Below are 144179 nucleotides of genomic sequence, written 5' to 3' on the forward strand. Positions count from 1 at the left end.
AAATATAAATATTTATTTATGATTAAAATATAAATAATTGTTTATCAATTCTATATTTATTTATTTTATTATTTTTAAATTTTAAAATATAAATAATTATTTAACATGGTATTTTAAATATAAAGATTAACTTAAATAATTGAACATAATGATTTTGTTTGCCCAATATATTTTCCAATGTCATAAAAAAAATTTATATATACATTTAATACAAATATATTAAAATATATATACTTTATTCATTGGAAAAAAAAAAAAACATAATACTTTCCCCGTTCCAATTCAACGTACAATTTTCACTGTTTTCATATATTCTAGTCCAAAGTATCATTTTCTTATTTTTAGTAAAAATAATCATACATCAATACTAAAATACCTTTTAACTTTTACCTAAATTACAAACATATCATCACATGTATAATTATTTTTTACATAAAGAATGACAAAATGTCAAAACCTCTTACACATTTTCAATAACTAATAAAATATTATTAATTTTTAATCTACAGCAAAACCCCAAATGGCCCTTTTGAACTGGGACAAAGGGAGTATAAATTGTTATTTTTTATATTACTGATGCTTACTAATATAAAAAATATATTTATTCAAAAATACAAAGTAAACAAACTCATACTCCATTCATTCCAAACACTGTGCAATATTAGTGTTTAAAATGATAATTTAGACGGAGAATATTAAGTACGATAATTTGACATAATTTAAATATTAAGTGATGTGATTGAATAAAATGAAGTGTATATTAATATATATATATAAATATTATTAATTATTTTTAAATTTAAAAATATTACAGTGAATTTAACATAAATAAAAAAAAAAATGTTGCAGAGGAAGGGTATATTGTAAAATTATAAATAAAATAATTCTATTAAAAAAAACAAGGACACAGTGTTACAGCTCAAATTATTATTATTATTATTATTATTATTATTATTATTGTATGATTTTAAAGCCGTCCCATAAGTCGCTATTCGGCGTCGCTTGCCAATAAAATCGCATTCACCAAAACAGCGACAACTTTGAATTGTTCGACACGCTTTCCGCGTTTCGACGATTATATCCATGCGCCAATCCATCGTTCCATACAAAAACCACCAACAAGAGCCTTCATTGATTGTACATAGTACAACCATTGCTGTGGGGTAAGGTCGGCGATCTTCGGAACCATATATGCCTCGATTGAGGCTCCAAGGTATGCTATTTTACTGAATCGAGTTCGATTTTTGTCAGAGATTCGGAAATCTGATTCGATTCGATTATTGCTGGTGTTTTGGATTCCGATATCGGCGAATTAAGCGAGTTCGCCGTCAGGTTCGCTTGAAATGCAGGGCGGAGAGGAGAAGCATCGTTCGCCGGCGCTGTTCGTCATCCTCGGCGGAGTGGTTTTGCTTCTTCTTATCCTGCTGCTGGTTTTGTTTTTGTTTCGGAGATTTGTTAAGCCGGAGAATCTGCGGCGGCTCTTCGATCGGAGAACGAAGAAACCTGCAGGTTTTGGAATTTGATTTGGTTGTTCGCTAGGGTTTGGGAATTTTAATTGTTGATCAATTGAGTATTAGAATTTGTATTGGCTGGTGGTTGCAGTAACGAAAGATGTGCTGAGTGGAAATCTTCGAACGATTAGCTACTTCGATTTCGAGACATTGAAGAAGGCGACGAAGAACTTCAACCAGAATCATCTTCTGGGGAGAGGTGGATTTGGACCTGTTTTCATGGTAACTCTACTGTTCATCCACTATGCTTCATGCTTTCATAATCAATATTGAGTGTTTGTATGTATTATATATATAATTGAAAAGTTTAAATTTTCTCAAAAATATCTAGTTTCATATTTATTTTTTATATAAAATATTACCATTATATCTATATATATATATTTCTAATCATTCAGTTTGTTTAGTAATTTTATTTTTCATATAACTTTAAAAGATAAACTTTTTTTTTTTTTTATATAACGTTGAGAACTTGCCGCCGCTATCTGAAAGTGCATCCAACCTAAAAAGGCAAAATTATTTTAGAGTTTAGTTCAATTTTTTTTGTTATACAATTATTTCAATTTTTTTTTTTTTTTATAAAAAGTCAAAATCATTCATAACTCTTACGTGATTTCGAAACTCAGCCTGAATTATCCATATACTCTGTAAAATGCATGACACTCCCTTATGCTTTCGAAAATGTTGCATAAAATCTCTTATACTTTTTCGAAAATGTTGCATTAAATCCTTTTTACATTTTCTGTGTGATGAAAAGATGATTTATCATCTACAGTTTTTGCATGGCGGGGTTCATGCAATATTTTTGAAAGTATAAGACGGCGCCATTCAATTTTTAAAATGCAAAAAAGAATTACGCTGAATTTCGAAACTACAAGAGAATTATTGACAATTTTTTTTTGTAAAAATGCACCATATTACTTCACAATTTCGCATTCAAATCAATAAAATAAACAAACAAACTACCAAAGAATAACTCACTATTCATTAATTTTTCTTCAAAAAGATAAAACCAAAAACTTATTTTTTAATTTTTAGTATTTTATTAAAAGTTATTTATACACTTAAAACATTATATGAATATCTATTTATCAAATTAAATAATTATTCAAATTCGACTATTATTATTTCCAACCGCAAATGCAACTGCCAAACCTACTAAGACATTTTAAGGAACTCGTAAGCTTATCGAAAAATTATCATACGCACTTTCTTACGCAATGTCGAATATTTTCTTACAGGGTAAGTTAGAAGATGGTCGGACAGTAGCCGTAAAGCAACTCTCAGTCGAAAAATCTCAACAAGGAGAACCGGAGTTCCTAGCGGAGGTGAGGATGATCACAAGTATACAACACAAGAACCTCGTTCGCCTTCTAGGTTGTTGCTTCGATGGATCCCATCGCCTGCTTGTCTACGAGTACATGAAGAACCGGAGTTTAGACCACATCGTCTACGGTACTAATTGTCCATGTTCTTACACATATGCAACTTTCTTTCATTCGATGGTTTCCTAATACGAAACAAATTCAAATCTTCGTAGGAAAAACAAATATATATTTGAACTGGACTTCTCGATTCCAGATAATACTCGGGATTGCTCGAGGATTGCAATATCTCCACGAAGACTCGCATGTACGAATTATTCATCGGGATATTAAAGCGAGCAATATTCTCCTTGATGAGAAATTCCATCCCCGAATCGGGGATTTTGGATTGGCTCGGTTTTTTCCGGAAGATCAAGCTTATCTTAGTACTAAATTTGCGGGAACCTTGTAAGTTTACCTTCCCTTCTTTATTTGAGTAGATACTTTAGAGGATGTTTCTTTTGATTTTTTCTTTCTAATTTTGTTATTTAGATCCTAAATTTTAAAAAAAAATATATCGTTATCTTATAAAATATCACATCAAATATTAATTAAAATATAAAATTCAAACCAAGTTTTCTCAATCTAAACATTGTTGAATCACTTGAATTGAAAATGTTTGTCATATATTATCTTATAGTATTTGACGCAATTTGTGAAAGTTAATTGTAGTATTTAGAAGTAAGCAAAATATTTGAAATCAGAATATTCAATCCGAATTAAACTAAATTTTAAGTTTTGGTTCGGCTTCTTTTGGAATTTTAATATTGGATTTGGGTAGAACTATTTTTAAATTTTTTATTTTCGTATAATGAAATTTCAAACAAATTTGGAATAAATTACAATATTTAATAGTATTTGTTTGTAAGTATTTTTAAATTTTAACAATCTTGCCACATATTTGTCTTTTTATTTATTGGACATTATTTATTCATTAAATAGTTTATTTAATTTTAAACAAAAATACATTTTTGGATTTTTTTTACATGTATTATACAATTTTAAAATTTTCGATTTGGTTCAAATTTTATAAATTTGGATTTTTCATCTAGATCAATTTATTATTATTATTATTATTATTATTATTGTTGTTGTTGATGATGCGGTGATATGTTGTTGTAGAGGATACACTGCACCTGAATATGCCATTAGAGGAGAGCTGTCGGAGAAAGCCGACATCTACAGTTTTGGTGTTCTTGTGCTCGAAATTATTAGCTGCCGCAAAAATACTGACCTCACTCTTCCATCAGAAATGCAGTACCTCCCCGAATATGTATGTTTTTTTGCCTTTTATTTTTCCAGAAAATTATGCATATATTTTTTTTTTTTGGAAGTTTTTATATTTGGTTTTTTACTTTTTTTTTTTAAAAAAATACCCTTTCAATATATATATATATAAATATTACAATCAAATACTAATTATTTATTTATTTTAAAAAAAGTCTTCGAAATTCCAAAATCTATGTCTATATGTAAATAAAGGCTCCATTTACATGACTTTGTTTATTTAGTGTTTTGATTTGAATAATTTCTGTCAGACATTAAAAATCGTATCATTAATATAAAAAATAATATTTTATATTGAATATTTATTTATTTTTTTAAGAATAATATATATTTATATATATTGAGAATTTTATAGAAAATAATATTGTAGGCAAATAAGGTTTTAAAAATGTTTAAAAATAGTTGGGTGATGAGATATTTTGAATGTAATATTAATTTTTAATATTACATAAAAATAAAAAATAAGTATTTGCTATTATATTTTTAGGGAAAAAAAATTATGAATAAAAAATATTTTTTCAAAACCCCAACCAAATACACTTGTTAGTTTGAGTATTTTTTATATTAGGTAAAAAAAAGTGTCAATGTATTAAATTATATTATTTATTGTATTTATGTAAATGAAACGATTAAAAAGACAAAAAAAATAAAAAAATCGTAATTTTTTTTAAATTACTAGTAATTTTTTTTTAAAAATATATCTAAAATATTTCGTTCAAGCAGGCATGGAAACTATACGAGAGGGGCATGTTGGCCAACCTCATAGATCCGAGGCTAAAACAAGATGGCATTATCGAAAACGATGTTCTACAAGTGATCCGTGTAGCGTTTTTGTGCTTACAACCTCAGGGCGATTTGAGGCCACCGATGTCGGAGTTGGTGGCAATGCTGACGTGTAAGGTCGAAGTGGATCGGATACCGGCAAGGCCGACTTTTTTGGACAGGAAGCCAAGGATAGGAGACAAGATTTCATGGGATTCAATGTCGGAACCTTTCCCTTCGCTAAAGAGTGATTCTATTTCTCCCTCATTTCTTAGGGTTCCTAAGTAAAAAAATTGTGTTTGTTTAGTGAAATTATTTGAAGAGATATTTTTTTATGTGAGATATAGAGAATTGTGTAAGTAATATAAAAATAATAAGTTGTAATATATTGATTTTTATTTTTATTTTTTATTTTTGTATATATATTAATTTTTTTTGTAATAGTATATAACTTGGGTGTGTTTATTTTGTAAAATTGTTGGAAATAATTTTTTTTTTTTTTTATGTAAGATATAGGACAATGTATGTAGTGTATTATTTTTTTTGGAAAAATATAAAAAAGAAAAAAGATAAAAAGAACAAAGCTCAAGTTCTTGTGATCTTTTGTAAACCTATGTTTTGTAGTTCTTCTTACACTCATACTTTAAGGTATTCTTATATATGTATAGCAAAATTGTATTTTATTTATTTTATGACGTGGGAATTCGTAGCCGAACTTAATATCCTGCAAACCAGGTCCGACGAGAAAGTCACACTAGGCGAACCATGTGTTTCCTGAGGCGTCGGGGGTTTGAACCAATGACTTCACGGTCACAATAAAAGTTTCATTCTTCTATTTGCCACTTTGTATAATTTGATGAATATGTATCGTTAGTTATGGATAATCATTTTGGTAATATAAAAAATAATATTTTAAATTATTAATTTAGATAAATAATACAATTACTAAAATTAATAAATACTTTATTTTGAGACATTAAAAAAAAATAGATATCTTTTCTTTCAGAATAGATGGATTATATATCTTATATTGTTCTGAACTGTGTAAGTTGAATATTAAAAAAGTTTTTGTTCCTTCAACAATTGCTCAGTAACACAATTTTTAATTAATATTATTTGTATAATGCAATATATATATTATATTTTAATCATTAAAAAAATTAATAATTCGATATCAAATATTATTTTTTATATTACGTATGTGATCCTCCATAGTTAATATAAAAAAAATACATCTATTTAAAACTACAAGTATGTTTCTTTTTTAGTTCAAATAAAAAACACTATTCCTTTCGTTCCACTTTTTTCGTCAATTATGTCTATTTCTGTCTGTTCCATATTTTTTGGTCCATTATGTCTATTTTCGTTTTTCCCACTTTTTTTGTCCTTTCAATTTTACGAAATATAATTATACACTTTAATCACATTTTAAATTTCATAATTTATAATTTTTTTAATCTTAATTATACTGTTTAGTTATCTGAATCTTAATCAATAGTTAGTTTTATTATACAATAATTATTTTTACTACTACACTTTTACCTAAATTCTCGTGTTTACGGTACATATAACATGGGATGGAGAGAGTACTATTTAACTAGTACAATTCTTAATAAAGATAAATTATTTTTTTTAAATAAAATATTAAAATTAAAAAACTATTTAAGTAAAGTTTAAAAATACTACCATATTTCAAATTAATTTCGAGCTGCAATCGAACAAAGTTTGAGCTTAAACCATATTTCAAATTAATTTCTAGCTGCACTCGAACAAACTTTGAACTTAAACCAAACGTATAGGTGTTTACGTGTTTTTAAAATTAATTCCTATATTATTTAACATAACTATTTATTTTTAAAATGTGAAATTTTTGAATAGAAAAAAATCAATACTAATTCCAATATAATCAAAATATATTAATTTTAGTCTCCATATAAATAATTTTATTAATTTTAGTCTCCGTATAAATAATTTTATCAAATTTGGCTTTACTATTAAAAAATCAAACAAAGTTGCTCATATGATCATAAAGGGATCGATGTGGCAGCCGATTTTGACTAAATACGGTTGTGTACAATAAAATATGACCACGGCGGTTTCCATACATATGTACCGCAATGGAATGTACATTTCTGCTTTGATCTATAATTTTATTTTTATTATTTAAATCAAAACTCTAAACAAATACATTCTTAGTTTAATTTCGATGTATTTGGTTGTGCGATCAAACCGAATCACTACTGTCCACACTGTTTTTAAGAAAACTATATTAACTATCTATCACAAAATATTATATTAAAATACTTTATCCGTTCATTTTGAAAATATACATTTACTTTTAGAGCAAAAATTTAAAAATAAAACTAATTTTTCAATTGTAGTGAATAATTAAAAATACTGTAAAAGTAATTTTATTTTTTTATTTTTTGTATAAAAGTAATTATATGACGGTAAAATCGAGACATTTGTAACAAAAAAATAGAATGCATAGTTACTAAAAAAAATAATTATTTTATAATTGAAAATTCGAAATAAAAATATTTATATTTTGTGAGTGAAATTATTCAAACAAAAAAATTTAATTAATAACTCATTTCATATCAATTTTGAATCACAATCAAACAATTTTAAAAATTCAAACATTCAAACAAACACACTCATATCTTTTGGTATTTTATAATCATAAAATTAAAAATATAATACTATCTCTGTCCGCCAAATTTATTTATTTTTCGTCCATCAAATTTAAAATATTACTATTTTAAAAAAATTTAAAAAGTCAAAATTTAATTATTATTTTTCATCGGTATTTATTTACAATAAATATCATTCACTTTATTATATTATCTTTTTATTCTATTTAATTTTTAACTTAATGCTCAAAAATATCTTCAACTATTTTCTTTTTTACTTTTTTTTTTATATTTTTTAATAAAATATTTATTTATTTTTAGTTTGCATTTCAAATCCAAATAGGCAAAATTTTTCGGAGTAAAAAAAATTGCACTTTGAGTTGGGCCTAAAAGTTATCAATTGGGCCCAGTTAATGTCCAGAATATAGCCAGTGCTTCAATTCTGCTGCAATGGCGGAGGAGCCGCGGTGGCAGCTGGACAAGAAAGAAGAAGATGGAGATCGGAGGAAGTCTAGCGAAGAAGAATATGAAGAAGCAGAATAGGAGCATGCGACGGAAGCAGAATCAGAAGCTTTTCGCTATACTGTTGGCGGCCTGTTGTTCCGAGTCCCGCGATCCAATACTCATTAAGAAATGCCTGAACGAACTGCTCCGGCGCCTTCCTCGTGCTCCTCTGTCTCCATTCCTTTCCCTGCTTCCGGAGCTTCTCAAATCCAAGTACTTCTATTATCAATTTATGCTGGTTGCGACTTTTCATTTTCTGGGTGGTTTGGGATTGTGCCTTTCGATCTATGAGTAGTTTCGTTTAGATTTGATAAAATTGTTGTGTAAATTATATTATTGCTAGAATTTAGTATGTTAATTCCCTGTGTTTGCTACAGTTATACTGAAATTCAGCGTGAGAGCTTGGAGATTATCGGTGCTGCAGCCATAGCATCGATTGAGATGAATGAGAAGGTTGCCATGGAGGATGAGATAGTCGAGGGGTTAATATCGAACTGTGGAAGTACTAAACCAGAGATTGCAATGGCTGCCTGCAATGCAATGTTGGATTTATCCACAGCATCGATTGGACGTCGACGCTTGGTCGAATTCTCTGCAATCAAGAGTCTTCTGTGAGCTTCCTCTTTGGATTTAATCAAATAGATGCCAAAATATGAATTTGATTATCAGTAGAACCTAAGTTTTTGATCATTTGCTTTACTCAGTTTAGGCTATAGAGCCAATTCATGGCAAAAGCTTAAGCATAGGCATCAAATTCATTATTTGAACTGACTTTATGGGTAAAATCTTTTCTTTATATGGCTTGATTCGTATGGTAATCATCGATAATTGCTTATGTGTGATGTTTTTTGCAGTTCCCACAACTTAGGGTGTGTTTAGGATGTTTTCATCTTTCTTCGATTTGAATTTTTTGGAGAGGAAAATCCTGGGGTAGTATAATGCTTTGTATCGATTTTATGCGTTGAAAATGATGTTTTTGGATGAAAAAGTAAGGCTGTGTTGTAGTTTTAAAATTGTGCAAAAATGGTATTGAATATGCATGCGAATGGTGCCAATTTATTGCATTATGTATCTGTGTTTTTTGATTCGTAGTAGTCGTCGCAAGTTCAATTATTGGGCAATAAGTCTTCGATATATTAGTGAAGAATTTCATTGCTTTACAATGAAAAGAAAAGAAAAGAAAATTCTGGAACAATGTTCTGCTTGGATGAAGATATTGCAGGCTAGTCTAAGGCATGTTCGTCTGAGAATCGACAAAACCTATAGGAAAACTAGAAGAAGCAAGTGGTTCAGCGAAATTCACTGACATAAAATTCTTTTGTCTATATTATGGTACTTTTCTAATCAATTTCTTGAAGAATTCCGTTTTCTCTGACTTATTTATGTCTTTTAGTCTTTGCTTTATACAGGAATCCGAAACTCCGGTTTCCACAGTTTCTCTTGCTGAAGAACTAAAATTGATCGAGGAAGATGAATATCGAATTCTGCTTCTCCGTTGTGCTATCACTCTCGTCAATTCCTGCTCAGTCGAAGAACTTCATCATATACCAACAAAACTTTCTGAAAAATTTACCGAACTTTTGAAACTTGTATGGAGAGCAGCACATAGACAACAGCTATGCAGCATTTCTTCCGGATGTGATCAGATACGTAAGCTCGGCATCTCAATAAGTAGTTTGGCTGAAAGTATATTCAGGTTATCTCTAAAATATGATCAAGATCCGAGATCAAAAGATTTTGAAAATGTTAAGAAAAGCATTTTTGATTCGGGAGAAGTTAGCATTGAACAATTTTTGTCAGAGATATGGGAGGTGTCTCCGATGCTTATAGCGAATATCTCCGAAGCTGCAATGAGGTCGATGTTCAGTCCTTTTGTTAAATATCTTGGCCGAAAGGAGGAAATACCTAAATTTATTACCTCGATGCTAAAAGACACTATTTCTTGCCCGGCAATGGCCTCGGACGATCTGGATATTATTCATGTCATCGACGAATTAAAGAAAGAGCTCGGTTGCCGTATAGTCTACAATCAGGATATACGCGTTGTGAAAACATCGTGCGGGGGAAGAGAGTCGCACTATTTTCAGAATCAATTTGACTCTAGCTGCACCTCGACTCCTCATGTTTTCGGTATCGATGATTTGAAAAAATGTGAAGAAGCATTCAATCAAGGTTACTCGATAGCGCTGCGCGGCGTGGAATTTCGATTTCAATCTATTGCAACTATCGCTAATGGATTAGCGTCTCTCTTTGGGCAGCCTTCAGCCGGCGTCAATATGTACTTGACACCGTCGAATTCGCAAGGCCTCGCTCGCCACAGCGACGATCACTGCGTTTTTGTATGTCAACTTATCGGTGAGAAAAAATGGACAATATTTCCTCGGTCCAATTCCCAGTTACCTCGTTTGTACGAGCCTTTTGAAAGCTTGCATGATTTGGGAGGGGAAAGTCCGGAGATTAATGGTTGTCGACATTTTCTTCTGAAAGAGGGCGATGTTTTGTACATCCCTAGAGGTTTCCCACATGAAGCAAGAACTGGTGCAGCGGATGATCAAAATATTGACGAAAATATTGGATTCTCCCTACATCTGACCCTATCTGTCGAAGTCGAGCCTCCATTTGAGTAAGCAATTTGTATTTATGCATTTTTGGTTTTGTATATAATGTCGATGATTATATTAAACACTTTAGACTTAGTTTATAACATAGCTCTGCTAGACTAGAAACTAGAAACTCGAAACTCGAAACCTTGCTTTGCAATGGAAAATTATGTGTGTACCCTAATATATCAGTCAGCCTTCGTATTTCACATTTTGGAGAACCCGAGCTGCATTGAAAATTGAGTTTAGTCGCATTAGTTGCTTTTTGCGTATGAAATATATTGATGATACTTAGTGTAGATTAGCTTGTGTACATTTTCATTTCTTGTAGGCAAAATTACACAAAACTCACATGTGGTTTCACGAAATTATGCCAAATTCTTCGTCAAGACTCCTTCATGGTTTCATAAACTCTATGTCTAATCCTTTGGGCCGTCCTTATTTAACAGTGTTAGACTTACACACACGCGCTCAAACTATAAAAGAACCTTCATTTCTAAATTTCTTCATGGTTTCATAAACTCTATGTCTAATCATTTCGGCCGTCCTTATTTAACAGTGTTAGACTTACATGCGCTCTAACTGTAAAAGAATCTTCATTTCTAAATTTCTTTTTATATTCAACTTTAAGGAACAATAAATATACTCAGAAATAGTTGTTTTTCTTTGGTTCTAAGAATTTGATTACTTAAGGCTAAATATTAGATAAATGAATATATCTCTAATTTTTGGGTTTAAAAATAGAGATTTTGAAATTTATTCGCAGTTTGGGCGTGTATAGGCAACCATCTTTAAATAAGGACGACCGAGGGAGTTAGATGCAAAGTTTATGAAACTGTAAGAGAGTTTATCGCAGTTTTTTAGTATGGGGGTTTGACGCAATTTCGTGAAACTACAGGTGTGTTTTGTGAAGCTATGCCTTTCTTGTATGAAACTGGTTTAATTGTGTATATTCGATCGTGTATATTTAGATACTCGTTTAGTCAACAATGCACAGAGGGGTTTCGATATTATTTCATTATTCTGATGTAAGTTTTGGTCGTTTACGCGACAGATGGGAAGGCTTCATGCAAGTAGCAATGCATTGTTGGGACAAAAAAGTGTTGTCATTGCTCCGCAAATCGAACGATTCTATGGAATGGAACCTACACGTACTCGCCGTAAGGCTCATGCACGTCGCAATAAAATTAATCGGCGACAGTGACCTGGCGTTCCGGAAGGCTTGCTTAGTTGGCGCTACGGCACTGCCTTCTTACAAAACTCATCTTTCTAACAATCAGAACGATGTTTTCAAGAATTTGGTCGATAGAATTGCGAACGAGGCCAGATTTTCGGATGCCCTCCGACATACGGAGTCGGCTGCTCGGAGAAATGAAGATCCTCTCGAGCATATAAAATGGATTGCGGAAATGAAGGGGCCGGAGAGTTCGAATATTTCATCTTTAGATTGCGATTATAATCCCGAGTTATCGTCGTCGACACAAATAAACAGTGAAGCTGCGTTTTTGCAGGTGCAAGGGAGGTTTTGTAATGAAATAAGGTTGGAAGAGGTGGAACAACAGTACAAGGCTCTGCTGGAGAAGTACAAGAAGGTTAGAAGGCAATACAACGACGGTATGCTTTCGCTTCATTCTGCAATTACTTCTTCCTAATGCAGCATTTAATATTTGAGCCGGCCCGGCGCTTTAATCCAAAGATATTCTTGAGTGTACATACGTAACTGCTGAGTGTATTCGTGTTTATATTTAAATATTAATTATTATTTCAAAATATATTATAAATTAAGGGTGTGTTTGTTTGGGAGATTGGATTGGATTTACACTATTCATCCAATTTTTTTTCTCCAAAAACATAAAATCAAACACCTATTTTTCATTTTTTATATTATACTAAAAATCAATTTTACATTAAAAACATCACATCAACACCTATTTATATCACATCGTACAACTATTCAAATTCAAATTTTTACTATTCAAATTTTCACTCAAAATCTAAACCCCCAAACAAACACAACCTAAGAAAAAATAATAAAAATATTTTTATTAGTTTTATAATACTAATAAAATGATATCAGTACAAATAAAATTATACATATTTTTAATATTGAGTACGCTAATAATAAATCGATATCCAACTGAGGGAAAGAATAAAGATTTTATTATTTTTAAAAGTATTTGAAATGGTAAAAGAATAAAGATTTTATTATTTTTAAAAGTATTTGAAATGGTAAAAGAATAAAGATTTTATTAATTTTAAAAGTAGCTTTATTTTTAAGATTTTTTTTTTTTATTTGTATTATAAAAAATTGTATCGGTAAATATTAATATTAAATTTTTGTGTGAGAGAGAGAGAGGCGCAGGCACCTTCCCCACAAGCTAAAACATCATATTCCTATTGTATTAACATTCATATTTTACAATTATTGACATAATTGTGATACAAATATATAAATTTTAGATAATAATTAATTAATAATATTTTCATATTATGGATCAATTTTTTTGTTTTTAAATAAAATGGATTTATTTAGTGTTATTAATTTTCTTTATAAAGTATTATTAAATTTTATTTTTTTTCAATTTCTCAACTACTCACTTCAGTACATTTTTCATTCATTTTGAGAGCAGATATGAGAGTATATAGTATTTACTTTTTTAAGTGAAATTTAAAAAATTGTAGTATTTTAATTGTATAAATTTTGGTGGTAAAATAAGAATATTTTTTTTTTAATAAAAAAAAAAATAGAATTTATATTACTTTAATACAATGGAAAATAAAATATATTTGACTTGGGACGTGGGTATATTCACACTATTCATCCCACAGTAAATAATGATATCCCTTGATAAACATACATAAAATGTAAATAAAATGCATACACAAGATAGATCAAAAGAGCACATACATACATACATGCAAACACAAAATCTGATTAACGAAATAATCAAAACACACATTTTATTGTCATTTCTGTACACACAACACAACAACACATAAAAAATTGCCTAAACAAAAACCAACTCTTCAAATGTTACACGCACACATATATATATATATATATATATGTATGTTTGTCCCTTCTCAATTCTCACTCACAATTTCTCAAAATCACACACCAAAAGGCAAAAACCACACAAAACCAAATCTCCCAAAAAAAAAAAAAAAAAAAATCCCATCAAAAAATTTCATACACTCCAAAAACCAAAACCGAAATCAGAATCGAAATCCAAACTAAAACAAACAAAGGAAAATGAAGAAAAGTCCATGCCCTTTCGACGGTTCTTCGCAAAAGAAAGCGTCGGAGAAGCAGCACCCGCAGCTTAAAATGCACCAATGGCGCAATGCTACTTAGCCGTAATCGAAACCCCGTCATCCTTCCCCATCTATCGCTCGCTCATCAACCAATTCTTCGATAAATATATATATATGTATATATGTATATATGTATCTTATGTGTGTGTTTTTAGCATACTTAGAATAGCTGAAGCGACATCTTGAGCTTGTTTTGTCTCCATTTCGGAAGCTTGTAGAACGTCGTCTTCGTCATCCCGAACTTCTCCTTGAACTCGGCCGAGGAGAGGTAAGTCTGTGCGGCAATTCGACGATAAATTTGTTAGAGAGATGTCGATGGAAGAAACGGGGAAATTCTCGGGGTCTACGGGCGTACCTCGCGCTTCGTCACGTCAATATCTTTGACAGGATCGGCTGACGTCGTTTTGAGCCGCTCGTACGGGTGTGTCGCAAGTCCTTCCTCGTCGTCGGCGACTTCGTTCTCCTTCACGTCTTCTTGTATGGTCTCCGGCTTCGGCTTAAGCTCTTCTACCGCCGAGTTTTGTCTCGACGGCGTCTCCGGCTTCGATTTCGGCGACTCTGTGCCTGCTTCGGAGAGACATTCGACAAACATCAGTCTGTTCACTCAGCATTTCTCAATTGAACAATTCCTCATAAATATTATTAAAAAGATACAAATATACAACATATTAATATAATATATATCATCCACTCATAAAAAATCAGCAATACAATACAAAAAATCATCCTCTAAGGTCACATTTACCTTGTTGTGTCATTGTTGAAAATATCTTTATATTTGTATAATTTTTTTTTTTTTTTTTTACAAATGTCCTTCTATTAGTATTACAGGACACTAATGAAAATATTTTTGCAATTTTTTTTTTATTTATACTATGTTTTGATATAATAATTAATATTCAAAGATCAACACTGAGACCTTAGAGCCGGACGGATATAGTATTTTTTATATTACCAACACAATTCCCTATACCACACAAAAAATCAATTCACCTAAAAACTGTATACCACACAAAAAATCAATGCACCTAAAAACGTTGAATGAACCGACTGAGTTTTTGTTTGTTTTGAAATCGAGAATCGACGCATAATCGCTCAATGAATTCTTCGAACGATTGATTTGATCGAAAACATTACCTTTGATGGAGCGCGGTATGAGTACCGGTCGAGCAGGTGCTGCAGACTGTTCGAAACCCGAGCTTATCGCAGCTATTGCGGAAGATCTTGAAGTCGCTTTTCCGGAATCCAGGGTTCCGGATTTCGGATAAACTTTTCTGACGACCGGAGGAGGAGTCGATAAGTTCCGCGAATTGGGATTCTCAAAGTTAGCTGCAAGAGCATTGAACGCCGGAGATCTGCCTCGCACACGGACTCGCTCGGGGCTAAAAGACATGCTTCTAGAACGTTGCGATTTTTCCGGCGCCGCCGACCTTCCGCTGTATGCGACAGGCGTTCGCCTCTTCGGTTTCTATAATGCCAAATATTGACGTAATATTACTAAACTCGACTCTCCGTTTATCGTATAGTAAAATCGACGCGCTAAAAGAGTGAAAAGAAACTTACAATCGATGCCGGAGTGCCTCCACCCTTAACGATAGACAACTTTCGTTGGAAAGAATTACCGTGCATCTGCAACCGTAAAAAAAATTACATATTATAGAAAACACCGAGTATATATCAAGAAGAGCAACGACCATAAAACGACAAAACTTACTGCAGATTTCGCCGAGTCCCACGAGAAAAATCGAGTGAAAAATGGCGGTTCGCTATCTTCCATTATCACATACAATGGCGTTTCTCGCGAAAGCTTTTCGTGTAGAAAATCGCGCTCAATAAATTTCTGTTTGGAAGGATTTGAAAAGAAATAAAACAAGATCATCGATGTTATTCGATGAAATTATATTGCGGAAAGTTTTAAATATAGTTCTCTACATGATATTCTTCGATAGGCAGGAAAAGTATCGAACATTAAAATTGGGAAAATTGAATAAAATCGTACCTCTCCAATGTTTAAAGCATTCATCTTATTCTTAGATTCGACCTGTTGCCCGACCCACACGAAGATATCCGAGTGCACGTCGAGAATGAATATATCTTCCGTCATTAGATCATCCTGGTCGAAATTATGCACTTCCACAACCTGCAGCCGAAGATAAAACGATAGTCGGGATCGCTGTTGTCATAATATATCGAAATAATGGATAAGTAACATACCTTAAGATCACCTGAAACCCGTTCAACACAATAACGATAGGAACAAGTTAGTCGAGTGTTGTACAATCGTAAAAAACGGGCAATACTGCAAGATTTTCATCGAAAACAAACATACCGTTCGATAAAGTGCAGGAGAAAAGATGCGGATCGCTTTCAGGCGCCCTCGTAATTTTCTGGCTCGGGTACTCCGATTTCCCGCCTAATAAATCCCAAAACTGGTCAGATTCCGCACCCTCCTTCTGCAGTTTTGACTGCAAGTTCGGCTGCAATTATAAAACATCGCTATGTAAGACAAACTGATGAACATGTCGTCAATAAACAGCATAAATCTCTCGGTAATAATTACGACATCGATTGGTGATTAACCTTTATAAGATCAAGCTGCCTCTCGACGAGCTCTTGGTCTTCCGCAGTCGTGAGATTTCCCGACCAGGTAAAGACAGATGATCCGCTGTGTAGTATGTAACAGTAGGAGGAATTCAGCGACGAAGCAACCTGAATCAGTTCAAAAAATCGGGAGGGGTCGGGTAGTGATTAACATTCAGCATCTTAAATACTTGAAACGAGCATATTGTATAACTATAATCAGCGCATACATAATTTGTTATTACGAAAACAACATAATTATGCATCTATAGAAAGCATATTTCCCTTATTTGGTAAGTGTGAATCTCGCGACATTAGTAAAATATTCTATCGTTTCATGTAAAAGTACCAAAATACACTTCCAATCTTACATACTTACACATTTTTATTATCTACCAGCGCTTCGATTTGAATGCTGATTGGGTCAAATCAGCACATACTAGACATACAACACACATATCTAATAGAGACTCGATATAATTCCATATAGCACATATCCTAACAGCACATTATATGATTTCATATTTCACATGGAACAACGTATTATTGATTTAAGCACAATAAATATATTTATACAGCACAATAGAAATATAAAAGTTCACATCACATGTTCTATATAAAACATGTTGTCTGCCTTGATTATATATGTTAATCACCACCGAAACCGCCAGTTATCTACCAGATATAAAATACTATCATTCCTTAATGGAAAAAATGATTATAAAAGAGCATATGAATAAATAATTCAGTAACATCTTTTATTCATTAACAGTAATTTTTTCAAAAACCATCACATCAAATAACTACTTTTTTCTGACAAAATATGATATGAAGTACTCAACATTTTATTATTCCTAAAATTTTCCAAAACGCTAAAAACTTCTATAAAAACCGAGCCTTGGATTTTTTAACCTTTTAACAATCTAGAAGTAGCATCGTTTCACCCTTAATAAAACAGCATATCTCATATATAAATTAAGCATCTTACGGGTTCGACTTGAATAGCTTGCATATTCTCGGGTCCGCTTCCTTGAATTCGAAATAGAGCAAGTCCATCCTCTGTATATGTATTGTCCGGGAGTCCTTTTTCAGCTATGTAACTTTTGTAGCCCTCGCTAAGACCACCCTGGTGTTGTACAAACAAAAATTTTGCATGCTCAAATACGGAAACAAAAGTTTTACCAAATGAGTGATGTTAGAGCATCTTTAGTACCTTAAAGACAATGAAGCTTTGGAAAATGGCGAAGAATTGGATTGGTTCGTTTCCCTCACAGACACGAGCCTAATAACGCATGGAAATAAAGTATGAATACATAGGTGTGTATAAGCAAAATCAAGTTATCGAAGAAAGTATCGTGTGCTTGCCTGAGTGGCTGTGAACTTCATCGACTCGACCATCTTGCTTGCCTGTGATGTTGCCGCTACCCTATCTTCCTATAAATCATAATAAAATATCGATGAATTCGATGGTCATTCTAACTGAACAACTATTCTACAGCTACTTCCTAACACTTTGATAATTAAAACAATAATCCTAGCATTCTTTTTTTTCTTGCATTGGAAGCATCGCGATTCCTATAAAAATATTTTTTACTCCTACAAAATATTACATCCAAACACTACACAAAGCTAGTTGTCTACAATAAAGATTATAACCCAAGAACATAGAAAAAGTAAGGACCTCAACACTTTGCTGCCCAAACCATGTCCCGATAAGATGTTCTTCCTTGTCTTCACCCGGAAAAGAATATTGGAAAATATAGCAATCTCCGCCGTGAAACTTGGATTGATCGGAAGTAGGAAGAAGAGACTTCTCGCGACCGTCTACACGCCACACCTGTTCATTCCAAGTCGAAGTAAAAAACAATCAGCCGAAAAATGGAGAAGTGCGACAAACCAATTACAAGATTAGTGTTTTGCAGCAGAATACATATTCCCATTCAATTGAATAATCCAACATTCGATGTTATATCCGAAGATACTTTTACATGACCTGCAAATCTCCTGTGCAATCTATATACGGTTGAGGTTCTTCCTTGGGCGATTCAGCTTTTAAAAGGCCCTTCACGTTGAATCCTTGGCGCTTTAAGAGTGCTGCAAAGAAACAAATTGAAAGAAACGATAAGAGGACACTACATCAACGAACGGCGTTAAAAATTAGTGTTTATGTAACACACATAATTACTTACAAGCAACTTTCCCTCTACTGTCCTCAGACACAGCTACGTTAGTCGACTGAGGCCAGGATTCAAACTTCGACTGAAATGTCACTGTCTCAAAGCCCTCGATCACTCTGATTACCTGAGCCGTGGACCTATCAAGTCCGCGTAGGAATTCCTATAAGAAAAAGGTAGAGTTAGTTTAATCGTAAGAACGGATTACAGAAACTCAGATGAAATAGTTATAGCAGCTCGACTTACATCAACAGCGCCACTTGCAGCTTTTCTTTCATCGAGAGAAGTACTTCTGCCCATCCAAACAAAGACTTCCCTTCCACAATCAAGGATATAGCACTTTTGTGTGTCTAATAAATCCCTCGTCAAAGAACCAGCCTCAACGGGCACCACTTCTCCCTTCTCAACACTTGAAATCGAATACAAATGTCAAATTCAAACCGCCAAAATGGTTTTCCCAACAAGTCGACTATCGTCATACACAAATAATAAATTGCTCAACATAATGGTACAAAATTCTCCCGTCCACCGAAACAACTTGCTTCTTCCGATTCTTTACATCAAACGGTTGTTAATAATCATACACGAAAACTAAATGCACAATGTACTTCCATGTTGTCAAGGCAAGCACATTACTCACACGTAGTCCCATGCCAATGAAAAAAAGTATCGAAATATGCAGTTGGTAGGCATCAGAATTCATATGCCAGCATAGTAGAGGTCAAGAATCATTGTAATCGAATGCATCAATTATAAATAAGTTATATTCAATTTAGATCCTTAGCACTCGATAGTCGAAATGTTAAGATTTCAGACAAAGATACACTTTTTGCATACCAGAAAAGCTTGGAAGAAGCAACAATGGTGCTCCGGGGTTCATCAACAGTCGATTTTCTTGGAAGTGGAGCAAAGCCACCAAAGAAACCCCAAAATTCTCCGGTCTCGGCATCAGCCATCAATTTTCCATCTTCTGCAGAAAAAAAAAAAAAAAAAAACAGGCTACATGACGCACTGGTCGCACATAGAAAAACATCCCAAAAACCGAATAATAGGAATAGTTACCAATAGCTGCTATTTCACATTTTCCGTCATGGTAAGTATCTTTAATGTACTGTACAACTTCCAAGGCTTTAGCCCTTTCTTGAATGGAGGAATTGGAGCCGTTGAATTGAAAAATCTTCGACTTTGTATCGAGAATAAAGATGTCATCATGATTGAGTGAAGATCGAGCAAATGGTACCTGCACAACCAAGAGAAAGATGTGTTGCAATGTGATGTGCACTTAGGAGAAGTATCGATTCATGTAAGTATGGGGGAAAAAACAAACCTCTTTCACGTTGACAACATGTTTTCCTTTACATACATACATACGAGTCGGGTGCTCTTCAGCCTCAACGTGCTTGAAGCCAGAGGCTACTCCGCCCGGTCGAGGTATTATACATGGCTTAAAATAAGAGAGAAACTTCTCTGTTTCATGGCCTTGGACTTCACGGAATTGAACAGCACGCCCTCCCAGCGCTGCATCTAATTCAACAGTTTTGATGGCTGCTGTGCCAGCTTCATCCTACATTCGACATTATTTGCAACATTAGGTTCATCACATTTTTTTTTTTCGTTTAATATATAAACATTCGATAGATTTACACCAGAAAATTTCTTATATGGTTCACCAAATTTCTATTGTCCTTCTATATATAAGCTTTCAACATCAGTTAAACTAATAGGAAGACGTACCGAGTTATATTTTGGTTTAGTTCTTCGTATACACTCTCCCACATTTAGGCATGATTTTTTTTTTTTTTTTTACTTTCATAAACTTTTGAATGTGAAATACTCTTCTACACAAATAGATCACCTGATGAATTCGAACATGGGCATCTTACTTCGACACCATGGTACTGGAAAAATACACTATTTCTTCTAACAAAACATTACATCAAACGACTACGTATACACAAAACACAAACACACCCTAAATTACTTAACATTTGCACGAAAAAAGTATATCACAAAAGGCATACCTGGCTCGTTTCTTTACCCAGCCAATAATGGATGTCATGATGCAGGACACCGCTTTTCAACGCAGTGGTCTGCAGAAAGGAAACAAGGCGTCACACTTGTATTAAACGCCTTCTAACCATATTCAAAAGTATAATAACATCACAGCATGATCCACAGCAAAAGCATAAAACCGTAACTATTTAGAACTCTTATTTTAAGTGCCAGCAAGGTACGAATCATGTGATACTTATTCCACTAAGATTAAGTGATTGCCTGTACAAAATGGGGGCTAGACGGTATATTCTTCTCTAACTTTGCGAAAACATAAAACATTGAAGATATGTCCCTGGGCCGATCATCCTATCATGAATATTTTCATTTTAAACCAAATCATTCTCCTTGGTTTAAAGTAGAATGTTATGACCAAAAACAAACTTTAACATTCGGAAACAGGATATGTGATTAGAACATAGAGCTTATAAACAGCCGAGTGAGCTTGAGTATGAGCTCAACTCGACTCGTTTAGGATTCAAGCTAAAATGATGGCTCGAGCTAACCCGTTAGGCTTGACTTCAAGCTTGAACTCTAGATCAGCTTGAATTTTATAGATATTTATGTTAAATATTTTCAATACATAAACTAAATATATCTAATTTCATTTGCAACTTATTAAATATATGTAATTTATATATAAATACAATATTCAAATTTCATTAATAAATGCAAGCTTTGATTTTAAAAAAATTACATATATTATATTAATATATAAAATGATATAAATATACCATTGCTAATAAACTCACTCGAACTGTCCAAGCCGAGCTCGAGTTTAGCTTGTTTATAGAAATAATAAAATTCTCAAGCTTGAGTTCAACTCATCTATCTCTATAAACGAGGTAAGTCAAGCTGTCAACAAACCAGGACAATTCATATAACAGCTCTAGTAAAATATGATCGGCAAAATGAGTACAATTACTGAAATCGAACATCTGAAAGCTATTTGATAACTCTTGAAATTCTATCTGGCTGTACTAAAATGCAGTATTTTAATCGAACATAAGGTAAGTAGTGAAATATAACTTGGTAGCAATAAACTTTATTTTATATTCGCCCAATTCCTTCTAAATTGCAGTATTTTTCTTGCCCGTTATGTTCTGCAATGAACGTAGTAAAAAATAAGCACAAGTCTCACCTTCAATATAATGTAGGAATCTCCAGTGAAGAATTTTCCATGCGACGATTTTGGCACTGGGACAGGTTGGAAATTTTCGATTCGCCATATCTCAAGGCCACTACACTAAGTCAAGGACACAAATATGTGTGGCCACAATTCTGGCGCTTCGATATGTTACGATATCAATATTGACATGGTGACATGAACTGGTAACCAAAAGCTTTCGAAGTCGATCCAATCGGAAAAGAATTAGGAAGTAGAGATAACAATAATGTGAAATAAAATATATTGGCACGAATGAGGATACGCCTTCTGCCCTGCCCCTTGGAATGCCGGATCCAAATCTCTCATTGAAACAGACATGATTTCTTTGTATCTTATGCCGAGCCAAACGGGACCTGGAAAAGAACTATGAAACTGCCTCAACAATTAAAGAACAAATAATAGAGAAGATTTGCAAAATGGATACTAAACCTTCATAAGTTTCAATATATTCATCTAAAAAAAGTGTCGACAATATGTTACTGAGAAAAATGATAACGAACAACACGAGAGAAATGTTTAAGCAAGCAAATGCTACTTTTAGATTTTATAAAATATTTCGATGTCAAAGTTTCATGTGGATTGAAATTTCGAACTTACACTTCAATTCATGTTCCATCGCCGGTGAATTCAAGAACACGATTGCTAACAGTTACACATAAACACAAATAATAAAACAATTTTAACTCGACAATTTCAGCTCACAATGCAATTTCAAATCTATTCAGGTTTCTATTGCTCGATTCATTGATAGAAAGCGAAAATCCCTATTAATCGGATACTCAACAATTCATTTTTACTCGAATCTATTCAGTTTTTTTATCGCTTGAATCATTGATAGAAATCTAAAATCCCTATTAATCGGATACTCACAATTCGTTTTTACTTTAGGTAAATGCATTCAACTAACAAACTATAGAATTCACAACAGTCAGCTTTGTCGAGTTATCGAACAGTAAGTTAAAATCATTGCAGAAAAAACTCCAAATCCATTTGATCAACATAGACAGGAAAGGATCACATAAACAAAAATTCATCATTCAAATGAATTCAAACAACAATCGAAAACAAACAAATCAAATTCAGGAAAGCAAATCCATGAACCAGGAAGTGATTACACAACTACATCCATGGAATCCTTTCTTCCTCAAAATTTTCTGAGGGTAAAATTGTTTCATCTTCAAACACAATCGAAAACAATTCATGCCAATCCAGAAAACTTCAAAATCAAAGCTCCCAAACTTCTAAACCTCATCAATGCCCAAAACAGTAAATCCAGATGAGAAACAAAACAGGTAACAACAAATTAGGGCAATAATTCGACCAAAACTGATTAAATTACCTCTTCAATTTGCAACTCGAAACAGAACTAAGCAGATCCAATCTAGTAACTTAATCCAACCTTATTCGACAAAGAAGCAGCAAAGAGTTGAGATTTTTGCCCCCAAATAATGAAAAAAAAAACGAAAATAAAAAATAAAGAGGGGCTTTCTAGAACAGATGGAAATACCAAAAGGAATAATCCATTTACAGAGAATCTTGTGATGTAAGAGAGAGAAAACCTAAGAAAGAGGAGTGAGAGAGAAAGCGAGGTGGAGGGAATGATGATTAGTTGCCCCAACAGGCGTGCACATCACTAAGTAACATGTAAAACAGCAAACTTAAAAAAGAAGATCCCTTTTTTTTTCTCCAACAATGAACTGTAAAGTCCCATTAAACCCTAATAAATTAAGCTCACTAAATATCCACCATTTTTACCAGAGATGAAAAAATTTTTTACAGAAAACTCGAGTAAAAGGTGAAATCTGCATCCAGATCAAGTTCCAGATGATACAGAGAATTGAATTGAATCGAATCGAGTAGACTTTCCCCAACTGTAATTTTGCAGCAGATGAAGATGGAGATGAATGGGGGGTGGGGTGGGGTGGGGGGCATTGAATCACCATTGGGATAATGTGATAAAGAACATTATCATTAACTTGATAGAGGTGCTGATGATTGGATTGGATGATGATCTCATATTTTGACTGAGATACGATCTTTTTAGACTAAATATGGTCGTTCAAGAAAGTAACAAACATGATTCACGACTCAAAAATGTTGTCTTTTTTTTTTTTTTTTTTAATCGAAGGGTAAAATAAGATTAACAAGTAGAGGTAAAGAAAATCCAAAATATCGACCTAATTTAAGATTGGAGCGTTGAAGATGAACAAGCCCTGATCAAGAACAGAGCTCACTGACATATGCTTAAGTTTATTAATTCAATATCTTTTTTTTTCTTTTGGTACAACGGTTAAAAAAAAAAAAAAAAAAGTTGAGTAAAAAAAATATAATATAATTATATAATTTTATTATTTTTTATTTAAAAAAATTAAATACTAAAAAAACAAATCAATAAAACTATATAAATATTAATATTAATTTTTTTACCCTTAGCTCCACTTAATATCGTCCCAGTCATTATATAATGCTACGGTAGATAAGAAAAATAGAAATAACATAATCAATAAATAATTAAAAAAAGTAACTATATTATAATACAACTTAAATATTTGTATTCAAATTTAAATCACAAAAATTTGAAGAAATATATCAAAAATTTAAACTATATATCGAATCAAATAAAATTATTTAATTTACTTATCATTCTATTTAATTTCAAAATGATTTCTTTATTCTCAATTTCAAATTCAGACCCAAACCTTAGAGAGACACAAACTAATTAGTTTTTATTATTTAATATAAAATCTGAGTTAAATAATAAGTTGATGAAATATTTTGTATTAGTTTTTATCAACTTATTATTTCATTCGGTAAGTTTTTATATTAATTTTTTAATTTTTGTTTGAAGCATGAAATGAAATATTTGGAAAAAGCATATTCTCTCTCGATGATTTTGATCTGGTTGATTTACAGTTGTCGTGTGTTTATAACATCGTCGTTCTTCTCATTTTTCTCTCGCAAAATCGGTAAGATTTTTAATATAGATTTTTTTTAAAATTTAACATGAAAGAAAAAATGTTGAAAAATATCCCCTCACTTCCTTGAACCTTCGATTTATAGTAATTTTTTTTTTTTTTTTTGGTTGATTTATAGTTTGTTTGTTTCAATTTAAATTTGTTAATTTTGAGAAAAAAAAAATTTAAGGGTGTAATTGTTTGGGGGATTTGGATTTTGAGCTGAGATTTGAATAGTAAAAATTTTGAATTTGAATGGTTGTATGATGTGATATAAATAGGCGTTGATGTGATGTTTTGAATGTAAAATTAATTTTTAGTATAATATAAAAAATGAAAAATAGGTATTTGATTTTATGTTTTTTGAGAAAAAAAAAATGGAATGAACAGTGAAAATCTTCACAAATCCTTCAAACAAACACACCCTTAATATCAATACGTTGCTTGGTTGAATTAGGATTTATGTTTTTTTATTAACTGATACTCCCTCCGTCCACTTACAATGTTTACATATTTCTATTTTGGGACGTCCAATTAAAAAGTTAACATTTTATTAAATACCCTATTTTTTTTTCACAAATACCCTTACTTTACATCATATCGTTACTTTTACACAAAAAAGTAAGGGCAAAAATGTCATTACACTACTTTTAACTACTCGCTATAATTAAAATACTATTATTTCTTAAACACCGCGCCAAAAGTAAATATAAACACTGTAAGTGGACGGAGGGAGTATTAATTTTGTCTATTTTCAAATTTGATACTGATCTACATTTGAATTGGAATAAGAGAGCTAATTTTTAACCATCATATTATTGGTTTTGTGGATTGTTTGCTTCTTGATTATGATTGTTGCAATATATTGAATAAATAAAGTAATTGTGGAAATGTTTGGTGTTTCTGGCAATAAAATTTTTACCTTAGTTAAGTAGGTAGATATGGCGGCAGGTACAATATTGACTGAGTCAAATAAAAATCGTATTGATTTAAAGTTAGCAAACACATTAATATAAAATAATTAGCATTTCATCACAAGAAAAATAACATAGAAACAATTTAACATACTAACTTGGAATAATTAATATTTTATTCACAAAGAGAAATAACATATTTCCTGTTATATAAAAATATATATTGTGTAAGTTCTATATTGTGTTGAAATAAACAAATATTGTAATGCGTAGAATTACATAAGTATTATGTTATATATTGTATTTACATTTGTTATGGATTGTATATTGTGATGTACTTTTTAATATGCTTATTATTCCAATGTGCTGAAATGTGCTACATGTAATTATATTTGTTTACAAATTTTTTTTTTTGACGCGATTCTCAAATATATATATTTTATCTTTTTACAAAAATCAACATTCAATCTAAAATAACATTTTTCTATATTACTAATATAATTTTTTGTACATCACATCAAAAAGAAAAAAAAAAAAAAATTCAAATCAAAACACTATACAAACAAACCTAAAATGTTCTATAAAAGTATGTGATATTTATAAATATGTGTTGATTTAGTCAAATCAGCATGTCCTACATGTATTTATATAATGCAGTCATATGTAATAATATAATATGCTATCAAAATTTGTATTGTATCATATTAATATATGTTACTTTTTTTATAAACTTGTATTATTTGTATCAAATCAGCAATATAACCAAGGTGACATTTGATACAACACAATGCTCAAATAAATTGAAGTAATATGTCTAATTTGCACATGTTTACGCAGTCTCTAAAATCATTTTAAATAATTTATTTGAATATATTGAATAAAATTATTTAAATATTGTTATTAAATATTACTTTCTTCCGTCTTAATTTAAAGTACATTTGTTATCATTTTCGTACGTCATATTCAAAAGTACTCATTTTTATTTTTAGTAAAAATAATTATATACTAATACCAAAATATTTTTAATTTTTATTTAAATTACATACATATCATTACACATACAATTACTTTATACATTTAAAGAGCAAAAAATATTCAAATATCTTACACATTTCCACTAATTAATAAAATAATATTGTGTTTTAATCTATTATAAAATCCCAAAAGACTCATTTGAAAAGAGATGAAGGTAGTATTTTTTAGTATGATGTCTTCTTCGATCAACTCGTTCAATTTGGGAAAGGTTTGTTTATGCAGTATTCTTGTTTGAGTATGGACGTCATGAACAAAACTTAATTTAGGCAGAAGGTTTTCACGACGTGCGGATTCTGATCCTATTGGTGATTGTCATTTTTAACCTTTTGTCTTATGAATTCTAAGCTATCTCGACTTCCTGCTTCTTTAATCATGAGATCGTGTGAAACTTTCGGCAAGTCTCACATATTTAGTCATATCAATTTGCGCAACATGAGCATCATATATCCTTATATGGGATGTGAAAAAATAAAATATTTGAGGATTGATCAAATCACGAGGATGTTTAAATACAAATAGAGATACTTTATATTTCACGCCATCTTTTAAACAAGTTTTTACCAGAGTCTTGCACTCAAAATTTGTTATAGCTTGTGGATGTTTTACATTGATTTTTTTTTCATTTTTTTTTAATATGCCCTCTACTTTGACACTAAAAGCAAACTGTCAATCAATTATCTTTCCACTTTGATCTCGATGAAACTTATATTTTCTTAATCCCAAAATCTACTTTCTTCGCATAAGATAAGTAGACATAAGCATCTACTTTCGAGTTAAATTTCATTTCAATTTCAGGCATTTCTTCCAAAGTGGTAGGATGATTGTTTGGTTGTGCATTATTTTCAAAAATATTTCCAATGTCATATTCCATATTCATAAACTCTAATCTACGAGATATTGGAAGTTTATTCATCGTTGAAACATTCGCTTTCATAGAATAAAACAAAATTACGATAAAAAAATTAATATCAAAATATTGATAGAAATATTTTATAAGTACGTAAGTTAGGAAAATAAAACTATACTAAAAACTTATCTATTTTGCGAGAGAATAATGTGAGAACGACAAGGTTGAAAACACACAATAATTGTAAATTAACCAAATCAAAATTGGCTAGAGAATATGTGTTTGGTTAACGGTTGAATTGTTAAGTTGAAAAGTGGATTGAAAGTGATTTATTTAATTCATATTTTATTTATGCTATAATATATAAGATTTAAAAAAATTTAAATATATGTGTAATTATTTTCATAAAATATATAAAATAGAAATATTATTTTATAAAAAATAATTTTTATAGTATTGTAAAATTAATTAAATAAATAAACATAAATATTTATTTATAATTAACATAAATTAATTTATAAATAAATAGAGAGTTAAAAAATTCTGAATCCATTTTAATGTAGTATTCAAAAAATAAAAAATTAATAGTATAATACCCATTGACAAGAAGGGTGTGTTTGTTTTGGGGATTTGAATTTTGAATTGAGATTTGAATAATAAAAATTTTGAATTTAAATAGTTGTACGATGTGATATAAATAGATGTTGATGCAATGTTTTGAAGATAAAATTAATTTTTAGTATAATATAAAAAATAAAAAATAATTGTTTAATTTGATATTTTCTTATAAAAAAATGAGATGAATACAAGCAAACACACCCGAGAAAACAAATCAATCATTTCCACGTTAAAAAAATAAAAATAAAAATTGCCATGCGACTAGATACCTTTAAAACCGCCTTTTGCTTAATTACTCATCTATTTGCAATAAAGTCCCTACACATCTTAAATTACGCGTTTGCCCCCGTCAATTTGTAAACCGATCAAATCACCTGCTTTGGAATTTAAAGCGCGCTTCGAGGTTCAGGTCTTTTTCTCCTTCGCTTCGAAGGAAGCGTCGCTCAGCAATGGGGTTCTCCGCCGCCGCGGCTGTTCAAATGTTGTTCTTTCTGGCAGCTCTTACCTCCGTATCGTCATTCGACGATTCCGCCTCAGAACTATCCGGTACTTGTTTCTTTCGCCGAGTTCGAGGGTTTACATGTGGTTGGTTAATTCTCAGTATCGATTTACCCGGAATTCGCTCTATATGATTTCTAATGATGTTTTTGAATTGCTGTATTTGTGATTCCGCGTGGAATGTAAGCTAGGGATCAGTTAACTATTAAGCGTGTAGAATAAGCTGTGTGATTCTGTTGAGATTGTTTACATTTTGGTGCTGTTTGGGAATTTTTTTTCGTTGTAGTGTTAATTTGTAAGTTTGCGATTGCTTCTACTTATATTTTTCATCGCCATTCTTATTGTATGCTTGAATTTATTTGAATACGAATGTATGAAGTATGGATTGGTATTGATGAGTTCTTCGAGACCAGGAATAATGGGTGATTTTGGAAATATTTTTCTTTCTTTATGTTTTCTCCATTAATTGAATTTTTTAAGTACTGTGAGCATTGACTGCTTGATTGTAATAGGAAACAGTTTTGAAATACAGCAGGTTTCTATGAAAATTTCATGTGTTGAATGTGAAATGTTCTTGTGTTATGCTAAGGAATTGTGTTTGATGCTTTCTCTTCGAACGTGCAGGCAATGATGTGGAGTATTATCAAGTAGTAACTGTCACACCCGAAGTCCTTGTGGAATCTCTACTGTCTACTGATGTGGTGCGGTGTTCACGAGTCACTATCTCTGGTCTATCCAGACTGAAACTTTGGAGTTTCTCCAATGCACACAGGATCACTTTGGTCCCATCAGAAGAAATCAGGGAGACATCATATAAGAAGATTCAGATTTGCTCGCACAAGTTAGTTGAAGAAGAGGACTACTATAGAAGTTCGATAGTTTTTATTTTATGCTTTCCTGTCAGTCTGCTGATGCTTTTATCTTCTTGGAATATATATTTTGCAGGAACTCATCTCTTGGATTGTGCCATTGCGAGAATGGTAACTGGGAAAACATCCAAAATGGAATATGGAGCTCTATTGTATCCCCATACGAACACAGCTACATAGATGTGAAGTTTGTCAATAACTTGTCCGGTTCTGTGACTGTCACTGTGAAATCAGGTAAGGGTTGTGTTCATACTTGCTCGAGCTTGCTGTAGTAATACTTCATGTTGTTCATAATCACCCCCTCCCTACCTCTTTGACACTGGAAAATATCATGAATGTACATCCTCTGATCTTCCTGTATTTTTATGAGTAGAGTTTCAAAAGTGGCGGCTTCTTTGTCTGGCAATTGGTACTGCTATATTGATACTAGCACCAATTGTTAGTAGCTGGGTTCCGTTTTACTATAGCAGCTCAATGGCTATTGGAATTTGTCTTGTGGTGATAATCCTTCTATTCCAGGTATTTCCACTGTTCTTAATTTGAATTCCTTTTCGGTTAAGTATTCATCATTGAATCATCACTGCTTGTTGTTAGTAAATATCTCTAAAATAAGGAGAAGAGAGTACACACTTGCTAATTTGAGGCTAGATAAGGTAGGGAAAACTGTAGTAGCACTGTTTGTTGCAGTAGGAGCCCTTGGGTTGGTAACGAGGCCTATAAACTTGTCAAATGGGAAAATCGAGCTAATGTAGAATACTTGATGTTATAATTTGGTTCAGAAACTTCTAAATGACTGTACACCTGCCTTCTTCTCCTTTGTTCTTACTATATATATGCACATGTATGGATAGATGTATATAGATATGGATTCTAGTTACCTTTCTTTCTTTCATTTTTTGTTACTAATGCCTATTCAAGAGTCGGGTGCTTGCCAGTTAGTTTCAAGCATGTTTGTACATATATTAATTTTGACCAGCTTTGTGCTTTTATTCTATATAAATGTAGTTCAGTCCAGACTCCAGTCCTTGGTTGATTCTTAACTTGTCTGCCTAGAAGCGGAATCATAATTTTGGAGTGACTGAACATGCTTTTGTAGGGGTCACTCAAAATCTTTTGATTCATTACATATCAAATTCATTTTGAAGAATTGCACTTGTGGCTTTGTACCATCCTCTTTATATGGAGTTAGATTTTGAATGCTTGTAAGTATTTTCTCTCTATGCTAGTTTGTTGATTATTATCCTAATGCGATGTTTCCTTATGCAATTATCATGCAGGGGATGAAACTATTGCCAACTGGAAGAAAGAGCGCTCTCTATAGCACGATATGTGGTTTAGCTGTGAGTATTCCTTATATTATTACTGTGTACATTTCCTATGATTTTAGCTGCTCATCGTATATTGGTTTCTCTTTGTTTCTATACTTTAAAACACAAATTCTTATATTCTAATTTGGTCCTTTGTTTGTCAGTTTGGAGCTGGTTCTTATTTACTCAATCGTTTCTCGATGTTTGTCAACTCGATTTTAATCAATTTTGGGATCAGCGAAGAGATGCACAATCCGGTAAGCACTTATAGCTACTATTTGGTGTAAGAAGCCTTGGAATTTTAGTTACGTGTAACACATTGTGAGCAGGCTTTTACATTTAAGAAGTGCTTCACTTCTTTTAATTTCTTGTGCCAATTTTTATCACACTAATTTTCTTTTCTTTTTTTTTTTTTTTTTTTTTTTTTTTTAACGTAACTCATTATTATTGTTACATTTTGGTCAACAGGTACTTGTGTTCTTTTTAGTTGGCATTGCCCTTGCTGGGGCTGCTTTTGGATATTGGCTTGTTCGGAGGTTTGTTGTATCAGGTGATGGAAAGGTGGATGATGGTGTAGCCCAATTTGTGAAATGGGCCTTACGCGTGATTTCTGTGACTTTTCTTTTCCAGGTTATTTCAGATACTACATTTAGCTGAAATTTTTTATATGGTCGTATCTTTTGTCTTACAAAATCTTTTCTGCTTAAAAAGGGTTGGCAAGATGATTAATTTTTTTTTATCTAGATGCATTCTAATGAAGTTTCATCATTCATTTCACCTAGTATGCTACATTTCCTACTTGCAAATTCTGTTGATAGAATATACAATTTCCAAGTGTAACAAAATGTTTGTTATTCACTTGTTTAGGTTGCTATTTAGTAATGTCTTTTTTGTATGTGACCGTCGACCATTGACTTGTGGGTTATTACAATATTTTAATTGTTTAAATATGAGGAAGGTGGGTGTGGTTTGTTTGGGGGTTTTAATTTGAATAGTAAATTTTGAATTTGAATAGTTTCTTTGATGTGATATAAATAGGAATTGATGTGATGTTTTGAATGTAGAATTTTTTTTTTTTATGTAATATAGAAAATGAAGATTAGGTATTCCCTCCGTCATGCAAATATGTGCTCATTTGACCGGATACGATTTTTAATAAAAGTAGGTAATAATTGTTACTTTTTCCCTTTATAGTAAAAAAAGTACAAAAGTAAAATGATTTTTCACTTGAAAAGGAAACATGAATATTTTTTGATGACATCCCAAAGGAAAAATGAGCATTGACGGAGGGAGTATTTGATTTGAAATTTTTTTTTGGGGGTTGGGGGCGGGGGGAGGGGAGTGGTGATTAGTAGAAACACAAAAAATCATCCAAACAAACACATCTTTAGTTATTTCTGAATGATTTCCATCTTCAATAATCTTTATATGTTATATACATACATAAACATATATCTATAGATTATGCTTCTGCTTTTACCTATCTTGACTTTTGCTTGTGTTCATTCTCTAGAGTACGCTTGATACTCCTCTGGCTATTGCGCTGCTGGTCTCTTTTCTGGGGATTCATCTTTCTCTCACTTATTTGAATTGGCACGGCACCGGCCAAACTATGTATGTCTTCTCTCTCTTGCTTTCTTCCTTCTTGTTGCAAGTTATAATACACTGATATTCCTTGATCGATGGTTGACACCGATATTGCATATTTATCTTCCCTAATACTCGAGGTTGAGGGCAGCTACTGAATATTTGAACATGTTCATGAAGTATTTATATGAGTTTTTGCTAAGAGGTTTGACAAACTGTTCATCCTAAGAATGACATACCAAACTTTTGTTAGTGAATCTATTTTAATCCTAACTGTAGTTCCATTCTGAGTCCTATTGCCTACAATAAATTTATTGCACATATGTGTTTCAGTGATTTTTCGTATTCTGGAGATGGAAGTTATAAACTGTGGAGTGGTAAAAGAATGAGCAAGAATAGGGGAGCCGAGTTTTTAAGTAAGCCCGGTAGTGTGGCTACTAGAGGAGGTTCAGGTTCATGGAGAAACCCAAAGAAGTCTCCTGCTTATTCAAACTCACCGTTGAAAGCCTCCGCTTACATGAGAAGTCCTTGGAGAAACTCCCCAATATCACCTGCACTGTCAAACTCTCCCTTGAAAGGTACCTCTTACACTCTCGTTCTCTCATTTTTAAAAAATATTCATAATCGTTACGTGTGTTTGTTTGAAGGTTTGGATTTTGAATAGTAAAAAATTTGAATTGGAAATATAAAAAATTAATTATTGATGTGATATTTTGAATGTAAAATTGATTTTTAGTATAATATAAAAAATACTCTCTCTCTCCCCACCTTTTTCGTCCACTATTTCTGTCCGTCCCACCTTATTTGTCATTTCTTTTCAAGAAAAATATAATTATACACTTATTCACATTTCTAAATTTCATAATTTATGATTTTTAAATATTAATTATACTATTTAGTTATTTAGCCTTAATCAATAATCAATTTTATAGTACAATAATTATTTTTACTAATACATTTCTTAATTACTTGTTAATTATACTTAAATTCTCGTGTCTATGGTAAATCGGACATATATTTTGGGACGGAGGGAATCAAAAATAGGTATTTAATTCGATAGTTTCGAAGCGAAAATTTTGTGTGAAGAGTGAAAATATTTCAAAAACCTTGGAACAAACACATCCGTAGTTTATTTTATTGGTTCTTGCTTGCATCGACGCACAAAATAGTTAGCATGCATTAAACCTTAATGTGTATATTCTTAGTTTTTGCCGAACATCCGTCAAAGGTGCAAACAATAAATACATAATGTGATTCGATCGATGGTTTGCAGGTGTCGTCGGCACGCCACCGCCAAGTCGACAGCGAACGCCAACTCCCGAGAATTACTACTCAACCTTCCACCGGACGCCAAACAGGAAGAGGTTTTCGAAGAAAGAGTGGAAGCAGTTCACGGAGGAGTCGACTCAACAGGGCGTGGCAGATCTCGCAGCTTCCCCGGAATTCTCGGACTGGATCATAAAAAATGCGGATCGGATACAACTCCGGCGGGAGGACAGCTCCGACGAATCGATTGGGAGCGGCTCTGATTCGACGGACGAAAATGGCGCGGCCCAGAGCAGCAGCGGTAAAGCTTTACTGTGGCAACTTCGTAAGTAGCGACGGGACTGAACCGGACCGGACCGGTCGGGTCAGGGTTGGTAGTTTGGGAGTGTAGTAGACGGAGGACGTTCTTGTACTTGCTGTTTTGTATATGGTTATGGTAGGAGAAGAAAATACTGTGTAATTTGAAAGGTTCCTTCCACTCTACAAATCGTAATGTAGCTTCAAGTAGCGCTATTTATTTTATTTTATTTTATTTTTAAGGGATATAATTTTTTGATAAATATTATTAAAAATATATATATAATACTATTTTTATTATCGGAATTTATGCACATTTAATTGAATGCTATCAGCTTATAAAAATTAATAATTTAATACAAAAAATTATTATTATTATTATTATTCATTTTGATTCATATCAAAATATATATTTTTTCATTTTATTCATTTTTTTTTCTAGTATTGGTATTTACAATATATTATACAAATATCGTTACTTTTATATCATTACCTTTATATCACATTATACATAGATGGAGGAAGTATTATTTTATTATTTTTTTATATATCAATGATAAGATTTTCATTGCTACTACTTCTTTCATCCATTTCCAAATGTTTATGTATTTTTATTGTCTGTTAAATTTAAAATTATATATTTCCTTTAACAAATATCTATTTGTGTAATTATACTATATACCTAATATTACAAATATAAATGTCATTACATTTATATATCATACAATATAATACAAAATTTAGTCATTTTACTTTGAGTTCTTCATTTTATTATACACTCATAAGGAAGGATAATTTTGATTTTACACTGATATAACTACATACTATTACTAAAATATTAATATCTTTTAATTCACGTAAAAAAAAAAATAAAAAATAAAAAAAAACAAATGTAAACTTAAAGCTGGGGAGAGAGTATAAAATCAATGTAATTTTACCTTTTAGTTTTAGTGATTCAAGAGATAAGGTATATATACTTATATAAAAGTAAAAGAAAAAGAAAACAAAGGTTAGTTATGCAACAACTATATATCCAGTTGATCATATTTGAGTTGGAGCTATTTTCACCTGTTGACAATTATATTCTCAAGCTTAGACTCGAAACTTAAGGGTATGTTTGTTTGGGAGACTTTCCAAACTTACACTATTCATCAAACTTTTTCCTCCCAAAAATATCAAATCAAACACTTATTTTTTATTTTTTATATTATACTAAAAATCAATTTTACATTCGAAACATCACATCAACACTCGTTTATATCACATCATACAACTATTCAAATTCAAATATTTTACTATTCAAATCCAAACTCAAAATCCAAACCCCCAAACAAACACACCCTAAATGTTCCGAACTTTATGTTCAAGACAACACGCAGGGTAGGCTGAATAGTATAGATTTGTGTTTGAAATCATAAATAAACAAGGGAATTCCATAACTTAAAGAGGTACATTATATCCAATGTCGCTTAGATGCATTCTTATCGAAACAACGACTAAGTAATCGTCATATACCATGGAAGCAAACGCATCATTACCTCGTCGCCAGTTGAACAAAGCTTAAGTGTCGATTACGCCAGCTGAATGTTCCGAAATAACTTCTCGGCTTCTTTTCTTAGACTAGACATATTGATCTGTATCTCGTTGCGCATTCTCCCCTCAACTAGTCGAATAGGCAACCACATTTTCGACTCCCCATTTGCAATGTATTCAAGTGTTGTTTGGGATTCTCCTCCGACTAGAGTATCACTACTCTGTAAAATTTCCACATTTCCCTTAGTAAGAATTAAGACTCAGTTTACATACGGATTTTTTTAAGTTTTGACACTAATTCATTGACCGTAATTTTTTCAAAACATGCCTATTGCTTCTTAGGAAGCATCACACCAAATACCTAACATCTTGTGTTTGTTTGCCCAAACTTTTCTTTCGGCACGATTCCTAATATATATATATATATAGGGTAAACTGGTTTTTTAGTCCACTTGACTAGATTCCTTTTATCATTTTAGTCCTGTAACGGGAGTCTATCGCAAACTAATCCCGTAAGTGGAAAATTTTCGCACTTTTAGTCTTCTGGTGTCGGAGATGCCTACGTGGCACCCGCGTGGCTCGCTGTAGGATACGTGTACGCCAGGTCAGCGATACCTGGCGGTCACAAAAAAATAATCCACGTGTCCGCCAAGTGTCGCTTACCTGGCGGACACGTGTCCTCTACCGAGCCACATGGGTGCCACGTAGGCATCTCCGGGGCCGGAGGATTAAAAGTGCGAAAATTTTTCACTTACGAAAATAGTTTGCTACGGAATTAAAATGATAGAAGAGTCTAGTTAAGGGACTAAAAAAAATCAATTTACCTTATATATATTTTATCATCTCACAAAAATCAAACATTCAACATAAAATATTAATTTTTATATTAGACACAATTTTTGTACTTCACATAAAAAAAAAATAATCTTCAAATCAAACTATTTTCAAAATTCTCCAAAACTCTTATCCAAACAAAGTATAAATATGCCAATATTATTAGCATGGAGATACGAAACATGCAATTTTAGTTCTATATCATTCTTCGCCCTATGCAAAATACAATAAAGAAAAAAAATTCCGCCCAATACCCAAACTCTACACAAAACATCACGTCTGATCACTATTTATCACTTCGAAAATTCAAATTTAAAACATTCCAAAGCATAAGTAAACTCAGCTTTAGTTTGATTGGGTACACTTATATTTATTCTAATCATGTGAGCCGTGACATAATCTTGGTCCGATGGTGTTCAAAGTCATCAAGATCTATGTAAAAAAAAACATGGCTCGATGATTTCCATCACTTTTAGCAACCTTACATACTTATTAAAAATTGGTAAATCAATTTTCAAACCATGGAATGAAAATAGCATGAAACTTGTCTCAGGGGACTAAATTTGCAATTTTCCCCACCGGGGCTCTTATAAAATGCATAGGCTGAAGAATGATAACATTAAGTGACATGATATGATTTCGGAATAAAAAATTTGAACCTGTTCGATTACAATCCATTTTCCTTCAAAGCGTTTGAAGTCACCTTCGATCATCTTGAACTCAATATCGCGTTTACGACCACAGGGAAGCATTTGAATATCCTTCTCAAAACAATCTAAAGTAGCTTTTGCATCAAATTTCAGCCCGAATGGCAATTTCTGCTTCCCAATCTGTTACAATGGATCAAGAGAACAAAATATAAACACACACACACAGATACATATATATATATATATAAAATTAGTACCCAATCATGGCCTTGAAATGTGGAGGAAAGCAATGTAAATGGAAACATCTGTTGAGCTTTTAGGCAATTGATCATTCGACACAAAGGGAAAAAAACACTTTCCCCTCAAGGAATTAAAGGGTCGGGACTTTACTATTCACTATATTTTTTCTTCTTAAAAAAACATCAAATCAAATTTTATTTTTTATTTTTTATATTACACTAAAAATTAAGCTTATGTGCAAAACATCACTTCAAATATCTATTTATATCACAAAAAACTATTTCAAATCAAGACTGTACTATTCCAAAACCCATAAGCAAACACACCTGTTAGAAGATGTTTTTCACTTTTCACTTCTAACTAAAGCTAGAATCGAAACTCAAAAAATCACGATAAAACAGCAACTGTTGAGATGCATACAGATATATACTGCAATCATAAAATAGTTCACCGCATTGGTATTCCACAACTAATTTTCAAGTTAAGAGACAAGTCGACCATAAAACAACAAATCATTGGAACACAGTGGAAAGGTACACTTAAGGAGATCAAAAGAAAATGAAAAAAATTAATGCTTATGTTTACTTTGAATTTTATTTTATTTTTTAAATTTATTATGCAATCCCTACTATTCTATATAAAACATACATTATTTCATTTCACAAAACATCACGTAACGACAAGAAACGAACAAATTCAAAAACCCATAACAACTTACATAATTACACAAGCAGGAAGGACATATAAACGAGCAAAAATCGCGACAGGACAATAACATAACATAACATCAAGCCAATGCATCGAATGACAAAAAAAAAGACAAGAATCATGCCTGTGATCATTCAACATAAGCAGCACACTACAATGCAGAACCAAACACGATCGATACCTGAAAGACACGTGCATATTTATCTCCCTTCTCGACTACCCGGCTGACGGCAAGGCCGGGGATGAAGTCAGGCAACCTCTCGTAATCAGTCAACACGTCCCAAACAGTCTGCAGGCTCGCCTGCACAACTATTTTCGAATGAACTGTCAAACTATATGGACCTGTTTTCTCTATTTCAAGCTCCACTCCATTTCCAGAATCCAATTCATCATCTTCTCCACCATTTTTGGTTTTCATCATTTTCTTCCACACACTTTCTGCAAATCCAATTCGTTGCTTTATATATAAAACAACTGATTTTCGATTCCGTAACGAAACTAACTACTTGAATTGAAATTAAAGAAGGCTTCTAAGTTGTTCTTTTTTTGCTATATGTATGTGATGTTCTTGCGTAGAATCAAATTCAAATTGGCTATTCTCTGCACCGTTTTAGCTACCAAATTGATGGAATAGCTTATAGCTGGCAATCACTGTGCAAAAGTATTAAAAAATTTCAGATTCTGCAATTATTTTAAAATAAATTTCCATCGCTTGGAAAGCACAACGAAAATCGAACCTAATTGACGGTCGTACCCCGCGAGCGTCGGCGTCTTTATCCGCCGCCGTCTCCGGCGGCTGCAGGAAGACTCGCCGGCGATGATTTCCGCCAGGCCGGCCGCTGCGAACAAATTTCTCTAGCTGCATCTTCTTCTTCAGTACTCAAAGCGGAATTAGAATTCCTTCAATCCATTCTACAATTTGGAAATCCGAATTCCTTCATTCGGTAGCAATTCGAGTTTCCAATTCAGAAACAACGGGAATCAGGCTCAAGCTCAACTCCTAGCAGGCAGCGACACATAAACCCTAAATCAGAGCTCCACGTTTGAATCTCGAAATTTCCATCTGATTTCTTTAATTCAGAGAGAAATCGCGTTCAATGCGGCCATGGAATCTTTCGTCGAGGCGACTGCCGCCGCATCGCTCCGGCGGCCGCAGTCCGTCGCCGGAACCCACCGGACGTAAATTGGGAATTTGTAGGGCAAAAAGGTCAATGCACATTATGCTTACCTGGAATTATTGTTTGCTTCTCGTATGGTCACGTGCCTCCTGCTAATCGCCACGTGAGTAATGAATGATTGCTAGCGGTTACCTGTAATTTTTGTTTTATTGCTTGTATTTTTTTCCGAATGATTTATTTTCAAAATAAAATAATAATGAACAAAGTATTTATTACAGTTTTTAAATTAGATAGTATTAATATTTTTTATTAAATATGTTAAATAATATTACATTTTACTTTATACTCGCTCCGTCCCATGTAATATGGGTGTATTACTGTAGACATGAGAATTTATGTAAAGTATAATTAGTAAGTAATTAAGAAATGTATTAGTAAAAATAATTATTATTTAGTAAAAATAATTATAGATTAATACTAAATAAGTAAATAGTTTAATTAAAATTAAGAAAATTATAAAATTTAAAATTTAAAATGCGATTAAAATGCATAATTATATTTTCAAAAATAGAAATGACAAGCTATGTGAGATGGACGAAAATAGAAAACAAGGACAAATTATGTGGGACGGTGAAGGGAATAGTAAATTGTGTATCAATATTGTTCGAATTTTATGTAACAGTAATGTGAAAGAATAGTTATGTACAGTGAAAGTAATAAAAATAATTAACTGAGATTTATACATATTGTAGATGGATTTTTTTTTTAATTAAATATATTGAAGGATTTGTATTGTGATTTTTTTATTTTAAATTTTTATTTGGGACATAATTTTTAGTTTTTTATTATATTTATATAATAATTATGTTTATAGTTTTTGAGTTTTTGGTAATAACTTTTTTTTTCCTATTATTGCATTTATCATATATTCTTATTTACATTAATGTATCTCTTAATTTTGCTTTAAATTTTTTATAATTTAAAAATACTATTGCATAATTGTAATAATTTTTATTAGAACATAAATTTTCAAATTTCAAAAAATACAATAATACAGTAAAAAATAACAAGTACACTAATGTGAAAAAAGAAATATGTCCTAATTTGGTAGACGTTATATATTATCTATATCATATTATTGTTTAGAGCAAAAATCAATTTTGGTCTCATTAAAAATTTTTTATCAATTTTAATCTCATTCAAATGAAAATTTATCAATTTTAGTCCCAAGTTGGTTGACTGGGATTGAATACGGTCGTGTTGGTTTGAACACGGCCGTGTTAGATGACTCAAAAGCTGACTGAGTGTCCCAGGCAGTCAACACGACCGTGTTGATTACCCTGCACTTCTGAACACGACCGTGTTCCTACCCGTGTTCTGAACACAATTATATTTCTGCCAAGGTTCTCAACACAGTCATGTTCTAGGCCAAGTTCCTGCCCATGTTCTCAACACTGTTCACGGCCATGTTCACGACCATGTTTTCAATATAATCATATTGTAGGTCATATTTATTATTATTTTCACTTTTTAGTTAAAATTATTTGATATATATATATATTTATAATTCAAGAAAAATATTTTTTACAATTATTTCATAATATAAAAAATAATCAATTTTTAATATTTTTAAAATATATAAAAATAATAATATATTAATATATACTTTTAATAATACTCTTCTGTTCCACTTACCATGTTCATATTGCCGTTTCTGTCCCTCCACATCTCATTTCATTTTTCTTTTTTGGAAAATAATTACACACTATTTTTTAATTTAATTTTTTTAATTTTAATTAAACTAATGAGTTATCTTAATCTTAATTTATAACTATTTATATTATATGATAATTATTTTTAATAATACATTCTTAATTATTTACTAATTATACTTATTCTAAATTCTCGTGTCTACAGTGACCCGGAGGGAGTATTATTTTAAAATATTATTTTGAATAATAAATTTAATCTATAATTTATAGAAATAATTAATTTAAAATAATATTTTAAATTTTTTTTACTATAAATTTTTAAAAATATATATAATGATGATTATTAAAAATATATATTAATATATTATTATCTTTATATATTTTTAAAATATTAAAAATTGATTATTTTTATAAATTATAAATTAAATTTATTATTCAAAATAATATTCCCTCCGGGTCACTGTAGACACGAGAATTTAGGATAAATATAATAAGTAGATAATTAAAAATGTATTAGTGAAAATAATTATCATACAATATAAATAATTATAAATTAAGATTAAGATAACTATTAGTTTAATTAAAATTTAAAAAATTAAATTAAAAAATAGTGTGTAATTATTTTTCCAAAAAGAAAAATGATATGGGATGTGGGATGGACAGAAACGGAAATGTGGACATAGTAAGTGGGACGAAGGGAGTATTATTAAAAATATATATTATATTATTATTTTTATATATTTTTAAAATATTAAAATTGATTATTTTTATATTATGAAATAATTGTAAAAAATATTTTTGTAGAATTATAAAAATATATATATCAAATAATTTTAAACAAAAAGTAAAAATAATACTCCATCTGTCTTAATACAATAGTCTTCTTTACAATTTTTGTCAGTCTCAAAATAATAATCTTATTTCCATAAATAATCATATCATCATAAAACTACACCTACTTTTTCATTTTTATTACACAATTGCCACTACTTTTTACACTAATACACTCACAAGAGCGAAAAAGTCTTTTATTTATACTTTTTACCAACTACCAATATAATATCAATATTCGTTAAATCACGTGTCCAACCCAATTAAGATTATATTTATGGGACGGAGGGGGTAATATATATGACCTACAATATGATTATATTGAAAATATAGTCGCGAACATGGCTTAAATCATGACTGTGTTGAGAACATGGGCATGAACATGACCTAGAACATAGATGTGCTGAGAACATGGACAAGAACATGGTTGTGTTCAGAACACGGACAGGAACACGGCCGTGTTCAGAAGTGCAGGGTAGTCAACACGGTCGTGTTGGCTACCTGGGACGCTCAGTCACCTTCTGAGTCATCCAACACGGCCGTGTTGGCTGCCTGGGACGCTCAGTCACCTTCTGAGTCATCCAACACGGCCGTGTTCAAACTAACACGGTCGTGTTCAGTCTCAGTCGACCAACTTGAGACTAAAATTGATAAATTTTCATTTGAGTTGGACCAAAATTGATAATTTTTTTAAAAATAAGATAAAAATTAATAATTATGATATTGAATGAGACAAAAAATAATTTTTATTCTATTGTTTAGCACACAGTTTTTTTTAAAACAGGGGATATAAAAACCTGTTTATGGTTTATTAGTATTTTTATGATATTCTGAACATATTATCTAAATAATATATTTTTTAAATTTGATACAAAATATTTTTAAATAGTGAAATGAGAAATATATTTACTTAAAATAATTTCTGTAATATAAATGTTAAAATGAAATTTTATACTCCCTCCGTCTCATTGAAAGGTTACAATTTTTCATTTTCGTCAATCCTAAAACAAAGTTATTATTTTCTAATTTAGTAATTGTACTACCTACTTAACATAATAAATATCATTTCAACTTGCAATATATTACACAGATGTCATTACTTTTATATTACACCATAGTAATAGGGGTATTTTTGTCTTTTTTACTACAATCTAATATAATATAATATTCAAAAATCTACGTAAAAAAACAAATGCCACCCTTTCAAAGGGATGGAGGGATTATTAGAATATTATGCAAATATAATATAATATATAAGAGGCTTGGTGTGAATTTGAAATAGAGCATTCTAAACATTACGAGGGTGTTTGGAAACAGTTTTTCGAAAAGCTTTTAGTTTATTGAATAATTTTTAGCTGTTTGATCAGTCAAAAGACTAATTTAGGTGTTTGGTAAATTAGCTTTTTGAAAGAATTTTTTGAACCCAAAAAGCTAATTTCTGAAAAGCTCATCTACCTAGCGTTTTGAAAGAGCTTTTTCATTTTAATTTTTGTTATTCCTTATTTACCCTTAAAACTTAATTATTTATTTTATACATATAAATATATTTTTATAGCAGTATTTATTAATTATTTTTAATATATTTAATTTATTAAATTTTATTTTTATTTTTTTAAATTTAAAATAATTACTATTATTAATAATTCCATATAAATTATTTTATTTGTAAAATATATAAGTTTTTAAAACTAAATCAAATAAAAAAACTAAGGTTATTAATTTATTTAGATATTAAAACAATAATTAACATAATAAAAATATATATATATATGAAAGATTTATTATTTTATATTTTACATAATTTTAATAAAAAATTATTAGTTTTTAGTATAAACAATTTTCTCAAATTTAAATAATAAAAATAAATATTTTATAATATTTTCATAATTTTTAATAATTAATAACAAAAAATTATCATAAATTTCAAACCAAAATGAATAAAATTAAGTATTTTAAAAAATAACATATCAATGTCCTTAACTCTCATTTTATGTATAAACAGGTAATGTCAAACCGTTATTTTACCAAACACTTTAATACAAACCGCTAATTAAATCAGCTAATCAAATCAATTAATTGAATCAGTTAATAGTTAACAGCTAATTGACAAACACACCCTAATAAACTAAAAAAGAAAAATTATAAAATATTTGAACTGTCTCAATTAAAATAGATAAATAAATAAAAGTAAGGGAATATGCATTTATTAAAAAATCTAGATATGAAATGATAAACTATAGAAAAAATACTAATAAACAAAACATTAATAATTTGTAATGCAAACAAATTTACTATAGTTTGTTTATATAATAGTATTTTTTATAGAGTGATTTCTCATAAATTTTTTTTAAAATTTATAATATATATTTTATTATTTATAATAATTCAATAATTGTCAACACAAAATATTATATTTTATATTATCAAAACAATTTTTTATACATAATATAAAAAATACATCAAAAAAAAATACATCAAAAAAAAAAAAAAAACAAAGTGAACAGACCCATTATTTTATGGATGTGATTGTATTATTTTATATTAAATAATGAATTTCGATTATATTATTTTATATTTTGTTACTTTTTAATTCAAATAACTTATAAAAATTTATTATGTTTTTTCACAAAATATAATACTATATTTGTCTCGTATAAAGAGTACTATTTGTTCTTTGCGTTATTGTATTTAACATTAAAAATATACTTATATTTATGGAATTTACTTCACAAGTGTCATTATATTAATATTAAAAATATACTTATATTTATAGAATTTACTCCACAAGTGTCATTATATTTGTATTAAAAGAGATTAATAGAAGTATATTTTTATATTTTATCTTGATTTATACTATATATAATATAATAATTCATATTTAAATATTATACGCAAAAAATCAATTGTACTGATAAAAATAATATAAAAATTAATATGCAAACACAAAATATCGAACTTCTCTTTTATCACATCATTCAAATAAAAAAAATATATACATTTTTTTTTTATCACATCATCTAATTACCGGTTTATTCTACCTTATACTATCCACTTCAGTTCCGTATCCAAATCCAATATTGCACTGTACGTGAGCCGGAGAGTATATATATATATATATATTTTATAAAGACAACAAAGTCTATATATACCAGAATATTTTTTGTTTGTATTTGATTTTTTGATTTTAAAATATAATTTAAGTATTTTATAAAGAATAAAAACATACTTTTTTCTATTAAATTCAAAATACTATCTTTATCATTTTTGTTTATCTCATTTAACATATTTCTTTTTTAATATAGTAAAATTATTTTATATACAAATACAAAATATTTATATTTTTACACAAATTATAAAAATATCGTTACTTTAATTGTACTTTGTAAGGATAAAAAAATCAAAATATATTATATATTTTCATTACCTAATAAAATATTATTATTTGTTAATTCACTAAAATGATCCATTTGGAATCTGACGGATGAAGTAATTTTTCTTTTAAGAAGGTGGGAAGGAAGTCCAATGCTTTCTTTCTTTAGACTTCAATCTTCATCATATATGGTAGCATATTTTGGGGAAAAAAATTTATACTCCTTCCATCCCACAAGAGTGATACTATTTTTCATTTTTGTCAGTTCCAAAACAAGGATACTATTTTCCATTTTTGTCAGTATCAAAACAAAGATATCATTTTCTTTTTTTAATAATTGTACGAGCTGAACTTCAAAAGCAAAAGCCTTGCAACATGCAATCCTAGGCAGCAATTTCCGGGGAGACTCCAACGACCACTGTTAACAAGAGGGGAAGCACTTGTACTTACCTAACATAATTAATATCCTAACAACTTCCAATATATTACACAAATATCATTACTTTTATATCACACAATCTAATAGGGACATTTTTGTCTTTTTAACTATAAACCAATATAATACTAATATTAAAAAATCTACGTGCAAAAAGTAAATGTTACTCTTTTTCCGGGACGGAGGTAGTATTCAACTTAAATAATACTTCATCCGTCCCTTAACAATCTATCTATTTTTTCATTTTGGTTCGTCCCCTAATAGAGTATAGATTTCCTTTTTTAGTAATTGTACTATTTACCTAACATTACAAATACTCTTTCAATTTACAATATATTACACAAATGTCATTACATTTATATCATACAATACTAATAATGTTAGTTTAGTCTTTTTACCTTTATTTCTGCTACATTCTAATATAATACTAATATTTCTAAAATTTCGTGCAAAAAACAAATTAATAGATAGATGCGAGACAGAGAAAATATATTTTATACTTTTCATACAATTCCTCGTACCACATATCAAAAATTAATTCATCTAAAAAACGTTGTGTGAATGGAGACGATATCTTTCTTACGGGTTTCGTTAATACAATTCATTTCACTAAGTTTTCATAAAACATAAAAATCACGCGTAGTTGCAACTACTTGGTTGTTCATGCCCGTCCTTTTTTTAAGGCATACCGTGCAATGCATGAGTTCATTTATCCTTACACTTTACAACAAAATGACCGAATAGATTATATACATAAGTACTTTCTTGAACTAACCCGAGCTCTACCACCTATATAAATATTGGGATTGAGCTAACTCAACACTAGTATGATATTGTCTACTTTGGGCCGAGCCCGCACGGATTTGTTTTTGGATATCCTCCAAAAGGCCTCATACTAGTGGAGTTCACTTGGGACTTATAAGGTGTGTAATTTTCTTCGGAACTTCCAATGTGGGATTTGGGTTTGCACCCCAACAATCCTCCCCTTGAACCTAGGACCAACAATGGACCTTCCCTGCCCATCTTGTACCGCCTATCACAAAGTGACCCGCTGCTTGACCACCTCAATCGGGACCGACCCAACACCGCCAGGAGACTTTCGACACAAGGCACATCCGCAGGTCACGAGGGCGAGCCCACCACCACAACTAATGTCCAATGCCACCCAATCCACTTCATCATCTAACCGGGCTCTGATACCATTGTTGAAACTGGGTCAACTCAACACTAGTATGATATTGTCCGCTTTGGGCTGAGCCCGCACGGATTTATTTTTGAATATCATCCAAAAGGCCTCATACTAGTGGAGTTCACTTGGGACTTATAAGGTGTGCAATTTTCTTCGGAACTTCCAATGTGGGACTTGGGTTTGCAACCCAACAATAATTGATATATCATGTTAATACTAAAATAATTAATATGTTAAGAAATGATTAGAATTAATCATGAATTTCAAATACAAAGAAATTTAACTTTAAATATACTATGGAGTCTAAGCATGTTTGGCTATTGAAGACAAGCTTGTCATTATCTTATTGGAGAGAAAATGAGAATGAGTCGAGAACCTGTTTGTGTTTTCTCGCATAATATTCAAAGAGAAAAATGCTCAACTCTTATGTTGTAATAGTTTGAGTTTACTTTTTGTTGAGGGAGAGTTTCCTCATTTATTTTGAGGGCTTTTTTTTTTTTAGAGAAATTTGTTTATGTATTGAAAGGTATAAATCTAGAAAAAAAATTGTGCATATTTTGGGTGGAAAACTGCTTGAAGCTTCTGGATTCGTTGAACCAAAGATGACATCCTAAGGAAGTTTTTGTAGTATGTTGTGTCGACGAACGCAGTGTGTTTGTTTGTTGAGCTTGTAGGAAAGAAATTCCAAAAAGTGTTGAAGGAAGAGAAGGTGAGTTGTTAAGATAGACACCCTGCGTCAAAGCACAAACAAACGGAGGTTGCGACTTTGCATGTGGTAGGAAAATCAATGCATTTAAGTTGAGTGTTTGTAGTTGCTGATTTGTAGAGTTTGTGTGTAGTTTACTGTCTCTTGCTCTTGTAATAATATAATGGAATATCCTTGGGTTGGTACCCAAACGTAGTAGAGTTGAGGGCCGAATTGATTAAATAAACACTGGCGTGCTGTTCTTTTCTTTTCTTTTACGCAATCATTTTTGTGGTTTGTTTGTCATTCAAATCACAATCAAACGACATCATCTGAACATAACAAACATTTAGTGTTTGTATTTCATTCCACTGCATTATTCATTGGTGTTCAGAATTGTATTTGAATGTGTAGAAATACATCATGTAGAACGTCATTTGACTTCATATGAACATAACAAACATTTATTGTTTGTATTTCATTCCACTGTATTATTCATTGGTGTTCAAAATTATATTTGAAGGTGCTGAAATACATTATGTGGAACGTCATTTTCGATACCTTGTGAACTTAATAGTGATATTTTGAATTTGAAATTGAAATCAAGCACACCATTTATTTGCTATATAGTATATATTACTAACAATTTACTTTTATTCAAATAAATTATGGTAAATCATTATTATTTTTTTTTTCATAACTATCCCCTTATTTTGAAATAGTTTAGCAAGTAAAAAGTTTTTACACATTTTGCCTTCCGATCCCAGAGATGCCTGCGGGCACCCACATGACACGCATGAGGACAAGTGTCTTTATTACTTTTTAAATTTTTTAAAATACATTAATTTTAAAAAATAAAACTTTAAAAATATAGTATATTAATTTTTTATAAAATTATAAAAATAGTTTATTTTTATTTTTTTAAATACATCAATTTTAATAAATTTAAATTAAAATGAAATTTTCATATGTACGTCAGGTGACTCTTACTTAGCGGACACGCGTCCTCCGGCGTGCCACGTGAGAGTCACACAGGTATTTCCCGCACCAGAAGACCAAATGCGTTAAAAACTTTTATTTACTGGACAAACTCTCGTTACGAAACTAAAATAACAAAAATTAAGAGTTCATTTATATACTCCCCTCGTCCCAATACAATAGTTTTGTTTACTATTTTTGTCCCAAAACAATAGTCTTATTTTCATAAATAGTCATATCACCATAAAACTACCAATACTTTTTTATTTTTATTACACAATTACTACTACTTTTTATACTAATACCCTCACATGGGCAAAATAGTCTTTTATCCATACTTTTTACCGATTACCAATATAATATCAATATTCTTTAAATCTCGTGTCCAACCCAATTAAGACTGTATTTATGGGACGGAGAGAGTATAAAATTTTGATTTTCTGAAAAAATAAAAAATAAAAAGTTAAATATTTGATAGGTTCATTTTGTATTTTTCTTTTAGTGTAAGTATTCTTTAATTAGATATAGAAAAATTTCTTGTAATGTAACAAATACTAATCTATATCTTTTGAATGGTTAGTTTTTCTGTGAATATATTACTCATTCCGTCCGATATACCATGTCCATGTTGCCGTTTCTGTCTGTACCACGTACTGTGTCATTTTTTTTTTGGAAAATGATTACACACTCTAATCTCATTTTAAACTTTTTAATTTTATTTTTTTAAAATTTTAATTAAACTAATTAGTTATCAGAATAATTATTTTTAGTTATACATTATTAATTACCTACTAATTACATTTCTTCTAAATACCGTGTCTACAGTGTAGCAGAGACACAGTATGTGAGACGGAAGGAGTATGTTATAATATAATGAATAATATTTTATGTTAAAATTGTTTAATTTTTTTAATGCATAATATATATTATATTGTGTAAATATGCTGATTATAAAACTTTGGCAATAAAAAAAGCATATTAATTTTTTTTTTTTTACGTGAATGATACTTATTTATCAATAAATAATTAATATATATTATACATGTTTATTATTTTTATATTATTTATACATTAATATTTATTTTATTTATACCAAAACACAACACAAACAAACCCTACTTATTTTTATTTATTCATATAAAAAAAAAAAAGTTGAAACATAAAAAACATGGGGTCCAAACAAACACTTAGCCATAAAATTTACAGATAGAAATGCAAGCTTGCTTTCCTACACTGATTCACTAATGGCTTCTGCCTTGTCTTCATCTGCTGCTGCTATTCTGGCGTCTGCTTCTTCTCCAAATTCAATCCTCAATTCATCGCCACCCAAATCTCTCTTCAATTCCACATGCCCCCAATTCATCGCATTAGACACACAATCTGCGTTGTTGGCAGGTGCGCTACGGAAATTGAATCCCTATGTTCGTTCTCTTCGGCGCGACGAGCCTTGTTCTATTTGCTTCTCCCGTGTTGTTTCCAGGTACGTTCTGGATTTTGGATTCAATTGAAGTTTATGGATGGAAATTGGAATGGTATATGTTGTTAGGCAATGAATGGTGTGTTGCCTGAAACTGCACTGAAATTGAAGTGTGAGAATCATCATAGTCATTATCGTGATTCATACTTCTTGTTGATTGATAGATTTTCTTAGATGTTACCTTCCGGCGTGGATTTTTAATTAACTGTTATTGAGGACATCTTGCTGCAATGATCCTTCTACTGTTTGAAGCATTTGTATTTCTGGTAGAATAATCTGTAGTTGCTTTTCCCAACATTTCAAAACCTTCCTTTTTAATCTGTTAATACGTTAATTTTTTCGTGGTATCGTTGTTGCTGCTGCGTATGGGGGGTGTGAATCTGAATTGAGTTTGAAACTTTGGAATTTTGAGTTAGAACTTTAGACTTGAGAGAATTCCTTCGAATTTGATTCCAATTTCAATGATTGTGAATTGGAAAAAAAGGCAATCTAAACTTAACAGTTGACAATTTTTTTAAGGATTTGCAGTTTGAGCAATGAGTTCTAGAGTTTTGTTGGTTCAAAAGGGTAAAAATCGGCAAATTTGAATAATTTATGTCCAATTTTAGTGTTTTGAGCTCTGATTGATTGCATTTTGAATTGGTGACTTCTATGATGTATTACATAATATTTTTCATTTTTAGATATTGTAATCATGATTGAATTCAAAGTTAGATTTCAGAAATCCTATACTTGAGTTCATTGCAGGATTTGAAAATGGAGAAATCAATTTTTGCTCTAAATTTCCAAAATTTCAACTTCGAATTTCTGAACTCATGTTGTAATCTATTAGTAAATTGAAAATTTTGATATTGCCATGCATTGATATTGATCTTTTTGATAGTTGAACTCTGAACTGTACATTCGACAACTTTAGCATACAATACGTATTTTTTACCTTAGAGTGAAGTATGATGCCTTAACACATTGCTTAGGTTAACTATAATAAGGGCATATGGTGGGAGTGATTCGGCGAACACTCCAGATAGGAAAGATGAAGAGGATGATGACCAAAGAGAAGAGGTTTTGTACGATACACCGCCAAGTTATGAAAGTTATGGTGATGGAGTTGAGATAGCAGTGGAAAAGATAGGCAGGAACCAACGGAGAATTAGATCAAAGGTAGCCGTGCAGGCCAGCCTTCAAACAGTTTGGGATATATTGACTGATTATGAAAGATTGGCTGATTTCATTCCAGGTCTAGCGGTTAGCCAGTTGCTTGAGAAGGGAGAAAAATTTGCTCGACTCTTTCAGGTATACTGATTAAAAGAGATGAGCATTGAGTAAATCAAATCCCCAACTTTCATTTTTGTCCGTGTCTTCGATTATGAATTGTTTTGGTTGTGACAGCATGCTTATCTTCAGCTCTTTTGTTGCATCACTCATGACGGAGATACCATTCTCAACTAACTATTTTTTGTTTCATCGACTATTTACTATATTTCCTATTTGTATACATGCTTATTATCTCCGATGCATGTCTGTTATTTTGTAAAACCTGTTTGCCATACTTTCGTCTACATATAAGTGACATTAGTGGACACAATGTGTGGTCTTTTGGTGTTTTGAGGTAAAATATTTGTTGGATGTGATGGTTTGGACAAAAACGTATGTTAAGATATAATGATTTTTCAGGAAAAATTGAAGAATTAATAGTACTAAAAAAATAAAAACATAGATAAGAAAAATCAAAGCCAACAAATCCCAATTTATAGTACCATATTAAATGACTAATTTACCTAAGAATTTATGCTAATAGAGAAATGTCCATTTATATGTTATTTATTTTTATTTTCGAACTCATTCATGCAACAGGTTGGTGAGCAGAACTTGGCATTTGGCCTGAAATTCAATGCAAGAGGTACTATAGATTGTTTTGAGAGAGATGTGCAGACACTTCCCTTTGGCCAGCAGCGCGACATCGACTTTAAGATGGTTGAAGGTGACTTCCAACTCTTTGAAGGAAAATGGTCAGTCGAACAGGTGAAAATTTATATTGTTTCCATTCTCATCTTGCATCATTATATTTTATGTCTCCTAATAAATAGTAAGACAAACTTACCTTTTTTTTAGTGTTTAACTACGGAAGAACAAAAAGGTTTGTATTTTGGAGAGTTTGGCTGTTTTGTGGTGTTTCACTACAATTTTTTGGAAAATATGTTTAGATGTGATGTTTTAAATATAAGATACGTGTTGAATATGATGTTTAAAGTTACGGATGCGATGTGTTTTAGAGGGGAAAAATATTTAATTTAGATAGATTCCTATGTGTGAAAAACACAAACAATTTCAGCATATGTCTCTTGAGTGTAAATTTTATTGCATCTAGATCAATTTGGACATTCTCTCAAATTCTGTATTGCGCTGTATCTCAAGAGTTCATGCGATATATATGACAAATCTTTGAGTTCTTTTAGGAGACGAAGAATCTGAATGGTGGAGATTTACGTAGTGATTCCAATATGGATCAAGAATTTCAAACAACACTTCACTATGTTGTTCGCGTTAAACCTAAAGTCTGGTTGCCTGTGCACCTTATTGAGGGTAGACTCTGCAAGGAGATAATGAAAAATCTGTCGAGCATACGGAAAGAAGCTGAGAAAGCTTTCCAGACGACACAAACGGCACTATAGACAGACAGTCGAATCTTTTCCCATGTCTTGTAAGTATCGTCTACCGAATTTCTTGGATATTCAAATCTCCGGTATTTGTTTAGCCCGAAAAATCTCTTCATTATGTCGTAAAAAACCTTTTAGTGTGATGGAATCTAATACGTTGTAAAATATAAATTTGTATTGAATAGAGAAAATGACAAACAATGAAATGTCTTCCATCCCAACAAAAAGGTCGATTCTCAAATACTCTAAATGATCCCTAAGACTTGTGACTCTAACCTATTTAAAGACTTTTTTATCGGACCCTATTGGTTCAATAATCTTATTATTAGACCCAACAATAGAATTAAATATAAAATCCAAAAGGCTACGAATCCTGTGCTGATCCGGCCAAGTCAGCATGGTGCTGATTTGACCGTATCAACGTATATCATATACATAACCAATATATATTTACTTATAGTACAACATATGCTGAGTTATAATATAACATATGTTGAATTATAATATAATATACGCTGTATTAAAATATGCTGAGATATGTATAAATATATGTTTATTGCCTGTGTAGCATATGTTGATCTATGCCAAATCTAAAATAGTCTAATTAAAGTGCTACTATCAACCCGAGTAGGTTGCTTCCCTCCGGATTCGCCGTGAGTAAACCACTGGCAATTGATCCTCCCGACATTGTTAAGATTCGTCGGTATGAAATCATTTGTGTTTTAAATTAAGATAATTTTAAGTTCGTGTCGATGAAAAAATTGAAAATGAACAAAATAAAATGATGAAAGTTGTATTGATCTTGTGCAATAATACCTTTTCATTTTGGCACATAATGTAACTTTGGTGATGCTGATTTGCTCCAATGAGGCTATAAAACATAAGCACACGGAACAATATACGAACATATTTATTGTGTTGAGATCAATGATATGTGTTGTGTGGACAATTATTATGCCATATATGTTTATATGTTGCATTTGTATTATATTAACATCAATCGCGTGCTTTCTGTCGTTGTATTGTGTTCAACATAGTAACTACAAATGAACTTTGCTGAGCTAAAATATCAGCATTCATGGCGCGACAATTTCCCTCGACTTCTGTATATTTATTTCCATTTACTTTTCTTCTTCGATGATCTTGCTGCAGTGGAAAGATTCAAATATGCTTCCGGGAAGATTGAAGACGCAGCCTCGTCTTGAAAGATCCTTCCTTAGCTTCTTTCAGAAAAGAAACATTCTTAATTTCCTCGACTTATGCAAGAATTTAAGGATGTCTCACATTGTCTTGTCCCCGACTGGCTCCATCCTGGTACGTGTCTATATGAAACTCAATCTATAATGTATTGATGGTGTTGTTGCTGCGCAGGAGTACTCTTGCCTGCAATGCTGGATTTGGACAGATGCATCGAATTTGATTGCGTTGCACGCTAGATCGAGACACCGGATTCGAACGGTAAGTATAGTGTTACAATTTAATTTTGAAGAAAAATGCTAGATGTTGTGTTGTTGGCCGATTCAACTATTTGGTTATGCAAGTTTATTCGAAAATTTGATTCGATTCGGCTAGTTAAATTTGAATGTGTTATTGAGTTGATTCAAAAATATAAAGGGTGTGATTGTTTGTGGGTTTAGATTTTTTAATAGTAAAATGTTGAATTTGAACCGTTGTTTAATGTGATATAAGCAGTAGATGTGATGTTTTGAATGTAAAATAAATTTTTAGTATAATATTAAAAAAAGATGTGATATGTTTAAGGATGTCAACGGGGTGGGTTCGGGACTGGTCTGCAGGCCCCGAGATCTGCCCCGCTAGAAAATATTAGGCTCCGAGACCCGCCCCGCCCCGCTTCCACCCGGCTCCAGGACTCGGGCCAACTAATAAATATTTTTTTAACAATCGAATACTAAAACAAATAGCATTAAAAACAAAAAAATAAAAATAAAAATAAATCTAAAAATAATCAAATATTGATCCATAAGAATAAGATAAATAAATAAATAATATATTTTTATTATATAAATATACATATATTAGGTATAATAATTTTAAAAAATTATTTGAAGCAGACAACTAATTGAATTTTATATTTAAAATTATTTAAGTAAATAAATAATATATTTTTATTATATAAATGTACATATATATTAGTTATAATAATTTTAAAAAATATCCGGGTTCGAGTCCGGGCGGCCGGATTTAAAATTTTTAATCTACAATCCGCCCCGAAACATATTATTTAGACCTGAACCCGCCCTATTAAGAACGGGTCCGGGGCTAATCCGTCCCATTTGACATCCCTAGATATATTTGAAGGAAAAAAAGAATTTGAATAGCAAAAATATGTGATAAAATCTAAAAAAAACCAAAGCTTTTTAGTGAACTAAGAGTAGGTTCTAGTCGATAAGAGTAGGTTCTAGTCGATAAAGAAGGATGTATATTATGTGAAATTTTGCTTTCTAGTTCAAATATTGTTAGTTGTTATTAGCATAATCTTATATATATATATATATATATATATATCTAAGTTTAAATACTTCGACCTTATGTTCTGAAGATATTTATTTTGCTATTTTCGGCCACATAATCAGATGTTCATTTTCATTTTTAATAAATATATATTCTATTGCACATTATAAATATTTTAAAATTTTTATTAATTTTTTTTAAAAAATTATTACATTAAGGTAAGATAATCTTGTATGTGTGAGAAGTACAACTAATTATAGTTTAAACAATTAGATTAAAAATAATAATATCAATTTATAAAAAAATACAAAAGAATATATTATTAAATTATAAATTAAAAATAATAATATCAATTTCAGAAAAAAATGCAAAAGAATATATTATTAAATTATTAATTAAGAAAAAAAAATTGATATAATATTTTTAAATATAAAATAAAATTTGAATATAATTGATTAGTTGGGTATGATTTTGGTCGCATTGGATGGATTAAAAATTATTTGACTCAATCTCACTTAAGGTGCGGATAATCTTATGGGATTATCTACTTTTAAATAGAATTATTTTAAGTTCAATTGTTTTTTTTTTTAAAAAAAAACAAAATATTAAATATTTAATGTGAGTTTTATAAAATAATACTCCCTCCGTCGCAGATACATGTCCACATTGTCGTTTCTATCTGTCCCACATGTCATGTCATTTTTCTTTTTTAGAAAATGATTACACATTTTAATCTAATTTTATATTTTTTAATTTTATTTTTTTTAATTTTAATTAAACAAATTAGTTATCTTAATCTTAATTTATAATTATTTATATTATAGGATAATTATTTTCACTAATACATTCTTAATTATCTACTAATTACACCCCTCAACCGTGTCTACAGTGCAGCACCCCTCTTAAAATAACAGTGTCTACGATGTAGCAGATACGGTATATGAGACGGAGGGAGTAATAATCATTCAATTTGATATTTTTTTATAAAATATTTATTTTTTTATAGTACTGTATATCAAAATCATATTACTAGTTTTTTTGCCCATTGATCCACAATTTTATCATCATTTTTTTTCAATAAATAATAATAATTTAGTATTTTTTTTTTTTTCAATTACATAATAAATTATATATAATACTTACCATATTTTAATCTTAAAACTCGTTATCTTTTAATTTATGTATTAATCAAAAAATTTCATGTCGGCAATGAGAGTATTAAATACCCATTTTATATTTAAATTTTTGTAATAATATTGATTTAAATAACATCAATAAATTATTTAAATATAATATTTTATTATTCGAAATTCAAATTTAAAATCCGAACCTTTCACAAATATGCCTTTAATGTCGCCAAATCCAATAAAGATGGAAGAGCATGTTTGGAATTCTAGAACACGGCCGTGTTGTCTAGTTACTCATATAGTATATAAATGAAGATGGAAAAGCATGTTTAGAATCGTAGAACACGGCCGTGTTGTCTAGTTACTCATACAGTATATAAATGGTAAACTGCAATAAATTCTGGAACGCAGAAGAAGAGCAAGCAAGGAAAGCACAACAATGGATTTTGTCATCATCTCTAATGGCAGACGTGTTCCAACAACAGCCATCTTTACCTTCTGCTATCATCCTCTTCTTCTTCCCCCAATTTCGCCACAATTCTCCTCAATTTCGCCTCTTCCCCACTCAAATCAAAATAAAAATCAAATCCACCAATGGCGGCGCCACTCTCCTGCCGCAGATTCCTCACAATCGTTTCAAAATCCTCCGTTTCTCTGATAAGCGCAATCGTATTTGCTTTTCTGGACGCACTCGATGCCGTAATGTGCTTGTTCTTCAGAGTTCTGGACGAGCTATTGGAAGGAGAGTCCTCTCCCTGCTACTGTTCTGCTGCGAGGAAAGGGGATCGCGTTGAGAAGGAGATGTCGGAGAGCCTTTTTGGGAGGGGGAACATGATTAGGGATTTGGTAGGGAGAATTGGGGGCGGGAATTGGGGATTTGGATTTGGATTTGGTGGTGTGGGCAAATTAGGGAAGATCAGATGGTCTGATTGTGGATGCAGTTCGTGCGTTTCGTGGATGAGAATAAATGGGGAAGATGATGATGATGATGATGATGATGATGAATACAGACTGCATTTGGTCGTTCAGCAGCCGGAAAGAGGTAGCAATGCTTTACATTTATTTTTATATTTATTTATTTTTTATTTTTTTTGGTTTTACTTTGAATTGATTATTGTTGATTTTGTTGAAAATTTGGAGTTGATTTGATTTTGGTTTGAAATTAATTTGAAAATGAGTGTTATATTTCCCCATCTCATATTTATTTATTTATTTTTTTTTTTTTCACGGAATTTGGGACGCAGTATAAATAAAGGTAAAAAAGATTAAACTATTCTTACGATATAAAAGCAATGACATCGTCATAAAAAAATGAAATGAATATTTTGTTACTAAATAGACTAAAATAAAAAAAAAATTGATAGATTATTAAGGGAATGAGGGAATAATATTTTTACATGATAATTTGTGAGAGAAAGCAATGTAATTTTTATTAAAAAGTGAAGAGTGAATAATATTATTTTAAGTTTGAAATAAAGAAAGACCAAATTTAAGAATAAATAATATATTTTTATTTGAAAAATGAAAAATTTGAAAAAAAAGAAAAAAAGAAAACTTGTGAAAAGAAACAATGTTTTTTTATTAAAAAGTGAAGAGTGTTAAATAAAAAACAACAAACTTGTGAGAGAAACAATGCTTTGAGGGCTATATTTATTTTTTCTAATATTTGAATATTAATTATTATATATATATATATAATTCTTAGAATATTTGATTTGATATTTTATGAAAAAATAGATATTTATATGATTTGTTTAAAAAAACTTATTGCTAAATAGTGTTTACTTAAACTCTATCAGGTTTTTAATGATATTTATGGGAAGTCGTACTATCCAAATTAACTATTTCACCTAAAATATCATGCTCCCTCCGTCTTGAAACTAAGTACTCATTTGCTTTTTGCACCTAGTTTTAAAAATATTAGTATTATATTGGGATATAGTAAGAATAAAATAGAAATGACTAAAATAACCTTGTGTGATATAAAGGTAATGACATTTGTGTAATATATTGTAAGTTGTAAGAGTATTTGTAATATTAGTAGAAAGTACCGTTGCTAAAAAAAAGAAATGGATACTTTGTTATGAGACGGACTAAAATGGAAAAATAGATACTTTGTTATGGGACGGAGGGAGTAACTTAAAATGCGCGAAAAAAGAAAAAAGAAACATCATGAGCACACACAATGTTTTCAATTCTTTCTGTTGTAAAATATTTTTTCCTCCTAAAAAACTTAAAAAAACGTTCGAAATTTATTAGATAACATAATTTCATATATGTTTATCTAACATATCTTGTGATAGCAATTATCTATTTATCTTGTGATTATGTGCGGACGAATGTAGTTTCTTGTGCTTGAATTAATCATAATCACACATAGCTTCTCTCAAACCAAAATCTAAAAAACAGAACTTTTTTGGCCCTCTGACTTACCTATTAGAAGTTTTACATTGTCAGCTATGCAGGAGAATGACTCCGGCGACGCTGCAAATGTGCAAAATGTAATATTTATCCACGGCTTTCTCTCATCCTCGACTATCTGGAAGGAAACTGTGTTTCCTAACCTGTCTGAACTTTCCAGACAGAGCTACAGGTTATTTGCCGTTGATCTTTTAGGCTTTGGAAGAAGTCCAAAACCGAGGAATTGCTTGTACACGCTTAATGATCACCTAGAAATGATCGAGAAATCGGTTATTCTTCCTTATCGGATGAAGTCCTTTCATGTGGTGGCGCATTCCATGGGATGTGTTATTGCACTTGCACTCGCGGCTAAGTACTCAGCGTCCGTTAAATCAGTCACTCTAATTGCGCCGGTAAGTGATACTTTCAATATAAGTATATTTAGCGCACTTCTCTTAACATCGGTATGGATTTTTTTGGAGATCTTCTATAATCTTTTGTTGTTAGAGTGATAATCATTGATGTGCTGAATTTAATTTAAATTATGGTATTCGAATAATATAGAAGTTATTTTGAACCATTTAAGGAATTTGTTGTTCTGGCATAACTACAACAAATTTTTTATCGGAGAATGATACAGAAGATTAAAGATTTGTTTTATTTGTGCTGCAAATTCGCAATAAATTGGTATCAAAGCTTTGTGCAATTGTTTGACTGTTATGGTGAAAATTTATGACAAATTAGTTGAATTCATTGTTAATTAAGTAGAATATTAATCTAATGATATTTAGCTAAATTTTTATTGTTCATCTGTGGTTTATAAAAAATCTGCATTATTCCCTATTTTAGAAGATTTATTATAATATTTTTGAAAGTACGACGAATCTCGTACAATTTTTAGAGAATTTTATGCAATGCTTTTCAAAACATGAGGGAACATCGTCAGTATCTAAACCATGACGAAGAATTGTACAAACTTTCCAAATTACATCCGGATTATTTTTGCCATGATGATTTAAATAATGTGATTTCAGAATTGGGCGTTGTTGATCACATTTTCAATATGATTTAATTGAACTTTTAAGCTTAATATGATTAAACAGTATTGGGTTTGTTCACTGTGTTTTTGGATGGATGTGTTTTTTATGTTAGGTATAGAAAATTGTGTTAGTAATATAAAAAATAATATTTTGCGTTGAATTGTTGATTTTTTTGTAAAGATATAAAATACATATATTACGTGTGTATTTTGTATTTTTTTAAATAATATTTATAGAGAATCGTTTTACCTAAAAATACTAAGCGAACAAACCCATTATGTTTAATTCAGTCGTTATTAACTGATATATCTTCATAATTGTTCTATCCAACGGTACGGAAAATATGTCAAACCATAATAAAGATTAGCTGATTAACATTGGAACAACATAAGATATATGAGTTGCATAATAAAATATAATGAACCTCATACGAGATTGACTGTGCCAAATAATTATCTCCGATTGCTTTGTTATTTATGTTGGTTTCATAGAGGGATTCTATTTTCAAATTTAGTTCGTACCTTATAAACTCGAAAACTTTTGTATCACTTTCAATGGAAAACTTATGATGCCAATTTCATCGGGATCTTCGCTTAACTTGCATCTTATGTAATTTTTTGTTTCGGATTTCAGCCTTATTTCTCATCTTCGAAAGGGAATGCTAGTTTTGAAGCACTTAGACAACTTGCCCCTAGGCGAGTATGGCCACCATTGCTCTTTGGTTCAGCTTTTATGACATGGTACGAGCACCTTGGCCGGTGCGTGTGCTTCTTTATTTGCCGCAACCATAGGCTTTGGGAATGGTTACTAAAACGACTCACTAGAACAAGGTAGCAACACCTCTTAACTTTTCTAGCTTCGATTCGATAGATAGCTATATATGTGTGTGCGTGTTTTTTTATAAGTATATAAAATGTCGTTATGTAAATTTTATTACATAATTTACTTTCGTGTTAGTGAAAAATATATGCAAGATATTATGTTGGGATTTTGCTTAATACAAGGATGGATTATACAAGAAATTTTAAAGTGAATTTAGATCGATAAACATGTTACCTAATCCTTTCTGAATGTAATACTTTACTAATTCTAATATGATAAATAAGTTTAGGACTTCTACTATAGTCGTAGTAGAATTGCTATTGAGATTTTGAATAATTGTTTGACGTGATATAAGTAGACATTGATGTAATATTTTAAATGTAGAATTAAATTTTAGTTTAATATAAAAAATAAAATAGGTATTAAATGTAGAATTACTTTCCATGCACATATATATAGCTTTGGCGCGAATTTATTGTCATTCTATTTTGCGCATATTTGGAGGCAAATGATTTCAATACTCCCCGTAAAATTCTATGGCAATCGGTTATAAATGTTTTGTGTCGACTCTTTTCCTCCAGGGAACTCCATTTCTTGATAACCGATTTGGCGCTCCACACTCATCACTCGGCATGGCACACTATGCACAATGTGATATGCGGAGGCGCAAAAATGCAAGACGAGTACTTGAAAGCTATCATCAATGGTGGCGGCGTTAGGGTTCATGTGATACATGGAACGAATGATCGAGTAGTGCCGGTGGAGTGCAGTTACAATATGAAAGTGACGGCTCCGGCAATCGAGCTAGAAATAGTTCCGAATGCCGATCATAACAGTGTGATTATGGGCCGAGGAAAGGAGCTTACAAAAAGGTTAGAGGGCCTGTGGGCTTCGACTCTGTAATTCTTTATAGTTTGATTTTGATAAGTTTGCTCTGTTTATCCGGCATTTTTCGTATAAGGAATTGTGTTAAAAATATATAATATAATATTATTTTAAATTGAATATTTGATTTTTGTAACAGAGTATTTAAATTTTTTTGAATTTATTTTTAGTGTGTGGTAGAGAATCTAGTAAAAAATAGTTATTGCGGTTTTGCAGTATATTAAAAACACTAATATTTTTATTGAGTATAAAAAAAAAACGATGGGTAGGGTTTTTAAAAATGGGCTATCAAATTAGGTTAAAGAATGATGCAGAGTTTAATGAGCTTGTTAACAGTAATATGATCTTAAAATGAGAGTCCGAATATAAATCTGAGCGCGGTTAAGGAAAGGGCTTCCTCGGAAAAAAACAGAGATCGGGCAGGATAAGGTCGGGCACAGAGGTCAGGCATAGAGATCGGGCGTGATAAGGTAGGGCCCGGAGCTTGGGCGTGACAAGGTCGGGCGCAAAAGTCAAGCACAGAGATCGGGTGTGATAAAGTCGGGCCCGGAGCTTGGGCGTGATAAGGTCGGGTGCAGAGATCGGGCGTGATAAGGTCGGACGTTAAGATCGGATTTGATAAGGTCGGGCACTGAGGTCGGACGTGATCAGGTCGGACTCGGAGGTCGGGCGTGATAAGGTCGGGCACTAAGGTCGGATGTGATCAGGTCGGGTACGGAGATCGGACGTGATAAGGTCGGACGTTAAGATCGGATGTGGTAAGGTCGGGCGCGGAGGTCGGATGTGATAAGGGCATTGAGGTTGGGCGTGATCAGGTCGGGCATGGAGGTCAGACATGATAAGGTCGGATGCAGAGATCGGGCGTGATAAGGTCGGACGCGGAGGACAAACCTGATAAGGTCGGGCGTTATATAGGTCGGGTGAAATGAGGTCAGACAAGTGGAAGACAGATAAGAGGAGACTGAGCAGCAGGTGTGCAGGTAGGGTGAAAAAGTAGTTTTCGGGCGGTTGAAGGAAGTTTCAACCGATGAGCGGATACGAAGACACGACTTGGTAGTGTCAGTTGACATCAAATTCAAGAGAATTGCTTTTGGGATCACCACTTTACTTTTTAGTCTGTAGTATTTAATTTCCTATTTTACTTATGTATCCTACAGTGTCTAGAGATTTCTTAATCTCATGCATTTATTTTATCAATTTCGAAGATAATTTCTATCTTCGGATTTTACTTTTTTATTGTTGAAAAATTACATCAACAATTTTATTAATTAATGAAAGTGTGTAAGAGTTTTTGATTTTTTTTCCCTTCGACTTTATGTATAAAGTAAGGGTGGGCGTGTATGTTTGGAGGTTTGGATTTTGAGTTGGGATTTGAATAGTAAAAATTTTGAATTGAAATATTTGTGATATGATGTTTTGAATATAAAATTGATTTTTAATATAATAAGTACTACCTCCGTCCACCGACTTTTTGCATGTTAATCTTTGAATTTTAATTATTATATAAAAACGTAGTACAAATTAAGAAAAAACGACAAAAATACTTTTATTGGTGTCTTATAATACTAATGTAATGATATTTGTATAAAAAATTATACAAATATAAATATATTTTTAATGTTAAAAACAATGACGCCAAATGCAAATGGATAGATCGGCGGTGGACGGAGGTAGTATAAAAAATGAAAAATAGGTATTTAATTTTATGTTTTTGAGTAAAAAATTGGGTGAATAGTGTATCTTGGGGAAATTCTCAAACAAACACACCATGTATGTATATGTAATGATATATTTGTAATTTATGTAAAAATTAAAACTATTTTGGTAATAGTGTATGATTGTTTTTTTCTAAAATAGAAAAGAAATAGTTTGAGATGTGACGAGCGTAAATAGTAAAAAAAGTACTTTGAGACGGAGCATAAAATATTATTTTTTGAAAATTACAATTTCGAAAAGTTCTTGCAAGAACAGACCGATAGCAATGTGTTTTTGCGCAATTGTATTTTAAAATTAAAAATATTATTATATTTGTACAGTTTACTTCAAAAATATTATTGTATTTGTATTATAAGAGACTAATAAATGTATTTTTGTCATTTTCTCTTTATTTGTATTATATTTTGATATAATAATTAATATTCAAATATCAAAACAAAAAACTCTTGTGTAGTTTGTGGCTTGACGGAGGTAGTATTATTTTACCTTATTGTTCGTTATTATTGACAATTTGCTATAAGTAGTAAATTAAAATACTATTTTTTTTTAAAAAAATAATTATATATTTTAATTTTATAATAAAAATCATTTTAATTAAATTATTTTAATTTTAATATAAGATTATTTGTATTATATAATAATTATTTTTATTAATATAGAGTTTAAATATTTAATAATTATATTTTTAATTTACAGAAAAAAAAATTAATATACTTTTAGAACTTAAATAGAATAAAAAGAAATTAAAATGATATCCGAACGAATAAAGCCTTATATTGTTGTAATTATTTTTTTTGTTCTATTAATTAATAATCAAAATAAAGGTGGAGAGTGTTAGCATGAAGATATGAAGGTCATGTTTTTTTATCCATGTTAGTCATAATTTGTTTTTTTTTTATTTTTTATTATTATTATTTTTAAAAAAAATTATACATTTTAATTATATTTTATAATTTTTTTATTTTATTTAAATTATTTAATAAATGCGGAGATAGTTCAGTTGGGAGAGTATCAGACCGAAGATCTGAACATTATATTGGCACATAGGTAATATTATATTTCTATTTTCATTTGTACCTAATTCGTTTTTTAAATAATTATATATTTTAATTATATTTTATAATTTTTACATTTTAATTAAATTATTTAATAAATGCGGGGATAGCTCAGTTGGGAGAGCGTCAGACTGAAGATCTGAAGGTCACGTGTTCGATCCACGTTCACCGCACATAACTAATATTTTTTTTGTTTTTTGTTTTCTTTTTAAAAAAATATTATACACTTTAATTGTATTTTATAATTAATTTAATTTAATTTATAATTATTAAAACATTATACCATAGTTATTTTTAAATAAAGTGTTTTTCTCTTCTTTTTTTTTTTCAGATTGTTTTTTTAAATGATTATATATTTTAAACATATTTTGAATTTCATATATTATAATTTCTATTTTAATTAAATTATTTAATTATTTTAATATTAATTTTATTTATATTGTATAATAATTATTTTTATTAATATACTTATTAATTATATGTATTTTTAAAATTTTTATATATGCAATAATTTGGACTTTTAGTTAGACCAGCGAATATATCAACTTATGTCTTAAATTCACACCTCACGATTCCAAAAAATTTTGTAACGGGTGTCTATGATTGACAAGTTTTTTATTTAGATTAATAATAATTATAATAAATGATACATTAATTATAATTATTCATATAATACAATAATTATTTTATTAATATACTCCCTCCGTCCCACATAATTTGTCCCTATTTTTATTTTTGTCCGTCCCATATAACTTGTCATTTCTATTTTTGAAAATATAATTATGCACTTTAATCGCATTTTAAATTTTAAATTTTATAGTTTTCTTAATTTTAATTAAACTATTTACTTATCTATTTTAATCTATAATTATTTTTATTAAATAATAATTATTTTTACTAATATACTTCTTAATTAATTATTAATTATACTTTACCTAAATTCTCGTATCTACAGTAATACACCCACATTACATCGGACGGAGGGAGTACTTATTAATTATATATATATATTTTTTATATAAATAGTAATCATGATATTTTTAGTTAGACGAGCGAGTATATCGACTTATGTCTTAAGTTCTGACCTCACTTTAGATTCCACAAAATTTTGTAACGGGTCTTTTTGATTTTCTTACTCTAAATTACGGTCAAATTCAAATTTTTTATTATTTAAATCCCAAACTAAAATTCAAACCTCCAAACAAAGACACCCATAATATATAAGAAATTGAGTTAAAAATATAAAATATATTATTTTAAATTGAATATTTGACTTTTGTAACGAGTATTTAACATTTCTTTTGAATTTATTTTTAAGCGAGTGTTTGTTTGGGGGATTTGCGAGGATTTACACTATTCATCAATTTTTTTTCTCCCAAAATATCAAATCAAATACCTAATTTTTATTTTATATATTATACTAAAAATTAATTTTACATTCAAAACATTACATCAACACCTATTTATATCACATTATACAATTATACTGATTCAAAATTTTTATTATTCAAATCTCAATTCAAAATTCAAACCCCCAAACAAACAAACATAGAGAATCGTGTAAAAAATATAAAATATCCCCTCAATCTCGCAAAAAGAGCATCATTTTCTTATGCACTTAGATTCTTGAATATTAGTATTACCATGGTTTGCAGTAATATGTAAATTGTATGGTATATATTATATTAGGTAAAAAATACAATTACTAAATTTAAAAATGATATGCTTATTTTGGAACGAATAAAAAAAAATGATATTATTCTTATGCATAGAAAAAAAATTAGTTTTTGGAAATTACAATTCCAAAAAAGTCTTGGACTAACTGGCCCATACCAATGTATTTTCCAATTATATTATTATTTGAACTTATTGTTCGTTACTGTTTACAATTTGCTATAAGTAGGAAATTAAAATATGAATGAATGTAATATACTTCTTTTTCATTTTTTTTTTAAATCATATATTTTTTTTTTTCTGAAAAAATAATTATATTTTCAATCATATTTAAATTTATAATTTTTTAATTTTAATTAAATTATTTAATTATTTTAATTTTAATATATAATTATTTTTATAATATAATAATTAATCATATTAATACATTTTTTAAATATTTATTTTTTATTTACTGGAAAAAATAATATACTCTTAAAACTTAAATAGAATAAAAAGAAATTGAAATGATATCCAAACAAATAAAACGGGCTTTGTTTCAATTATTTTCTCGGGCATATTTTTTTCAAAAAAATTAATATATTAGACACATTTATTATTTTTATATTTTCTACATATTTTCTTATATTTTACATAAAAAAATTTACTTTACAATAATATCACAAAACAAACACATATTTTTTTCTATTAATTAATAGTCAAAAATAAAGTTAGGAGAGTGTTAGACCGAAAATCTGAAGGTCATGTGTTTGAAACTATATATATATTTTTGTTTTTATTATTTTTAAAAAATAATAATATAATTTAATTATATTTTATAATTCTTTTTTATTTTAATAAATTATTTAATAAATATGGGATAACTCAATTGAAAGAGTGTCAGAATGAAAATCTAAAGGTTGGATTCACCCCCACACAACTAATACTATTTTTATTTGTATAATTTTTTTTTATAAGATAATTATATATTTTAATTGTATTTTTTTAATTTTTTAATTTATAATTTAATAAATGCTAAGATAAAGGCGTCCGACAGAAGATCTAAAAGTCACGTGTTATTAATATTAAATGATTTTTACTCCTAATTTTAATGGAGAATTTTAAAAAATAATAGGTAAAATCAATATCTTAAGCAAAAATGAAAGGTATGATAATAATTTTTAAATGCTTATTAATAATAAATGGCAAATGACAATTAACATTCTAACAAACATTCTTTGATTCAGATTCAAACTATTCCAATTTCACTGCAGAAAAGGGGAAATGGCAGCGACGAAATTTCCCGCAGATGGAGGATCGTCCGCCTCTCCAGCTTCTTCCGATTCTCGCGCGCCTTGAAGATATGCAAGCGCAGAAATTCCAATCGATTCCAGCCAAGAGGGAGCAAAAGCGTGGGGGAAAAAGCCGACAGGAAGACGACATTGTTGAATACATTTGATTGGAACCCTGTCTTTATCATCGCGTCCGTTATTGCTTTATTCGGTGAAAGCCTTTACTCATTTCCCAATCTGATTTCGTTGTCTGTCTAGGTTGTGTTTGCTGAGCGTTTCATTCTATTTCGGTGAATTAGGAACCCTAATTTCCCCCCCGACGTGGCGGATATGTGAAATTGCAGTCTCATACGCTAATTAGATTAGGAATTCTCGAACTGAATTGAATTGATTGATTTGGGAATGGTGTTGGATGATTTGGCAGTGGTTTATTCTCATCTCCATGGATGACATTGCGTTTGATTTACAAATTTCAAACTTAAGTCCGACTCGAATGCTCTTCGAAGAATAGAAGGGGATTTTTGTCTGACATTTCTGTCTGGCTTTAGTCTTGTTATTGAATAATTGTTGATGTGCAAGCGTTTCTATGGTATGCTAGAATGTCGAAAATCGGGCACCGGGCGTATAAGTCCTGGTTCTGTTGGTTCACAGTCACTGCTGCATTTTTCGTGTTGTCTTGGTTCCTAGCATTCCGATCGACGAGCCAGCCCCGGACTGAATTTGATGTTCTACCGGACTCCAAGTTTGTTAGGGCTCCAGAATCGGCAGGGGGAGCTGCTCCGAATGGGAATTTAAGAAAATGTGATAAGACGAAGCCGATTCTCAAGGTTTTCATGTATGACTTGCCCGTGGAATTTCATTTCGGGCTACTGGGGTGGAAAGGGGATGGGAAGAGTGTATGGCCGGATGTTCATGGAGAAGTTCCGAGATATCCGGGAGGGTTAAATTTGCAGCACAGCATAGGGTATTGGCTGACTCTGGATCTTTTATACTCCAATGTCGTAGAGAATTTGAGTGGGCGGAGTGCCGTTCGGGTGAGAAATTCGAGTGAAGCCGATGTTGTCTTTGTTCCCTTTTTTTCATCACTGTGCTATAACCGGCACTCGAAGCCAAAGCCGGGCGAGAAAAGGAGTTTGAATGTTGAATTACAGGAGAAGTTGGTTAGTTTCTTGAAGGATCAGGAGGAGTGGAAGAGGTCGGATGGTAAAGATCATGTAGTTCTTGCTCACCATCCGAATAGCCTAATAGATGCAAGGTCGAAGCTGTGGCCAGCAATTTATATTCTTTCGGATTTCGGAAGATATCCTCCCACCATTGCCAATGTTGAGAAAGATGTCATTGCACCGTATATGCATGTTGTTAAAACTTACAGCGATGACACGTCGGATTTTGATAGTCGCCCGACCTTGCTCTATTTTCAGGGCTCGATATACCGCAAGGATGTAAGTTGTCATTCGTGTCTCAAAGATTTATGTGTTTTCTTTGTTTTTTTATTCATTGAAGTGATAAAGATTATGGTAATTCAGTTCCACTTTCTCTGGTGAATTTGGTCTTTACTTAATGTTTTGATGGAAGCATGCTTGTACTGTTATTGAAACAAAAATGCCGTGTTTCGATATTTGTTGATTAAAAAAGAATTTGTTCTTGAAGTTATGTTCATTTCTATTCTCTATGTGCTAATAGCCGAATGGTGTGCAAGAACCTACTGTAGTCCACGAAATGCTCGTATGTGCCTTTACTTGGTGAAATTGTGGTATCAGTTTTAAAGAATGGTTCACCTGATATTCGAAAATGAAGAAACTCTCTATATTATTTGTTATGCCTTGATGTTCTTCTTAATTGCACGGGTAGCGTAGCTTCAGCATATTTCAGATCTGTACTTTTAAGCTAGATGATATGACCGATTTTCCGGTGAAGCTAAAACGTATTTATCATAGTATTGAAATGGCTAGAGCAGTGGATCTGAATACTTCTGTGTAAATTGAATATACAGCATTTTTGTTTTTTGCTTTTGAAATGAGTTGTTCGAAAGCTTGGTTCCATCAGGTTTTCAAGTCAGCACATAGTGATTATATTCTTCTGTTTCCGTATGCAAGTTATTGTTCATGTACATCAAATGGGAGCCATTTGGGCAGGATACCGAAATCTAAGATTTAAAATCTTTGTTTGTTTAATAATTTTGTGTCGTTGGTATATTGTTTCTAAGATATGCCGACTTTTAGCGATAATCAAGGTTTTCCGGATGTAAGGGAGTGATAATTCGTATTAGCGAGCTAGCAACATATGTGGTTATTTACTCGAGTGAATTTAGAATTAAGTGAATTATAATATTTTCTCACTGGATTAATTTCAGGGTGGAGTGATTCGACAAGAGCTGTATTACATGCTAAGAAACGAATCAAATGTGCACTTCACTTTCGGAACAGTCCAAAAGGGAGGAATTACGCAAGCTTCCAATGGGATGCGCTCATCCAAATATTGTCTAAACATCGCTGGAGACACGCCATCATCTAATCGCCTGTTCGATGCTATTGCCAGCCATTGCGTGCCCGTGATTATCAGTGATGAAATCGAGCTTCCTTATGAAGATGTTCTCGACTATTCCAAATTTTGCATATTTGTTCGCACATCTGATGCCCTCAAAGAAAATTTTCTCATGAACCTCGTCAAGAACATTACCAAGGAGAAGTGGACAGCAATGTGGAATAGGCTAAAAGAAGTCGAGCTCTTCTATGAATATCAGTATCCGTCCCAAGAAAACGATGCTGTTCAGATGATATGGCAGGCCATTTTGCGAAAAGTTCATGCTATAAAAAGGAAAATTCACCGGGACAGGCGATATTCTCGGGCAAATTCCCGAGGAGGAGATGGCAGCTTTGCGTCAGCATCCTTGCCGAGAAATCTGAGCTTATAGTTCATTGGAGCACACAAAATCCAGAGGCTGCAACGCTTCATGTCGAACATTGTGGAACTTGCTCGCTCGGGTTGGGAGGTACATTGGCTTGACATTAGACATAATCTGCTCATTTGTTGATTCGTTGATTCTGCCTTTGAGTTGCGCGATTTTGTTGGCTTTAAGTCTCTGCTAGTCCGTAGTTTTAGAGTGCCCCGTTTCTGCGAATATGGTTATAAAATGGTACGTTTTGCTCGTTTCGGTGTGAAATTTGATTTTCTTACTCAAGCTACGTTGAAGCTACACATCTTTGTCTTTTGGGCGCATGATTATTAATTTTTTTTGACGTGAAAACGGACTATGGATTGCAACCTCGTTGACATGGTTCGAAACATGAAATGAAATTCGTGCTAGAGAGAAAATTATGATCATAGACAATAAAATCTATAGTATATTTCATATATTTATGTTGAAATATAGTTGATAATCTATGCTATACACTATACAATGGCATTGGTTCCAATCCTGTTAACGTCTTTTTGATTGAGTCTATCATTAAGGATTTTCTTAGGGTGGCTTTCTTGGCCGATGTGGTTTATAGACTATTGCGCCTGACTTAAGATTATTCGGTGCATACTAAAAAAATAGCGGTTTTGGATTTTCACGTGCAAAACTAAGAGGATGTTTATAATAAGAAAATATCTAGGATACACTACAAATTGAATGATAGAAGTAAAGCATGAAGACAAACCAAAAGAATACTAAATAAAAATGCAAAAGATCAAAAATGAGGCTAGAATTCATAGAATCGATATGGGATTAATCGTGCCAACATTGAACTATATACTACAAAAACTATAAAACAATGATAAATAAAAGCAAACGTAGGAGGCCTTTGGAGACGATCCATTCTTTCTCTCTTCTTAAAAAAATTACTATTCGTCGAGTGCACGACTGAACATAATAGCCTGCAAATTACATCAGTTAAGCTGTGTAAGAGATTAGGCCAAAAAGATGTCGGTATTCAAAATTGTCTGTCAATGTTGAAAGGTCGTATCTATTAGAATTATAAGATTGTAGCATGTATTGTATAGGATGTATTGCATACATATGGTTGTATGATTATCAAACAAGTGTATCAATCTGTTTCTTTTTATCATAGAAATCATTCAGATTTGTTTTTGCATATTCCCGATATTTGTGAATTTAATTTCTAACAACACCAACTCGATCACATATATTTGATTACCTATAACTCCTGCCCATTGATATCTCCATTGTGTAACCTTTGTCCGTCAAATTTCGACGTATATTTTGTGGTAGCTATCATCCTTTTTGGGCTAGCATCTTGGCCTTTCGGCCGGCTTTGGGCTTGATGAATGGACTCATTAAATGGGTCGTCGAAGCCTTGCTTCTTGGAATAAAAAATGATCGATTTATTACCTCTCAAAATTTGTAAACTTCGCACACTAGTCTGCATTTATCGAGATTTTTTTGGGCTGAATTGTCGACCGTCCCGGTTTAGATCAGGTTTGGACTATGTGGGCTGGTTTGAGCATGAGTTGAGTATGAATGGGCTGACCGGTGGCCCGGTTGAATTAATTTACTAACAAGATCGGAGTTGCTTGTTATTTATTACGATTGTTCGTATTGTTTAGAAATTAAATCTATTAAGATTAAGATATAATATAGGAAAATTGTTTATAATTTACTCATGATTTGAAAGATATGTACAATTTTCTTTATGATTTAGAAACTGCGCAATATTCCCTTTTGGTTTAAAAATATTGCACAAAATTCTAAGAACATCTAAACTAAACTTATTGGCAGATGTTGTTTTTGTTTGAGCACCGTAGTTTGAGGGGATTATGGTGAATGCTTTTTGAAAACACGAAGGAAGTTTGCAAAAACCGAATCCATTCGACCTGAAATTTTTCAGATTTGGGTTTGCAAAAAATCGGGTTGTCCCGAATCCAAAACGAAAAAATATTCGTGTCGTGTTCGGGTCGGATTTCGGGTTTACCTTATAACTCAAAATATAAATACTAGGTAAGGTTTTGGATTTTGTGTTTCCGATTGACTTGACATTATTTATTATTATTATTATTTTAATTTATAATATTTATATTATTTTAAATATAAAATAATATAAAAAGTAGAATAATTTTTTAGGTTAACTTCATTTTTAAAATTTTTTGGGTAGGTTTTGTGTTGAGTTCGTGTCGGGTTTGTTCGAGTTTCGGGTGACTTGAAACTAAATCTGGTCAATCTGAACCTGATCTGAAAGAATTAGTGTCGTGTTCGGGTCTAGGGTTTCGGATCAAATTTCGGGTTTGGGTCAGGTTCGAGTTGACAATTTTTGTGTTATCCCCGTAGTGAACCCGACAAGAACACAACCCGAAAATACGAATTGACACCCTCCTTAACCAGGTGATCCACTGTTGGACTTGATATGCATCGGGCAATTCAAGGAGTGAGTGTCGATGAGTTCAGATTCATTGATGATGGGCTGGTTATGAGGGCCGTTCTTGAATTTTGGATGAGCACAGCCAAAAATAGAAATCGGGTCTCATTTAATTATTTTATATATAAATAATAAAAAATTAATTATTTTGATAATTTTTTTTGGACTTATTTACTTCTATTACAAATAAAAATATACTAATTTTCATAAAATATTATATTACAATATATTTAATAAAAAATGAAATTTAAATACAATCAAATAAATTTTAATATAAATATTTTAATATTTTGCATATATTTATAATATTCATTTTATATATACATATAATTTTGTTTTTTTTTAATCAAAAGGGCCCCCAAAAGGCCCCCAAAAGTCTTGGGCCCTAGGCGTGGGCCCAGGTGGCCCATGCTCACGGCCGGCACTGGTTTCTATATATCTCTAATACTAATTCCAACTCGAGAACTCGAAGGAAAAAATGAGTATGAATTGCTCGTAGAGGAGAACTTAATTACCCCGACATCAATACCACAAAGGATGCTAAGCTCATTTGCTTTACTATATAGGCCATGGCGTCGCTTTGAAAATGTGGGCCTACATGTCATTTCGATTTTCAATTTGTTGAATTAAAATTATTTGACAACCTCATATTTGTCTAGTGGCTATTATTTAAATTGAGTGAGATTTATATAAAAATATGCAAAGAATATTGTAGGCAAATATTAAAAAATTATAGGTTGTGATGATGAATAGATCTTTGGTAACATCATTGGATTTTATTAATACATATAGTAGCATTAATAAATAGATGTTGTAATTCAATTAAATATTATATATTTGGGAAAAAAAAATTGAAACTTGTAAAATAAATATGTAATATTGAATTTTGTGTATATATTAATTTTTCTATAATAATATAAATGCAAAATATTAGTATATATTAATTATTAATGCAAAATTAGTGCAAACTATATCGTACAAATATTATACGCATGCATAAATAAAATAAAAATAATTTTATTAATAACGCAAATGAATCTCATTAATAAAAGAAGTTTATTTACCACAAGAAATTATCAATTTTGTAACGAGATTTTTTCGTTCCTAAATTCACTTTTTCTGTTACTAATGAAATTACGTTAGCTACGTGAACTTTAGGAACATAATTCCGTTACAAATATACTATTTTTTTTAAGTGATTATTAAGGATCGGACATAAAGAAAATAATATATAAATCTTGTTGCTAAAATAAAAGATATAATGAATCTCATCAACAAAGAAAGTAACTTTCAGCAAAATAAGAAAAATTATAAAATCTTTTTATCAACCAACTGGAGTCATTCGTAAAGGCAAAATCACACCTCCACTAATTATAGGGGTCTTTGGCCTAATCATATGACATACTAGGCTCTCTGTGGAAGACACACTAGTGTAACGTGTCCGGAAGCTGACATGCATGACGCTTAGGCCACGCTCGCGCTGAGGCCCAGACCAACCGTCCCCTGTGCGCAACACGTCCGGGATATACCATACAGTATGAGAGAATCATGCGGAACACGTTCCTAAACCAAGATATAGGTCATCAGTCGGCCGTACAAGACAGGGGCTCGCACACATGGGACGGACTATGGCCGAGAAGCTGGGGCAGGAACGTAAGCCCGTGACACTAGACTCCCTTTGTAATGTTCTTCGCATCATTCGAAGTATTCTTGAGAGTATGTCCCGTTGATGTATATCTGATAGTGATACTTTTGGATGAAGGATCCTCAAAATCGAACAGGATAACTTTATAGATTGGTTGAGATCGTATTGGGTAACTAACTATATCTTGTGTTTTGTGTCTGTTTTTCTTGTTTCAAGGTTCGAGATAGACTACAAACCATCATTAATCAAACTCGTTATTCAAAAAGCTCTAACAATTGTTAATCTTGTAATTCGTAGACTACAACAGTGGCCGATCAAATGGCACCCGCGCTACAGCCATTTATGATCTCAATCTTCCTCTAGACTCGGGCAAGAACAGCCTCGAACCAGGTGGTCCACTCCCGGACTTGACCTGCATCGAGACTCTCAACGGGTACCTCTTCCCACCAGCCTTTGGGGCGAGTGTCATCAACCTCATCAAGCCGCTTGTCCTTTTCCTTTATTTGGTCATTAACTTCTAGGATCTCATCGAGCTGCTGATTGCGCTGCCTGATTCGGTCCCTAGATTGAGCTTCGATGACTTGAGAATATTCACTGGAGACGGGTTGGTTTGGGTTTCGATATCTCCCTAGTAGCGACTCCATACTCGGGTGGAAAAATGAGTATGCATTGCCTGTAGAGGAGAATATAATTGCCCCAGTATCGACACCATAAAGGGTGCTGAGCTCATTTGCTTTATTATACAAGCCAAGACATTGCTTTGTAAATGTAGCGTACATGTTATTTGGTTTTGCGATTTGTTGAATTGAAATTTTTTGACGGCTCTTTATTTGTCTATCTGCCATTTTATGAACAAAAGTAAAAATTTAAATATAAGAGACAAAATTGTAATGGGGAATGCTCTAAATTACTTGTGAGATCATGAGATGGATGAATATATCCTTAGTGACAATGTATTTATAGTTAGAAAAATTTATAGCATGCATGCTTCATAACATTAATAGGTAAAAAGGAATTATATTGTAATGGTAGTTTTTGGTTAATATTTCAATAATTTAATGATATTTAGGTTATTTAGTCAATTTTTGTTGGATTCATACCAAAATATATAGAATATGCTCCAAGTTACCAAAATATTAGCATTTAAAATTTGTATAATATATATAAATGAAGAACCTATATTATTGGTAAAGTGTAACTATTACAAATTTATACCACAAGAATAATGATATCACTTAAATGTTAAATTGATACCTTGATATAATTCTAAATACTTATAATATTCTTTTTCCAAATTTCTTGAAAGGAAAATTCAAGATTGTTGGACAAAGAAATATATAAAGCATAAAAATAATGAATAAATAGATAAATAAATGAGCAAATTATTCAAATAGAATAAAATAACTCACTAATAATCAAATCATTTGGCATAGTTGCTGCTGCATGGCAATGTAGTTGATGAATTATCATTATGCTTGTATATAGGTGGTATATTTTTATATTGTGGATGATTGATGAATGAATATTGATCCTTTTATAGACGACACAATAATCATTTTGAGCGTAAGTAATTAATATTATTTTTATGGTAAATAATAATGACTATAATCTTTTAGGGATTTTATATTTAGGATTTTATCAATAAAAAGGATTCAAAAAATATTATATCGAGAAAAACAAATCAAAAAATTATTTTTGTTAATTGCCATTTGAATTTTAGGGGGTGTATTCAACATAAATTTTATAGGATTTTGACAATTTGGGTGTATTCATCCAGATTTTTAAAAGTTTTTCAAAATATTGATGTATTCAATCTAAACTTTTAAAAGTCTTTTTTAGAGGTATTCAACCATTATGCACTTTTAAAGTCTATGCATTTTATTGGATTTTAATGGAATGTTATAAAAAATTTGTATTGTACAAAATCTCTCCTGATAAGCAGAGATTTTGACGGATTCTTAAAAATATATTATTATTATTATTATTAATGTATGAATAATAAATATTATAATAATATTAAAATATTTTAATAAAAATAATAATTTAAAATTAAAATATACTAGTAAATTATTATCAATTTTTTTTTTTAAATATGTGTTTTTATATTATAAATATAATATTTAAAAGGGTAAACTGTTTTTTTTTTTTTTTTTTTTTTTTTTTGCCCTGTAACTAACCCATTATCATTTTAGTCCCGTCAGTGGAGCATGTCACAAACTAGTCCCCCAAGTGGAAAATTTTCGTTGTTTTAGTCCTCCGGCGCCGGAGGACTAAAACAACGAAAATTTTGTCAGAATAAATATGTATTACAATTATCATCTATTTTCAATTATCAAATACATTATTATTGTGTCATTCTTCGTTGAATCGTTAATTTATATTTACTATTTTTTTTTAATTTTACTTTTTCAATTTCAAATATTTTCTGCAAAGATCGTAAAATTTGGATCTTGATTTTATATATGTTTATTTTATGTAATAAATATATAAATCATAATACCAAATTTAAATTAAAATAAATTGATTTACTGAATTATAACAATATAAAAAATATTAATATACAAAAATAGTAATGAATTTTTTAAAACATTTATTAAATAATATCAGATGAATTTTCAATCGAATATGAAGTTTAAGATTTCTCACATCTCTACAAGGAAGATAAAAATTCACAAACAACGAAAGCTAATGCATGAAAAATGAATATTACTACTGCTATGTGGAAAATGAGACCGTAATATAATGGAAATGAAAATGATGATAATAATAATAATAATAATAATAATAATAATAAAAATAATAATAATAATGTATTTTTTAAAATTAAAAATTTGTATTTATATTTTTATTTAATAATTTGAATAAAAAAAATTATTTACAAGTGTGTTTTATATAAATTTATATAATTATATAAATTAATAAAAAAAATATTTTACAATCCTATCAAATCTATATAAATCCATAAGTAATCAATGAAAATCCATCTAAATCAATTTATAAAATCCATTAAACTCTACATGAACTCTCTAGATTTAGAAAATCCACACAAATGCATAGACTTTTTAAAATCCAATACTATTCTATAAAATCTTAAATGAATACACCCTCTAATATTTCAATTTTCTCATTGTATCTCTTAAAAATAGCAAATTACATGCTTAAAATAAATTTTAGTAAGTGAAATTATATTTTAGTGATCCAATGAAAATTTTCCGTAAGCATTTTTACATAAATTGTTGTCTATTCGTTTCTTTTCTAAAATATTATATTTTAATTATAAATTACACTTACCGCAATACTAATAAAAAATTAGTAGAAAACAATGAGATATAAACACAAATATTAAATATATATTAATATAATACAAATATAACGTAGAGATTCACAACATATAATACAATTGATATCAACATATATGCTATATTAACAAACCGGGCATATAAAATAGAAGAAAAACAATGGTAATAATCAATACAATCCATGATGTACTAATTTATGTCATGTGTTGTCAGATTCTATTTTAGGCGCAGGTGAACACCTAACTCTAATCAATACTCTAACTATTTCTTTATAGGGAGAGGATCAAATGCTGAAGAAAATTGTTTCAGCACATAGTTGAATGAGTAAAAATTAATTATCTTAATTTATATAATTAAATAATGTAATTAATATAATTATATATAATTAAATTTTAGTTATTTAGCATGGTGCTGAAATTGCTTTTCTATGTATAATTAAATTTTAATTATTCAGCATGTGCTTAAATTGCTGTTCTTTATATATGTATATTAAACTAATCGTTCTCTATATAAGATATATTTTTTTCCCCAGCAATTCTTACTATAGGGGCAACAAGCAATTAAAAATATTAACCTTATATATATAAATATATTTATTATTTAGATAATATTTTTGAATTTATTGTAATTGTGACAATTTAAATGCACATTATCATTTTTTTAAAGGAAGCTTTATTCACCAATTATATATGTGTTGGATATGTCTTATTATGAAATTATTTGTGTTAAAATATTTTGCGAAAATTCTAAAACTTGCGTTATTGATCATGAAAATAAGGAGCCTATATATAGGCAGCGTAAAACAGACTCGATAGACTCAAATCTAAATAATGTAATCTAATGAATGTGACCAAATCTAAATCTAAATTTAACAAATCTAAAACTAATTATCGAAAATCTCTCGACACCCCCTCTCAAACTCGAGTGGGATCGCAGAAACTAACTCGAGCTTTTAGGTGAGATGGTCATTCTGCATCCAACATGGTATCAGAGCCTAGGCTAGGTCTCAAGTTCGAGTTCCGTCCGTCCCTATTTGCGGCATTTGCATGTGCAAGTTTCACAGACCCCACTTGCACCTGAGGAGGCGTGATTACTGGCTGCGTTTCCTTAACAGTTCGAGCTTTTAGTGAGACGGTCATTCTGCATTTAACATGGTATCAGAGCCTATTTTTTTTTGGATAGACATAGTCTACTAACCCTAATTGCTCCGAGTACATTCAACCTGGAATGTACCCGGAGGTCTTTGATTTTGAGATATGTCTGCAATTTTGTCCGAGTTTGCGTTAGAGTTCATGTCTGTGTTCGAGAACAAGAGCTTAGTTGAGAGCGGCGAAGGCGACATCGGACGAGCAACTATTATGTGCAAGAATAGAAGCTCAGTCGGGAACGGTGGCGGCAACAACGGACAAAGCAACTGTTATTTGCGTTTGCATTAGAGTTCATGTCTGCATTCGAGAACAAGAGCTTAGTTGAGAGCGGCGAAGGCGACGTCGGACGAGCAACTATTATGTGCGAGAGTAGGAGCTCAGTCGGGAGCGGCGACGGCAATGATGGACAAAGCAACTGTTATTTGCGTTGCGTTAGAGTTCATGTCTGCGTTCGAGAACAGAAGCTTAGTTGAGAGCGGCGAAGGCGACGTCGGACGAGCAACTATTATGTGCGAGAATAGGAGCTCAGTCGGGAGCGGCGGCGGCAACGACGCACCAAGCAACTGTTATCTGTGTTTGCGCCTTTTGGTTTTTGTTTAACTTTCTTGTCAAACTCTAGTTGGTTTCTGCAATCCCACTCGAGTTTGAGAGAGGGTGTCGAGAGATTTCGATATTTAGTTTTAGATTTGTTAGATTTAGATTTAAATTTGGTCATATCAATTAGATTACGTTATTTAGATTTGAGTCTATCGAGTCTGTTTTACATTGCCTATATAGACCCCTTATTTTGATGATAAAAAACCCTTTAACAGTTGTTTTGTCCGTCGTTGCCGCCGCCGCTCCCGACTGAACTCCTATTCTCTCGACAATTTGTATATTTGAGATAAATTTTGAAATAAAGATCCATCACATTAAAATGGGCATCCTATTCGTGACTAACACCGAGCCAGTTTTCGATCCCAAGCCACAGATTAACGACCAGGAGAATCACTATGTTGTGACAATGAGCACACGCCACTTTCACAATTAGTTTAGGGGCGACGATGTATTTTCACCAAGCCGGTAGCACAAATACACACTCACGGAAATAATTATGAAGTCAATTTCAGGAAAAATGTAGAAACATATCAACCATGATCACAAGTTCTGCGACCAAGGAATAATTCCACCAGAGCATGGAATACAGTGGAAGGAAGAATGTCCCGACGGGATATTGAGGTGCAACACCCTAAACTTTCTCGGTCCCAGTTATGTCTCTAGATTCTCTCTATAATTTTTTTTTTCGTATCCTTCAAAGTATTCTTCAAAGTATGTTCTCATCCATGAGAGGATCAAGCTTCAAACTTTGTTTAAATCCGATGCGGATTTTTTCAAGTTTACATCAAAATTTCAAGATGTTCATCAATTTCTTCGTGCAAATCACCAGTTCGGCCCCTATGATTCCAAAATCAAAGGGACATGCCGACAAAAAATATCAGGGAGTACCAAATCCGCATCCACAAACATCCAAACCCCCAAATCTTTCAGAGAAATCATCAAAGCCAAGCCGGAGATCAAATTCATCTTTGAGATCAAATCTGTTGAGGTACTAAACTTGTAATAATTAAATAATATATCAAAAATAATTATAATAACTGCCATATTAAGATTAGGCAGAGTTATGGCTAGAATTATGGTGCCAATTATATGCAATCACTCAATGGCTGATTTTGTGGCTTATGTTTAGAGTTGATTAATGAGTCTTATATCTATATATTTGTGCAACTCTATGTAATAATCAGAGAGTGATGTAAGGAAAATAACGTGGGGCTGTGGACATCTAACGATATTCTCTAAATCAAATCGTTTATATTCTCCTTTACTGTTTTGATTTTTTTGATCAAGCTTCCTTCTAATAAAATCCTCCAAAATCCCTCAAAATTAAATTGAAGAATGAATCCCTCCAAATTCTTCAAGGAAGCCAAATTTAATATCACATATTCAAATCCTCCAAAGAATCCATTGATATTCAAACCAAAGTTCAATCAACTAGAATCAGATAATCCCTTCCAAGAATATGATCCACTTTAATTTAATCTGAATCAAATGTAATTTGTACAAACTTTTGTATTGATAAAATTGATACAATTTTTTTTACTACACATACACAACATAATTACACGATCAGATTGCACCCGCACTAGAGCCATATCACTACAAAAAAATAATATATTTGTAACGGAATTTCATCCCTAAAGTTTACGTAGCTAATTTAATTCCGACCCTAATAATATTTGGACTTGGGCAAGAACAGCCTCGAACCAGGTGGTCCACTCCTGGACTTGACCTGCATCGAGACTTTCAATGGGTACCTCCTCCCACCAGCCTTTGGGGCGAGTCTCGTCAACCTCATCAAGCCGCTTGTCCTTTTCCTTTATTTGGTCATTCACTTCTAGGATCTCATCGAGCTGCTGATTGCGCTGCCTGATTCGGTCCCTGGATTGAGCTTCGATGAGTTGAGATTCACAGCAGACGGGCTGGTTTGGGTTTCTGTATCTCCCTAGTAGCGACTCCATACTCGGGTGAAAAAATGAGTATGGATTGCCTATAGGGGAGAATATAATTACTCCAATATCGACACCACAAAGAATGCTTAGCTCACTTGCTTTATTATACAAGCCAATACGTCGCTCTGTAAATGTGGCGGCGTACATGTTATTTGGATTATCGATTTGTTGAATTAAAATTCTTTGTCGGCCCCTTCTTTGTCTACCTGCCATTTTATGAATAAAATAAAGTTAAAATTTAAAATACAAGGGACTAAATCGTAACGGGGAATGTTCTAAATTACTTGTAAGATCATGAGATGGATGAATTATATCGATAGTACCATGTATTTAGAGTAAAAAAAATAATTAATTTAAAGCATGCATGTTTCATAACATTAATAGGTAAAAAGGAATTATTGTAATTGTAGTTTTTGGCATTATAAAGTATATGACATTAATATTTTAATAATTTAAATGGTAAAAAGGAATTATTGTAATTGTAGTTTTTGGCATTATAAAGTATATGACATTAATATTTTAATAATTTAAATGATATTTTGGTGATTTAGTCAATTTTTGTTGGATCGTACATGGATAATGTGTATATATTGTAATGCAAAATATATAGAATATGCTCCCAATTACCAATTTGTATAACAATATATAGGGATGTCAAATGGGGCGGGTTAGCCCCGGACCCGTCCCGGATCCGCTCTTAATGGGGCAGGTTCAGGTCTAAATAATATATTTCGGGGCGGGTTGTGGATTTAAAATTTTAAACCCGACCGGGTTCGGGGCGGGTTACGGGTTTTACTAAAAATTCGTCCCAATCCGGACGCGAACCCGAACCCGGATATTTTTTAAAATTATTATAACTAATATATATACATTTATATAATAAAAATATATTATTTATTTACTTAAATAATTTTAAATATAAAATTCAATTAGTAGCTCCAAATAATTTTTTAAAATTATTATATCTAATATATGTATATTTATATAATAAAATATATTATTTTTTATTTATCTTATTTTTATGGATTAATATTTGATTGTTTTTAGATTTTTTTTTTGTGCTTTTAATGCTATTTATTTTAGTATTCGATTGTTAAAAAAATATTTATTATTATATATTTTAAAAAAAAACGGATTTTCTGGGTTGGCCCCGAACCCTCCGGGTTCGGGACGGGGCGGGTCTCGGGGGCTAACTAACATATTAAATTGATATCTTGATTTAATTCTAAATACTTGTAATATTCTTTTTCCAAATTTCTTCAACGGACAATTCAAGATTTGTTGGGCAAAGATAGATATATATATATATATATATATATAAAGCATAAAAGTAATGAATAAATAAATGAGCAAATTATTCAAATAGAATAAATAACTCACTAATGATCAATTCATTTGTCATAGTTGCTACTGCATGGCAATGTAGTTGATGAATTATCATTATGCTTAGGTGGTATATTTTTATGCTGTGGATGATCAATGAATGAATATCGATCCTTTTATAGACGACACAACAATCATTTTGAGCGTAAGTAATTAACATTATTTTTGTAGTAAACAATAATGACTATAATCTTTTAAGGATTTTACATTTAGGATTTTATCAATAAAAATGATTCGAAAAATATTATATTGGGAAAAACAAATCAAAAAATAAATTTTGTTAATTGCCATTTCATTTTTCTTTTTGTACTCTTAAAAATAGCAAATTACATGCTTAAAATAAATTTTAGTAAATGAAAATATATTTTAGTGATCCAATGAAAATTTTCTGCACTTGTTGTCTATTTGTTTCTTTTCTTAAAATATTATATTCTACTTATAGATTACACTTACTACAATACTAATAAAATATTAGTAGAAAACACCGAGATATAAATGTAAATAATAAATATATATATTAATATAATACAAAATATAATTTATAGATTCACAACATATAATACAAGTGATCTCAACATACATGGTATATTAACAAATCGCACATATATAAATAGAACATAAACAAATGCTAATGTTAGAAATTTTAGGGAAAATTGTCTTATTGATCATCAAAATAAGGAGCCTATATATATATATATATATGCAATACAAAATAAAATCGATAGACTCAAATCTAAGTAATCTAATATATGAATAAGATCAAATTTATATATAAATCTACTAAACCAAAAACTGAATATCTAAAATATCTCAACAATTAATAATCAATACAATATATGATGTATGAATTTATGTCATGTGCTGTCAGATTATATTGTAGGCGCGGATCAACACCTAAGTCTAATCAATACTATTTCTTTGTACATATATTAAACTCGTTGTCTATATAACATGTTCCCCATTGACCTTATATATCAATATATTTATTATAATTGAAAAATGATATGCATTTCAATCTTAATATTTTATTTCCATTTTTTTTATATCTTACAATAGCAATTTACATGCTTATGATAAATTTTAGTACGTGAAATTATATTTCAGTGATCCAATGAAAATTTTCGGTAAAAGTTTTTATATAAATTGTTGGCTATTTGTTTCTTTTCTTAAAATATTATATACTAATTATAAATTACACTTACCACAATACCAACAACATATAAAATATTAGTAGAAAACAAATGAGATAAAAACAAAAATAATAAATATTTACTCTCTCAGTCTGAAAAATTAAATTTCACTTTTTTATTTTTATTTTTTATTTTTGTAAAAATACAAAGTAAGTGAGCTAAATTTCCCAGGCGGAATGAATATTAATATAATTTAAATATAACACATAGGTTCACAATACATAAAACAATAGATCTCAACACATATGGTATATTAACACATCACACATCACTACAAGAAAAAATTATTTTTGTAACAAAATTTTTTTTGTCTATAAATCTACTTTTTCCGTTACTAATGACATTAGAGACGGAAATAGGAATGAAATTACGTTAGCTACGTGAACTTTAGGGACGTAATTCCGTTACAAATATATTATTTTTTTGTAGTGCATACAAAATATAACAAAAAGACATACTATTTGTAATCATATTTTTGTAATTTTGTAAAAATTAAAAATATTTTATTATTAGTGCCTCGTTACTTTTATTATAATAATAAAAAAAATGATATTTTGGAGTAATACAAATAAAAATAGTAAAAACATATTTTCTTTTTATTAATACATATTGTAGGCATTGAAAAATAGATGATGTAATTCAATTAAATATATATTTAGGTAGAAAATAAAATCTTAATAAAATAAAAATGTAATATTTAATCATGGGCATATATTGATTTTTGTACAATAACTATTAACTATTGATGTAAAATTTGGGCAAAAGAAAAAATATTGTAGAAATATTATATAAATAAATAAAGCACAATAATTATGGCAATAAGAAAATGGATCTCATCAACAAAAAAGTTTATAAAGGATGATAGGAAGAGAAGGAAAATAATATATATCTTGTTGAGAATGTAAAAGATATAAAAAATCTCGTCAACGTAACAAAAAAATAGCGTTAATAAAAAAGTAAAGATTATAAAATATTTTTATCAACCAACTGTAGTGGAGGGTGCTACATGACATCATTTGTAAAGGAAATCGAAATCACGCCTCCTCTAATATAGAGGTCTTGGCTATATTATTTGATATACAAAAGTTACATTGAAGATTCAAGTAACGGTTAAGCCTCTCTATATTTTCTCTGTAATGTTTTACGTATCTTTCAAAGTATTTTTCAAAGTTTGTTCTAGCCCATGAGAGGATCAAGCTTCTTTTAAAGAGCCATTCCGATTTCTTCAAGTTTACGTCAAAGTTTCAAGATGTTCATCGTATTATTCGTGCAAATCATCAGTTCAGCCCCCTATGATCCCAAAGTCGAAGGGACATGTCGTCGAAAAATATTAGAAAGTATCAAATCCGCATCCACAAAGATCAAAAACCCCAAATCCTTCAAAGAAATCATCAAAGCCAAGCCGAAGGTTAAATTCATCTTTGAGATAAAAACCCTCCAGAATCCTTCAAAGCTAACTTGAAGAATGAATCCCTCCCAATTGTTCAAGGAGGCCAAATTTGATATCAAATATTCAAATCCTCCAAAGAAGCCACTCATATTCAAATCGGAAGTCAAATAAACTAGAATGGTATCAGATGATCCCACCTTAATTTAATTAATCCAAATCAAATGTAATTTATAAAAAAAAATTGTGTTTATAAAATTAATACCATTGTTTGTCTACACATACACAAAACACAATTTAACCCACTTTTATCCTGAACGATCTATACCTGGGGACTCCAATTCAAATAATTAATATGATTAAATTATTTGACTCATGCAACAATTGACATCACACAAATACATTGCTCACTATTATTATTGTTGTTGTTATTATTATTCTTATTATTATTATTATTATTAAGCGTAAAAGGAAACCCTACACAATTATTTTCACATATTTCGAATTGGGTAACTATATATTGTGTTTTGTGTCTATTATATTTTTCTTATTTCTTATCCATACACATTTTATATACGGTTATGGTTACGGAATAAAGTTTGAGATAGACTACGAACTATCATCGATCAACTCGACAATCCTTATAAAAAATATTCTAACAATTGTTATTCTTGCCATTTGTGGACTCCAAAAATGGTTGATCAACTGACGCCCGCGCTAGAGACATTCATGATCTTCTCATTTGCTCTCGCCTTTGGACTTGGGATTGAAGGGCCTCGAACCAGGTGATCCACTCCTGGACTTGACCTGCATCCAGATTCCCAACGGGTACCTCTTCCCACCAGCCTTTGGGGCGAGTGTCATCAACCTCATCAAGCTGCTTGTCCTTTTCTTTCAGTTCGTCTTTCGATTCAAGGATCTCATCGAGCTGCTGATTGAGCTGCCTCATTCGATTCCGGGATTGAGCATCGAGGAGTTGAGATTCGTTGCTCATGGGCTGGTTCGGATTCCTAAATCTCTCCAGTACAGATTCCATACTGGATTGGAAAAATGAATATGGATTTCCCGTAGGAGAAAATATAATTATCCCAATATCGACACCACAAAGGGTGCTGAGCTCACTTGCTTTATTATAGAGGCCATGGCGCCGTTTTGTAAATGTGGCATACATGTCATTGCGATTTTCGATTTGTTGCATTGGAATTATTTGACGCCCTCTTGTTTGTCTAGCTGCCATGATAAACTTAAGTGAAGAGTTAAATGTGAGGAAGTGAATAGATCTTACGAAAATATTTTCAACTTATAATGAGATGATGAGTTATATGTTTAGTGATCATGTATTTATAGTTTTAAAAAAATGTTTCATAAAATTATTAGTAAATCGAAATTAATGTAATTGTAGTATTTTCCATTATATGGTATATTACATTAATATAGTAATAATTCAAATGATATAGAAGTGATTTAGTCAAATTTGGTCGGATCTTATGGATAATATATAAATTATAAAACAAAAATATTTAGAATATGTTCTGACTACCAAAACGTTGGCATTTAAAATTTGTGTACTATATATAAATAAAGGTAAAATATCATAATGTACCTCTTACAAATTTATAACACAAGAAAAGCAACATCACTTAAATATTGTATTGATTTCATAATTATAATTCTAAATACATAGAATATTCTTTTCAGAGTTCTTTTACTGAAATTTCAATAATTTTTGGACAAAGAAATATATGAAAGATAAAAAATAACAAAAAAATAAATAATTAAATAAGCAAAATATTCAAATAGCATAAAATAGCTCACCAATGACCAAATCATTAGGCATAGTTGTTACTACATGGCAAAATAGTCGATGAATTGAATTATCATTATGCATTGTCTGATTATATAAAATACCATTTAGGATCATATATGTTGTATATTATTTTGTTCGTTGACGATGGTTAGGTGGATAAACAAAGAATGTATATCGACTCTTTTATATACCGTGTCGCCTTCATTTTGAGCGTAAGTAATTAATATCAATTTTCTAGTAACAAATAATAACTATAATCCTTCAGTGATTTTATGTTTAGGATTTTATTAATAAAAAAGCAAATTATATTGGAAAATCAAATCGAAGAATGATCTTTAATTTTATTTGCATTTTAATTTTTCTATTTCATTTGGTTTTTCTCTTAAAAATAGTAATTTACATATGTAAAATAAAACTTAGTAGGTGGAATCACATTTGATTGATTCAATAAAATTACTTGTGAAAAATTATGTACATGAAGTTAATGTGTTCATTTCTTTTACTTAATATATTATGTTATAATTCTATATTGCAAAGTATAATAATTGTTTATATAAGATATTTTTTCAACAACTATTTCTATATGGACAACAATTAATTATATATATATATATATATATAGGAAAATTGTGAAAAATTTTCGTACATATTCCTAATTATCACTCTTGTCTTTTAATGTCACCATAACAAAACATATATTGGATGTGTCGCAGTTTCGCTATTTCAATACTATAAAATATAAAATATGTATCTGAAATATTTTTAGAAAAATTGTGATATATCCATAATACATTTTGTTAGGGTGCCCATAAAGTGCATCTGGGAGTGGTCACGTGCTGTCAATGTACTGAAATAGCAAAATTGTGACACGTGCATGATATATTTTGCTATGATGATTAAAAGACAAAAATGATAACTGAGTATACATACAAGATATATATTCTTTTATTTTGTAATTTTCCCTATAAACATATATATTTATTATTTAGAGAATTTTATTGAATTTTTTGTAATTGTGATAATTTCATAGTACATTATCATTTTTCTTTGGAAAGTAATGTGTGACATAGAAACAATTATGAAGCTAATGTCTTATTTGTTGTTTAGAAACCTGGCGGGAGGGGGGGTGGTTGTATGATTTAGTTCCTTTCAAGGCTGTAATCCAATTGACTGACATATCTGTTAGAATTTCAAAAGAAATCATTTTCACATCTTGGTGCAGTGAACAAATTCATTTTTTCCATAGGTTTTATTATAGGAAAAATTGCAAAAAATATCTTTTATATAGCTCCAATTATAATTTTCGAATATTTTATTTCTATTTTCGCAATTTTTGACATTATGTGTACCACTGACATAATTTTTGACTTCCGGCGCCAGAAAGACCGGCGCATACGTGGACGTCGCCGTTGCTGTATTGTTGTCCATTTGGTCGTCGGACAGGTGACGTGGAATTATATATATATTTTTTTCACTTTCATAATTTAGGATATTATGTGTACTCCGAGTAATATTTTTGCCCTCTGGTGCCGGAAAAACAATTTGTTCTAGGGACGTCGGACAGGTGATGTGGATTTTTTTTTTTAAATACATACATATATATATATTAATTTTAATAATATTTGCAATTTGGACCAAATTGAAATAAAATAAAACCTTAGAACACATTGTTTTTTTGGCGGGCAAAAATAATACCTGGAGTACACATAATGTTCTAAATTGCGAAAGTGAAAAAAAAATAATTTCGCGTCAGATGTCCAACGACCCCACGAACGACAACACTAACGGTGACGTCCACGTATATGCCGGCCATCCCACAAAGACGCACGTGACATCCATGTGCGTTTTTTCGATGCCGGAGGACAAAAATAATGTCCGGAGTACCCACAATGTCATAAATTACGAAAATAAGAAAAATGTTCAAAAATAATAATTGAATTTACATATATGACATCTTTTTTGCAATTTTTCCTTTTTTTTTAATAAAAATAAGTGAAAACTGCGATATTCTAATTATCCTCAATAGACCTCTCCTTGCCATAAAGAAAGTGAACATCAATTTTGCTGAAGGAAAGTGACAAATTCACATTCACCATGTAAATCCGGGTTGAATGTACTCGGAGAAATACGGGTTGGTAGGCTATATCTACGGCATGAGAAAAATAGGCTATGATATCATGTTAGAATTTTTGGATAAAAATAATGAAATTGTGTTATTAATCATAAAAATAAAGAGGTCTATATATAGGCAATACAAAACAGACTCGATATACTCAAATATAAGTAATTTAATCTATCGATAAGACCAAATCTAAATATAAATCTACTAAATCTAAAATCGAATATTTTGAAAATTTTCAATTACCAAAATATTAGCATTTAAAATTTGTATAATATATGTTGGGGAAGTGATTTATCGAACAAAACACATTCGAACACTTTAAAGGGCCAACTCCCGAAGCGTGGGCGGTTCACAGTTATAACTACGTTACAACAACGAAAAATAATGCAGAACATAAAAAACAATAAGACAATGTGTTTGTTGACCCAGTTCGATTATCAACCAATCTACATCTGAGGGATACCAATCCAGGAGGAATTCAACTAACCAGTGCTGATTAAGGACACAAACAACCACAACTCATTTCAATTTCATCATCCAACTTTTCTTTTCCTTTTCGAAGACGATCATTCTCATCTTTTAGCCTCAGATTTTCATTCCTCAAAGCATCTGATTCAGTTGATTTAACAACAACATCCTTCTTCAGAACTTCGATCTCATCTTCTAATTTATCATTCTGAGCTTCCAATCGATATATGGTATCAAGTAGCTTTTTGTTCTTCACCACAAATTTCTTTTGCTCTAACACCATCTCCTCATAGGCTTCAATCAACTCATAAACATCAAGTTCTATGGATTCCTCTGAAGCTTTATCAGTAGAAGCACCATCATCTTTAATAGATTCAGATTCATCGGCCATGAAAGCAACAACTTCATCATCTTCAGCTTGTTCCTCGACACAGACAGTTTCCTCTTCATCATTGTCACTCCATGTTGCTTGATATGCTCTTTTCTTCACCGTTGGACATTCAGATTTAATGTGACCAACTCCTCCACATCCATAGCAGGTAGACTCTTGAACTGATTCAAACAACTTCTTCTTGAATCCACCATTGAACTTCTCTTTTGGCTTGCTGTAATTTGATGGTTTCTGTTCAGAGTATTTCCGTTTTGAGCTAGACGTACTCACACCCTGATAACCACCACGGTTCTGAAGCTTCCCATATTTCATCTTTGCTGCACGTTTCTCACTAATCATCCTTGAAAGTTTTCGACTCAAGAATGCCATTTCCTCATCAGATTCGATCAGCTCCATGTCCTCCACACTTAAGGCCATGCTTTTTAGAGTTTCATCTTCAAGACAATTCATTTCATAGCTCACCAATGTACCATATAATTCATCCAACGTCATATTTTTCAGCTTTGGTGGTTCATCGAGCATAATCACCTTTGGCCTGAAATTTTTTGTGAGACTTTTAAGCATCTTCCTCACCAGCCTCTTTTCTTCAAAGTGCATTTCAAGAGCTTCTTCTTGATTGACAACATCCATAAAGCGATTATAGTAAACAACGATTGTTTCGTCTTCATTCATCTTCATTCATTCGAACAATGTCTCAACATAATCTAGTTTAGATTCACGGGCTTGCGCTGAACCTTCGAATGCATTTTCCAGAATGTCCTAAGCTTCTTTGGAAATTTTGCAATTTGATATAAGCTTCGCCTGAGTTTCATCCACAACATTAAAAATCGAAAACAGAGCCTTCGAGTTTGCTATTCCAGCAGCTTTTTCATTCAACGTCCATTCTCTCTTCGGTTTCTTCACAAGAGTAGTAACACCATCTTCATCTTGAATGATTTTCATAGGATGAGACCATGCACACTCAACAGCATCAGAAACGTCTTCACCTTAAAGCATCAGAAAGGCTTCCATTTTATTCTTCCAACTTGGATAATTTGTCCCATCGAACAATGGAGGTCTTGATGTTGAGCGTTCTTCCTTACTCGTGTCTGCAACTGTGACCAGATCTACTCAACGAATTAGAGAACACTGCTCTGATACCAGATGTTGGGGAAGTGATTTATCGAACAAAACACATTCGAACATTTTAAAGGGCCAACTTCCGAAGCGTGGGCGGTTCACAGTTATAACTACGTTTCAACAACAAAAAACAACGTAGAACATAAAAAACAATAAGACAAGGTGTTTGTTGACCCGGTTCGATTATCAACCAATCTACATCCGGGAGAAACCAATCCAGGAGGAATTCCACTAACCAGTGCTGATTAAGGACACAAACAACCACAACTCATTTAACTCTAATGCTAGTCATGGCTAACCCAGGAAAATACCTCCTAAGGTTCTCGTTGCTACAACCCGTACTAACAACGACCACACAACAGAGAATTCCAGAGCTTGATCATTCTCTCCGGTTGGAACTCCATTAATTCCGAACACCTTCGACCTCTCCGGCGAATTTTTCTGTCAAAAACTCATTCAAAACTAAAGGGAATCAATATGGATAGATGTATGAGAGCTTCAATCAATATTCTTCTCTCTAAAGTATGATCTCCAAATCACACATTATCAATCTTCAACCCTATCCGGTTGAGTAAATCACTCATATTCTGGAATAAAAGATTCCACACTAATTTTCCTTTGCACCGTAATGGAAGGAGTGAGTTTCCATATTTTGATATTTCTTCAAATATATCTTTTGTCTTTTGGAAAGTCTTTGGTGCAGAAATTAAGACACCATTAGTTCATATGCCAAAATAACTTATGGAAATTTCCATTCACAATATATATATATATATAATTAATTATACATAATATAGGTAAAGGTTTAGCAAAGTATAGCTCTTACTAATTTACCACAAGAAAAAAACATCACTTAAATATTAAATTATATGTTTGATTTGAATTTTAAATTTTTATAATATATATTTTTTGTGAAAATTTCTTTTATAGATAATGCAAGATTTTATGGACAGAAATATATAAAACATAAATAAATAAATGAGCACAATATTCAAATCATTCGGCATTGTTGCTGCTACATGGCTTTTATATAAATAAATGAGCAAAATATTCAAATTATTCGGCATTGTTGCTGCTACATGGCAATGGAGCCAATGATTTATCATTACGCATTGTATGATATGTAAAATACAATTAAGGATCATATATGTGGTATATAGTATTGTGTTGATAGATAGTTAGGTGGATGATTGACAAATGAATACCGACCTTTTTATAGACAATGTAACATTTATTTTGAGCGTAAGTAATTCATATATTCTTTTAATAAAATACAACAACAACAATCCTTAAACAATTTTACATTTCATATTTTATAAATAAAAAAACTATATTACATTAGGCAAAATAAATCAAAGAATGATCTTCTTATTTGCATTTGATTAATTTTATTTCATTTTGTTTTTCTATTAAAAGTAGTAAGTTACATGTTTGTAATAAATTTTAGTACACTACCAAAAAATTAACTTTTCATAGTAATTAATAAATCGCAACAAACACTCAAATTTAGTGTCAAATATTTTTTTGAGGATTTTGATCGTTACAAAAGGTTACATCAGAAAAAATATTTGTGGCGAGAATTTTCATAACAAAAAAGTGATGGTCAACGCCATTAATAGACAAAACAAGTATCGGATAGATTTGTAATGACAATCCCTCAAAACGTAAGCCATTTCACCAAAAAAAAAAAAAAAAAAAAAAGAAAAACATTCTAACAATTGCTATTTCATGGACTATATGGCTGATCCTGTGGCGCCAGTGCTCGAGCTATTGTTGTCTCGCCAATCTGTCTATCGACTCGGGCATTAAGGGCCTCAAACCAAGTGGTCCACTGCTTAACGTCACTTGCATCAAGGCTCTCAACGGCTACCTCTTCCCACCAGCCTTTGGAGTGAGTTCTATCAATCTCATCGAGCTGTTTGTCCTTTTCTTTCAATTGATCCTTCATTTCTAGGATCTCGTCTAACTGTTGATTGAGCTCTTTAATTCGGTCCCTGGATGGAGCATCGATGAGTTGAGAGTTATTGTTGGTGGGGTGGTTGGGGTTTCTATATCTCCCTATCACTGACTCCATACTTGGATGGGAAAATGAGTATGGATTGTCAGTAGGAGAGAATAAAATTATTCCGATATCAACACCGCAAAGAGTGCTTAGTTCACTCGCTTTTTTATACAGCCCAAGGCGTCGCTTGCTAAAAGTGGCGTACATGTCATTCCTATTCTCAATTTGTTGAATAGGGATTCTCTGACGACCCCTTGTTTGTCTAGTCGCCATTTTATAAATATAATTAAGTGAAAAATTAAATAAAAATAAGTGAAATATAACAATAACAAGATGTTCAAAACTTGTGAGATGTGTTGGTGAATTATATAGCTTTGTTAGCAACATATTTATAGTTAAATAAAAAAAATTTAAAAATGCACTATCGCTTATCACAATTAAATGTAGTTTTGCATTTTTTATTTGTGAAATTATTTCATGCAGACATATACGAAAAGAAAAAATTATATTTGCTATCCCAAAATAAAATTAAGCATGTTCTATATTTTTAATTGGTGATAAGAAATTAATATTTTGTTAATTGACATTATATAGCATATGATATTATTATTTTGATATCTTAAGTGACTATTTGAGTGATTTAGTCAAAATTAATTTGTAGGATCATAACTATAGTAATGCAAAAGATTAGAATATACAAATATTATTTAATTAACCAAATGTACTTCCAGTAATAAAAAAACTACACTTTTAAATAATAATAATAATAATAATAATAATAATAATAATAATAATAATAAAAAAAAAAAAAAAAAAAAAATGAAATCGATGGCAAAATGTTAGCAAAATGCAGCTCTAAGTAAATTACAGCAGAAGGCAAATTACATCATTCAATCATTTATTTGTTTGTATCTAATCTTTACTCGTTTAACATTTATCTTTAATTTTTATTTTTTATTTTAAAAAAAATGTTTTTATATTCAAAACTTATTCTTTATTTAAAATATATAATATATATAATATTCTTCTAAATGTTTTTATAAAAAAAAAATGAGATTTGTTAGAAATATATGTGTGTGTTTGGTTGTGAAACATAATAAGGATCGGCTAAGGGTTTGCATACTTTGTATTTAATTTTGTTTTCGTGTTTTTCATTTTTGAGTGAAATATTAGTTGAATGTGATATCTTATATGAAAATCGTGTGTTTTATAAAATTGCGCAAATATTAAAATAGAATAAGCATTATAAAGGAAATAACTTATCAATGATCAAATTATTTTGCATAGTTGTCATTCCATGGCAATATAGCCGATGAATTATCGCTATGTGATGTATGAAATACTTGTTAAGAGCAGATAAGTGGTATATTATTGTTTTGATGGTTTGGTGGGCGAGTAACGAATGAATATCAACCTTTATATAGACCGTATAACATTCATTTCGAGCGTAAGTGAATATTTTTCAGGTAAAAAATAATAATTATATTTGTAAACGATTTTATATTTAAGATTTTATTGATAAAAAAGTATACGACTCAAAATTATAGTGGGAAAGACAAATCAAAGGAAAATCTTTTTATTTTTCATTTTTAGTATTTTACATTCCTTTTTTTTTCCGGAGTAGTAATTTTTTTTTTAAAAAAAAAAAATAATTTAGGGCTTGAAGTTATCTTATTGCTCCAATTAAATTAGTAGTCAAGAATTTTATGTACATGAAATTGTTTAAGTTTACATTGTGTATTTAAATAAATGTATTTGCTGTTTTATAAAAATGTTTATGTAAGGTATATTTTCTATATTGTTTTGTTGATCCAATAAACTGTTTATTATTATTATTATTATTATTATAAATTAAATATGTTGCATGCAATTGTCATGATTTGGTTGTATATTATGACTCCTCTTTGGAAAGTACAATATATTCATCAATTAATTATATGGATTGCTAATTTGATGTGTGTAATTATTATAAAATTTAATTTTTAGAATTATATATATAGTCAATAATGATAGAGAAGAAATTTATAATACAAATAAATAAAATATGTATTGATAGAACGATTTTCCATAAATGTTATAAAAAAAATACAACATATAATATATATATATATACTTTATTCATCAATTAATAAAAGTCAACAATTCAAACAAAATATTTTCTTCGTCCACTTCTAAGGGTTATATTTACCTTTTGTGTCATTCTATTTGACGTTAAAAATATCCTTATAATTGTATATATATATTTTTTATACAAATGTCCTTCTATTATTATTACAAGACACTAATAGAAGTATTTTTGTTATTTTCTCTTAATTTGTACTACGTTTTGATATAATAATTAATATTCAAATATCAACACGTAAAAAGTAAATATGACCTTTAGAGCCGGACGGAGGTAGTATAATTCTTTTATATTATCGACACGATTACTCATACGTAACATTAAAAACACGTTCACCCTTATATTTTCTTTTTCACATTTCATATAAGTATTTTGGTTTAATAACTTTCAAATTTGTCATTATCAAAATTTAAATTTAAAATGAATCTTACAAACTTTTAATAATAATAATAATAATAATAATAAATTATTATTATTATTATTATTATTATTATTATCTAATAGTTTTTAGTAACGTGGGAACATGCAACGCAGTTCTTCAAATACGCTATGCATAAACTCTCCACCTACAATAGATGAAATAGCTCAGCAATGATTACGAGCATATAGATGATACATTATTATGTTGATGATTGGAAAATGAACATCGAGCTTTATAGATACCGTGTATCATTTATTTTTGGAGTAAGTAATCAATTTATTTATTTTTTAGTAAACAAATGTTAATTATAGTCGTAAAGAGATAGTACGCACTTACAATTTTATTGGTAAAAATTATGCGACACATATGTTAAATTGGAAAAAAATAAAAGAAAAATAAAGAATTTTTATGCATGATTTATTTCATTTTTATTAGTAATAATAGTAATTGCATTTGTTTAAATTAAATTTTAGTGCTTGAAATTATATCTTATTGATCCAATATATTACTAGTGAATTAATTTGTGCATAAAGTTATTGTCTTTTTATATCTTTTTGACGAAAATTCGTTAAATTGTATTATACATATAGGTAAAGTTTTCGCAAAGTTTTGCTCTTACTAATTTACCACAAGAAAAATAACATCACTTAAATATTAAATTGATATGTTAATTTTAATTTTAAATTTGTATAATATATATTCTTTTCAAAAGTTTTTTTACAGATAATTCAAGATTTTATGGATATAAAAATATGTGAAACAAAAATAAATGTTATTAAATATATGAACGGATCGAAAATTTTATTACGAAATCGAAAAAAATTTGAATTAGTTTTGATTAGACTCAGCCCCAACCAACTCGAAAAAAAACTAATGGGAACAAAACACACCTAACTAGCGACTACACAAAAGAACAGGCCACAACCCGCAATACGCACGAATATAACCCCACACACAAACAGACAAGGCAACCAAAGGCTTACAGCGTCGAAAAAACCCCTTGCGGCTACGAGCAACTACAAACTAAGGGGAAAAACATGCCACTGAAACTCCACAAAATTACAAGAGGAAAGGCACCGCCATGAACGGCCGCGAAAAGTCGCCGGAGGAATGGCCAGAGAGAGGTCGAGAGAGAAAAACTAGAGAGGATGAGTGTAGAGAGAGAGTGAGTTGATAACGAGAGAGCACCTCTCTCTCCTCTCTATATATAGGAAGGTTAAAAGTGAATGGATGACCAATATCAAAGACATAGATCGTACAGCTCAGATCACGTCTAGTAAAAGGACACAGATTTAAATCCGGTCATGGGTCGAAGCGCAGGTCATGGCATAGGCAAGGTAAGTGGGCGCAGACGCAGGTCACGGTTCACAAATCAGGGCAAGCGGGCGCGGGTTGTGGATCACGGGCTAGGCCCAGATTCTAATGGGCTGCATAGTAGGTGTATAGTGTTTTATATTGGGGTGGATCCAAATGACAAAAATTCAACAATAAATAAATGAGCAAAATTTTCAAATAAAATAAAATAACTTACCAATGATCAAATCATTCGGCATTGTTGCTACTACATGGCAATGGAACCAATGAATTATCATTATATGCATTGTATGATATATAAAATACAATTAAGGATCATATAGATGGTACAGTATTCTGTTGATAGATAGTTAGGTGGATGATGATTGACGAATGAATATCGACCTTTTTATAGACCATGTAATATTTATTTTGAGCTTAAATAATTAATATATATTTTTTAATAAATAATAATAACAATATTTAAGCGATGATCTTTTTATTTGCATTTGATTAATTATATTTCATTTTGTTTTTTTCACTTAGTAGTGGTAAGTTACATGTTTGAAATAAATTTTAATACACTACCTAAAAAACTTATTTTTCGTAGTAATTAATAATTCACAACAAATGCTCAAATTTAGTGTCAAATACTTTTTTGTGTCGACTTCGTTGAGTAATTTGACCGTTACAGAAAGTCATGACACAAAAAGTACTTGTGACAATAATTTTTATAACAAAAAGGTGAAGGTCCACGCCCTTAATGGGCACATGGGAAATGTATTTGTTACAATTTCTAGTACATAACAAAAGGTTTGAAGACTTTTTTGTTACAAAAGCTGAGGAGGCGTAGCTCAAGCAGTTGAGTACTTCTTGGTATGCTTAAGATAGGGATTCAATTTCCATAGAGTGCGTGAATGTGTGTGGGTAAAAAAAAAATTGTTACAAAACCAGTTGGTAACAAAAAAATGTTATACAAATGTCTCATGTGCGTACATAATGAATAGTAATAATTGGGATGAAAGTTCGCAAGATGTAGATATGTTAAGATCGAATAGATTATATATCTTTTCTATGACTAATTTTTTAGGTGCATTATCATCATATATTCTATTCCAAAATAAGGTATTGGATAGATTGCTAACGGCAATCCCTCAAAACGTGAGCAATTTTACAGAAGTAAAATAAAAAATCTAACAATTGCTATTTCATGGACTATATGGCTGATCCTGTGGCGCCAGTGCCCGAGCCATTCTTGATCTCACCAATCCGTCTATCGACTCAGGCATTAAGGGCCTCGAACCAAGTGGTCCACTGCTTGACGTCACTTGCATCAAGGCTCTCAACGGCTACCTCTTCCCACCAGCCTTTGGAGTGAGTTCTATCAATCTCTTCGAGCTGTTTCTCCTTTTCTTTGAATTGATCCTTCATTTCTAGGATCTCGTCTAACTGTTGGTTGAGCTCTTTAATTCGGTCACTGGATGGAGCATCGATGAGTTGAGAGTTATTGTTGGTGGGGTGGTTGGGGTTTCTATATCTTCCTATTACAGACTCCATACTTGGATGGAAAAATGAGTATGGATTGTCGGTAGGGGAGAATAAAATTATTTCGATATCAACACCATAAAGAGTGCTGAGTTCACTTGCTTTTTTATACAGCCCAAGGTGTCGCTTGGTAAAAGTGGCGTACATGTCATTCCTATTCTCAATTTGTTGAATTAAGATTCTTTGACGACCCCTTGTTTGTCTAGCTGCCATTTTACGAATAAAATTAAGTAAAAAATTAAATACAAGGTGACAAAATCGTAATGGGGAATGTTCTAAATTACTTTGTAAGATCGTGAGATTGATGAATTATATCCTTAGTGACAATGTATTTATAGTTAAAAAAATTTTATAACATGCATGCTTCGTAACATTAATGTAATTGTAGTTTTTGGCATTATAAGATATATGACATTAATATTTTAATCATTTAAATGATATTCAGGTGATTTAGTCAATTTTTGTTGGACCCTATACATGGATAATGTATATATATATTTATTATAATGCAAAATATATAGAATATGCTCCTAATTACCAAAATATTAGCATTAAAATTTGCATAATATATATAAATGAACCCATATTATTGGTAAAGTGTAACTATTACAAATTTATACCACAAGAATAATGACATCACTTAAATATTAAATTGGTTTTTGGATTTAATTCTAAATACTTATAATATTCTTTTTCCAAATTTCTTCAACGAAAAATTCAAGATTTGTTGGGCAAAGAAACATATAAAGCATAAAAATAATGAATAAATAGATAGATAAATACATGAGCAAATTATTCAAATAGAATAAAATAACTCACCAATGATAAAATCGTTCGGCATAGTCGCTACTACATGGCAGCGTAGTTGATGAATTATCATTAATATACTTGTCTATAGGTAGTATATTTTTATGTTGTGGATGACCGATGAATGAATATCGATCCTTTTATAGAGGACACACTGATCATTTTGAGCGTAAGTAATTAATATTATTTTTATTGTAAACAATAATGACTATAATCTTTAATCGATTTTACATTTAAGATTTTATCAATAAAAAGGATTCGAAAAATATTATATTCGGAGAAACAAATCGAAAAATGATTTTTTAAATTTGCATTTCAATTTTAATATCTTATTTGTTATATCTTGTAATAGCAATTTACATGCTTAAAATAATTTTTTGTAAGTGATTATATTTTAGTGATCCAATGAAAATTTTCCTTAAATTGTTGTCTATTCGTTTCTTTTCTTAAAATATTATATTCTAATTATAAATTACACTTGCCGCAATACTAATAAAATATTAGTAGAAAACACTGAGATATAAACATTGTTCTTCCAATACTTTTCTTTTCTTTTCTTTTTTTTTTTTTTACAAGATTTTCAGTATATATATTATATAGTATATTTTACCATTTCAATATTCAACATAAAATATTACTTTCATATTACTTACACATTTTTCTATAGTTCACATAAAAAAAATACAATTCAAACAAAAATACTAAACAAACAAACCCAATACTTTTGTGTGAAACAACAAAAAATAGTAATAAATGTATTTTCGATTGGGACGGAGAAAGTATTTAATTTGTGGAATATTTTATATTGATAAATGGTAAAATAAAATTAATGTTGTTTTATTAATACATATGGTAGGCATTAAAAAATAGATGCTCTAATTCAATTAAATATCATATACTTTATGAAAAAAATAAAATCTCAATAAAATAAATATGTAAAAAAAAATTAATTATGCTTATATATTAATTTTTGTACATTGACTATCAAGTATTAATTTAATTTGGTAAAAAAGAAAAATAATCGAACAATTATTATATGCATAAATAATATACAATAATTTTGGCGATAAAATAAATGAATCTCATGAACAATTTTTTATTAATGATGATCCCATGAGAAAGAAAATAATATATAAATCTTGTTGAGAAAATAAAGATATAAAACATCTCGTCAACACAGAAAGTAGCATTTGACAAAAAAAAAAAAAAGATTATAAAATATTTTTTTATGACCCATTAGAGTGAAGCAGGCCACATGACATCATTCGAGAAGGAAATCAAAATCACACCTTCTCTAACAATAGGGGCCTTGGCCATATTATTTGACACGCAAAAGTTACATTGAAGAATCAAGTAACAGATAAACCTCTCTAGATTTTCTTTGTAATATTTTTTGTGTCTTTCAAAGTATTCTTCAAAGTATGTTCTCATTCATGAGAGGATCAAGCTTCAAGCTTCCAGCTTCTTTTAAAGCCGATGCAGATTTCTTCATGTTTACATCAAAATTTCAAGATGTTCATCGAATTCTTCATGCAAATCACCAATTCGGCAACCCTATGATTCCAAAGTCAAAGGGACATGCCGTAAAAAAATATTAGGGAGTACCAAATCCGCATCTACAAATATCAAAACCCCCAAATCCTTCAAAGAAATCATCAAAGCCAAGCTGAAGGTTAAATTTATCTTTGAGATTAAGGGTGCGTTTGGCAATTAACTGATAGCTTTTAGCTGTTAGCTGATTCAATTAACTAGTTTGACTAGCTGATTCAATTAGCGGTTTGTATTGAAGTGTTTGGTAAAACAACTGTTTGACATTAGCTGTTTATACATAAAATGACCATTAAGGACATTAATATGTTATTTTTTAAAATATTTAATTTTGTTCATTTCGGTTTGAAATTTATGAGAATTTTTATTATTAATTATTGAAAATTAAAAAAAATATAATAAAATATTTATTTTTATTATTATTATTAAGATTTGAGAAAATTATTTTTACTAAAAAATAATAATTTTTTATTGAAATTATGTAAAATATAAAATAATACTCCCTCCGTCCCATGTAATATGGGTGTATTATTGTAGATACGGGAATTTAGATAAAGTATAATTAATAAGTAATTAAGAAGTGTATTAGTAAAAATAATTATTATTTAGTAAAAATAATTATAGATTAAAATTAAGATAAGTAAATAGTTTAATTAAAATTAAAAAAATTATAAAATTTAAAATTTAAAATGCGATTAATGTGCATAATTATATTTCCAAAAATAGAAAGGACAAGTTATGTGGGACGGACGAAAATAAAAAATAGGGACAAATTATGTGGGACGGAGGGAGTAAATATTTCGTATATATATTTTTATTATGTTAATTATTGTTTTAATATATATAAATAAATTAATAACCTTTGTTTTTTCTATATGATTTAGTTTTAAAAATTTGTATATTTTACAAATAAAATAATTCATATGTAATAATTAATAATAATTATTATTTTAAATTTAAAAAATAAAAATATAATTTAATAAATTAAATATATTAAAAATAATTAGTAAATATTGCTATAAAAATATATTTATATATATAAAATAAATAATTAAGTTTTAAGGGTAAACAAGAAATAATCAAAATGAAAAAGCTCTTTCAAAACGTTGGGTAGATGAACTTTTCAAAAATTAGCTTTTTGGACCCAAAAACTCTTTCAAAAAATTAATTTTACCAAATACCTAAATTAACTTTTTGACTAGTCAAACAGTTAGAAGCTTTTCAATAAACTAAAAACTCTTTAAAAAGTTCTTTCACGGACACCCTCTAAATCCCTCCGGAATCCTTCAAAGCTAAAGTGAAGAATGAATCCCTCCCGATTTTTAAAGGAGGCCAAATTTAATATCAAATATTCAAATCCTCCAAAAAAGCCACTCATATTCAAATTGAAAGTCAAATCAATTAGAATAGTATTAGATTATCCCACCTCAATTTAATTAATCCAAATCAAATGTAATTTATAAAAAAGTTTGTGTTTATAAAATTAACACTATTTTTTGTCTACACATATACAAAACACAATTTAACCCACTTTTATCCTGAACGATCTATATCTAATTCACATATTTATAGACAAATGAATACCGACCTTTTTATAAACCATGTAACATTTATTTTGAGCGTAAGTAATTCATATATTCTTTTAATAAGAAACAATAACAACAATCCTTAAACAATTTTACATTTCATATTTTATAAATAAAAAAACTATATTACATTAGGCAAAATAAATCAAAGAATGATCTTTTTATTTGCATTTGATTAATTTTATTTCATTTTGTTTTTCTATTAAAAGTAGTAAGTTACATGTTTGTAATAAAATTTTACTACACTACCAAAAAACTAACTTTTCGTAGTAATTAATAAGTCGCAACAAACACTCAAATTTAGTGTCAAATATTTTTTTATGTCGTATTTTTTGAGGATTTTGATCGTTACAAAAAGTTACAACAGAAAAAATATTTGTGGCGAGAATTTTCATAACAAAAAAGTGGTGGTCAACGCCATTAATAGGCAAAACAAGTATCGGATAGATTTGTAATGACAATCCCTCAAAACGTAAGCCATTTCACCGGAACAAAAAAAAAAAAAGAACATTCTAACAATTGCTATTTCATGGACTATATGGCTGATCCTGTGGCGCCAGTGCTCAAGCTATTCTTGATCTCACCAATCCGTCTATCGACTCGGGCATTAAGGGCCTCAAACCAAGTGGTCCACTGCTTGACGTCACTTGCATCAAGGCTCTCAACGGCTACCTCTTCCCACCAGCCTTTGGAGTGAGTTCTATCAATCTCATCGAGCTGTTTGTCCTTTTCTTTCAATTGATCCTTCATTTCTAGGATCTCGTCTAACTGTTGATTGAGCTCTTTAATTCGGTCCCTGGATGGAGCATCAATGAGTTCAGAGTTATTGTTGGTGGGGTGGTTGGGGTTTCTATATCTCCCTATCACTGACTCCATACTTGGATGGGAAAATGAGTATGGATTGTCAGTAGGAGAGAATAAAATTATTCCGATATCAACACCGCAAAGAGTGCTGAGTTCACTTGCTTTTTTATACAGGCCAAGGCGTCGCTTGAAAAAAGTGGCGTACATGTCATTCCTATTCTCAATTTGTTGAATTGGGATTCTTTGACGACCCCTTGTTTGTCTATCTGCCATTTTATGATAAGAATTAAGTGAAAAATTAAATGAAAAGAGGTGAAATATAACTATAAGAAGATTTTCAAAACTTATGGGATGTGTTGGTTAATTATATAGCTTTGTTAGCGACATATTTATAGTTTAAAAAATGCACTAACGCTTAAACGCAATTAAATTTAGTTTTACATTTTTGTATATATGAAATTATTTCATGCACTCATATACGAAAAGAAATAATTAGATTTTCAATCCCAAAATAAAATTAAGCATTTTCTATATTGTTAATTGGTAAAAAGAAATTAATATGCTTGTTAATTGACATTATATAGCATATGATACTATTATTTGATATCTTAAGTGACTATTTGAGTGATTTATTCAAAAATTCTAGGATCATATATGTAGTAATACAAAAAAAAAAAAAAAGAATATAATTATATTATTTAATTAACCAAATGTATTTCTAGTAATAAAAACATTGTTATTATTCGGTGATATAAATGACACGGATGGGACTCAGAACTCGAGATTTAAGACTATATTATAATATTAGATGATGTAAATAACCATAGTTTAAATTATTAGGGATATGCAATTATTTATTTATTATCTACAAAAGGGAGTACATCAAATATTATATATTATTTGTTATTATTATTATTATTAACAAAATTGAGGGCAAAATGTTGGCAAAATGCAGCTCTAAGTAAATTATATCAGAAGGCAAAACATCATTCAATCATTTATTTGCTTGCATCTCTTTACTCGTTTAACAATTATCTTTAATTTTTATTTTTAAACAAAATATGTTATATTCAACATTTATTCTTTATTAAATAATTATAATATTCTTTCAAAAAAAATTATTAAAAATAATGTGATTTCTTAGAAATATATATGTGTGTAAAGAATGGCTAAGGGATGTGAAAATTGCAAAAATATCCTACACGTATACATCAATATCACTTTTGTTTTATATTTATCTCGCTGATAAAATATATTCTATTTATTTACAAAAATTGTTATTTTTGTCATTTGGTTGCGCATGATGTTCGCACAGCCAAATGATAGAGATAGTGACTTTTGCAAACATGTAGTATATATTTTGCCAGTGAGTTAAATACAATACAAAAGTGATAGTAAGGTATACATATGAGATATTTTTTTTCAATTTTCTCGCTAAGGGTTTGCATACTTTGTATTTAATTTTGTTGTCGTGTTTTTCATTTTTTAGTAAAATATTAGTGGAATGTGATATTTTGTAAGAAAAATTGTATGTTTTATAAAATTGTAACAAATGTTAAAATAGAATAAGCACTATAAACGAAATAGCTTACCAATGATCAAATCATCATAGTTGTCATTCCATGGCAATATAGCCGACGAATTATCGCTACAGAATGTATGAAATACATGTTAAGAGTAGATAAGTGATATATTATTGTGTTGACGGTTTGGTGGGTGAGTAACGAATGAACATCAACCTTTATATAGACCGTATATCATTCATTTCGAATGTAAGTAATTAATATAATTATTTTTTGGTAAAAAATAATAAGTATAATTGTAAACGATATTACATTTAAGATTTTTATTGATAAAAAAATATACGACTCAAACATTATAGTGGAAAAAACAAATCAAAGAACGATCCTTTCATTTTTCATTTTTATTTTTACTTTTTTTTTTCGGAGTAGTAAAATTTGTTTAAAATTAATTTAGGGCTTGAAGTTATCTTATTGCTCAAATCAGATTCTTGACAATGACATGGGAACCAATAATCGCGTTCTAGGTGGCATTAACACTTAGAGGTGTCTGAAATTTAAATATATGATCTCACGGTCACGAGTTCATCCCTACACCACCTGACCGTCTCTTAGGAAAATAAACTTTTACCATCAAGCCATATCTTCGTGTCAAGAATTTTACATACATGAAATTGTTTAAGTTTAGATTTTGAATTTAAATTGATATATTTGTTGTTTTATAGAAATGTTTATGTAAGGTATATCTTTTATATTGTTTTATTATTATTATTATTATTATTATTATTATTATTATGAAAATATATGTTGCAATGCAATTGTCATGATTTGATTGTATATTATGACTCCTTTTTGGAAAATACAATATATTCATCAATTAATTATATATTTGATGTGTAATTAATTAGAAAAATTATTTTTTAGATCTTTAAGAATTATATCACAATAATATATAAACAATAACCGTATACTTGTAGAGAAGAAATTTATAATGCAAATAAATCAAATATATACAGATGACACAATTTTTCATAAATATTCCGTCATCCACCTCTGTTTCATTCCCTATGTAATTTACAAAAGAGAATAGGAACAAAATTGAATGACTAGTATTACAAATACAATATATTTTTTCTTTTTTTTGTTATATAATATATATTATTTACTCACAAAAATCAGTCATTCAAACAAAATAGTATTATATTTTATATTATCGATAAGATGTCCGTACCTATCATAAAAAAATACATTGATCTAAAAATACAAAATAAACACACTTATTTGATTAGTATCATTTAATATTATTAAAATAAGGCTCGAATGGTACGAATCCTCCGTCACCCGCTTTCTCTACATCTAAAACGGTAGGACCTCTTTGTCAGTCCTTTCTTTTCTTTTTTTTTTTCTTTATCCACACATGCACACTTGACGGAAATTTCTCTAAACTCGAGCTCGCACGTACCCAACGGGACGGGATCGAACTGAAGACTTAATTAGCCCTCAAGTGAGATATGTCTGGCAACTTATCTACAAAGATTTGATTTGTCAGTCCTCCTTGCATAAAATTTTAATATAATATATTCATGTTTAAAATTATATATAGTAAAAAATAATTAAAAATCATAAAAAATTTTGTATACAATACATTTTAGTACCAAAAATTTTTATTTATTTTTTATTATTGAAAATATCGAAATTTCGGTATAATTTAATACTATATCAATTTTTTTTGTTTTGATAACGATATATAATTTGATATTTTTAATATTTAAAATATTACCATATACGAATAATTTAATATATTGATAAAAGTATATATATTTTTAAATTTCACTATATGAGTATAAAACAGTAAATTTAGTATCACTATATTCATTTTTATACCACTTTTTTGTGTATAGTGAATTTTTTATAATTAGCCCCCCCTTAATTCGAATGCTAGTTCCGCCGCTGACCGAAGTTTACCCAGTGCGCACTTTTGGGTAGCGGCTACGGGTTCCCATATTATCAAAAAAAAAAAATACTTCCTCCGTCCCCGGTTAGATGTCTCCTCTTTTATTAAAGACAAGATATTTTAGATAGTGTCGATTAATAAGTTATATGATAGTATTTTATTATTTTTTATATGAGTAGTGTTTTTGATATTTTAAATATTTTTAGCATTATATCTCAATAAAATATATATGTAATGTGAATATTATTTTGTAAGTAATATAATTTTATATAATATAAATAAATAAAAATATATATTTATTTATTTATAATTAACTTAAAATTAATTTTATACTCCCTCCGTCTCACATACCATGTCCACGTTGCCGTTTCTGTCCGTCTCACATTCCATGTCACTTTTCTTTTTTGGAAAATGATTACACACTTTCATCTCATTTTAAACTTTTTAATTAAACTAATTAGTTATCTTAATCTTAATTTATAATTATTTATATTATAGGATAATTATTTTTACTAATACATTTTTAATTATCTACTAATTACATCCCTCTTAAAATACCGTATCTACGGTGTAACGGACACGGTACATGGAATGGAGTGAGTATAAAATAAGTAGTTTTAGATATAGATCAAATTATTTTTTTATTGATGAGAGATAGAATTAAAGTAGTTTTCAATAAAAGTTGGAAATTTTAATTAAATTTATTTATATTTGTTTTGTATGTTTAAAATAAATAAATTTAGTAAAAATTAAAAACGGTTATTTTTTACTAGACGGACAAAAAAAAAATGGTAGGAAGACAGGGTGAGTATAAAATAAAATTATAAATAATCATAAATAGAAGACTAAATTTATAATTATTTTCAAATTATATATAATAGTCAAGATCTTAGAGTTACGCAAATTAAATGGAGTTTATTGAATGTTGAGCAATGACAAAATCCCCGAATTTGATGATTCAATTCAGACAACCTATGTAATGTATATTTTTATTTTTTATTTTTATTTTTTCTTTTAAATTTAACAGCCTACACATATAAAAATTAGATTGTTTGACTTGTGAAACAATTATTAATAAATAAATTAGTTGACTTTTTTTTTAAAATTGCAATTAAAATTAATTCATTCGTACTTCATCGGTGCTTTGCTTTTCGCCTTTTTCCCATTGAATTAACTTATATACTTATACATCCGATTAAAAAAAAATTATATATTATAATTTTTAAGAAAACTATAATTAGTAATAATAATATTATATATTAAAATTAATATAATTAAATAACTTAATTAAGATTAAAAATATATAAATTTTAAAATATAATTAAATTGTATAATTATTTTTTTTAAAATATGGATAAATTATAAGACAGAACAAAAATAAAAGATATGAACACTTAGACAGAAAAAAATAATATTTTGTACTATTTCCTTGGAAATGTCATTACATTGATTTTTCAAATGGAGTTTGTTATGGTATTTTAAAATAATTTTATACCATTCAATCTTTTATTTTTTCTTAGACATATTGCATACAACATTTATTTTGTATATAAATATCACATCATTTTTATCTAAACTGTATACTGGTGCGGCTGACTAGGGTGAACAACTGTTCAGAGCCCCTAATTAACAGATGGCTCATATTTTAAAATTGTATTATCCATTATTATTATTATTATTATTATTATTATTATTATTAAATTTTAATTTTTAGTTTATATTTTTTTCCATAATTATTCAATTTAATTTTAAAATTAAATTTTAAACTCTAATAATATGTATTTTCATATCTCTTATTCCTAACTATATCTTACCCCATTTTTACAAATTTAATTATCGTCTACGTTTCTCTACCTCACACCCTGTCACACTGCTTCCACCAACTCAAAACCCAACCTACCCCACCTTCTCTTCTTTCTCTCTTTCACCCGCACTCATTCCTTGTTTTTCGAACCTTCGAATAGTTCATCTTTCATTTCTTTTCTCAAATACTACCTAGACCGTTGCATTCAACTTCTTGTCCAATCGACGTCAATCAGTGGTATTATTATTTTAAAAATACATTTTAATCATGTGTTTATAGAGACCTATAATTAATTTTTCATTCAAGGCCCCAAAAAAGTCCGAGACAGCCCTCACTATATATATTGATAAAAAAAAAAAAAGAACAAGACAAAAATACACACATCAAGTAGTATTAATTAATTAATTGAATATTATTATAATTAAAAAAAATATTATGAGTGGCAGAATAGTAGTTATGACTCAAAGAACCTAAGAAAGATTTGATTTATTTATTTATTTATTTGATGGAATTAATCGTGTAGTTGAAGGCAGATTATATTGCATGCACCTGTCGAATAAATGAGCTTCTCATTCAAAACTTTATGCTTAATTCACTTATCATATCACTAATTTATAACTATCTATATGCCTACTCATCATTCCCTTTATTTATTTATTTATATCTATATATTTTTTTAATCATTTGTGTTACATACTTTAAGTTTTGTCAAGATAATAGTTTTAGAAATAGTAAAAAATTGTGAATTTAATGTGGCCTTTTATAAAATAAAATAAGTATTTGATGTTGTTGGCACTAGATCAACTCAACACTAGTATGATATTGTCCGCTTTGAGCTGAGTCCGTTGTTTTTTAATATTCTCCAAAAGGTCTCATACCAGTGGAGTTCACTTAGGTGTAGAATTTTCTTCACAACTTTCGATGTGAGACTTGGGTTTGCACCCCCAACAGATGTGATATTTTTAAGAAATTTAATGCTGATAGATATTATCTCAAAATAATTTTATTTTAAATATATTTAAGTTTGTTTGGTTTTGATTTGATTTGAGTTTGAGGTTTTAATTTGTGTGTTGACGTGATATTTTATGTGAGAAAATTATATATTTTTTATTCGAAAATAAAAAATAAATAGTATTGAAATAAATTTAAAATCTCGAACCAGACTCTGATATCAATCGTTAGAATTGAGCCAACTTAATACTAATATGATATTGTTCGTTCACAAGAATTTGTTTTTTAATTTATTTCAAAAGACCTCACACTAGTGAAGTTCGTATGAGACTTATAAGATTAAATTTTTCTTCAAATTTGTCAATGTGAGATTTAAATTTGCATCCCAACACTTGAAATATATATAAATTTACAAATTTAATTAAGTTATAATCTTTAACTAATTTGTTAGAATATAAAACTGAATTTTATGTATATTTATCATAAGAAATAATAACATGTTTATAAAAAAAAATACAAATCATTTAAGAAGTATACTACAAATCTCATAAACAAGACTATTACCATACAATACAAATGTATAGTATTCACTCGTCCCAATACAATAGTCTTGTTTATCATTTTTGTTCGTCCCAAAACAATAGTCTCATTTCCATAAATAATTATATCATCATAAAACTATCCCTATTTTTTCATTATTATTACACTATTGTCACTACTTTTTACAATAATATACTCACAAAGGCAAAAAAATCATTTATCCTTACTTTTCACCAACTACCAATATAATATCAATATTCCTTAAATCTCATATCCAATACAATAAGACTATACTTTTGCGACGAATGGAGTATTTAATTAGAACCAAAAAAATAATAATAATAATGAAACTATAGTACATTGTTCATACCAACTGAAAAATATCAAAATACTATATTTTTGGTATATTGCATTAGACATTCTGTGTAATAACGATATAAAATTTTATATATTGTTGTATACCGTTACCTAATTAAAAGTTCAGTATATACCAAAATATTGATATATATATATATATATAGAGAGTAAACTGTTTTTTTAGTCCTGTAACTGGACCCCATATCATTTTAGTCTGGTAAGTGGAGCATGTCGTAAATTAGTCCCATAAGTGAAAATTTTTCGCTGTTTTAGTCCTCTGGCGCCGGAGACGCCCGCGTGGCTCGCCGGAGGTGACGTGTCCGCCAGGTGTCCCGCCAGGTCAGCGACACCTGGCGGACACGTGGATTTATTTTTTTTATTCATTTTTTTAAAAAATTTTTCAATTTTTTTTAATTGAACCAAATAAAAAAATACAAATAAAATTAAAAATAAGTTTTAAAAAAAATTAGAAAAATGAAAAAAAAAAAAATTCAACGTGTCCGCCAGATCGCGGGCATCTCCGGCGCCGGAGGACTAAAACAGCGAAAATTTTTCACTTATGGGACTAGTTTGCGACAGACTCCATTTACGAGACTAAAATAATAAAGGGTGTTGAGGACTCCCGTTTGCGGGATATGTGGCTTAGTTTCCTTAACAAGTTCGAGCTTTTAGGTGAGACGGTCATTAGCTTCCGACATGGTATCAGAGCGATGCCGCAGAAAGTAAATCCATGTAAAACGAGAATAGTCATCAATAAAAATCACAAAATAACGAGAACCATTCATAGACACAGTGGGCGAAGGTCCCCAAATATCCGAGTGAACTAAAGAAAATGGAGTATCCGCAATGGAAGTACTATGAGGAAACGACAGAGCAGGTTGTTTTCCCAACGAACAATCTACACAATTAAAAGACTCAAACTTAACAGAACCCAAACTACCCTGACTAATCAAGGACCTGACTTTATTGGAAGACGCATGACTGAGACGACGATGCCACTGAAGGCAGGATGGTGTAGAGGTGGTGGCAGCTGAGATAGAGGGACGAGGGACCTGGAGTGACGTAAGTTCAAATAAGCGGCCCGTCTTCCGGCCCTTCCCAAGAATCCGCCCGGTTTGCGCGTCCTGAACCTGCACACCAGTAGAAGAAAATAACACGGTGAGACCTTGATCAACCAATTGACCAACGGAAATCAGATTTAAGGTTAATTGAGGGATACAATATGTGTCAGGGAGGGATAAGGATGAGGTGGATGTATGTCCGGTATGGGTGATGCGCATATGGGTACCATCGGCAGTAAGGATAGGGGGTAAGGATGGTGCGGTGGATGTGGAGGTCATAAGGCGTATATCAGAGGTCATATGATTACTGCAAGCAGAATCAAAATACCAAGGAGAGTTACCTGATGTGGTAGACATGGCGGTATTGGAAGATAGAACCTGTTTAAGAAGAGCTTCCAGGTCCTGAATCGTAGGAGGCGCAGGCGCAGGCGCAGGCGCAGCAGAGGCTGTGACAGAGGAGGTACCAGACTGAGGTCCACGAGAATTCCGAGGCTTGTAGTTACTACTTCCAGAGCGAGGTGGTCTAGTGGGGCAATACTGTATAGTATGGCCTAAAATATGACAGTAGTGACACTCCACCTTTGGGCAATGACCGAAGTCATGATCAGAGGACTGACATCTTTTGCAACGATGAGAACGACTCTGAGTAGGAGTTCGGGCAGTGACTGCAAGAGCAGAGTCAAGCTGAGGAGCCTTAGCTAGGTGGAGACGAGTTTCCTCAAACAGAATCTCCTGAATAGCTGCATCCAAGGTAGGAAGTGGATGCCGATGTAACAAAGAGGCACGAACTGCCTCATACTCTGGACGCAAAGCCATTAAGACCTGAATGAGGCGAAGATGATCATGACTGATCTCTGCTTGATCCAACCGATGCCAAAGGGGTTGCACTTGGGCAAGGAAGTCGTTGATAGATTGTCCTGGTTCCTGTTTTAGATCGTGGAGAGTGCTCCATAACTGATAATAATGTGCCAAACCAGTAGCACGGAAGCGGACTGCCAAGAAATCCCACGCTGCCTTGGCAGTGTCAAATTGGGCAAGCTGAACATGGATCGCCGGAGTGGAAGTATTGCGCAACCAAGTGAGAATTTGATGGTTTTTACTATCCCAATCTTCCAATTTTTCAATATAAGATTCAACAACTGTGGCGGTAGGCGTAACTTCTCCTATAGAGACTGGAGCAATGGGGGCAACTATATCTCCCGTAACAATTCGCCACAATTTCCGACCTATCAAAAAACTTTTCATCGATTGTGCCCACAAACTGTAATTATCTCCAGACAAAACAACATTGATCGGAATATGTACATCCATCTTTTCCATAGAAACTCAAGAGAAAACAGAATCTCAAACCTCAAGCCGAAAGCCGAAACGAAAGAAACCGAATCAAAACCCGAAACACAAAAAGTCAACCGGATACAAAAAACTGCTCAAACCGAGGAAGTGAAGATACCATCGCGGAGGAAATCAAATTCCGAACACGACGGTGCAAAGATCGCCGCCAACGGCCGCCGCATATACACCATATACATACATATATATATATATACACATATACATATACATACATACATATACATATACATATACACATATATAACCCTAATTATTCCCAATTTCCCAAATCAAAACACACAAATTTAAATGTCGGAAGCTAATGATAGCTAATGACCGTCTCACCTGGAGTGACCTGGAGTGACCTGGAGTAAAATTATGAACAACTTATTTTAAATGTCGGAAGCTAATGACCGTCTCACCTAAAAGCTCGAACTTGTTAAGGAAACTAAGCCACATATCCCGCAAACGGGAGTCCTCAACAAAGGGGTCCAGTTACGAGACTAAAAAAACAGTTTACCCTATATATATATATATATATACCCATATATACAAATGCTCGGTATATATTGGTATAACGGTATATATCATCATACTACATAGAATAAAATAATTAAAATTAGAACTAAATAAAAAGAAATAAAAATATTATTATATTATTATTATTTTCAATTATGGTAATTTTTTGTATCATTACATATTTCTAGTATTCATGTTTTTTTGTGTATATCTATAATTTTACAGTATATTATTAATTTCGATATATTAATTTTCAATACGATATAGCAAAGACATTGAAAAAATTGGTATAGTATGTAAAAAATCGGAAGTGTCGATATAATTTTTTTATAATGTAATTTTCACTATATCAAATCATTTGACATTGTGTTAATATGAAATTTTCCCCTATTAATATTTTTAGTATGATATACGATACGACGTAAAATTTCTTAACATATCATATTGTGCCGACCTTATATTTAATAAATCTATAAATATATGTATGAACATAATTAATTAATTAATTTATTATAATAGTAATAAAGAATTAAGTCACTCCATGTATCAACCTTAAGCCAAGGGTCCCTTCACCAAAATTTAAGGGTCAACTCTTCCCTTTCCTTTTACCTTACTTGTTCATATACATACATATATATATATATATACACATATACATATACATACATACATATACATATACATATACACATATATAACCCTAATTATTCCCAATTTCCCAAATCAAAACACACAAATTTAAAACAATGAGGCCAATTTTCAAAACCATCTTCTCTATCATAGCCCTAACCCTAACCCTAACCCTAGTCCTAACCCTAACCCTAATCCCGACGACAACCACCACCACCGCCGCCGCCACCACCACTCCACCGGAAAACCCTCCTCCGGCCAAGGTGCCATCCCCACGGCAGGCGAGTCGCTTTCTCCAACAAAATGGCCACGCAAGAAACCCTAATGCGGCCGACCATTGCCACAAGGACGACCGGATTTGCGGGGTAGTGTTGAGCGACAGCAAGAACGCGACGTGCTGCAACAATAAGTGTGTCGATTTGGCGTATGACAATGACAATTGTGGGGCGTGTAAGAAAAAATGCGAGGTCACGGAAACTTGTTGTCGAGGGCAATGTGTCACCCTCGCCTTCGACAAGAGACATTGTGGTTCGTGCAATAACCGGTGCATGCCCGGGGGCTATTGTATATACGGATTATGCGACTACGCGTAAGGGCATCGTCAAAATATCGACATTTTTTTTAATTAATTAATATTTATATTATAAATTGTTCGATAAATATTGATTAATCGTACATAGTAAAAAAAAAAATAAGTTCAATATGTATACATACGTATAAATATATACATACATGTATTTATACACACACTATTGTGTGTGTGTGAGAGAGAGAAAGGATTTCTTTTGGTGGAAAAGATTGGGAATTTGATTGGAAATTCTTGGTTTATTAAATTGAGGGTTTCTTTTTCTTTTTCTTTTTCTATTTCTATTTTACTTAATAATTATAATGTGTTATTTGTGTGTCAATAATGAAAACTCAATTGGGTTTTCTCGATTTAATATTATGCATGGATATATATATATATATGTAAGAAAAATAAATAATAAATAAAAAATGTTTGTTGTATATGTTTTTTATTTTTTGGTTATCTATTGAAACCAAAATTTATTTATTTAATATATATATATATATATTGGATTGATCATTTATGTAAGTCAACATGAATTGTAAATATATTTTCTGATGTCAATACAACTTAATCATCATGTATTGAAAAACAAAAATATTTGAAAGAAATAAAATTTAAAATATATATATATATAAGTATGTTACTTCAGGTTATATTTAATAATGTTGTCTGTATTGTAGGTACTAAATATATAATTCTACTTGTACATACATTTATTGTTTCCTCACATGCAAAGGTTTTATTTTGACTCAAAAGTCTCAGATTTTTTTTTTTTTTTATTTTTTCAAAGCTCATATTTATGCATATATAAGTGAATCAATTTAATTATATTTTTGCCAAAATTACACGCTACAAATATTTATTCAAAATAAATATATATATATATATATGGTAGAAGTTAAATATGATGAAGTTTATTTGCATGAAAAATTTATGGAGAAAGGAAATGGTATGTTTTTTTGGTCTCGATACATGTTGTTTACCGGAAAAATATATACTCCCTCTGTCCCGTTAAAAGGTTGTCATTTTCCATTTTCGTCCGTCCCAAAACAAGGTTACCATTTCCTAATTTAGTAATTGTACTACCTACCTAACATAATAAATACCCTCCCAACTTACACTATATTACACAAATATCATTACTTTTATATTAAACAATACTAATAGGGGTATCTTCGTCTTTTTCACTACAACTCATTATAAAAAATCTACGTGCATAAAGTAAATAACAAAAGACTCTGATTCTTAAGAACCCAACGGAAGAAGTATATTTTTTTCATAAAATATTATATTAAAAGGTTTAGGAAAAAAATTTAAATTTCTAAAGTCGATGGATTCAGCCAAAAAGAAACATGTACACCCATTGTGATACAATCATGATTTAAATTTAATGAAACAATTTTTTTCAATGATTCCAAAATGAAAACAAGTCTTGATGGGTATGTTATTTTAGGGTTTAGTTTCAATTTTTGCAATATATTGTAAAATTTTATAAAATATATATATATAATTTTTTCTCACAAAATATTATCTTGTTATAACTATTCAAATAAAAAAATAAAATAAAAATCATATAACTTCAGAGTAACACATTTGTTGTTAAAAAAGTAATTGAAAATCCTTTTTGAAATCATTTTGGAATAATAATAATAAGGGAAAAAAATCTATTTTGATCCCAATATAAAATAAAATAAAATAAAATAAAATAAAAAACCATCAATTTTAGTCCAATTATAAACAATTCAAATCAATTTTTGTTTAATTATAAACAATTTCAATCAATTTTGGTCTCACAGTTAAAAAAAACTAACGAAAATTGATGACGTAGACATAACAGAAGTGATGTAGCAGCTGACCGGAAACTACACGGCCATGTACAATTGTACACGGTCAGGTTGCTACATGGTCATGTATATTTCAGTGTATAATTATACATGGTCATGTTGTTACACGGCGACATAGTTATGTATATTTCAATGTATAATTATACATAACCATGTTGTTACATGGCCGTGTACCTTTCTATTTTGGTCTAAAATTTTATTTTTTTGTTATATTTTTTTAATATATATTTTGAATTTATAACAGGTGATATAGTTAAAATGAAAAAAAAAATAATAATAATAATCATAATATAATTAAAATGTATCGATTTTAATTTAATTTAAATATAAAATATTTATGGAGTATGTTCTTTTGGAAGATTTTGTCTAAAACTCTATTATTTATCAAAAAAAATTATCTTACAAGCATCCGATTATTGTATTGAAATAATAAATTAATTTTTAATACTAATATACAAAATTAAAAAATAGTTGTATAATTGGATGTTTGTAAGAGAAAATTTTTTAATGAATAATAGAATTTTAGACCAAATCTTTCAAAAGAATATACCTTATAAATTTTTATATTTGAATTAAAATTGATAAATTTTAATTATATTATGATTACTATTGATTTTATCCATTTTAACTATGTTGAATTCAAAATAATTTTTTTTTAAAAAAATATAACAGAAAAATAAAATTTTAGACTAAAACATAAATGTACACGGCCGTGTAAAATTATACATGACCGTGTAACAACATGACCATGTGTAATTATACACTGAAATATACGTGGTCGTATAGTTTCCAGGTCAGCTGTCACGTCACCTCCGTTATGTCCACGTCAGCAATTTCCGTTAGTTTTTTAACAATGTGACCAAAATTGATTGAAATTGTTTATAATTAGACCAAAATTGATTAAAATTGTTTATAATGAAACTAAAATTGATGAGTTCTTTTATATTGGAATCAAAATTTTTTAATTTTGGTTATATTAAAACCAAAATTAATTTTTTTTTCATAATAATAATAATAATAATAATAATAATTATTGAAGAGAAATTAAAAAGTCAACAACTTAGAAAATAGGTTATTCATTGAATACTCCAAATATTATACATAAGTAATGGAACTTAGATTACAACTTTAAACTATTTTACAAGCTAACATATACACCTTTTCGTGTAGTTTAATTATATATATATATATATATATAATAATTATGGAAATAAATTCAACCCAAATTAAATTTTTTAAATCACTATTAAATGACATTATAATAATTAATAGAATATTAAATTGGGGCTTGATGTGTCCTCATATTCTCCACCTATGCTCCATTGGAGAATTAGTGCGTGCAATAATATGCTCTCTCTTACGTTCCATAACAAAGTATTTATTTTTTTATTTTAATCTGTCTCATAATAAAGTATCAATTTCCTTTTTTTAGTAACTGTATTATCTACTTAACATTACAAATACCTTTACAACTTACAATATATTACACAAATGTCATTACACTTATATCACGCATACTAATAAGGTTATTTTAATCATTTCTACTTTATTCTTATTATATCCTAATATAATACTAGTATTTCTAAAATTACGTGCAAAAAGGAATATTTGCTTATCGAACGGAAGAAGTATATATAATAACACTTCATGCTTAAAAAAATGGGTGAAAAAGTTTCTTTGGTTTTGATTTTGGGGTTTTTATTTAATTTTTAATTTAAATAATACTTCTTCAGGTTCCGTCACAGTTGACACGTTTAGTTAGTGTATAATATCTAAGAAAAATATAATTTAGTAAATTAATTATAGTATTTTATGATATTAATTTATTATTTTTATGTGCGTGGTGACTCTTATATATTTAAATAAAAATTTAATATATATTATTAAAAAAAATTAAAATATATATTTAAATATTTTAAATATTATATTTCCATAAAATATTTAATATAAAAATATTAATTTGTAGAGAATTTTAAAAAAGAAATAGAGAAATGTAGATATAGATTTAAAAATATATATATGTTTATTTATTAAATAAATAAATAAAAGTAAAAGGATTTTGAGTGGAAATTGAAAAAAATATAAAAATTAAGAGATTTTGAATGAAATTGGAAAGAGATAGAAATAAAGAGATTTTGTATAATTCTACATGTAAGCAATAAATGTTAAAAATTCAATTAAGTTGATTTATATTTGTTTAGCATATTTAATATTAATAAATTTACTAAAAAAATATAAACGCATCAATTGTTACGAGACAAACAAAAGTGAAAATTATGTCAGCTATAACGGAACCGAAGGAGTATTTTAATACTTCATTCGTCCGATTCTAAAGGTCTCATTTACCTTTTGTGTTATTGTATTTAATATTTAAAATATCCTTATATTTGTATACTTTTTCTTTTTTGCACAAATGTTATAATAGCATTATGAGACACTAATACAAGTATTTTTATTATTTTTCTTTATTACGTTTTCATATAATAATTAATATTCAAATATCAACACGCAAAAAGTAAATGGGACCTTAGAGCCGGACATAGGTAGTATGTAATTTCGTTGATAATATATATATATACTTATATCTATATCAATCTAATTTATTTTAAAATTAAATTTAAATAAAACATATTAAAATAAATTATTTTATAGAGAATAAAATATTCTGTACTATAAAATTATAAAACTAAATAAAATTAAAAAATATATTTAAAGTAAAAAAATGAAAAAAGAGCTGCTATTGAGTTTCTCGTGTCTGTGAAGAATAACCAACAGCAATTTTACCTCTCTTTTTTAATGGTTGAAAGCTACTTTCTCTTTAGTTTTTATTCACTTTTTTATTGTTTAGGTTCTAAGTTTATTGAAAAAAAATTTACTCATTTCGTCTTGCCTTAAGATATATTTAATTTTTTTAATGAGGTTTAATAAATAAGAATATTTTAATTACAATAGATAGTTAAATGTGTTGGCTAATCGATTATTAATTTAATAGATATAATATAATTTTAAATTAAATTCATAATTTTTTAAACGGATTAATCTGTGAGGGAAAATACAACCTACCAAAAAATCGCATTAATTGGATTAATTTTGATTAAATATTTGAATTTACGCTAAGTATAGTCATTGGACTATAAATATTTAAGTGACAATTAACTAATGAGTTATTTATCCGATAAGTAGGGCATAAAGTGTGGCTAAGGCATGGCATAGCATGTCAGTGAGCCACATACGCATTGCTTGTCCGGACTGGATACGAAAACTATGAAATGGACTCAAATCAAATATTATTTTGTCTAGTATAAAATGATAAATAATGTTAGCTCGAAAAAGTCCGTGCATGCAGGGGGCAGAACTACATGGGGCCAGGGGTAGTCCTCAAAATATATATATTCTTTTATATAAAAAATAATAAAATTATGTATTTTATAATAATTTGTCCCTCCTAATTTTTCATTTTGCAATGTAAAAAATCATAAAAATTTTATCCGTTTGTTGATTTATACTTTTAGTCTTTAAATTTTAATTTTTATAGTAAAAAAAAATATTAAATTGTATGTAATTTTGTTAAAAATTTTTCTAAAACATTTAAATTTTTCAATTTTTTTCCAGGGTGTACTATGAATAAAAAACAACAACATTGTATCGATAAAAAAAAAAAAAAAAAATCGATTTTGCTCCCCTAAATATTTACTGCTGGTTCCGTCACTGCGTGCATGCATACATGATTATTTGAAATTTAAAATTCAAATATTATATTTATGACCGGAATTACATATGATGTTTATGGCCGGACATTACAGACATTTGTTAGTCGTCGGTTACTTGCATTTTCAACTCGCGGAATAAATCCTCTGAATGGTGGAGATGCCTATAAAAGATCCTCTCCACACCCACTTCAAACACACCAAGCTCTCATCTTCCTCTCTAATTTTCTCCTCTCCGGCAAGGTTTCCGACGAGTTCTTCGGTTATACTTTTCAGAAACTCTTATATCATTCAAACCTTCCAACATAGCTCAAGTTTTCTCATTTATATAGTTCGTTGGAGTTCTGAAATACTGGGTGCCACCTAATCTGAAGACGATACCTTATTTTATCTTTGGAAAAATTACGTCATGAACTAGAGACACTGCCAAAGCGTATTCTTTTTGCAGAAAAAATTTCTACCTTGATTCGACGTGATTATTGAATTTACTTCGATAAATTATTTTGTTTATTGAATTTTATTTTCGATAATTGTTTGAAATTCTTGCAATATAATAATTTTCTAACAAAAAGTAATATAATGTAAGGGCGTGCATTCGGTCGGTTCGGTTCAAACCAAACTGAACTTTCAATTATAATTAGTTTTCAGTTTATAAAAATTGAAACCGAAATCAAGCCAAAGTTTTTCAAAACCAAATAAATCAAACCAAACTAGTTCATTTCAATTCGGTTTAAAACCGAAGAAACCGAATTTTTATTTATTAATATAGAGTATATTTTACATATACAATCAAATACAAATACTAAAAATTGTAATATATATTATTAATTAATATATAAGTTTTTATTATTGTTAAAAGTTTTTTTTTTTCGGGTAAGCAAAATTAAAAATTAAAAATTATAACCGAATTGAAATCAAAATTTATAAATTTAGTTTTGAACCGAACCAAACCAATTAAGCGAATAGTCCATACCAAATAGTCCGAACCAAATAAAATTTCATTTTTTTTTAGTTTGAAGTGACCAATTTCACCCGTAGTAAAAATAATTTTACTCTTACTTTTTTTTAAATGTAAAAATAATGATATAATGGTAAATATGTGATAAAATAGCGATATTTGTATTAATAATGAAATCTACAATTACTAAAAAAAAGAAAACAATATATATTGTTATAGAATTGTTATGGGACGGATAAAGTATTTTTAAATTATAAAATATCAAATTAAATAGTCACTTTAGTTATCTAAATATGTGTTCAAATTTTTAGGTAGAGTTCTAAAGTGAAGGTGTACTTTTGGTTACTTTTTATTTTTTATAATAAAAAAAAATGGCATTTTTTTTTTGTGAAAAAAGAAATATTTTCTCCCCGTCTCAAAAGAAGTGTCTTATTGAAAGTTGGCACGAAAATTAAGTAATAATAGTATTTAATTGAAAGTTGGTATAAAATATAATATAAATGACTAAAATGTCTTTCTTTTTTAGAAGATTTTAAAGAGTATGTTAGAGTAATAATTAGGGGTAGTATGGAAAATTAGGAATAATTTTGTTATAAAGTGGGGACCACGGCTACTAAATAAAGAAACAAGACAATTATTTTGGGACGGACAAAAATGGAAAAACAAGACAAATCTTTTGGGACGGAAAGAGTAAATGACAAATGAAATTTTTCATTAATTAAAAAGTTAAACTTTTAAGTTCAATCTAAATTAAAAAAGAATGATTGGGTCAAATTAGAATGGTGCTGATTTGATCTAATTTGCAAATTTCTACAGAGAAAATAGTAATTAACAATATAATATGTAGCACATTATATTATTAATTGTAGCAAAATATATTTATATTTCAGTAAAATATATATTATCATTCAACATAATAATAATTTGATTTTATCAGATATGTCTATAAAGAAATTAGCAAATATGTAATATAATATATAACACATTATCTATTTTGTAGCGATTTGCTAATTATTTTCAAATAATGTATTCATTTAGTAATATGTTATCTGTTAAGTAATGATTTACTAATAATGTATTAATTTATTGATTTAACAAAATCAGTACTCTAATGGTCGCAAAGAAAGAAAAAGTATTTCGATCAAGAAACAATATATTTTCTTCGTATCATAACAAATTATCGTTTTTTTTTTTTTTTTTTTGTCATTTCAAAATTATATATACTCTTACAATTTACAATATATTATACAAATATTATTATATTTCTTTTACGTAATACTAATATGAATATTTTAGTTTTTTCCAATTAATTTATATTGTTCTGGAGAAGGTACTATATTTCCAAATCATAGATTCAATACCAATCGTAAGGAAAAGGAAACAAGGCCAATTGCAAATATGTTTGTTTGGCAGATTTTGTAAGATTTATACGGAGTACTATTTATTAAAAAAAAAAAAAAAATCTAAAATATCAAATTAAACAAATATTTTTTTATTTTTTATATTATATTAAAAATTAATTTTATATTCAAAATATCAAATCAATACTTATTTATATCACATTATACAATTATTTTAATTCAAAATTTTTACTATTCAAATCTTAACTCAAAATCAAAACTCTCAAACAAACACACCCTTAACTATAAGATCAACATTTATAAAATACGAAAAAAGAGTAAAAAATCGGAATGTTGATGCTTACAAACAGTCCAATAGGAACAAAAATTTTAAGAATACTTTGAGCATTTCGTATTTTTAACAGAATGATCGTTGTAAAATGAAACTACTTTTAGGATGTATTTGTTCGAGGGATTTGAATTTTAGATTGAGATTTGAATAATAAAAAAATTAAATAAAAAAATGATATGATGTGATATATATAAATATTGATATAATATTTTGAATATAAAATTAATTTTTAATATAATATTAAAAATAAAAAATAAATATTTAATTTTATATTTAAAAAAAAAAAAAAAATTACAGTACGAATCCTTCAAAATCCTCTGAACAAACACTGCATACCAAAAGAGAAGTGCCTTTTTAAGGTCATATCTAAGTCTAGCATTGTTTTTTCTTTCTTATTTGAATTAGACCTGCTTAAGATTTAAAATGTGTACACCCTTCAACGTATTCGAAAAGTTGTCATTTTTTATTTTTATTTTTAATTTTTATTTTTTATTTTTGTTCTAAAAGGTTATTATTTTTTAATTTAGTAATTGTACTACATATCTAACATAATAAATATTCTTCTAGCTTACACTATATTATACATATGTCATTACTTTTATATTACACAATACTAATAGGAGCATTTTTGTCTTTTTCACTACAATTCATTATAATACTAATATTAAAAAATTTACTTACAAAAAGTAAACGGAAATCTTGCACCGGGACGGAGAAAGTATATTGTTTTATATTTTTTCTAAAACAAATACTACCTCCGTCCACTGCCAATCTATCTATTTACTTTTTGTATGTTAATTTTCAAATATTAATTATTATATCAAAACATAATACAATTAAGGAAAAACGACAAAAATACTTCTATTGATGTTTTATAAGACTAATTAAATAAAATTTGTACAAAGAATTATACAAATATAAAAATATTTTTAATGTTAAAAATAATAACGTCAAATACAAATGGATAAATTGGCGGTGGACGAGGACGAGGTAGTAATAGTAATGTATTTAAGAAAAAATAGAAAAACGAAAAACGAAAAGCGCGGAGGCTCCCGAAGCAACGGTCATTTAATTTAAGGCCCATTTATATCTCTGCACAAACCTAATAAATAAATAAATCCAACGGTCACTTTTGCCAAACACCATAAAATAAAAATCTGATAGAGATGACACGACCAACCACTTTCTGCTGTCACATTATTCAAAGCACTTTTAAAAGTTTAAAAATAAATAAATTGTCCTATTGCAGGACAATGAAAGAAACCCGTAAACACTAAATTAAAATACTACACTAAGAGAGTGCACCAATCACATTAACTCAATTAATAATTATTATTATAAATAATAATTATTAGATCATGATATTAGAGAATCCGATCGGACTGCGGCGGCAGCCGCCGGAAAAAGTTCATCGCCGGCGACGGCATGTCGTCGCGGAACCTCGGGTGGCGGAGGTAATAAAATCCCGACGCCAACAAGAACGCTTTGAAGGACACGACGTAAAAAATCAACGAAGCGAGCAAACAAACGACGACGAAAATCCCCGTCGCCCTCGGGTCTTTCCAATTGAACAGTGCCTCCAGCCTCTCCCCTTGCGCTGCCACATCACCCAAAAGCGTTTGGGCCCGCCCCGCGAGGGCCCGCAGCCGGTCGTACCGGACCCGGATCTGGTCCACCGATCGCGACGTCGGGAACCCGTCGAACTCCTCGTCGAGCTCGTCGGCCCCGACGGCGTCCACGTGGGACAATCTCGGGTCCATCGTGATCGACGCACGCTGGCGGTAACGGAACCGGAGGACGACGATTAGGAACGCGTACATGAAAATCGTCGGGAGGACGAGGTGCGGGCAGAGCGCGACGGCGACGAGGAGGACGTGGACTAAAATCGACGTCGGGGGGTGGACCCACGTGCGGATCCCGTCGAGCCACCGTGCGAGCGCAGCGGCACGGGATAGGCACCCGACGACGCGGAACCAATTGGCCTTGCTCCGCCGCATGCTCCACATGTGGATGTCGGAATCGAGCATGAATTGGACGACTTCTTGGCCGAGGGGCGGTTCCGACCTGGCCAATCTCGCCGCGACGATTTTCATCGCGTTGTGCCGCAAGACGTCTTGTTGGGCCGGGCCCAATGGCTTCACGTAGTGCATCCGCGGCAACGTCGGGTTGGCGTAGGCGTGGACGAGGCTGATCCACGATGAGCACGAGAATCGCACGGCGATCTCGATTTCGCCCATTTTCTTCGCGCCACCGGGGAGCAATACGATTAAATTATACGTCCCGACATACACGCGATTCGTGTCGAGCGTCGAGAGCCGGACCCGGAGCTTCCCGAGCCGGACGTCTCGCTTGCTCCCGGCGTCGTCGTTTTTGTACCTCCCGTTGTCGAACACGCCGATTGTTAGCACGGTGCACGGATCGTACACGTCCCACGTGTATTGCTCGTTCCACCGGGGATTAAAGCGGTCGAGGATCGACCGCGTGCGGACCCACTTGGGCCCATATTTGGCGACCACGTAGGCGTCGGTGGTCCCGCGGGTCCCGTCTTTCGTCTTGACTGGGAGCAAATTGGCGGCACCACGTATGCCGACGTCGAGGAGGCCGATGGGGGGCTTGGAGAGCTGCTTGGCGGTGGGGCGGACGTCGCTGGTCACGTGAGCCGCCTCGTCGAGCACGTGATAGCCACCCTCGAGGCAGACGCGCACGTGGATCCTCCCGGCGTACGGCTTGCTGTTTTCATCTCCGCCAATCAGATTGAACCACCTGGACCGGGGCTCGGATTTGTCGTCCGTACGCCGGTCCACAGTGGATAACTGCACCTTGGCGTGCCCCACCGCGTGACCATTCGTAACGTCCTCGACCGTTACTATCAGAAACGGCTCAAACGGCTCGGCGGCTACGAAAAGCAGGTCCTCGTTCCACGTAGGATTGGATGATGAGCCGATTATTGTGCGGCTCGTTTTGAATAGCTGCGCGCCGAGCTGAGCTTTAACGTATAGCTCCGGGTTCCGAGCCTTAGGCTCGGAGTCGGAGCCGAGCTGCAGATCCTGGGTTTGGATGACCGTTAGCCTCAAATACCACAGCTTCGGAGACAAGTAGACTTTGGCTCGGGTTTCCGGTATCAGGCCGCCGGAATCTGACTGCCAGGCCTCCTGGAAGGCTTCGTCGGCCTGAGTCCCGATCCACACTGATAGCATGACGTCATTTCCCGGTGAACCTTCGCCGCCTTCCAAGCTGTACCACTGCGGCGCTAGTGGACTGTCTGGAGGAACGCGTTTCGGCACCTCCTGGAGGTCGAACGACACCGTTCCGGCGGAGACGTCGTTGACGGCGCCGTCGCCGGCGTTCTTATTCTGCGTCCAGACGGAAACTTCGAGAGAAGTTGAGTTCAAGCCTTCTTTATCGAAGGCGAAGACCTGATCCCATTCCTTGTTGGCTGCCTGCGATTTGGTCTTGATGCTGTGAGTTCCGATCACTAGCTTCGCGGAGAAGGAGGAATCGGCTTCTGGCTTCGAGATTTTGGCTTTGACGACGCGGACGTAGAGGAATGGCATCTTGTCGACGAGATCAAAGGCGATCCTTCGATCGGCGTTTCCGCCGGAGATCTTCTGGAACAGTTTAGATTCGATTTCGAGATTTTTAGAGTTCTCGAGAGTCGCCATTTTTTCGGAGTTTTGAGTGCTTTTCTGTTGAGCGATTGGTGGATGTTCTACTTCAGTCGACGCCGGCGGTGGTGTAGACGGTGGCGGAGGTTGAGGCGCCGGTGCAGTTTCCGGTGGTTTCTCTTCCTTCTTAGCCTCATCAGAAGCGGTTTTCTTCTCTTCCTCCTTTTTCTCTTCTGTACCTTCAGGCGGTGGTTGTTTATTCTCCTCCTCCTTCTCTGCAGGCTTCTCCGCCGCTACCGGAGCAGCAGCGTCGTTTTTCTCCGGCGCCGGCGCCGGAGGAGGCTCTTCATCCACATACGAAACTTTCAAGCCAATCTCGCCTTTAATCTGAGAAAAAACACTTCTCTTCTCCAACGGATAATACACCAACGGAACATCCTCACCGGACCGGCCAAAACTGCTGCCGGAGATCTTCACTTTCCCCAAAAACGTGCTCCGCCTACCAGCCTTCTTATCATTGTAAACGTTAAGCTCCAGAATCTCCGTCGCCATCGAACCAACGTCGTGCACCATAAATTCGAGCTTCTCATCCCACTGAGGATTCAGATCTCGAAATATCGTCTTCGTACGGCGCCGCTGGCCGTCGTAATCGACGATGACGTAGGCGCTCGCCGTTCCCTGGCCATCCTTCGGCATCAAATTCTTCGCATTGCAAACTTCTATAATCAGCTTCCTGCTGCAATTCTCCGCCATTGATGCCAAAATTTCCCCCAAATTTCTTCAATTACAGGCTTCGGATCCACAAATCTTCAGAAACGAATGTAAAAAATGTGAGAATCAAAAGGAGCAATGGGAGAGATGTGATACTGTTTTGAAATGGAGTTCGAGTGACCCACCGACTCCAACGCTATTTATAGTCGCGGAAAGATCTAGAAGCCCCAATTTTCAAATTTAAATTTTCAATTTAAAAATAGTAATAATAATAATAATACTTACCATTTTTTATTTTCCTTTATCTCAAAATAATTTTTTATCTTTTCTTAATTTAGTAATTATACTACTTAACTAATATAATAAATACCATTTTAACTTATAATATATTACAAATATCATTACTTCTATATTACACCGTACTAATAAGATATTTTTGTTTTTTTCACTACAATTCAATATAACACTAATATTAAAAAATTTACGTGCAAAACGCAAATGTCATCCTTCTAATGGGACAGACGGAGTAATACTCCATTACGGGTCTACCTTTCCATTTTGGTTTGTGCTACTTATTTTGTTATTTTCTTCTTTGAAAAAATATTACTCTCTCAGTTCCAGAATTATAGTCAGAGTTGTGTTTGGCACGAAATTTAAAAAATATTAATATTATATTAGTAATGGGTAAAAAATCTTTTTGCCCTTGCGAGTGTGTTAGTATAAAAAATTAGTGGCAATTGTGTAATAATAATGAAAAGTAAGGGTAGTTTTACAGTGATATGATTATTTATATAAATTAAACTATTGTTTTGGGACGAACAAAAATAATAAAGAGGACTGTTGTATCAGGACAGGGAGAGTATATATTTAAATTTCATTTTAAAATTTTTAATTTAATTTTTTTTATTTTGATTATATTAATTAATTCAAATTTATTTTTACTAATACGTTTTTAATTATTTCTCTTAAATATTATAAGAACGCGATACTTGTAATTGAGGGAGTAAGTGATTATTATAATAACAAAAATTAAACTGAACTGAAGCCATTAATTATTTAATAAAAATTTAAAAAACTTTCCAAGATTGGAGTACATTACTGTCAGATTCCACGTCAGAAAACCACGTAAGACAAAAGCGGTCCACGTAGGCCCACGTGGTGGGCCCATTTGGGATCATCTCAGCCGTCAGATCATATCGTAACGGTCCGCATCGCCTAGGAGCGTCCCGCTTCGTGATCTTGTCTGGCTATTTAATTAAGTGGTAGATAAATGGACATGGTAATAGAGAATATTTACGGAATGCCACTGAGTTGGAGGGTAAAATAGAGATTTCACATTTGTTAGGGCATAAGAAATGAATGAAGCAAGCATGGTCAAAATGGGGACTCCATTGACTTTCAAAGATGGATTGATTTTTTAAAGGGAGTCCAACGCCAGAGAGATCTGAACCGTTCGTCTGTGGCATTTAGAAAATGAACGGTACCGATCTGTTACGCATAGGAAGTCCTGATTGCTCCCGGGAGTCGATTAATTTCAGTGGGACTTCTAGCGTGAAGATGTGCATTGGCTTCATGTAATTTTGGTTGCAAAAAACCCCAACGATATGTTATTAATTATTGGTTTATTTTGTGTCTTTATTTTAAGGATAAAATTATTATTTGATATAATAGTAAAACCAATTACTTTAAATGTAATGATTATACAAAATTTATATATATATATATTTTTATATTTTATAAAAAATAATACTCCCTCTATCCCAAAACTATAGTCTGGCTTGTGTTCGTCACGGGATTTAAAGAATATTAATATTATATTAGTAGTAAGTAAAAACTACGAGTAAAATATTTTTTTGTCATTGTGAGTGTATTAGTGTAAAAAAGTAGTGGCAATTGTGTAATAATAATGAAAAAATAAGGATAGCTTTATAGTAATATGATTATTTATGAAAATAAAACTATTGTTTTGGGACAGACAAAAATAATAAACAAGACTATTGTACTGAGACGGAGGGAGTAATATATATTTTATATTAAAAAATATAAGTAATTATTTATCAAAAATAATTTAAAATACAAAATAATAAATCTCATATATATTATATTAATTATTAACTACTCCCTTCGTCCAGCTATAAAGTATACTTATTTCTATTTTGGGACGTCTAATTACAAAGTAAACATTTTATTAAATACCTCACTTTTTTTCACATACTCTTACTTTGCATCACATCATTACTTTTATACCAAAAAGGAAGGGCAAAAATATCATTTTACTACTTTTAACTACTCACTATAATTAAAATATTATTATTATTTCTTAAACACCGCGCCAAAAGTAAATATTTACTTTGTACGTAGACGGAAGGAGTATTTTACTATAATTATATTTTTCAACAAACTTATTCTATTTTATAATTTTTTAATATAAAGTTTATTACTCCTTTAGTTCTGGTTCAAATTATCTTTTTTATCATTTTCGTCCACTCCAAAGTATTTTTTTCGTTTTAGTAGAAGTAATTATAAATATATAATTACACATACAATTACTTTATACATAAAATCAAAATATTAAAATATCACAATTTCTTACACACTTTCACTAATTAATAAAATATTATTATTTTTTAATTAGTATAAAATCCCAAAATACCACCAAGAGAGTATATAATAAAAATTATGTATAAAATAAATTAATACTCTATATATTTATTAAATCTGTGCTTTTTTTTCTAAAAAATATACAATATTTTCTATTAATAAAATATTACACATTTTTTTATATTTTATCATTCAATATTAGTATATTTATTTACATTTATGCCATTAACAACTACATACTCAATTTATTTAAAATTTTGTCTTACCTTATTAATTTACTTCTATACATAATTTCCAAAATATGTCATTTTATATCGCAATCATTTAATATAATATTCCCACCGTCCAACTTAATTTGTCTCATATTTTTATTTTCGTCCGTCTAACATAATTTATCATTTTTTTAAAAAAAATATATAATTATACACTTTAATCACATTTTAAAATTAATAATTTATAATTTTTTTATTTTAATTAAACTATTTAGTTATTTTAATCTCAATTTATAATTATTTTTATTGAATTATAATTATTTTTATTAATTATAATTATTTTTATTAATACACTTCTTAATTATTTATTAATTACAAAATATCCAAAACTCTATGCATAACCTAAACATAACAATTTAGCTGGAGCGGAGGCAATAATATAATCATTAAAATTTGTTTTTAATTTATATAAGCACATTTTTCATGGACATAGGAATAATATTTATATTTTTTGTACTTTAATTTTAATAATTTATATATGTGTAAGGGAAATGAATAATGTTTATACACAAATAAAAAATAAATAAAATTAAAGTGAATTTGAAATATGGTTAAAGTAATATAAATGTAATATTAGCGTTAAATTTATTTAAAATAATTAATTAATTTAATTAAAATATATTTTTTAATATAAAAAAAAAAAGAAATGTAAAAATAAAGAATGGGGTCCACCTAACAATGATGTAAATAAAGAAAAATACTTTTTACAGAATGTTTGATTTATTTATTTTTTTTACTATATGACCATACTTAATATAGAAAAATAAAAATAAAAATAAAAAGCAAACTTCAATAAGACAGATGAAGTATTATTTAACAACATAATTTAATTTTATTTATAATAATACTTCTACCGTCCTACATAATTATGTTAGTTTAGTAGTTTTGTTTGAAATGTATTTTTATTTTTATTTTTTTTATATAAAATATAAAAAATTGTGTCGATAATATAAAAAATAATATTATATTAAAATGTTAATATTTTGTAAAAGAATATAATATATATTATTTAGGTCGTGGTTGGGAAAACAATACACACTCTATTTATTAAAAATTTATTCACTAATAATTTTATTACATATATTTTAATAATATTGTGTTGAATATTAACTTGTTGCCAATTAAGCCAATTAAGTGATCTATTAAATTTATTAGATTTAAAATATATTAACAGAGACCCGATAAATTATTAATTGAGTTATGATACCAATTAAGAATAAGAAATAATATTTAAGGTTGTGATCTCAGGTGTAAACATAATGTCTATTATTTTTCATATCTCATAAAAGGCAGACACTTAGGGGTTTTTTTCAAAAAGAATTGCGTTATAAACTTGAAGAACACAAAACTCTGAATTAATCCGCAAATTTGAATCATATTGCGCCAATGGAATCAAGTTAAATTTATTTTCTTTATTTTTTTTATATCAATTATTTACTACGATAGATTTTAAGTTTAAGATTTAATTCTTGATAAACTTTCAACACATTTTTTTTTAATACATATTGGATAAACTCTCGATCAAATGTAATAAACATATAAGATTAGAAGGATTTTGAGTTCACCATCCATACATCTACAAGTAGACTATCTCTTACAGAACTACTATTATTATTATTATTATTATTATTATTATTATTTAATTTGATTCTAAAAATGTTCACAATTTATATCATATTATTTTATCAAAAAACAAGTAAAGTTGAGGGAGAAAGTATTATACTTCTCCATTCTTTTTTAAAAGGGCTTTTGAAATTTTATAAAAGAGGAAGAAATAATAATATTTTATTAATTAATAAAAGTGGGTAAAAATTTTTGATATTTTTAACTTTTGATTTTTTGTATAAAATAATTATATGCAATGATATAGTCGTAATTTTAAAATAAAAAAACTTAAAAAAAATGTTGGTATTAGTATATATTTTTTCTTTTCCTAAAAAAAGAAAAGAACACTTTCAAATTAGACGGACAAAATTAATAAAAAGAGTACTTTAAATTCAAAAAAATGAAATGTTCCCTGCGTCCCAATATAATAGTCTTATTTACTATTTTTATCCGTCCCAAAAAAATAATTTTATTTTCATAAATAACCATATCACTGTAAAACTATCCTTACTTTTTCATTATTATTATACAATTGCCACTACTTTTTACACTAATACTCTCACAAGGATATCTTTTATCTATATCTTTTACCCACTACCAATATAATATCAATATTCCTTAAATTCTGTGTCCAACTCAATTAAGACTATATTTACGAAACAGAGATGAGAGAGTATATTGTTAGCTCAAAAGTCATTTTTGGAAAAATTACTCAAGCCTACAAGAAAAATAGTCGGTCCAGGTGTCCGAAAGGTCAAATCGAAGCCGCTCAATCGGAGGCCCAAAGCTGAGATTAAGGCCCGAGAAAAGTGAAGCACAAATGGAGTGACTATTTTATTTTTTGATATTGATAGATAATGGATGAAATTAAATCCTAATTAATTTAAATTATGGATAAAAACAAATTATAATCAATTTAGATTACATTGGAAATAAAAATATATATTTTGAATTATAATCAATTTATATTACATTGGAAATAAAAATATATATTTTGGCTTTCTAAGAGAGGTCCAACATTTTTTTCTCACAACCCCGTCCGACGAGTTGTCGAAAAATATTTTAAGCATATATATGTATATACTATATATTACATATACATACAAACAGAGCTGGTAACAAATCGAGCCAAATTTTAAGTGTTTGTTAACGTTTGCAAACAAGATTCGTGTTCGTTCGTTAAAATTTTCAATTCGACTCGTTAAAAATTTTTGTTGTTTAAACTCATGTCCGTGTTCAGTTCGATTAGACTTGATCATACTCCTTCAAGCTCATTTGTCTTTTTTCTATTATTATTATTTATATATAAATTAAAAAGAAAATTTAAAATTATTTTATTTATATATTTTAAATTAATATTTTATTTATTTATAAATTATAATTTTATATGTATATATAATATTTATTCGTGTTCGCGAACGATTTTTAATCGAACCGAATCGAGCCGAATAGAGTTTCCGAACGGCTCAGTTTGTTTAATAGCTCTACATACAAATAGTATATCATGCTTCATCCATCTCATATTTATATATTTATTTATTTTTTGGAAGAAGTTTTAAAAATATTAGTATTATATTAAAATGTAGTAAAAATAAAAGTAAAAACATTAAATTAATCTTATAAGTATTGTATGATATAAGTGTAATGACATTTATAATTATTATAAATTGAAAGGTATTTGTAATATTAAATAAATAGATAATATAATTACTAAAAAAAATAATTTATTATAGGACAAACTAAAATGGAAAAATAAATAAATTTTTAATAAATAAATAGAATATCACTTTAACTATGTGACCCACCACAATGAACCGAGACTGAATACTTTAAACGAGTTAAATTACTCAACCCTAACCTGAGCCGTTTATAATTGTATCGAGTTCGTGTTATGTTAATTTTTATTGATTTGAACCTAAAATAAATTGAATTATTTAAAATTTAACTTAATTTATGAAAAATTACTAAATTATATTTATTTTACATATATAAAAAATATATTAATCAATATTAATATATTATAATCGGTTGTCATATCAAATTATAGTTGAAAGAACTATTTATTATTGTATCGAATTCGTGTCAACCCATATACATAATCGGGTTAAAATCTTTGACCCAAAGCCCTATTTATTATCGTATGGATTTCATGTCAACCCATATTTTTGACCCAAACTCAATTATTTGACGTCGAATAAATTTTTGCGAGCTCTACTCATAAATACCAAAATCAAATTTCAAAATTAAATTTTTAAATTTAAAAATAATATATACATATATTTGTATCTCATTTTGAAGTCTATTAATTTTAATAAAATCAGAACAGAATAGCAATTTTTTGAAAAGAACTAAAAATTAAAAAGTTGGAAATATATATAGACGAAATAAATAAATATAAACCAAACATAAAAAATGAGATCTTTCTATCCAATTCACCGAAATGCATATATTTTATTTTCACGGGTGACTTATTTTACCGAAACATACTAGTGTGTAATTTCTTTTACAATTTCTTCTATTTTTTCAAACTCCCCTTTAACTCTTTAACCAGAGCCGTTAAAGATCCGAACCGAATCTGAACCAAATTTTAAGTATTCGTTAACGTTCGCGAACAAAACTCGGGTTCGTTCGTTAAGCTTTCGAGCTCGTTCGTAGTGTTCGAACTCGGCTCGTAAGAATTTTTGTTGTTTGAGCTCGTGTTCGTGTTCAACTCGTTTAGGGTCGATTAAGCACGTTCGAGTTAGTTCGAGCTTGTTTGTCTTATTTTTTTAAATTTATATATAAATTATATGTTGATCGGTTCGTTCCGTCGAACGAGCTTTAACCGAGCCGAGTTCACGATCAACTCGGTTCGTTTAATAGCTCTACCTTTAACAGATTTGGACGAGAAATTCAAACCAATCCGCAGAACTATTGAATTGAATTGAAACAAACCTAATTCAAAAAAAAAAAAATTAAAAAAATTGATCGATCTGTTTATTTGTAGCAGGCGGCGCCCCAACCAAACACTGATCGTCTTCTTCGTCTTGATTGAATAAAATAAAATAGAAGAGGATGGTAAGGAAATGGTAAATAAGAAAGGCGGAGGAGGCGCTCAGAGACGAAAACGAATGGATTTGGATGATTATCCTCATTAGATATGAATCAGATTAACGAGATTTATCGATATCCTCATCACAGAGCCTCCTCCGAACCGTGAATGTGTGTGCTTGTGTTATTCCAGATCTAAATATATAAGAAAAAGATCTGCAACAGAGATTTTCTTACCTGGCTGGCTCGCGAGCATGGAGATTAGAAGCAGGCCGAAGGCGGAGGCGTCCAGAAAATTGAGGCGGTCATCTGATTTAGGGTTTTGAATTTATAGAAGAGGACTGAGGGGTAGTTTCGTCAATTAAAAAAATGGCGTGTGTATGGAATTTCTTTTGAATTTATAGAAGAGGACTTAGGATTTTGATTATATTTTAATTTTTTTAATCATATATATTATTAAAATATATTTTTATTACACATATTTTTAAATAATTAATTTTTATTATTAATTAATTTTTTAAAAAATAGATTATATCAATGGACTTCCTTCATTCATTTCATTATAATTAAACCGTTGAATTGAAAATATTTTATTTAAAGTAATAATATTTAATTAATTAATAATATGAGTTTTATTTTATTTTATTTCATATATAATAGTTTTAGTACAACAATACGACTTTATTCTCATTCATTTCTTAAAGACAAACAAGTATGGATGCCTTAAGCATGTCTATTTCTTGCTCTTTATTACACCATTCATAGTTATATATGTATACTAGAGATTTTAAAAGACGGTCGAGAAGAAACATCGGCGAGCACGACAACAATAGAAGTCAATTCTAATACAAAGAATCGACTCTAGAAAGAAAAATTGTTTCACTTATATTATACGGGATGTAAGCCTCGTTGCCCGTGTATTTCACAAGTTTTGCGATTTTGGTAACTTGGAGAATCGATTGAATTTCGCCTTCGTAGTTAAGCAAGGCGCAACCCTTGACAGGAAGCTCTGTAAAGACCATGCATGTCGGGATTATAATATCTTCTGAAAAAGGCTCTTTATGCCCTTCCACGAAGAATGAGATGTTACCATCGACAGTGGTGGTTGTTTCCAAGGTATTTTTACCTGTTGAGAATTAATGTGTTAGAATAATTGTGAAATAAATCCTCAAAATTGAATTTTGAATTTGAAATTTTAAATTCAATTTCAAAATTTAATAATATGTATATTTATAGTGATATACAAATTATTTAAATAAGTCAAAAATCTTATAAATCTGTTAAATAAGATAACTAACATAAATAAAATTCTTATGAAGAGAATTTCAATTCCATATTCTAACAACATGATTATGAGGCTTTAATACGTGTTAGTTACAAGCTTAGTAATCTATATATAGACCTCAAACCTTCATTGTAATTATCGATTCTTAGCATCATTTTGTTTAATAATAAAATTCATTCCATTATAATAAAAAAAAAAAAACCAACAATACCCATGTTGCGATCATTACAGTCCAGCCGACTGACCGCTCCATTGAGGCCAGGTCCCGGGCACTCGCCGTCGGTGGTGCAGCAGACTCGGCCAGTCACGATCAAGTTGTTCTCTCGGAGATAATGTCGGGGAGAATATTGAGGTTTAGCTGCGGCAAATGAGAAAAGGGCGGCGACGAAAAGGGCTATGGAAAAATGATAAGAATTCGCCATTGAAATAGTAGAAATCATATGAATTTTTTGGGGTGCCAACTACTGCGAAGAAATAGCTAATTTATAGATGAAAATCTTTTGTAAGATAGAAGGATTATGGTAAGAGATTGATATTTCCACTTTTTAGATCTTCTTGGAATCCTAATTAATGTTGATATGATCCTTATAGACATGGTAGTAGTATATGTAGCTATTGTTAATTTTTATTATTATTAATATCCCCAAACAAATGCATAGTTCAAATTTATTACTTAAAAGTCCAAGGGTGTAAACCCGCAAAAATAAAATAAAAAGAATCGACAAACACAATTACATGGTTCATTATTGTGAGATGTTGGTTACGTCTACGGTAGAAGAAAAATAACTTTATTAGGCACACACGGCGGTATATCATAAATCATAATGAACATTTATAATAAACAGAATTTTTCGTTATTTTAGTCCTCCGGCACCGGAGACGTCCGCGTGGCTCGCCGGAAGCCACGTGTCCCACCAAGTCAGCGACACGTGGCGGACACGTGAATTTTATTTTTTTATATTTAATTTTTTTTGTTTCAATTGGACCAAATAAAAAAAAAGATTAAAAAAGCAAATAAATTTTTTTAAAAAATAAAAAAATAAATAATAATAATAATAAAATCCACGTGTCCGCCAGGAGTCGTTGACCTAGCGGACACGTAGTCTCCGGCAAGCCACGCGGATGTCTCCGGCGCCGAAGGACTAAAACAACGAAAAATTTTCACTTATGGGACTAGTTTGCGACATACTCCATTTACAAGACTAAAATAATAAAGGGTCAATTACGTGACTAAAAATAGTTTACCCTAAAATTTTATACTCCCTCCGTCCCAAACAATTTGCAATATTTCATTTTTGATATATCCCAAACACTGTGCAACATTTCCAAAATAGGAAATAATTAATCATATTTAATCTCTATCTCATATTTTATCCCCTCACATTATCCAAATATAAAAATAAAATATACATTTATCTTTCTATCACATCACATAATTTCTAAATTATCCTACTTAATACTATTCATCTAAAAAACCGTGTCAAATGCAAATATTACACCTTGTTTGGAATCAAGGGAGTATTAAATACCATTTTATGTCATATTAAAAATTTAATTTCAATTCAATATTTTTATTATTTTTTTTATTTTCAAATCCTACTCCCAAGACCATATCCGGACACACCATAAAAAATATGCATTTAAATATGTGTGTTTATTTGTGGGGTTCTTATTTTGAATAGTAAAATTTTGAATTGAAATAGTTGTTTGATGTGATATAAATATGTATTGATGTGATGTTTTGAGTGTAAGATTTTAGTGTAATAAAAATAAATAAAAATTAGGTGTTTAATTTGATGTTTTTTAAGGAAAAAAAAATTGAAACAATAAAATAAGTGTAAAACCTGTCAAGTAAACACCCTAAGACTTTTTTTTTTTTAAATTTAAAATATTACATCATAAATTATAAGCTGCAATCCTTGTTGATTAGGTCAAATAAACCAATTAATATATCTAATAAAGGTATACATTTTAAGGTTTTTTTTTTTTTTTGAAAATAATATATATATATTTTATAAAAAGTCATAATAATTATTTCCTTCCTCCCATAACAAAATATCTATTTTTTCATTTTAGTTCGTTCCATAACAAAGTATTCATTTCCTTTTTAAGTAATTGTACTATCTACATAACGTTGCAAATACCCTTACAACTTACAATATATTACACAAATGTCATTACCTTTATATTACACGTACTAATAAGGTTATTTTAGTCATTTCTATTTTATTTCTATTATATTTTAATATAATACTAATATTTCTAAAACTACTTGAAAAAACAAATGGATACTTTTTTATGGGACGGAGAGAGTATATAATTACAAAAAAAATTAAAATAAATCCAAAAGAACAAAAGGAAGTTATTATTTGAGGTTTGGTTTGTGATCTATGGGAGAAATCGAACAACTTATTATCGAGGCAACAATTAATGATGCTTGTAATGTTACAATTATAATTTTATTTTAATAATTATAGTCAACTCATGATTCTAATTGATAATTCAATATTCATATTTTGATGATCCTAATAAAATTTGTTATGCAATAAATATATAATAAAATTATCCCACTGAATATAATAAAAAGAAAATGATAAATTATATTTATTCATAATTATTTTTTATAGAAAATTAGCAATAGCTTTTTTTTTTTTTTTTTTTGGTAAAAGTAATGTTTAGCCAGACAAATTGGTCACTAATTATAATTTTTTTTTAGTCCTAAATATATTTATATTAAATATTGTGGCAAAATGCTACATGAATAAAATTATCTATAATATATATATGCTTTAAAACGTACTATTATATTATTTTATTATATATATGCCAAAAAATAATAAAATAATTATAATGATTTTCATGATATTTATACATAAAATACAAATGATATATGTTTAGTAAATTATAATATCTATGTATAATTAGTTTACAATAATTTAACAATATACTATATACTCTCTCCGTCGGGCCTGGTTTGCAGGGTATTAGATTTGGCCGGGAGTTTACCCAATACGCATTTTCGGGTAACGGCTGCGAGTTCCCACGTCATCCAAAAAAAATAAAAGATCACCAATTTTTATTTTTGTAAGTTTATCAATTTTAAATATAATTAACAAATATAAATTAATTTAATTAGATTTCTAACATCTTATACGTAGGACCCACTCAAAATCCCTTTATTTCTGTATCTCTCTTCAATTAACAAATAAATATTTTTATCTATCTTTAAAACTTCTCATTTTTTATAAAACTAATTTACGATAATGATAAATAAATAAATAGATTTTTTTTATTCATTTGTATTATATAAAGTTTTATTATCTACAAAATGATATTCATTTTGATATATTTTATTGAGATATAGTTCTAAAAATATTTAAAATACCAACAATATTATTCATATAAATAATAATAAAAATATTATCATAACTTATTATTAATAATTTACTAATTTATACTATCTAAAATATACTGTGTCCCTGACAAAAAGGTTCATCTTTCGCCGAACGAAGGGAGTACTTTATTATAATTATAATACTAGCATTATATCATTTACTCCATCCGTAATGTAAAAGTATGCTTACCGGGCACGGATTTAAAAAAAAGTAGATAAAAATAGAAACTCTTTTCTTTTAGGGTAAAGAAAATTTAGAAAAAATTGGTATTTTTTATTAAAAATAGAAACGGAAATAAGTTTGGATGATAACTAAAAAAAATAAGTGAGAATAAATTTGAATAATAAAGGAAATATAAAGCTAAAAATAATATTGAAATATGACTTGTCTTGTCGAACCTAATTTGCAGGGGTATTAGGTTCGATTGCAAATTTACTCCGAGCTCACTAAACAAGTAACGACGACGGATTCTCATATTATCAAATAATAATAATAATAATAATAATAATAATAATAATAATAATATTGAAATAGTCAAATATTTATTTACTCTATTATTATATATTAGATCAAACTAGATGTTAGATGATTTCTCCTAAAGAGAAATGTAATTGTTTTCATTTATTTGATTCTCCACCAAATATGTATCAATTTGTTTTTACTATCTTTTATAATAAATAATATTGTTACCATTCAAAATATTAAATCAAACATGTATCTTTTAATTTTTTATATTATAGTATAAAAAATTTAATTTTACTTTTATATCTTTTCAATAACTAATAAAATACTATAATCTTTTTAATATACAAAAAAAGTTAAAAGGGATATATATTCGTCTGGAACGGGAAAGTAATAACTATGTTGGAAAAAATTGCATTTGTAACTTGAAAAGTACAAACTATTTTTGTTCATGGTGGGATTAGGTGTTGAGAGTCACTCATCAGCACCATGCTGATTGATTAATAAAGATTACATTATAAAAATTAATCGACTTATATTAATTTAGAGGTATAAAAGTACTTTTTCTCATTTCTCTAATTAATACTTCCTTGTCATCTAATTCTATATTTATTTAACCGGGTAAAGAAAAATAGATAAAAATAGATATATTTAACCGGGTATGAGTTTTAAGAAAAATAGATAAAAATAGAAACTTTTACTCAGGTAAAGAAAAAGTAGAAAAAATGGTATTTTTTACTAAAGTAAAACGAAAATAAATTTAGATGACAACCAAAAAGAAAAGTGGGAATAGATTTGGATGACGGAGGGAGTATAATTTATTGTCTCTCTTTTCTTCTTTTCCCTTCCTTTCCTTTCTCGTATGCGAATATATTTCAACAACGTTCTGTTTTGTTCAGTTTAGCATTTAAGTGTGTATGACGAAACATTCATATTATATTACACGGATATCTCGTGTAATATAATATCTCGTGTCGAATGGATTGGTGATTAATTAGAAAGGAAATACCTTGCAATGTGACGTTGAACAAACACACAATTTGAAGGAAAAACACGAACAAAACATACAAAGGAGAAAGAAGCATAAGGAGGAATTGCCTTAAAGACAATTCAAGCACAAATGGACTATGATATGGGTTTTATATACGAACAAGATGGTCGTTTGTTTTTTGCACATAAATTTTTTTAGTATTAGTATTACATTATATGTAGTACATATCAATAATTAAAAAAAAAAGACTAAAATATCTCTATTAGTATTGTATAATATATAAGTAATGATATTTTTGCAATATATTATAAGTTATACGTATATTTATAATGTTAGATAGATAGTACAATTATCAAATAAAAAATGATAATCTTATTTTGAGACAGACAAAAAAAAATGATAACTTTTTAATGGAACCGAAGGAGTTTAATTTTAGTACAACAATACAACTTTATTCTCATTCATTCCTTAAAAGACAAACGAAAACAAATAGTATGGAGTATGGATGCCTTAAGCATGGCTATTTCTTGGCCTAAATTACACTCATCCATAGTTATATAAGATTTCAACATACAAGCACATATATACATGTATGTATGTATAGTAGAGATCAAAGGTGAAAAGAAGCAACAACGACGAAAACGACGATAGAATTTAACGAGCAACGACATATTTCTATAAAGGTTGGATGAAAGACAACAAATCCGTGCCAGTTATATTATATCGAACGGGGTTCCCAATAGGCATGACATTGTCGAATCCCGGAATTGAGAAAATTTCGCTGAAGGTGTGGAGGGCGCAACCCGCGACAGGAAGCTTTGTAATGACCACACATGTGCTGAGTAAAAAGTTTTCCGAATAAGGTACTTTCTGCCCTTCTACGAAGATTGTGAAGTTACCGTCGATGGTGGTGGTTGCGCCAATGGAATGCAAACCGACACGAGTATCAAAACAGTCTGGTGGAAGTGCAGCAGAGTCGGCCGGACACAGTCAAGTTGTTTTGTTCGAGAAAGATTGGGATTCGAGTTTGAGCTGTGGCTAAGGAGAAAAGGGAAGCCGCGAAAAGGGCTATGGAAAGGTAATGAGAAGCCATTGAAAGAGTCGAAACTATGAAATTTTGCGATGCGGACTATGACGAAGAAAGAGCTTATTTATAAATGAAAAAAGTTGTAGCATAGAAAGATTTTGGTTAGAAACGATACTTTTTTTTTTTAACCCACACATACACTCATCTGAGATCAAATTCGGAACCTAGCTTTCTAATGAAAGATGTCTCACTACTTGAATTACAAGGATTTGACATAAATAATATTCCCTCCGTTTCATAAGAATGATACTATTTTTCTTTTTTTTTTTTTTTCGTCCCAAAACAAGGATATTATCTTCTTATTTAGTAATTGTACTACCTACATAACATAATTACCCTTACAGCTTCCAATATATTACACAAACGTCATTACTTTTATATCACACACACTACAAAAAAATTAGTATATTTGTAACGGAATTTCGTTCATAAAGTTCACGTAGCTAACGTAATTCCATCTCTAATTCCGTCTCTAATATCATTAGTAACAGAAAAAGTGAATTTAGTAACCAAAAAATCTCATTACAAAATTGATAATTTCTTGTAGTGACAATCTAATAGGGACATTTTTGTCTTTTTTATTATAGACCAATATAATACTAATATTCAAAAATCTACGTGCAAAAAATAAACGTTACTCTTCTTCCAAGACGGAGGTAGTACTATTTTTAGATTTTTACACCTAACTAATTTTGATATGATCCTTGTAGATATCACAGTATAGTTGTTATTTAAAGATGACGGTTCGCCTAGCTAGGGATTTTTAAATATAATGAGATATAAGTTAAAATGAATGGATCGGTTAGGATATTGATTAGGACTAATCAGTATCGTGCTTATAATTAGCATATTAGCAACTATATGTCAATGTGTCGCTGAAATTAAATCAACATATATTGTGTGGATTATATATTATCATATGTCGTCAGTTTATCTCATGGATTTATGTAATGTTACCGTACACTTTATGATGAGATCAATCATTCTATGTTTGGAATGACTATTATCATATGTTGTTAGCTTATACTGTGTATTTGTGTTGTATTAATATGTACTTTTAACGGATCAATATTGAGATATAATATGTAGACCATTATCACATGCTGATTAATTAGTTCTAATCAGCATCCTAACAACCGCCTATGAAGAAAGTCGAACTCATTACATTTCTATTGATGATTTGGTCTATATGTAAATTTTTAAAAATTAAATTAAATTAATATCTAGTTGAATTACTCATATATCAATGAGTTTAATATCTATAATATGGATTAATAAAAAGTCTTTCAATGTAATTTGTCTTCATTTCTATCACATTAATATATATATATATATATATATTTCAATTCAAGACTCGTGAACCCAACTCAGAATGCACCCCAAAAACATTTGTTCATACACATTTTTTTATTTAAAATATAGTACTAAAAATTAAATTTTTATTCAAAATACCGTATCAATATCTATTAAATATCGAATTAAAGTTTCGTTTTAATTCAACTTTGTGTTATTATAATTTCAAACTGAACTTTCAAACCTATATTTGAATGCACCATAAAGAACAAACCCAAGGCAATGAACATAAATAGTTGTGAGGATTGCCAAACTAATTTGGTTTGTCATTTATTGGATAAATTGAACAATCGTATTATTGAGGCAACAAATTAATTAATGAAGCTTGTATTCCTAAAGTTTTAATTTTAGTTAGGATAAATTATACTTGCTTCGTGCCGCATTAACGTATATATTTTTTATTTTTGTCCGTTCCGCAATAATGTATATATATCTTATTTTAGTAACTATGGATGTAATACCTCAATTTTAGAATATATAGAATAATATTACGATATTTAATAATTTGATAATATTAATAGAAGTAAGAAATTAATATTAAGGAATAAATTTTATTACTACTTTGTATAAAGATTATACTAGAGTGTAACCCGTGCTATGAACGAGTTATTTTTATATTAAATTATATATTGATTTAATATTTTTTAAAAAAAATACTTAAATAATACTTATAATTTATATATGTATATAATTTTACTCGAATTAAATTAATTTGAAAAATAACATACACAATAAAATATTTTCGAAAAAAGAATTTATAGAAAATAAAAATAACATAATAAATAATTAAAAATATATATACACGATAAATATAGAACTACTACAATAAAAATAAAAATAAAAAATTATATGTTAAAATTTATCTTAATTTTTTGTATGAATTTTCTGAATTTTTTCAAATAAAAAAACTTAAAAAATTTAAACTTAATCTACAAATTTGGAAAATCTATTAAAATATTATACTAAAAACGAAATCATGTATTTTTGAATGTATAGATTATATATATTATATATTTTGTATGAATCTATATATATATATATATTATATTTTAAAACTTTAATCGAAAATCGTATTAAAATTTTTCTATTAGAACACACCCAATTTGGTAAAATAATAAATAAAATCCACAAAAGATGAGAGGGATTTAAAGTTTAATTTATCATAATAAATAAAAATCATAGACAAATAGTTATGTCATTTAGAATTTAAGAAATATAAATCCCGAGTAATTTTACCAACCAAACAAATGATAGGATTCCCAAATCATAAATGCAATAAATCATATCACATATTGTTGGATTTTTTGATTCAATTAGATCTACCGCAATA

The 144179-nt window shown here is 30.1% G+C and overlaps 14 protein-coding genes and 2 non-coding genes across 21 annotated transcripts; 8 read left to right on the top strand and 8 right to left on the bottom strand.

Annotated features, from left to right (window-relative positions):
• The first annotated feature begins 1057 nt into the window (after nucleotides 1–1057).
• On the top strand, nucleotides 1058–5395 carry LOC127258154 (cold-responsive protein kinase 1-like). The gene is made up of 7 exons (XM_051284868.1): nucleotides 1058–1213; nucleotides 1318–1509; nucleotides 1603–1733; nucleotides 2753–2966; nucleotides 3052–3283; nucleotides 3998–4148; nucleotides 4886–5395. Exons 1-7 carry the CDS (start codon nucleotides 1192–1194, stop codon nucleotides 5210–5212), a joined length of 1269 nt encoding a protein of 422 aa, XP_051140825.1. The 5' UTR covers nucleotides 1058–1191; the 3' UTR covers nucleotides 5213–5395.
• Nucleotides 5396–8012: 2617 nt separating this feature from the next.
• Nucleotides 8013–12433, top strand: LOC127259532 (uncharacterized). Its single transcript, XM_051286914.1, has 4 exons — nucleotides 8013–8274; nucleotides 8439–8672; nucleotides 9455–10684; nucleotides 11716–12433. The coding sequence occupies exons 1-4, from the start codon at nucleotides 8051–8053 to the stop codon at nucleotides 12311–12313; spliced, it is 2286 nt and encodes a 761-aa protein (XP_051142871.1). The 5' UTR covers nucleotides 8013–8050; the 3' UTR covers nucleotides 12314–12433.
• A 1118-nt stretch (nucleotides 12434–13551) lies between these two features.
• Nucleotides 13552–23828, bottom strand: LOC127258705 (villin-4-like). Of its 3 annotated transcripts, none has more exons than XM_051285669.1 (24): nucleotides 23458–23828; nucleotides 23290–23349; nucleotides 22213–22314; nucleotides 21924–22023; nucleotides 20752–20820; nucleotides 20058–20294; nucleotides 19793–19970; nucleotides 19568–19700; nucleotides 18977–19139; nucleotides 18746–18893; nucleotides 18550–18650; nucleotides 18238–18393; nucleotides 17922–17990; nucleotides 17770–17838; nucleotides 17545–17682; nucleotides 16557–16685; nucleotides 16306–16453; nucleotides 16191–16201; nucleotides 15976–16116; nucleotides 15691–15816; nucleotides 15540–15605; nucleotides 15114–15444; nucleotides 14332–14540; nucleotides 13552–14250 (listed from the first exon to the last, which is right to left on the bottom strand). In XM_051285669.1, exons 3-24 carry the CDS (start codon nucleotides 22266–22268, stop codon nucleotides 14137–14139), a joined length of 2892 nt encoding a protein of 963 aa, XP_051141626.1. In that variant the 5' UTR covers nucleotides 22269–22314; nucleotides 23290–23349; nucleotides 23458–23828; the 3' UTR covers nucleotides 13552–14136. The 3 variants fall into 3 exon arrangements, with proteins under 3 accessions (XP_051141626.1, XP_051141612.1, XP_051141620.1); XM_051285655.1 differs by having other exon boundaries at nucleotides 22213–22303; nucleotides 23458–23827; XM_051285663.1 differs by having other exon boundaries at nucleotides 23290–23828.
• Nucleotides 23829–28686: 4858 nt separating this feature from the next.
• LOC127259455 (uncharacterized) lies at nucleotides 28687–34352 on the top strand. The gene is made up of 10 exons (XM_051286811.1): nucleotides 28687–28864; nucleotides 29441–29657; nucleotides 29762–29919; nucleotides 30059–30204; nucleotides 30963–31025; nucleotides 31157–31249; nucleotides 31461–31622; nucleotides 32506–32606; nucleotides 32913–33157; nucleotides 33853–34352. Exons 1-10 carry the CDS (start codon nucleotides 28768–28770, stop codon nucleotides 34176–34178), a joined length of 1608 nt encoding a protein of 535 aa, XP_051142768.1. The 5' UTR covers nucleotides 28687–28767; the 3' UTR covers nucleotides 34179–34352.
• A 1076-nt stretch (nucleotides 34353–35428) lies between these two features.
• On the bottom strand, nucleotides 35429–39326 carry LOC127257923 (uncharacterized). 2 transcript variants are annotated; one of them, XM_051284515.1, is made up of 4 exons: nucleotides 38862–39326; nucleotides 38289–38545; nucleotides 37169–37339; nucleotides 35429–35896 (listed from the first exon to the last, which is right to left on the bottom strand). In XM_051284515.1, exons 2-4 carry the CDS (start codon nucleotides 38526–38528, stop codon nucleotides 35714–35716), a joined length of 594 nt encoding a protein of 197 aa, XP_051140472.1. In that variant the 5' UTR covers nucleotides 38529–38545; nucleotides 38862–39326; the 3' UTR covers nucleotides 35429–35713. The 2 variants fall into 2 exon arrangements, with proteins under 2 accessions (XP_051140472.1, XP_051140464.1); XM_051284507.1 differs by having other exon boundaries at nucleotides 35431–35896; nucleotides 38845–39326.
• A 10280-nt stretch (nucleotides 39327–49606) lies between these two features.
• On the top strand, nucleotides 49607–54113 carry LOC127258191 (uncharacterized). 2 transcript variants are annotated; one of them, XR_007840237.1, is made up of 6 exons: nucleotides 49607–49906; nucleotides 50878–51196; nucleotides 51758–51925; nucleotides 52360–52604; nucleotides 53192–53263; nucleotides 53713–54113. XR_007840237.1 is itself a non-coding variant. In XM_051284941.1 (5 exons), the coding sequence occupies exons 1-4, from the start codon at nucleotides 49671–49673 to the stop codon at nucleotides 52573–52575; spliced, it is 939 nt and encodes a 312-aa protein (XP_051140898.1). In that variant the 5' UTR covers nucleotides 49607–49670; the 3' UTR covers nucleotides 52576–52604; nucleotides 53713–54113. The 2 variants fall into 2 exon arrangements, 1 of the variants encoding a protein (XP_051140898.1); XM_051284941.1 differs by lacking the exon at nucleotides 53192–53263.
• Nucleotides 53872–61449, top strand: LOC127258185 (probable lysophospholipase BODYGUARD 4). Its single transcript, XM_051284928.1, has 5 exons — nucleotides 53872–54018; nucleotides 56571–57201; nucleotides 58617–58972; nucleotides 60233–60429; nucleotides 61003–61449. The coding sequence occupies exons 2-5, from the start codon at nucleotides 56754–56756 to the stop codon at nucleotides 61322–61324; spliced, it is 1323 nt and encodes a 440-aa protein (XP_051140885.1). The 5' UTR covers nucleotides 53872–54018; nucleotides 56571–56753; the 3' UTR covers nucleotides 61325–61449.
• A 2728-nt stretch (nucleotides 61450–64177) lies between these two features.
• TRNAF-GAA (transfer RNA phenylalanine (anticodon GAA)) lies at nucleotides 64178–64250 on the top strand. Its single transcript has one exon. It is a non-coding gene; the product is annotated as a tRNA-Phe (tRNA).
• A 2718-nt stretch (nucleotides 64251–66968) lies between these two features.
• LOC127258180 (probable arabinosyltransferase ARAD1) lies at nucleotides 66969–70326 on the top strand. Its single transcript, XM_051284914.1, has 3 exons — nucleotides 66969–67233; nucleotides 67322–68464; nucleotides 69376–70326. The coding sequence occupies exons 2-3, from the start codon at nucleotides 67622–67624 to the stop codon at nucleotides 69934–69936; spliced, it is 1404 nt and encodes a 467-aa protein (XP_051140871.1). The 5' UTR covers nucleotides 66969–67233; nucleotides 67322–67621; the 3' UTR covers nucleotides 69937–70326.
• Nucleotides 70327–74383: 4057 nt separating this feature from the next.
• LOC127258517 (agamous-like MADS-box protein AGL61) lies at nucleotides 74384–74803 on the bottom strand. The gene has a single exon (XM_051285385.1). The coding sequence runs from the start codon at nucleotides 74801–74803 to the stop codon at nucleotides 74384–74386; it is 420 nt and encodes a 139-aa protein (XP_051141342.1).
• Nucleotides 74804–85704: 10901 nt separating this feature from the next.
• LOC127258525 (agamous-like MADS-box protein AGL61) lies at nucleotides 85705–86214 on the bottom strand. The gene has a single exon (XM_051285399.1). The coding sequence runs from the start codon at nucleotides 86212–86214 to the stop codon at nucleotides 85705–85707; it is 510 nt and encodes a 169-aa protein (XP_051141356.1).
• Nucleotides 86215–92610: 6396 nt separating this feature from the next.
• On the bottom strand, nucleotides 92611–93159 carry LOC127258534 (agamous-like MADS-box protein AGL61). The gene has a single exon (XM_051285409.1). The coding sequence runs from the start codon at nucleotides 93157–93159 to the stop codon at nucleotides 92611–92613; it is 549 nt and encodes a 182-aa protein (XP_051141366.1).
• A 4844-nt stretch (nucleotides 93160–98003) lies between these two features.
• On the bottom strand, nucleotides 98004–98480 carry LOC127258542 (agamous-like MADS-box protein AGL62). Its single transcript, XM_051285422.1, has one exon. It carries the CDS (start codon nucleotides 98478–98480, stop codon nucleotides 98004–98006), a length of 477 nt encoding a protein of 158 aa, XP_051141379.1.
• A 15298-nt stretch (nucleotides 98481–113778) lies between these two features.
• On the top strand, nucleotides 113779–114576 carry LOC127259383 (stigma-specific STIG1-like protein 3). The gene has a single exon (XM_051286694.1). The coding sequence runs from the start codon at nucleotides 113797–113799 to the stop codon at nucleotides 114271–114273; it is 477 nt and encodes a 158-aa protein (XP_051142651.1). The 5' UTR covers nucleotides 113779–113796; the 3' UTR covers nucleotides 114274–114576.
• An 8971-nt stretch (nucleotides 114577–123547) lies between these two features.
• Nucleotides 123548–134591, bottom strand: LOC127258747 (FT-interacting protein 7). 2 transcript variants are annotated; one of them, XM_051285714.1, is made up of 2 exons: nucleotides 134514–134574; nucleotides 123548–126864 (listed from the first exon to the last, which is right to left on the bottom strand). In XM_051285714.1, the coding sequence occupies exon 2, from the start codon at nucleotides 126808–126810 to the stop codon at nucleotides 123817–123819; it is 2994 nt and encodes a 997-aa protein (XP_051141671.1). In that variant the 5' UTR covers nucleotides 126811–126864; nucleotides 134514–134574; the 3' UTR covers nucleotides 123548–123816. The 2 variants fall into 2 exon arrangements, 1 of the variants encoding a protein (XP_051141671.1); XR_007840353.1 differs by lacking the exon at nucleotides 123548–126864 and adding an exon at nucleotides 134138–134271 and having other exon boundaries at nucleotides 134514–134591.
• LOC127259869 (small nucleolar RNA U30) lies at nucleotides 134339–134428 on the bottom strand. The gene has a single exon (XR_007840590.1). It is a non-coding gene; the product is annotated as a small nucleolar RNA U30 (small nucleolar RNA).
• Nucleotides 134592–144179: the final 9588 nt, after the last annotated feature.

This window comes from Andrographis paniculata, unplaced genomic scaffold, assembly GCF_009805555.1.
Source record: "Andrographis paniculata isolate CXL003 unplaced genomic scaffold, ASM980555v1 Contig14END, whole genome shotgun sequence".
Classification (NCBI taxonomy): Eukaryota; Viridiplantae; Streptophyta; class Magnoliopsida; order Lamiales; family Acanthaceae; genus Andrographis; species Andrographis paniculata.

Coding starts and splice junctions, on each gene's coding strand:
- LOC127258154 (XM_051284868.1), top strand. CDS start 1,192: ATGCCTCGATTGAGGCTCCAAG. Junction 1,510..1,602: donor GAGAACGAAGAAACCTGCAG/GTTTTGGAATTT, acceptor TGGTGGTTGCAG/TAACGAAAGATGTGCTGAGT. Junction 3,284..3,997: donor ACTAAATTTGCGGGAACCTT/GTAAGTTTACCT, acceptor ATGTTGTTGTAG/AGGATACACTGCACCTGAAT.
- LOC127259532 (XM_051286914.1), top strand. CDS start 8,051: ATGGAGATCGGAGGAAGTCTAGCGAAGAAGAATATGAAGAAGCAGAAT. Junction 8,673..9,454: donor TCTGCAATCAAGAGTCTTCT/GTGAGCTTCCTC, acceptor TATGTCTTTTAG/TCTTTGCTTTATACAGGAAT. Junction 10,685..11,715: donor GAAGTCGAGCCTCCATTTGA/GTAAGCAATTTG, acceptor TTTACGCGACAG/ATGGGAAGGCTTCATGCAAG.
- LOC127258705 (XM_051285669.1), bottom strand. CDS start 22,268: ATGTCTGTTTCAATGAGAGATTTGGATCCGGCATTCCAAGGGGCAGGG. Junction 19,701..19,792: donor ATGTGAAATAGCAGCTATTG/GTAACTATTCCT, acceptor TTTTTTCTGCAG/AAGATGGAAAATTGATGGCT. Junction 19,140..19,567: donor GCTTCTTCCAAGCTTTTCTG/GTATGCAAAAAG, acceptor TTCGATTTCAAG/TGTTGAGAAGGGAGAAGTGG.
- LOC127259455 (XM_051286811.1), top strand. CDS start 28,768: ATGGGGTTCTCCGCCGCCGCGGCTGTTCAAATGTTGTTCTTTCTGGCA. Junction 31,250..31,460: donor GCGAAGAGATGCACAATCCG/GTAAGCACTTAT, acceptor TTTGGTCAACAG/GTACTTGTGTTCTTTTTAGT. Junction 31,623..32,505: donor CTGTGACTTTTCTTTTCCAG/GTTATTTCAGAT, acceptor TTCATTCTCTAG/AGTACGCTTGATACTCCTCT.
- LOC127257923 (XM_051284515.1), bottom strand. CDS start 38,528: ATGATGAAAACCAAAAATGGTGGAGAAGATGATGAATTGGATTCTGGA. Junction 37,340..38,288: donor AATATGCACGTGTCTTTCAG/GTATCGATCGTG, acceptor CCATTGTAACAG/ATTGGGAAGCAGAAATTGCC. Junction 35,897..37,168: donor AATGGATTGTAATCGAACAG/GTTCAAATTTTT, acceptor GAAATTTTACAG/AGTAGTGATACTCTAGTCGG.
- LOC127258191 (XM_051284941.1), top strand. CDS start 49,671: ATGGCTTCTGCCTTGTCTTCATCTGCTGCTGCTATTCTGGCGTCTGCT. Junction 51,197..51,757: donor AATTTGCTCGACTCTTTCAG/GTATACTGATTA, acceptor TTCATGCAACAG/GTTGGTGAGCAGAACTTGGC. Junction 51,926..52,359: donor GAAAATGGTCAGTCGAACAG/GTGAAAATTTAT, acceptor GAGTTCTTTTAG/GAGACGAAGAATCTGAATGG.
- LOC127258185 (XM_051284928.1), top strand. CDS start 56,754: ATGGCGGCGCCACTCTCCTGCCGCAGATTCCTCACAATCGTTTCAAAA. Junction 58,973..60,232: donor CAGTCACTCTAATTGCGCCG/GTAAGTGATACT, acceptor TTCGGATTTCAG/CCTTATTTCTCATCTTCGAA. Junction 60,430..61,002: donor AAACGACTCACTAGAACAAG/GTAGCAACACCT, acceptor CTTTTCCTCCAG/GGAACTCCATTTCTTGATAA.
- LOC127258180 (XM_051284914.1), top strand. CDS start 67,622: ATGTCGAAAATCGGGCACCGGGCGTATAAGTCCTGGTTCTGTTGGTTC. Junction 68,465..69,375: donor GCTCGATATACCGCAAGGAT/GTAAGTTGTCAT, acceptor GATTAATTTCAG/GGTGGAGTGATTCGACAAGA.
- LOC127258517 (XM_051285385.1), bottom strand. CDS start 74,803: ATGTACGCTACATTTACAAAGCAATGTCTTGGCTTGTATAATAAAGCA.
- LOC127258525 (XM_051285399.1), bottom strand. CDS start 86,214: ATGGCAGCTAGACAAACAAGAGGGCGTCAAATAATTCCAATGCAACAA.
- LOC127258534 (XM_051285409.1), bottom strand. CDS start 93,159: ATGGCGACTAGACAAACAAGGGGTCGTCAGAGAATCCCTATTCAACAA.
- LOC127258542 (XM_051285422.1), bottom strand. CDS start 98,480: ATGGCAGCTAGACAAACAAGGGGTCGTCAAAGAATCTTAATTCAACAA.
- LOC127259383 (XM_051286694.1), top strand. CDS start 113,797: ATGAGGCCAATTTTCAAAACCATCTTCTCTATCATAGCCCTAACCCTA.
- LOC127258747 (XM_051285714.1), bottom strand. CDS start 126,810: ATGGCGGAGAATTGCAGCAGGAAGCTGATTATAGAAGTTTGCAATGCG.